The 144,179-nt window shown below is 38.8% G+C and overlaps 2 protein-coding genes across 8 annotated transcripts; one reads left to right on the forward strand and one right to left on the reverse strand.

The window, feature by feature from the left end:
• Window positions 1-935: 935 nt before the first annotated feature.
• Window positions 936-111,145, reverse strand: CDK8 (cyclin dependent kinase 8). 4 transcript variants are annotated; one of them, XM_019447921.2, is made up of 13 exons: window positions 110,346-111,144; window positions 56,235-56,310; window positions 46,679-46,789; window positions 41,785-41,925; window positions 21,645-21,702; window positions 19,140-19,271; window positions 11,935-12,078; window positions 9,419-9,488; window positions 8,580-8,652; window positions 5,710-5,807; window positions 5,003-5,081; window positions 4,725-4,880; window positions 936-2,226 (listed from the first exon to the last, which is right to left on the reverse strand). In XM_019447921.2, exons 1-13 carry the CDS (start codon window positions 110,471-110,473, stop codon window positions 2,101-2,103), a joined length of 1,392 nt encoding a protein of 463 aa, XP_019303466.1. In that variant the 5' UTR covers window positions 110,474-111,144; the 3' UTR covers window positions 936-2,100. The 4 variants fall into 4 exon arrangements, with proteins under 4 accessions (XP_019303466.1, XP_019303465.1, XP_019303467.1 ...); XM_019447920.2 differs by having other exon boundaries at window positions 4,725-4,883; window positions 110,346-111,138; XM_019447922.2 differs by lacking the exon at window positions 11,935-12,078 and having other exon boundaries at window positions 4,725-4,883; window positions 110,346-111,145.
• Window positions 111,146-131,178: 20,033 nt separating this feature from the next.
• On the forward strand, window positions 131,179-141,405 carry RNF6 (ring finger protein 6). 4 transcript variants are annotated; one of them, XM_019447926.2, is made up of 5 exons: window positions 131,179-131,486; window positions 132,161-132,243; window positions 134,314-134,524; window positions 135,594-135,689; window positions 138,562-141,405. In XM_019447926.2, the coding sequence occupies exons 3-5, from the start codon at window positions 134,332-134,334 to the stop codon at window positions 140,322-140,324; spliced, it is 2,052 nt and encodes a 683-aa protein (XP_019303471.2). In that variant the 5' UTR covers window positions 131,179-131,486; window positions 132,161-132,243; window positions 134,314-134,331; the 3' UTR covers window positions 140,325-141,405. The 4 variants fall into 4 exon arrangements, with proteins under 4 accessions (XP_019303471.2, XP_019303472.2, XP_019303473.2 ...); XM_019447927.2 differs by lacking the exon at window positions 131,179-131,486 and adding an exon at window positions 131,594-131,705; XM_019447928.2 differs by lacking the exon at window positions 131,179-131,486 and adding an exon at window positions 131,637-131,694.
• Window positions 141,406-144,179: the final 2,774 nt, after the last annotated feature.

A 144,179-nucleotide genomic window follows, 5' to 3' on the forward strand; every position in this document is an offset into this window, starting at 1 on the left:
GGGTTCTATTTTTTGAAATTCATGCAGGAGGCGGGTTGTCGACAGGGCGGCCCTCTCTCCAAGTCTCTGAACTGCCGTTTGCTCAAATCTTTCGACCAGCTTGGAGGTGTTCTCCTGTGTTCCTCAGACAACCGCATCCGAACCAACTGAGGAGCTGGTTAAAAATGAAGACTCCGTGTCCTCCGTGCGCCCCTGAACCAACCTCCGGGACTAGACCCAGAGAAAACAAACTGCGGATCATTTTCACGCCCACTGAGGTTGGAAGCCACTGCATCAAAGGCAGGGAGGAAAAACAGAAGGCAATTCGAGTGAAGGGAAATAGGAAGGCGGGTTAGGGTACTGACAGAAGTCACACTGACTCAGTCTGTGGTCAGAGGGCAGCTCCTGAGGGCCCTGGGGAGGGAGTTCCGTGATCGGATCCCCGCGCTGTGCGGACGAGCCGGGGCGGCGAGACGTCATGTGGCAACACAGGTCTAGCTCCTAAATTACCCTCACTGCTCTGATCCGGCCTAGCAGGATTGGGAATTCCTTAGTTCTTTGAATGTTTTTATCCGAATGAGTTGAATTTTTAGGAAAAAAATTATGTCAGCTTTTTAAATCTTCTGGGTTTTGTGTGAAAGGAGGGAGGAAAAAGAACTATTTGAGATAAAACAAATTGTTCTCAGCATAAGACAGAATTACGCCTTATTCTAGAAATGGAAAGCTCATCATGATTCTTTCGATTAGAAAGGTGTCTATTCCACATCTATCATAGTACGAAGTGCAGCAGAGGAAAGAACCCGTATATACATCCTAAGTCATTATTCCACTACAGAGGTAGAATATATAGACATTACTAATGAAAACAATCACAGAGATTTATTTAGAGGCCACTTGTTAAGGCACATTTTAAAATAAAACACCTGTGTGTATATAAAAATACAGCTGACTCCATATTTTGATTTATGAAAAATAAATTTATTACATAACACCTTGTTTTTAACAATGTTCAATTTTTTTTTAATTCAGAATACTTGTGTCATTCATGTAAAATAGTTTGATACAGTACATTGTATGTTATAGGTTTTTTTTTTTTTCCTCAAAAATCCTAAGGCTCTCCTACTCCTTCTCCTTTGCTGAAGTAAGGGCACCCTAAACAACGTGCGAACGAGTTTTAAAAAGGAAAATTAACTGAACAAAAGTTTAATAGCACTACACCAACCAGCTTTAAAATCGGGACAGAATCTCTGAATCGGATGCCGCACCTTTCAGAGGAAGTTATCATTCATGCTTTTTTCATCTTAAAGCATGCTCACTAATCAGCAACACCAACAGGAAAAATAAAACACTGTCTATGACAATCATTTCAGTTTGTTTGCTGAACCAAACAGGTTTATATCAATGACAACATATTTAATTACTATCAAATAGCAGCTTTAATACCAGTCAAGTCATAGATTGAAAAGAAAAACGAACTTATAAGTTGGAAATTAATCTTTGGGAGTTTTGAAACCTTTCTGGAAAAACTATGTGGCTTCTGTACTTTCAAAAAAAACCCAAGCAATAGCCTTGGTCAAAAAACACTGATCAATGTAGAAAAGTGAATCAACCCACTGGTAAGACACTAAAATGAAAGGTGTACCAAAATAATCTCACTTTGCGTCTTGGTGATTTTGTTGAGTTGACACACACGCCGTATGTTTCAAGTACCAGTTAAACTCGTGTGCGTGTGTACTATTGGTCAGAGAACGCCGTGACACTGAAAGAACTCACCACATACAACGACAAATGCTCGCCCTAGCACATTTCACAGCTTCAACTGCTACAGACTGTCACTGAAAACAATGCATTGGTCAGTCTGAACCATGTCAAGTAAACTATGGAAGTAGCAAATCCACAACACAAACTGTGCTAGCACTTTCTTTCAAGTCTAACTCCGAAACAGGTACAACCTGGAAGCCACTACCCCGGTCTGTGAAAAGTGGTGGAACTTGGCTACTGGACAGTCTGAGGATGTGAGCGCACAGTACACTCCCGTGGCCCATGCCGGGTTCCCGCGGGGAGCGGCACCGTCAGTCCCGCAGCGCTAGCGACGGTGCACGGACAACATTCCAGCGCAGCTCAGTACCGGTGTGTCTGGTGTGAGTACTGTGGAGGCTGCTGGGAGGTAGCTGAGTATCCCATGCTGCTCTGTGGCTGCGATGTGCTTGGTCCAGGGTTGGGATAGGCAGCATGTGGATTGGAACGCTGGAAAACGGAGAACGAGGGAGACATGTGAGTCAGACGTCTCTAAGAGCCGGCTCCATCCCGAGCCAGCAAGGCTTACGCGTGTTTAAAATGTCACTGATTTCAAGGCAGTAAGAATTTCAAAGTCTTGTGCCATATACTAGCTCTAGACGGAACATGATGAAAACCCCCAATCTTTTAATATCAGCTTTTCTTCGTGGAGGTCAGAGTATCGCCAGCAAACAATATCAGGCTGAGTCTCATTACAATGCTGTGCAGTTCGTTGTTTCTCTAGAGCAGTAACCTCCCTCTTTAAGCCGTTTTGTACCTACTTGATAAGTAATCATTAATTTGCTCGAGTTGTTTATAAATGAACTTAGTGATGGACACACTAAGAAATTCAAAGCTAATTTACATGCTAGTTTCTTCGGTAGAAACCTCTCAACATGCTTGTGACTGAAAAATAGAAAAACAATGAACAGGGCAAGAAAAGGTACCACGGAGTAATTCTCTTTGGCATTTAATATTTTTATGCCCTTTAATGAATCTTATCTTCTGCTACAAGGTATATACACAAGTTCGTAATTATAGAAACGTAACAAGAATGGTATTCTCAATTCTAAAAAGAGCACAAAGGGAAAGAACAGTGATAGAGTTTAGAGACCTCTGACTTTGACCTGTTATATTATTATTCCCATTCCTGCACCTCTCTCTCTCGTATTATTAGCTCCCAAGACAAATGTGATAACTGATTAACTGTAATTTACTACTTTCGTCTTTCAGAGCGTACTTAATAAATCATACAATCCGAAATTCTGCCAACCCTAGCAAAATAGAGTTTTAAAAGAGGGGACACGTGAAATCGAAGTCACTACAAAAACCAACCACAATGAGAACACCAAGAAACAAAGAAGTGCAGCAGCATTTTCTTGGTTTCAGTAGCAAAGGTCCAAGCACTGCTCCGCTTCATTCTAAGGATGCCTTAGTGTGCAAACACACTCTCGGGCCAAGAAGGATGCACTCTTTCCATCCAGATAGGGAGAGAGAGATGTCTGAACAAACATCAACCCTCAGAGATGTCTGCCCGTGACGTCCCTGTTTTGTTCCTGGAAGAGAGCTGCTACCCCGGCAGAGTCTCAAGAATTTCCATGGTTCGGTGGACTGGCCCCCTCCTCAACCAAAGCGAAGAGCGAAGATCTTATTCCTGAACCGTAGTGGCAGCTCTGGGAAGCTCACCAGTTCAGTAAGATCTCCTTTTCTCTTTTGGTAGGCAAGTAACTCTAACTGGTCAAGCTTTCAGTGTCCTCTCCACCCTGAAACCCGGCTGAGTTGGCAATATGATCAGAATGAGCAAGGAGGTGGAATACGATTTTCAAAGCAGGTCTTTCTGCAAAGGAACTGACAATGTCACTCGACAGGATCCACAAGCAGGCAGCCTTGGCAGTCAGATCTGAGTCTGTGTCCTGGGTCTGCCCCCGGCTCGGCAGGGGAACACGTGAAAGCTATGGAACCTCTCTGAGCATCAGTTTTCTGAGATAATGATGAAATAATGTAGGTTTCATGCTTAGTATAAAAGCTAGCAGAGTAAGCACCCAACAAGCTCTTACCATTACAGTCACCACCAGCATCACCACCACCACTTAAGAGGCGCTTACTAAGGGGGCGCCTGTGAGGCTCAGTGGTGAAGCGTCTGACTCTTCATTTCGGCTCAGGTTCCCGAGTTCAAGCCCCGAGTCGGGCTCTGTGCCGAATGCTCGGAGCCTGCCTGGGACTCTCTCTCTTTCCCTCTCTCTCTCTGCCTCTCCCCAGCTCACGTTCTCTCTCTCAAAATAAATAAATAAACTTGGGCGCTATGAATGCTACTACGACTTTTGACGGCAGGAATGATGATGACGACGGTAAGAGTGGTGACATCCGTTACGGACTCAAGGCAGGCCCGCCACCGTGCCTCAGCATACATTCTTTCGTTAAATCGTTGTTACGACTTGCCACTTGCCACTGTCCATTTCTGCAAATGAGAAAACTGGGAACATCTGAATGACTTACTCAAGGTCACCCAAAGTCAGTGGCTGGGCTGGGATTTGAAAGCCTGTGTGCCTAATCGTTACCGGTATGCGGCTGTCTCAAAACAACAGACAGGGCTGCCTGAGCTGCTGCTGCAAGTTAAGGCGCTAGGATTTATCACGTCTACTCTTACGACAGCTACCAGTTAGACTTGGCTACTCTCATTTTACAGATGAAAAACTAAAGCCGGGAAATGTCCCATTGTCTGTCCAAGGTCACAGAGTTGATAAATGGCGTAGTTTAAGTTCGATCATTCTAGGCCTGTCTGGCTCAAAAGCCAGCTCCCTCTACTGAATCAGTCAGTGTTTCTCCATGCCAGTGACACTCGTGTCAGTGTCATTTCCCCAGGTACGTAAAAGTCAGCATTTTTCTTAATTATATTGCATTTCCCGAAGGTCACAAACCCATATACAAGTATGGATATGGCAAGCCAAAACAAAACACACTAGAAATACCTGATAGTCTGAGGTCATGATTAGTCCACCTGAGGTAGTGGTCGGAGGGACAACTCTCACTTTTTTCAACGGGGGTCCCTGTGTGTGACTGCTGTCTTGATTCCCTGGGTGACCAGTTCCATTAGTATGGTTATTGCCCTGCTGCTGCTGCTGGTTCTTCTCAATTGGTTAAACAGAAAAATAAAGTTCAACTCAGAAGGAGAACCAAATACAAGCAAAATTATCTTCACGGTCGCACTGGCCACAATGAGAGGCAGGAAATGTACTTTAATACTTACTTTGTCTCCTTTGTCATCAGGTTCTTCTTCTGTCAAAAATTCTCGTTTGGGGTAAGGGATCTGACAACCGGCAAAAACGCTGATCACAAAAAAAAAAGGAGAAATGATTTCCAGTATGCTAATAATCGATATTTCAGATCCTTCATTTTAATCTTTTAAGGTGGACTTTGCCTCCGTATTTGTAAAACCAGCACCCTTCCTGCAGCTGTGAAGAGATGACTCTTCTAACCCGTGACATTACAGCAGGCCGTGGGAGGGCTTTTCAGAACTGTATAAAAATAATCGATCATCGAATATGACTCAACTTCCTTCTGGCCCAGGCTTACTCTTGATTACTATACCCGAAATGTAGAGGCCAGCTGCAACGTCACTGCTCTTAGGGAACGAGATCCGCAGCTGGGAACACAGAGTGCGAGTGCAAGCGGTGAGCGGCCTCGGGGAGTCTGAGGGAGTGGCAGCACCCACACGCGACCCGCCACCAAGTAACGGGGGTGCGCCTGAAACTAGAGCCGGCAACGTCTCGCAAAGCGAGACACGGCCAGAGACGCCCAAATGACACCTCGGTCATCAGAGCTCATTTCTGGCTTATCGTGGGGATTTCCTCAGGTCCTCCCGTCACAGGAGTGGCAACTTGGAGTTGGTAGCTAAAATAAAGCACGCTCCGAAAAACTCCACGGTGCTGGTGAATTACCACATGGGTCACTTACTCTGATGTAGGAAGCGGATCTTCTAAGAAGTAGGGATCCTGCATAGCCTGTTCTGAGGTAATTCGCTTAATTGGGTCCATGGTAAGCAACTTCTGAAGCTGAAACCGTAAGTCATAAAAACGTTACTGCGTTACTTCCCGTAGTCATCTCCTCGGACACGTGTGCGAAGTGTATGTTTTTTGATGAAAACGCCCCCATTTGAAGGTATTTATTCCCCCAAATTAACAACAGGAAAACTTAGTTTCTATTTAATGTAGTAATTCACATTTAGTCATTCTAATAATCATGATCTTACTTGGTTCTCCTTTCAGAAGTAACTAAACGTATGCCTTCCTCCAAACCAATGATCCACGTTATCTAAACTGCTTTGCCCGATTTAGGACAGAACTAAATTCTTGTCTTTTCTATTCTTTTTCTATTAAGGGGAAACATTATTATAACACAAATAATAAACTAGCCATGTGTGGCTATTTAGATTTAAATCCAAATTAACTAAAACCAAATTAAACTAACAAAACAAAACAAAACAAAACAATTTCTCAGTCATATCAGGTACATTTCTAGAGCTCAAGAGACACATGTGGGTAGAAGTTACCCTACGGGATAGCACAGATCATCAGAGAAAGCTCTCCTGGCCAGTGCTATCCTAGTCTAAATAAATATGATGCTTGATACAGAACTTGTAAAGTACAGAGGGGTTATGAATGGGAGCCTCCAAGGTTACTGCTTGGGTCAAGTCCTGACTTGACATTTATGAGCCGAGTGACTCTGGACAAGGTGCTTACTCTCTTTGTAATCCCATCTGTCAAAGGGAGATTAACAATCGTGCCTACTACCAAAGGTTTGTTTTCAGGATTAAATGAGTTAATGTATGGAAAGCAAACATAATGGTACCTGGCACAAAGACAGTAAGTGTTAGCTGCTATTATTATTGTTATTGTTACCCCGCTACCTAGAGAAATGTCGCACTCACGTGAAAATTCAGTATTTTTTGGTTAAAACACAGTTGACCGAAGACTTTACGAACTAACATATTTTATTTTATTTTTTATTTATTTTAGAATGTTTGACTTTAACATGCGATTTAAGAGCGTATCTAAATAGTGGTCTCTCAGCTTCTCCTCTTTGATCTAATGCGGTGGTTTTCAGACGTCAGAGTACATCGGAATCACCGCTCGCGCACTTCCGAAAGCAGACCGCTGGCCCCGCTCCCAGAGCTATGACTGGGATGTCTGGGCAGGGGTCCGAAGAGCTGCCTTTCCACCAAGTTGCCAAATGACTCTGGTGCGGTGGACCAGAACCACTCTTGAAAACCAACAGACGTGCTGAGACTTGATGGGAGAGGGCACAGAGGACAGAAGAACATAAAATATTCAGAAATACAGAAGAAATGCCGGGATGGCGAGATTTAAATTTAATTTTGATGAGATTTCAGTGGAAGTGCAGCTTCATTTTTAGAGTTGAAAGGAAAAGCACGGATTTGCCATTTAAAATAGTCAACAGTTTTAACGGAGTTACGTCCGAGTTTTCAGATGGGCCCACACAAGGTAGGTCACCCCAGCAAAAATGAGCAAATAAGCTGCAAGGGAAGTCTCTCTGGGATGTCAGTGGTGATGGTTGTGAGAGCCACTCCAGACCATATCAAAGAGCCGCAAACTGGAGGGAAGGAAGGGCAAACTGTGACTGTCAGTCTACCACTATTACCATTATTTTGCTAGAATAAATAATCCGTATGTTGAAGGATCTAACTTACCTTCCTATTTGGGTCCCATTTCAAGTACGTTATAAGAAACCATTATTTGGATAATAATATATTGTGTGCTAATAAGATAGGTTAAGTACTGCTTTTTAAGTTGCTAATAAGATATGAAATATAGGATATAGGACATGATATAAAAATAAGTAGAAGGTGTAGGAGCAGAAGCAGTAGACAGAGAAGAAAAAGCAGAAATAGAAGACATGTTTGCAAGTGGCCTGGTACTGTAATAAAGGAAAATATAATCTTTTCAAGGCAAAAAAAAAAAAAAAAAAAAAAAAAAAAAAAATCCCACTTAATGAACCCATTTAAAAATACCGGGAATAAAGGATTAAAAGAATTTTAAGCCAAATATAATACAGCCTGCTCCCCCAAATTTCCAAGTATGTTATATAACTTTCTTAAAAACATAAAGCTGAAAATCGCTTTTAATTGTAATGATGTAAAAGTGGAAATTAAATTGTAAACAAATTTAAATTGGCAATAGTTGAATATAATCTCATAAATTATGATAGCGCATGGATTCTTTCAGTTTCTAGGTCAAATTATTTTTCCATTATACAGTAATAAATCACGCAACTCTCATATTCTTCCAGAAAATGCAACTAGTGCACACCATCACTGAAGGACTTCTAATACCCCAGTCTGTAAGAGTATCTTGGGAGTTAAAAATTTTATAAACAATCTTTCAAAGATTTGAAATACAAAATAACCTGTAAAAATTATTTCTGAGCAGTGGGATGGTTTTTCTTTTAGATTCTTCGAAATATTTGGAACTTTTAAATAACTGATGAAAACCAATAAATGTAACTTTAAAAACGTTCTCGACAGCCTTGGTACAAAGACAACCTTTAGAAAATCTAATATAACTGAACATTAGTCTGTTAAACCATGTTATGGGTTTGCAAAAACAAATATTTTCATGCCTTTACTAATATGCACCAACCAGATGTCTGCATTTACCATTAAAGTACTCTAAAAATAAATAAATAAATAAATAAATAAAAATAAAGTACTCTAAGAGTGCTAAGTAACCATATAAAGTGACCCCAAAAAACCTCTGGTTGGGCTAATCAAGGGGAAAAAAAAATTATTATTGTTCTCTAAAGCTTACCAAGTGGAATGCTTTACTATCTGGTTTAACTTTATGTTTTTCCATGTACTTGATAAGGCTGCAGTTGGTATACCTGAAAGAGAAATACTATGAAATACCTATTAGATTTTGAGGTTAATTTTACATCGGCTGAGGCTTTTCCAAACATTTTAATAACAACCGGTACAGAATATGTATAAAAAATGGCGTTATCGGCATAGCATTAGATCAATTTCATGTTTCATTCATGTACACTAGTCACTTACGAATGGATACCACTGAGTAAACACAAAATAATTTCATAAATAATATATACTGAATAGCATTTTTTATATGACTCTTATCTCAATAACTACAGGTCAAACGTTTAATTCAATCTTTTAATATAAAGAAAATTTTTTTTACATTTGTCACAGGCCTATAAACTGTCCTCTCTCCCAATTCTCTGATCTTGCATTGCAGATAAATGAAATATTCCTTCTTCTCTGCTAAAGCCTACGTAAAATGACTACACAACCCAGGTGGGGAGGCAAGTCAGTGCTAGCAAGGCTGGGTATTTCAGTCTCTTACTGCTTCAGCTAATGATACTTTCACTGATGCCGCTTCCAGAAAGTAATAGGTACCGAAAGGGTTTTTTCCTACCCAAATCAGCTACTAAAATTAGCTGTTTATCTTCTTTATATCATGTAAACATCTTGAGCAATAAAGAATGCCACAATGTAAAATATTTATTAAGTAAATAAGTAAAATTGTTTGTTAGGATAACCTTGTGTTCCGTATTCTGTCGAGTATTCGATCTTATACCTAAGTATTGTGGGAAAGCAGAAATCAAAAAAGGGTCTACTTTCTTTCCAACTTACGTATTTCTTCTGAAATCTTTCATTAATGTTGAATGTTCGGGCATCTTTTTTATATCTTCCCAATCTTTATCTGTGGAATACATTGATAACATTTTATGTTGTCTAGGTTCCTGTTCTCAAGAATTTTAACAAGTTACCTCAATTTTTATTACACGCCATACACTTTGACCTTCCATGAAAGCACAGATCTCAAATAATTGACTAGCTATAGAAACATCTAATCTTGACCTGTAAATACAATTCTCATCCCTTGCATAGCATTAGATCTCTATCTTTTTGAGTTTATCTTTTTAGTGCCTACTTTCCATAGAATTTACTATCAGTTACCTCAATTTCTTTTTTACCTCAATTTCTATAAGTAGAGGAGAATAAGCTATTAATAAATATTTCTATTATTAAATCATTCTATTTCTGTTTGTAAAACTACTTTTTCCCCTTTTCCACTCAATACCTTGGTTAAATCAGCAACCAATCTCTTCAATGGCAAATGTAGTATCTTTTCCCTCCATAGCTATAAGATGCACTTTAAAAAAAAAATATGACCCTCCTTACTTTCACTTTATTAAATACACTGCTTTACGTCAGCAACCAATGTAAGCGACAACAATTGTCTGAAATAGAACAGGGTAGGATATAACTAGTATGCAAAAAAGTCAGCTGATGGCTTGGCTAGTTTCAATAACAGTAACAGAAACAACCCCAGCTACTAGGTACATTAGGTGGAAAAGGTTTCAGTTAGTTCTGCTGGCCTTGGACTTTTACTGAGAGACTACCACGTGCCGTACGACAACAGGTAGTACAACAGGGAGCTTAATAGCTACCGTTATTTTTTAAGTGGGCTTCAGAGGTTTCCTTCCACTTACACAAACAGCTACTACCTATCCTCCATAAATACCACATATTGTAAAGTCAACTAAATACACACTTTAAACTCCTACATGGAATTTTCTCCTTATTTCCTTGCTCTGATTTCTCTATTTTGTCAATTTCTCAAGCTAGAAATCTTGATAATCTTTTACTTTTCCCTCAATTACACACTTCCTATAAACAATTCCATTTTTGTCCTTTACTTCCCATCCTTTTTTTTTTTTTAATCACTTACACCTGGAGTACCGTGATACAGGCAAAGAGCTGGCTTGCAAGGCTTCGGTTCCCTCTCTTTAACTGACTTTTACCGACCATCACATGCTAATCTCTCTAAAATGGAACATAAACCACATCACTAGTTTTCAAGAACTTATCATGGATTCTCTTGCACATTAAATCTAAACCCTGCTGCCTACTTTTCAAATTTCTTATAAGCTGAGCCTACCGTAACTATTGAACTACACGTTAAGAATCATCTCCTACAGAAGCCACCCCCACTTTCACCTCCTTGTAAGCCATATTCCTTTGCCTCGGGCCTTAGAGATGGTGGACACATCCAAAACTGGGAAGAAAAGACCATTCTCCTCCACCTACTCCATCCATAGCTATTATTTAAACATTCTACTTAGAGTACCACAATATAAACTCCCAGAAGGCAAGAATCATGCCCGTTCTATCAACAAGATTTTATGCATAACTCCGTGCCTCCACATGGCAGGTACTCAAATATTTAGTGAATAAATACAATTCCCATCACAAAAAAGCAGTCTTCACTGAACTGTTGACCAATTCTGCAGAAAGGTAGTATTTGTGTTAACACTCCAACAAGGGAATGAGAAATTATAACTCCCAGGTATTTCTGCATTAGTCTTGAGTTACCCTGACCTGAGAAAACTTCCTAATGAGAAACCATTTCTAAGAAGTACCTCACTAGCCAATATTATGTATGTGTTTTAAGCAAATATCCATTATTCTAGACTTCTGGGCAGTTTTTGGTGACTGATGAACTACCATTCTGTGGTATAACAAGGGATGGAGACACAGCTGGTGAGGTCTAACGCCTGTGATGAGACACCTTAACAACTTTCTCCCTGCCGCTAATCAGTGCACGCAAGGTTGCTGTTCTAATAGAACACTTAAAAGAATGTTCTTACCAGCCAGGGTGATAGAGCAAAAATATTCTATGTTTCAGATTATTCAACATAATGTGATTCTGTACAGTGCCCTGAATGTAAATAATGTTCAAAATTTACACTCAAATCCCAAGTAATGGCATTATTATACGTACTGCCGGACCAAAATACATACTACTGAATTTTATTTATAGTTTCCCCTGGTAAGAACTAAAGGCACCTTTTAATACAGATATCGCAAACATGTTATCATTTCAAATATTAAACAACAAAACAAAACAAAATAAAATGAAACAAAAATATACTCCTCGAATTCAGAAAACCCACAAATATCTTTACGCTAATATGTGAACTCTAAATTTTGCTATTTCTAAGGATCTTTGATTAATGCAAGTCACAAATATAAAGAACTGAGTAAGAGTGGCTTCATCAGCTTAAGATACACACCTTTCCAATGAAGATATCTAAGTTTAAACAACAGTGATTTAAAAACAAAAACAAAAACATAATGTGTACCTGCAGGAAATCCCATTACATTGAATATTCTGTCCAGCTGGTCATGGTGATAAGGATTACTAGTTTTGATGTCCTCTTGTCGACAGTGAAATATTGGTTCTGACGTTAGTAGTTCTGCAAATATACACCCTATAGCCCAAATATCTTTAAAACAAAAAGAAAAAAAAAAAAAAAAGAAAAGAAAAAAAAGGAAAGGAAAAAAGAAAAAGAAAGGAGGAAAATAAAGTGGTTCTTTCCAAAAGAAAATGCATTTTTATCGTGGTGGGGAGTGGTTGTTTCTTGTTTTCCTAATAAGTCATAGTAATTCCTAAAGCAATTAGAATTTAAAATATCACGGAATACTGTTTGTAAATATATTCCCACCCAATCCACCCCAATTTTTCATTCCCTATTATACCTCCATTCCACCCAGTGGCTTCATTCCAAATTCAAATCAAATTTATTACCTACATTTTTGGCAATTTTTAAATGCTTCAAACATTACCTTATCTATGAAATACATACAAAGCTACATATGGTGCACAGGAACCACAAACAAACAAAATTAAACAAAAAATAAAACAAAAACAAGAAAACCCAAATAGCCTTTGAAATTGGGCATACTTGCCAAAAAAAAGTCAGCACAATTTTTTGAGGTAAAAATATTTTTTCTTCACCTAGTTTATGTACTTGCTAATTTGTAAAGTCTAATGATTATTCTCTCATGCAAGCAAGGTCATATTCCAATAAGAAAAAGACAGTGCCTGACCTCAAATATTCTAATGAAATCACATTTCTACTTGAACAGCTTTTTTTGTTCAAAGTATTTCTTTATGTTACAGTAGCATCAGATTTTCCAATTTAATAAAGACAAGAAAACAGGGAGCAAAATTCTACTTCAAGAGGCACAAAGGGTACAAACTCACTGGAATTACTTATAAAAGCCAGGCAAATGTATGCCTCCTTAACCCAACAAATTCCTTTCACTCACTTTAAGATATAGGCTAACTTTCATTCAGACTGAACTTTTACTCAACAGAACTGTTATTAGTAGAGGAAAGAGCTACATGCCAGTTTAGAATTTAAAACTGAAACTATTTAGTTTCCACTCTTGAGAAAGCCCTAAGCCAACAAGGTTGACTTCTCCATACTAGTAAGTACAACAGTGTGTATATAGCAGACACTCAATCAGTGGTTTTTGACTGATCTTATAACCATAGCAAATAGATATAAGGATAGAGGGAAAAATAAAAATCACTGTTTTATTAAAGGCAATTAATCAGGTATGTTAATAACTGTCACATAAATAGAAAATGAGAAAAAATGTTAATTTACAAATTAACTGAGAATTCCTAAACCCTAAAACTGGAATATAGATCTTGAATGTAAAATTATCACATGTACATTTCAGAGTAACAAGTTAATCGCCTATTTATTAGAGATTACACAACACACTGATGACAAGCGATTTTTAAAAATGACGCTGTGTTTGCGTATCAGTTTTCTCCCATATCAGAGAACCAAGTCAGCCAGTACCACCATATGGAAAAGTACCAAGAAACACAAGCCAAACTATATTATTTTTAGTGTCAGAAAGTACACGGAAAAAACGATTTTGTGATTATTCTCTTTCCATGTGTGCCAAATAAATAGCTTGACCTATGACAATCTTAATCAGAGGGAAGGGAGACAAACTAAGTAGCATCACAAAAAGGGGCTGATGTCTGCATGGGTAAAACTCTACTCACAGCACCCAAAAGACCGGACAACTCATTCTGGTTAGCTATGAAAAATTCTAAAGAAGAAAAACAAACTAGGTAAAGGAAGATGAAGGCAAGTAAGTCGTGTAGCTATCCTTAAAGCTACATTGCTTCCAAAATAAAAAGTCAGAAAGTAGGACGAAATAGTTTATTAAGCCCTGCCTAACCTTACCCTAATACCTCTTTGTATCTTTTCTATTATCTCTTACCTTTTAGCAATCTCATCATCCTTCCTTTCTTCAAAATCCTGATCCAGACATTAATCAGAAAGTTAAGTTAGCTACAAGCAGGCTATTATTTCAGATAAATTTCTAAATCTGTGAAAATAAGTCTCTCCTTCCTATCTTGCCTGATTTTTTTTTTTTTTTTTGGGTTGTGCCAAGTTCATGAAAAAGTCCCTCCCTGTTCACCTCCCTGCCTACGTCCTTCTAGAAGACTTTCCAAGGTAAAAAACCTATGTATCTCATCTCCTTCTCAAAATTTGTAATACTTGTGTATAGCTACTGAACTAACCAGCCAAAGTAGATAGGAATTAGCATGCCATGTAGACCCAAGGGAAGGGGGGCTTGTTAAATAATGTATTAATCAATAGATGTATTAATAGCAAGTGTCTACCTTAATTAAAGAGTAAATTCTCATTTCTCTTTATCTTATAATGCATTTCCCACTTAAGAGAATGCCACATAATCAGTGGGCATTCAGTTATTTGAGAACAAACATCTGAGTGTACCATACTTCAGTAAAATTTTAAGACTGCTTTAGTGATGATTAAAAACTGAAACTCCTCTTTCAGCCTGGTCTACAAAGTCAACCAAACAAAACCCCAAAATACTTAAAACTGAATTAAACTTTGTCGCTGGGAGTACAATGTTTACTGACCCATTATTTACTCGCTCTGGTTTAATGATTCAGCTTGCAGGTCTATAGAAGTGGATAAAATCTGTTGGCGACAGCAGGTGGGGACAGCATTTCCCTCTATGCTCTTTTGCTGCTTCTTAATATCCTTCAGTGTAACATAATCCACTAACTACGCTAGCAGATTTCACCCTTGTAAAGGATGCCCCTGAAACGAACTACTGAGCAAGTAATCTGTGCATCAACTACAAAGGTTCTTCTATCAGCTGCTCAAACCACAATGATCTGACGGGAAAGTAAAAACACCAGGCAAGTTCTTTGATAAGTAGCTTTCACTGTGGGTGGTGTGTGAAATTTGTTGAATACTTTAATGGACCCTGAGGCGACTTACACAGGTAGTAGGAGGAATGCCAATGTGGTGGAGAGACTGGAATCGAGGAAGAAGTTTCCTTTTTTATTCCCTTATTCTATTTTTAAAAATTTATGTTAAAAATGGTTTATGTATGATTTCTCGCTTTCAAAAAAGTAATTTGAAAGATATGTATATTGTAACACTTTTGAGTCAATGTCTGCATAAAAGAAAAGGGCTTTCCAAGGTTGATCTTGGCCAAGTCAGGTATTCATGGGGTGGGACCACCACCACAAAGGGTCTGGCACTGACCTCGGTCGCAATCATCTACACTCCAGTCAGTCCCCTCTGCAACTTCCCTACCTCAGAAGCAATTGTGTTATCCAACGTCACAGAACTTTTGGATTTAAACGGGAATCTAGGAGATGATCTAGGCTAAATTCTCACTTTCAAAAAATGAGGCCAAAGAACTAAATCTTTGCTAAGGGCGAGCATGAGCGCGTATACACCGCCCTCCTGCCCCAGCGAGTGATGGAGCTAAGGCTACGAGTCAGATTAAGTTGCATACGTTTTGGTTTCTCTTGTTTCTCTAACAGCTATCCAATGAATTTTGATGATGAGAGGGAGTAAAAGGGGAAAAATATGAAGAAAGGCCTTCTCCTTTCCAAATTATAAAGCCATTTGGACAACTGGCTGGTAGTTTAGCTTTGTGACAAGCAGCCGTGCATCAAAATTGCCAGACTAGAGATTGTCCTCGTGAATAGTAACAGGTTATACAAAGTGCAATGTTCACAATAAAATGTTTCTGGAGAAAAAGATAATACACAGTTTAAGTCAGAGACACAAGCTTCTGTGATGGTGTATTTTTTACTTCATTTCAATCAATTCAAAGTCTCAAGTTTTCAGTTGATAACAGCTAAGATTAGGCAATAACTTCTTTGTATAGTCTGTTAATATGTCTTATCAAAAATAACCCTGCTCTTACATATTCATTTCTAGATGGAAAAAATAGCTATGCATCATATTAGTTCATATGCTAAGCACTTAGAACACACGTATAAAAAAGATAACCAAACATGTGCCTAGGTAATAATATGTACCCCCAAAACAGGACTAGCTTCAATAACTTTTACTTTTCCTTCTTTCTAACTGACTTTTCAAAAAGTATTCTATTTTGGAGTCATTTCAGATTTGTATAACAGCCACAAAGATAGCACAGAGAAGTCCCATATCTCCCTGACTTAACTTTATCTACCTTTATTTTTCTATAAAATGAAATTGATGTCAAAGCAGGTACAAAGATTAGTGAACATAAAGATTTTCTGAGGGCACTTGGGTGGCTCAGTCAGTTAAGTGTCCTTTTGAGTCTTGATTTTTGCCTCAGGTGATGATCTCAGGGTTCGTGAGTCTGAGCCCTGCGCTGGGCTCCGCGCGGAGAGCGTCTAGCCTGCTTGGGATTGTCTTTCTGCCCCTCCATAGCTCATGGGCTCTGTCTCGCTCTCTCTCAAAATAAATAAATAACCTTTTAAATTAAAAAAAAAAAAAGATTTTCTGAAGAAAGACATGTTGGGCTCAGATTAAGACAGGGAAATAATCACAAGTATTTCTTCTTTTCCCTCAGTTATATACACTGAAATGGCAGCAACGTCCTTTCTGAACAGGAGGAAATCACTGGGGACAGGATTCGCTCATTTATTCAACAGAGAGTACCGAGTTCTCACTGTGTACCCTGTAGGCACTGGCCTACCGGGGTGACCAGCTGGGCAACGTCTATCTACTTTAGTGGATTTTAGATACTGTTCAATGTTACCACGGCAGTAAGCTAGAAGTGGGATGGGGAAGGCAGGGTGACTGTATGATCACAGCTCTCCCTGAAGAGGTAGCGTTTTGACTAAGATCTGAATGAAAAAAAAAAAAGAGACTGGCTATATGAAGACCTGACTTGGCAGAGATATATAAGAACATTTCTGGAAGCTGGAAGGCAGATGGAACAGCTCAGAGAAGACCGTAGGCCACGGTATTATTGCCGAGTGGGAAGCAGGCCTGCCCTGTACAACTTCGTGAAGAGTCTGTCCTTGCAGCACCAGTTCCAAAGTCTGTATTCTATAAACAGTTCATTCTCCTTCCCCTAGTCCCCTCTGCTGCCCTGGGGCTATACAAAACTTGGGCCCAAAGTGGAAAGACTCTTCCCTTAAAGAATCTGAATGGTCTCAGGGCAAAGACTCGTGCATGCTGACACTTGGGGATCCCCCTGTTAAAGTTCTCTGCTAGATTACCCTAACGTCTGCCAATCAACGAGCCCCATGATCTGTGTACACAAAGTTCACAAGCACCTTTCTGTTAACGTGACTCTTAAATATGAAGAGACAGGCAAGGATCAAGAGCACGACGTGTGGAAGGGAGACACCAAGGCAAATTAATAAAAAGGGAGCCTATAAAGAAAACACAGGTAAGTATTCCAGGAATACAGCACTGTCCTCACAGATATTCAAGAAGCTTCTTTCCATAATACAAAAAATTAACAGAGAATAAGAAGGGGTTCTAGGAAAAAAAAGACAAAAGCAGAAAAACAGAAGAAAAGTGGCATAAAGGATTACCCCCAGGAGTCCAATATCTGCCCATACTCAGTTTAGGAAAGAGAAACACAGAAGGCAGACAGAAGGAGGGGTGCCTGGGTGGCTCAGTTGGTTGAGCATCTGATTTCAGCCCAGGTCATGATCTCACGGCTTGTGAGTTCGAGCTCCGCGTCAGGCTCTGTGCTGACCGCTCGGAGCCTGGAGCCTGCTTCCGATTCTGCGTCTCCCTCTCTGTCTCTGCCCCTCCCCTGCTCATGCTCTGTCGCTCCTGTCTCAAAAATAAATAAACATTAAAAAAAAGTTAAAAAAAAAAAAAAAAAAGAAAGTAGACAGGATGAAATCAAAAGACTAGTGTAAGAGTTTTCTACCGACTTTCCACTATGAACTTCAGGATGAACGTGCTCACCAAGGAGCCAGCACATTACTGTGAAATACAACGATAAGAATTCTTATCTGTTTTCAGAAAGAAAAACCACCGAAGTAATCCACCAATGAATAAGACTGGCATGAGACTTCATTGGCGACACTAATGATACAAGACAATGGGGGAGCATCATCAAATTTTGAAGGAAAATTATTTTGTACTTAGAATTTTAAAGCTGGCCAAACTGCATGATACAGTAGGACACAGGCATTTTTCAGAAATACAAGAACTAGAAAATTTACCTCCCTTCCAAAGCAAGTTACTTGAGAACATGCTATAGCAAAATAATAAAGCCCAGAATGAAACACATCCAACACAGAGGAATTAAAAAAAAAAGAAAAGCCAGGATTAAAATCAATCCAGAATACAGCAAAGCATAGATGACTTCAGGATGGAGTTAACCAAGGGACAGAAAAAAAGCAGGCTCAATGTCATTCTGGAGAACGCAGAACAGGTTAAATAAGCAATAAAAACACGCAATAAAGGAGAAAAGAAAAGCAAAGCACATAAGAAAAGTACTCGATGATAAAATTCAGCCAAATAAAATGAGGCGGAATAAAGACTCAGTAATGGAAAAGAGGTGGTCAAAGGACTGTGGTAGTTGAGCACTGAATTCATTATAATACACAACCTGAGAATAAACGGTGGGAATTACAGCTGGCAAACAAAATTAATGTCATAAACATCAACAAGCTAGTAATAATAACGATGACAATGACATTTCTAAGATAGCTTATAAACTGAGAGCTCGGTGTGGAGGAAGTACAAGAGTACTAATTTCCTAGTCGTTCACTGTAGGGAGGTAACCAGCACAGTCAAAAATTGAAAAGTGAATTAAGATGTTTTCAACTCCCACTTTTTCCATAATTTTTTCCCCTTAACTCTAAGGGGATCGTTTAGAAGTTAATATTTCTTTTGCTGAAAGAAACATTTGTCTGAAGCTTAAGGGTTTAGAAATTTTACTGTGCTTACTTCTCTTTTCAAGTAAAATTAAATTTAAAATACATGTTTACTTAGAATGCATAGTATGATCCCATATGTTTTAAAAGTTTTAAAATACCTATTTATCTGTCGGAGAGAGATGCTTGAAATAATACCCTCCTAATGCTAATAATGGTATTTCTAGGTAAAAGAATTTTAGGACCGTTTTTGTTCTTACTTTTATAATTTTCTGTATTTGATTTAATATATAGAAATATGTATATTTTACAACAACAAAGCCACTTTTCAAATGTCATGGAATTTTAATTAGTTCTACTCACCAATAGCTTTGGTATAATGTCTCGCTCCAAGAAGTAATTCTGGGGCTCGGTACCAGAATGTTACGACTACTGGATCCAGATCTGCTAAAGGCTTCAAAGGTGAATTAAATAATCGGGCAAAGCCCATATCAGCTGTAAAAAAAGATAATAATAATGTTGAGTCAATAGATTTTTACAAATTTAATTGACTACTCTAATTTTACCATTGTTATTTCATAAGATAGGAAAAAAGTGCTAAATTTGCAGGGCAGGGGGAGTGGGCGGGGGGGGGGAGGGGGACACCAAAAACGTTTCATCCCTTTCAACAGCCTAAATATAAACCAAGTCTGAGATCTTCAATCTTGGCAAACTCTTGTCATTTGCTCTTCACCTGGGTTACAGAGAGGCTCTGCTATCAGAGGTCAAGGGTGACCCTACTCCCCTGGGCAGATTTCTTTCCACCTGTCGCACCAATGCTGGGGACAGGGTTGTTAAGCTGCACGTCCATTCTTTGTACTGGTAATAAGCATTGAGACACCAGATCAGTTACAGTAAGGCCTTCCATTATTTGCATCAATAAGCCTTGTTCACTGGGATCATCAGAAGTTGACGATACAGTATGTTAACACCACTATTTCCCCCCATTTATTTTGGCTGAATTTTATTAGCTTAACTTTAAAGACTCATAGTAACTTTTTTAAGCTGGAAAAGACTTTTTAAAGGCCATCTAGTTCAATCGCCTCCCTTTTTTAAGAGGAAAAAAGAAGAAATTTTCAAAAGAAGAAATTAAATGATTTGACAAATGTCATAAACTCCTAGCTCAGAACGGGAGCTGTGGCATTTGACACAGTTTAGTAAGTACTGTAGTTATTCAGGCATGGCTGTTTGTCCTACTACACTGTAATCTTAAAGGCAAAAACTGTCTTTTTTCATCTATGTCTTTTAGAATCTACTGTCAGTACACGTAGCTTTTGTCAAATACATGTTGAATGAACAATCAATATTTATACCACCTATCAAAAATGTCAAGACTTATCCACCGTTTGTTTGGTTTTGCTCTCCTAATATACATTTTTAATGAAGTAGGCCCTTGTCTAACCTACTCAATTATGGAGGTTAAAAAAAAACAACACAGAAATTTGGGAAAGAATTAAAAACATGACTCACATTACTAAATACTGGTTTATAGAAGAACTGATATTTCTTTTTAAATGTAAATGCGTTAAGTCACTGGTATCCCCCCAAACTTGCTAACATCATACACATTATATAGAAGTATAATTCCAAACTAGATTTTAATTTGTTATATAAGATCTCCCCAAATCTTATAGTAAAACCATGCCTATAACTACTAGTTGGCTGAATCTTTTCTATTTTGCATGCTTTGAACTTACATTTGAACTTGATGCAACCAAATTGGGCTTTTTAAAACACAAGCAAGGACTTAATAGCATTTGGTGACTCTATGGTAAGTACTGACAGGGCCTAGCTCTTAAAGGGAGTCAATGACTAGGAGCACTTTGAGGTGCATCAAATGTTTGTGATACTAAAAAATTTGCAAGGTTTGTACGATAAAAGAACATTCTAAGAGTCTAATTAAAAGCGTAAAGTGAGATCTGGGGACTTTATAGGGGAGGACAGGGAAGAGGGATTAGCAACACCTAGGTTTTTCTTTGTTGGCAAAGTGGTACAAATCAGATGATAATTCGGATCTATATTAAACCTTCAATCGGAAATCACTATTTACTTTTTTGTATACTCCCACAATCCTGCTGCCTTTAAATATAATTTAGTTACAACATTTCTTCTACCCACACACAAGACAAACTAAATAAATGCAACAAACACAACTTGGAAAAGACAATGAAAAAAATAACCAGTTAGAATAAATAAATTTTAGTTCTATCTTTATAGGTACCAAACCAGAAATGGGTAAAGTTTTGCTTTCATATATAAGAAAACAGAGCTATTAGAAAACACGCCAAGGTATAGAATGCTTGTTACTTTTTTTCCCCCATCAGGCAAAGGCCTTCTATAGTAAGACAGGCTAGTTTGAACTTAAGGTTCTGTACCTATCCAGCCTTAACGGTTTTCCTAGTTTGTAATTTCTGATCTAGACAAGGTCAACAGAGGCATATGTTCTGATCTAATCTGGCTCAGGTGAACAGAACTGATGGTATAATTACTAGCACGCTGTATGCCCTTGTGACTAAAGGTGAGGCTGGCTTCTAACAGGGATAGAAGCCACTCACCTCTATAGGCTATTTTTAATGAACGCAAAGGTTTCTAAGAAACTTCCATGGTTTATTTTATAATTAGAACACTTCAATCTCTAAGGATTGTCTGACACCTTTTAAGAGTGTGAAACATTTTTCACTTTTAATGTAAACTCTTTAGAAATGGCTTTGATCAGATTGAACTACATGAATATATGCATATTATTACAGCAAAAATCAGAAGTGATACAGCTGCCTGCAAAAGTTTTAAAAGAGTGCTACGCTGTGACTTATCAAAGATAAAACATACCAATTTTTACTCTTCCTCGCTCAGGACCTTCACCCATAACTAAAATATTAGCAGGTTTCTGTGGAAACAAAATAGTGTTTTTTTTCAGTAGACAGTAGTGGTTTCTTTTAAATAGACAATATGCCAATATAACATAAATCCACCTTTAAAAAACCTCATTTACTCAAAAATTAAAATCGAACACAGGAAGTCACCAAGGAAACTTTGTGTATATATGCAAAGCAATATGCAAACTTCATGAAGGCCCAAATATGGCAGTGCTCTTCTGCATGTAGAGCGAAGGCTTTTCTTGGCCCTTTTATCAGTCTGTTTTCACTACTGTGGAGCATCTGACAGGAAGTTTAAATATTGTGCTTCCTGCCAACTTATATATAAAATGCCCTGCAACTTTAAGGGAAAATGTTATCTTCAAAGATGACTTCAATCTAAGTAAAAGGAAGGAGGGAAGGAGCCACCTGATATCTCTGTTCTTTTCTTTTGAAATGGCAAAGTATGTACCTATGTTTAAACAAATAAATTCTAGAGAAATCAATTTACTAAAGTCTTTCCTACATGAATTAGCAAAGTTAAGAGGAATTTTCTATGACCTCAATGGCTTTGAGGTTTTTATGTTTAAATAAAAAGAGAAGCTAAAATTTAAAGGGAGATTTTACAGAAGTAAAATTTCAAACAGTGTTATAGTCTCTAAATTAACTGTCATCTACAATCTGTTAGAGTGAGTGATATCTACTATATTGACATGTGAGGTTCGCCCCCTCCTCAGCAAGAAGTAAGAGGAGGGGAAGAAGGAAGGGAAGGGGGTTGTGGGGGGAGAGCAACCCCCAAAACTTTCTCACCCTGCTAGCCTGTCTACTTGGTCTTTAATTCTACCAGTCTGCTAAACAGAAGTGAAACTAGATCAGAACGCCCTTCAAATAGATCAAAGGAACCTTAAAATTAAAGATTTTTATGAAACCTGTTTACAGTAGTAACCAATTCACAGGCTTGCCTAACCATATTTGGTAACAGCCTCCATGCTATTACTGACAAAATGGAACATAGAATATATTATTCTATCAACTACTACAGATCAAAATTTTTCCCCCAGCAAAAAGAAAAGAACTGCTGAAATGGTAGCATATACATTTCAGAAATTACAACTCCCCACATTTTTCAAGGTGCGGAAACTAGGCACCAGAGAGATTAAAGGACTTGCCCTGTAAGTATAATCTACAAGATTGGGGCAACAGTAGAATCTACCCCATGTCTTAAGACTAATGCTCCCTTCCTAATATATCATTTTGAAAGTAACTTTGTGAATCAAGTTTTTCAATTAATGCATACTATAATAACAATAACAATGATGATGATAATGTTTCCTTCAAGAAAAAGGTTTTGGAACCTCTATCATTCACACACACACACACACACACACACACACACACACACACCTGACCCCCTGGGATAACCTGCAAGGTACCAAAAGGAAGTACAGAACTAACAATACTCCCCAGGAGCTACCTGTAAGTACTGCCTAGCACAAATAAAATTGCTTTTGTGCACCATGTTCATCAATCACCACTGGGTTACCCTCTGCAGAGACTTTCAGAGCTCAGCCTACTTCAAAATGAAGTCAGATCTCTGAGACTAGTGTAAAGTGTTGAAGGCCCAGGAGGGCTTTCCAAGAGGGATCAGGCAGCATTTCTACTTGGCAGAGGGGAGAGGCTTGCTCTCAACTACCAATGTGGGCTTAGGAGGGAACTTCCATGCCTGTGCTAGAACTCTCTTATGGTCCACTGGGGCAGAACTCCCTAAACATCTCTTGAACCCATTCCCTACTCTTTAGCCCCATTAGGATTCTTTCCCCATCAAATCCATCTTCTGTAATGTGGCCAGGGTCACCTTTCTAAGAGAGGAAGCTGATCATGTGACTCCCTTGCCTAAAATCTTCCACAGCAACACGGAAAATTCTTACAAGATTGGGTGAAAACAGCACAACACAAAATGATACGTAGACTGTGATTACAAAGAGGTTTTAAAAAAAGTACAATGAGTAAGAACTAGAAGAACCGAAAGAGTTGGTGACAGTGGTATAGGCGAACCTTTCAAAAGTCTTTGAATCCTTTTGCCATGCCTTATTACTAAAATACTATTTCTACTTTAGCCTCTCACCACCTGTGAATAAGACCCAAAGTCCTTATGAGGGGATGCAAGGCACCTGCAAGCTCATTCCCACCAATCTTTCCCCTTCCCACCTGCCACCACCCACACTGTTTTCGGTGTCCTGTGACTAGACCTTTCAAAACTAAGTCATTGCTATCCCATTACTTCTGTCCCCAAAGACCTTTCCTTTGTTATTTGGCAAAATCTGATTCTCTCCTCACACCCCCCCTTAATGACATAAATAGTACACGAATACATTCTGATTGTAAACAATTCAGACCATAAAGTCACGTCTAAACTAAACGTTAAAGACCCTTCCTTCACCCATGGCTCCTGCTCCTCAGCCATACCCTAAGTCCCACCCCCTTCTCCAGAGATGCAGGTTGCTTAACTGGTTTGCTGTGATGAACTTTTACCACACTTCAGTGCTCAATCCTAAAATGCAATCTCCATATCTGGCAAGAGCAGAGCACATGGACATCTCTCTCCTCCTTTTGTTTTAGATGTAGTGGAAAATCTTTTTTTTTTTTTTTCTTACTCATTCAGCAGCTGGGCCCATACCTGAGAAGCCCTAGGGTGAGTGGCATCAGTCAGCATGCTACAAGGTAAAGGGGGACAAACACCCTCTCTTGCTCCTCATTCTGTTCTCGACTCATCAGACTGGTTGAGTTCCAAACCTGGGTTTCAGCATGGGGTGGGGAATACACAGCTTCTCTGTCAAGGTCTGGTCTAATACTGGGGCTTGGGGCCACAGCTCTAGTTAATAGTTACAAATTGCTTTTCTAGGCAACTCACTGCCTATTTATGATCTGAAGCAGGTCTTGGGGATAAAAGCCATTACCAACATTACCTCTGTAAGTGAATTTAAAATTCAGGTTGGGCCATGCTATATAGTCACAAGCAAAAGAGAATGGTGTTGTGTTGTTTCAGTAACACTATACACAACGGGTCCCTCCTCATGTTATTTTCCACGGTAGCCTTCTATATGCCCCAGGGTATGATGTTTTGATTCAGTAGGTAAATCTAACACTAAATTTCTTTTATCAATATAATCTAATGGAAGTCTCAAGAGAAAACAGGCAGAAAGGCCCTAAAGATCAAAAGTACTTTTGTTATTATTTCTGTTTTGTTGCTTAATCAGTATTAAGGAAGGCTTCAAAGACTTGATAATTTTTGTTTGTAGTACGCTCACATAATATTCCCCAAAAAAGCTAATTTCTTTTTTCTTTCTTGTCTACTAGGAGAATCTGGTAGGGATTTTTAGCTCTAGAGCCAAAACTTCCAAGTAGTTAGTGACAATACATGAATCAAATTAGTAATAACCAGAACTGTGATAAACAGTCCATTATCTTTTATATGCTATTCAACATAATCACTTTGAAAGCATGTATAGAATTTTACATTTTAATGAGGCACGTACTCTATTAAACTATATTTTTGCTATGGAGATCAGAGGTCCAACGTGTTAGAAGTATTATTACATCATAGCAACATCTTCAAACATAGCTATGCTATGCACAGACATTACAGAGCACCTTTTATTGCCTATTGAACGACTAAATAAATCAATGAGATACCTGAAGTATACTTCTTGTTTGAAACTATTATATCCTTCTATTGCTGTTTTGTTTCTCCCAGAAAAAAACAAAACAAAACAAAAACCTGTTTGTAATTAAAAGAACATGTCCTTGTTTTATAGGACAGGCTTATGGCTTTTCTTGCTTTCTGTTGGTATGCTTCCCCCAAAACTCAATTATTTCCTAAAGCAAGATGTTTGTATTACAGAGAAAACCATTCATGTAGAGGCATTCTCTTCTCCAGAATTTGTCATGCTGTGAAATAGTTCACTGATGACTTTGGCACACAGCAGAGATGGCAAATTGGTTTCATTTCGGGGGTCAATCCTGATTAAAAAAAAAAAAAAAGGTTAAAGACTGCAGGGAGCTCTATCTTGAGAAAGACAAGAATTGGGCTGATCCGGAAAGTGCCAATATCAGATACATCTGACAGAGGTGCAGAAGTGGAGAATGATAGCCTATCTGTCCCGATAACTGCCAAGACCTTATTTTAGGGGTGAAAATGGGGTCTTCATATGCGCACTAATGTGTCAAGGCAAAATGGAGACTTGCAGTCAACAGGAAAGTTTGATTCTTGATGGATCTATTAAAAAAAAAACACAAAAAAACAAAATACAGCTACCCATAAGAAACCACTGCCAGTGCTGTTCTCTAAGATTTATTCAGAATTTAACTTCCACAAAACATTGTACACTTTCTGGGGGCACACATTCTAGATAATAACTTTCAGCTTGCTTGTTAATCAATATGTACAATACATACTAAAAACCTTAACTCTGATATACATATATGAGATTCAAACATGAGCAGCAAAGTCTTAAATAGACATATATTCGGTAATTAAAAAAACTGTTTTATAAGAAACCTTGTAAGGAGTGGAGTTAGAGAGAAATATGGAAATCCAGTGAATAAAGTCTGGAAGACCATTTATCATAGTTTCACTTTTTCTTCCAAGCTATGAATTTTAATTTTTTACCTCTAATATTAAAATTTACCCCAGTATTGCTTCTGAACATCTTTAAGCTAAAGAAGAAATTATCAACTACTCCAGTAAAGTTAATTCTTGCTTTTTGTATAAATTCGAAAAAAAAAAATGTACAGAATTTAACAAATTCTGTTTCCTGATGAGAAAACAGATGTTACTTTATAACCAGTAACTTCATCCTCTACAGTCAACAGTTCAAGTACTCTACATTTATCCCTGTATTTGAGGAACTAAGAGGCAGTGAGGCCTAGAGATCAACAGAGCAGCAAGCCAGGGGCAGACAGTTTAGACTAATGGGTAGGGTAAATTCAGGCAAGGAAAGGCTTTGCACAGGTGATGACAGCTGACGTGTGAAAGCTCAGGAGCTGGTCTGGAAGATAAGCAACGGGAGACGGTGCCTCCAGAATTTACTAATGTCCTCTAGGAAACCAGTGCAAGGCTGGGTCTGCACCCTCTCGGGGGATGGAGACAGCATGCACTAGGGCATCGAAACACATGGGTGCACTGACGAATCTTTTACTTACCTAACAAGTCCTCTTTTAGGGAGAATAGGAATTAGGTTCTTTGTCAGAGTCGATGCTAATCAAGATACTTTGAAACAAGCATTAACTACATGGCAGTAATCATGCTAATAATAGATGACAATTCTTCTCAATAAGCCTCTCCTACATCCCTCCAGTCCAGACTACTACTCTACTTTTTGTTTTCATCTAGGTGATACAAAAGTAAATAAAATGGTCTTTCACCACGTTGTGAATATGATCATCATAAGTATTTCTAACAATAAACATGATTCACATTATTAGTTTAAAATTGCTATCTTTTAAAACGATAAATTTTGAATTTTTAACTTACAAAATTCTTAACCTGTCCCTTTTAGGCAATTGAGGCATAAAATACTAGTTTAAGTGCAACAAGATCAATCTGGAATATAATGTCCTATTTTCAATGACACAACAGTCATTTTCTTACTGTCACAGACTACCAGAAACAATATTCATTTCACTAACAATGAAACATGGGGGCACAGAACAGAAACATGGCAACAGAAATAAACTTTAATTTTAAAGCAAAGCTAGAGCTCATTTGTTCCTAATAAAGAATGTGTGGGTGCATATATTAATACATATATGTGTATATTTTCTTATAGATGGAAATGTATTTTCCAAGTTGGATTTATTGAATTGTATTTTTGTAAAGTTTTAAGGTATGTTGTAACCATAGTTTAAGCAAAGAATCTAATAAAGTGCCCAATAAGAAAAAAAGTACCTATTACTCGAAGACTAGAAAACTGAGTAACATTAAGGAGATCAAATACATCTTAAGGGAGAGGTATTAAGGGGTAGAGACAGGATATCAAAAATCTTTTAGTTTTCAAAATAGTTCCAGTTTCATTATTAAGAATTTAACTAAATTTTGGGAATGCAAGCTGGTGCAGCCACTCTGGAAAACAGTATGGAGGTTCCTCAAAAAACTAAAAATAGAACTACCCTATGGCCCAGCAATTGCACTACTAGGCATTTATCCACGGGATACAGGTGTGCTGTTTCGAAGGGACACAGGCACCCCCATGTTTATAGCAGCACTATCAACAATAGCCAAAGTATGGAAAGAGCCCGAATGTCCATCGATGGATGAATGAATAAAGAAGATGTGGGGTGTGTGTGTGTGTGTGTGTGTGTGTGTGTGTGTATGGAGATATATACACACACACACACACACACATATATATATATATATATATATATATATATCTCCACACACACACACACACACACACACACACACACACACACACACTGGAGTATTACTTGGCAATCAAAAAGAATGACATCTTGCCATTTGCAACTACATGGATGGAACTGGAGGGTATTATGCTAAGTGAAATTAGTCAGAGAAAGACGAAAATCATATGACTTCACTCATATGAGAACTTTAAGAGACAAAACAGATGAACATAAGGGAAGGGAAACAAAAATAATATAAAAACAGGGAGGGGGACAAAACAGAAGAGACTCATAAATATGGAGAACAAACTGAGGGTTACTGGAGGGAGGGGCTGTGGGAGGGGGGATGGGCTAAATGGGTAAGGGGCATTAAGGAATCTACTCCTGAAATCATTGTTGCACTATATGTTAATTTGGATGCAAATTTTAAAAGATAAAAAATAAAATTAAAAAAAAGAATTTAACTAAATTTACCAAAAAAAAGTATACATAGTTTATATTTAAATCTGAAAATCACTGTAATTCCAAATACTATTCTAAACAATATTAATTTATATATTTGATAGTGTAACAGTAATCAGTGAGTAATACTGTTTTGTGTTGTCTTCCCAAGTATTATTTTCTGGACAAATCTGGATGTTTGTACATTACACTTACTAACTACATTGTATTTTTCTATTAATAGACAGCTGGTTGTATTTGCCCCAAACCCCCACTTCTGGAATCAACCCTGATGATGCTCCCATTGACAATGTTTGTATAAATTATACTTGCCTCCCCTCAAACCCCAAACACCCTGAAACATACACCAGGTAATTGGGATGAAATCTCAAATGTAGAATTATCAGACCAAGTAATATCAAGAGCTTTATTGTTCTAAAACCAGAAGTTTTTCTTTAATGTTTACTTATTTTGAGACAGACAGACAGATAGACAGAGAGGGGGAGACAGCATCCCAAGCAGGCTCTGCTGTCAGCCCAGAGCCCGACACTAAGCTCGATCTCATGAACCATGAGCTGAAACCAAGAGTTGGATGCTTAACCAACTGAGCTACCCAGGTGCCCCACAAAAGTTTGTTTTGTTTTTTAAGTTTCAAAGGTGGATACATGCTCAATGGATATAACTTGGGGAAATAAAGAAAGTACAATGTCCTTGATAATAGACGACTGAAAACAAAGCAACTGTATATAATCTCTAAACTAACAGAGGGCCACTATAAACATTATCAGTATGCCTTTTTATTTTTTCCTCCATATAAAAATTAAAAATGGCATTATACTAAATACATTGTTTGTACCCTCCTTCCTCACTAGTATATCATGAAGATTTTTTAGTCTGAAAATTACTTTCCTGATATAATATTCATGAATCATATGGATTCCCTGTAACTTATACCAATTATCTCTTATTAAAATGTTGAGGTTGTTCCTAGTTTCTTAATAAAAGAAAAATAATGCCATAACAAACATTTCTGTATGTACCTATGATAAATTCCTAGAAAGTCAAATTATTTGCATAAATGTTATAAACATTCTTAAGGTTTTTTTGGATACACATTAACAGATTTTGCCCTTGAAAGGTTCAAGTATCAATTTTATAAATTCAACATTGTTTTATACAAAACAATACCATTAAGTATGATAAAAGCAATCCTCAAAACCAAAAGCAATGTGTATCCAAGTAAGATTTTATAATTTTTATTAGCTTGATACATAACTTAAATATTTTAATTTGAGGATCTTTCATTGATACGCATGTTATGATTTACTCTCTCTAGATTTACCTGAGGAGGCTTAGGTTACTAAACTTAAATATTCACATCAATTCTCTATATTCTAGTTAGTAAAGGTAGATTCAATTATTTTTGCCATTTTTCTAATATATTACTTTCTTCTTGCTACAAACTTTACGTTTTATATTTTATAAGAGCATTTATACTATTGTTTTCTATTAAGAGTATTTTTACTCTTGTTTTTACATTTCAGCATATCTATCATATCTTTAGTGATAGTCAGGAATTTACTTGGTTAGGAATTTATCTCCAGCTAAAACTAGAATAAATATCTCATTTTTTTAAAATATTTTTTTTAATATTTATTTTTGAGAGAGAGAGAGTGAGCAAGAGAGTTGGGGAGGGGCAGACAGAGAGAGACAGAATCCGAAGCAGGCTCCAGGCTCCAAGCTGTCAGCACAGAGGTCAATGCGGGGCTGGAACTCACAAACTATGAGATCATGACCTGAGCTGAAGTCGGCCGCTTAACCGACTGAGCCACCCAGGAGCCCCTACCATCCAGATTTAACCATTAATATTTTAGTATATTTTCTTTTGTTGACGTATTTTTCACTCAGTATTTTACTTCCACTATGTTGAGATCTGCTTTCTCTCTTAACGTTATAACAACATTACTTACACTTACCATAATTTTATTACTTTTTTACACTTCAATCCAAGTTAGTTAAAACAGTGTAGTAATGATTTCAGGAGCAGAATTCAGTGATCCATCACCATCACTTACATACAACACTGAGTGCTCATCCCAAGTACCCTCCCTAATGCCCATCACCCATTTAGCCCCTCCCCTTAGCAGAGCCCTCGGTTCGTTCTCTGTATTTAAGAGCCTCTTATGGTTTGCCTCCCTTTCTATCTTATTTTTGTTTCCCTTCCCCCATAAACATAAAGATTTTTCTTTAATGTTTATTTACTTTTGAGGGAGAGAGGGAGACAGACAGCAGGAGCAGGAGCGAGGGAGGGGCAGAGAGAGAGAGAGGGACACAGAGAATCCAAAGTAGGCTCCAGGCTCCGAGCTGTTAGCACAAGGGTCTCAAACTCACGAGCCATGAGATCATGACCTGAGCCGAAGTCAGACGATCGACTGAGACCCCCAGGCTCCCCCACCCATGAACATAATTTTAAATGGCTACACAACAGGTCAATTTTTCTGCATGTTACAATTTGCACATTTTCCAGTTGTTACACAGGTACGTTTTTTCAATTTGTCATTATCAATAATGCTGTGATGGCCTTTTCACCATTTTTTAGTAATATCCGTAAGAGAGTTTGTTAAAAGTAGGATTGCTAGATCAAAAGGAATGATTTATTGATTGATTGATTGATTGATTTGAGAGAGAGAGCGTGTGCACCTGCACGAGTTGGGGAGAGGGGCAGGGGAAGAGAAAGAATCTTAAATAGGGCTCCACACTCAGCATGGAGCCCGACGCAGGGCTCAGTCCCACGAGGGTGAATGCAGCCCTTTATTTTTCTTCTTAATTTTTTCTGTTGTTATTCTTTACTTCTTCCTACCTTTTACCTACTTTTTTATTTTTAGATTCTCCTCTTCCTCCTTACCATGAAGGCCCAGACTACCTGATTTTGCCAGCCGGTGTTAATCAAAAGGAAACAAAAATAAAACTAAAAGAGAAGATCAATCAGAAGAAGAGAGAGGTCAGGGTCATACATTCTGGTTTTTTGACTCTGCCTTATAAGGCATACAGCTATGTAACAAGTGTACCGCACTAAGAACACTAGTCGCTGCTGGAAATGCTCAACGGTGACAGCATGGTTACTGCCGCATGCATTCCCAAGAATCACTACACCGGGTAAGGAATGGGAATGGTCACTTCTAAGATGCCTTCCAACTTTATAGTCTATTAGTTTATGACATTAGGGAACACAAAAAAATGCTCTTCATTTCAAATGGTATATGGTGTTTACATACACAGATTTTTAAACTAATGATGAAAAAAATTAGCAGTCTATCTCCCATCATTTACATTTTCGTTAAATAGGCATCTTGAATTGTACTGACCTAAATTACAAGCCTATCTGTAGTCTGAAAAGGCCATGAATTCAGAGAATTGAAACTAATCTTTGAAACTCACACACCTATTGTGGCAAAGGGAGTTAGGGATCCTTAGATTATATACCTACTTAAAAGTATTATATCTATGGCATGATATATATCTGAAGGCAAATTATACATAAATAATAAAAATGGACATAGGTTATTACAACAAAGGGACACTCTGAAAAACAAGTAAAATCCTAACTGTACTAGGGGCAGGAAACTTTAATAAAGAAATATTTCTTCAACAGTTAATTCAATAACTATTACTAATTTAATATCTAATTGTACCTGAGGAAACTTTTAGTTTTACTCAATCTAAAAAAAAAAATCCTATGTGTTGATTAGAACATTTATAAAAATTTACTCAAAGTCCTGAACTTTTATGTTGAACTGACTTTGAAATATGGCTAGCTGCATGTGCTTATTTCTGTAGGAAGACTTACTTTTACCCTCTTATATAACCATTTCTCATTTGCTTGTATCCAGTAAAGACCTACAGTTATCAAACTGAAAAAGACGGAAAGATATATATGGCCAAGGGAGCCTGTGATCTAAACAGGTTTAGATAACAATTTTAGCTCAGATAAGACAAAACCTTATCTAATATACTCTATCTTTAAAGATTAAATTACTTTGACAAATCTTCATTAGTCTAGAAGACAATATAATACTCTAATATTCTAAAAGGCCTGACTCTACTATTAGAAAGCTAGACTGGAATATTAATTTTTTATATGTTTTTCAGAATATAATACAAAAAATTCTGAAACTTATTTTTAGAAAAAGCATTTCTTGGTATTTTGACTATAGACAGTATGTCTCTTTTCCTAATGTAAAAGTCTAAAGGCCAAAAGAGAAAAAGGATATATTAACACTATATCCAGTAGTAATAACTTGTATCAGGGACCCGGTAAATTCTTGTCTTTAATATGATTCAAAAGTCCTTTAAACGAAACCTTCCCAAATCTGCCCTGTTTTTGGAAACACACTGCTCTGGATGATAGTAAATTTTGTTTATAAAAAATGGAAGCAGTTGGGGCACCTGTTGGCTCAGTCCATTAAGCATCTGACTCTTGATTTTGGCTCAGGTCATGATCTTGCCATAAGATTGAGCCCTGTGTCAGGCTCTGTGCTGACACCATGGAGCCTACTTGGGATTCTCTCTCCTTCTCCCTCCCTCTGCCCCGCCCCCGCTTAAGCACACTCTCTTTCTCTCCTTCGAAGTAAACAAAACATTTTTTAAAAATATGCAAGCAGTTGTGTAAATGACATAATGATGTTATCCCGTCAATTATGTCAAAAGAAGAGAAAAACAGAGAAAAGATATATCAGACTCAAAACTCTGATAATCCTTTACTTCTATTGAATTTTCAGGATCACTCAAAAATATCGTCTTAAACTCTTAAAAAAAAAAAAAAACAACAAAAACCTTGACGAGATTATTTAGAATAACCCTTCTTGATTGGTGAGAAATTTGACTAAAAAAATTCTAGCAGTGTGTTGATAAAGTATCTGAAAAGACTCATTCAGAATGTAAAAGTAGCCTAACAAGCAACATGTAAACCAAATAGCAGCATTTTTATTGCCAACTTGTAACGTGTCTTTATAAAATGTATGACATTTGCAGCTGCCATTTAGTAAAATCAAGCGGGCTACTTTTTCATTATTTACATATGATAGAATGCAGTCCACTGTGTATGCTCAACATTAATATCAAAATTAAGCAAATGTGGCATTTGTCAAGAAATCAAACATTGTTTACAAACAATCAAATCTTTTCAAGGAAAATTTCCAATTGGTCATTTAAGTAAACACGCTTTAGAATAAGCACGACATTCACAATAATAATTGAAATCAATGGAAATCTCATTTAAGTTTGCCTCAATCAGCTGTTATCAATAAAACCCACGCTTTATCCTCAAACCTAAATTTTATGGATACAATCTTAATGCTATACAATCAAACAAATAAGAAAATTAGAGTAAATCACTGGAGCTCCCAATAAATGAAAGAAATCTCAAGTAACAAGCATGATTAAACCTGACATTTCCCAGAGCATTTTTCTTCCCAAAATCTGTTTTAAAGAAACATGCTTACATGGTCCCCACACTCATTTTATGGAAGCTAAAGCACAGAGAAGGGGCAAAAAACAGAGCAGAGGCTGCAAATGTAGGCTCCTTTCTTCCAACTGTTCAATTATTTTGTTGCTCTCCTGTTCCAGCATATGAGTAATCTCAGGATCCTTTCTGCTTGTCATTTCCTCCCCCCCTCCCCCCCGAAGAATTTATTGGCCCTTCTTTTTGGGCAGAAAGTGCACGTTTTTACTTTTTTTCTTTAATAGCATCATCCTTTACCAACATAAAAATACCCTAAACTACACTGAATGTTACGTGTGAACTTCAATAACAGACTAAACAGACATTTTCCTCAGTTTCTAGTCCAAATGAAACACTTTTTTTTTCTGATTATAACAATATATGTTAACTGCAAGCAATTCAGACAATTTAAAAGATATTAAAGGAAGAAAGGGAAACCTGCCTGAAATTCTCGTGCCCATATATAAACCCTAGTTTGAATTTTTTTTTCCCTAATGGGCGGCTGCTATTCAAAATAATTTTATCATCACTGTCAAGGAGTGTGCACAAAACATCAAAGGACCTATAATTTGGGAGTATTTTCTAAAGATTTGACTAAGTTTTTTTCTCTTTTCCTAACCGTATCAAATACCCACAGCAAGAAAACAATTTAATATTAAATGAACATACTCACATATAAACATATAAAAGTAAAACAAAAATTTCATGAAACAATAACTGCCCTTAATACGTATGATATACTGATACTTTTTCTATTCTATTCCATTAAAAAAATAAAAATAAAAAGGCTAGTTGTGTGCTTTCCTGACTCATTTATGGCTTACAACCTGCAATTTAAAAATCACCAACCTAGAAGAAAAATCCCTGAATTTAGTGATCCAGCTTTGTTACGGTTCTCCAAGTAGCCAGAATCACGGCATTTAGCTTCTTTGCTTCTCAGTTTTTCCACTTATTAGTGACAGAATTCAGCAGACAATAAAAAATGCACTTCAAAACAAACCATATCACCATGAGCAAATATATAGTGTTCAGTAAGCAAAATTAATAAACCAGGCAATCTTTCACTCAAAGAGAATCAGATCCAGAATACCCCAATAATCCATCATGCTACCATCAATACGTAAGATGCCAAGATAAAGCAGGACCTATGAAATCGAGTTTGAGTCAGTGGCTCACTCAAAAGATTTTGATCTTATTTAATGGTTGCTAGGAAACCAACTCATCCTTCACCAAGGACAGCTGAAGCCCCACCAAGTGATTCCAAGCCACCCAGTATAATTAAAATTAACTGCAGGGCAACAGCACTATCAGATTTTTTTTCTTTTACTTCAGATGAAAGCTTTGAAATGGCTTGAACCTCTTTTACATATGTATATACTGTGGCCCACTGGGCTATCTCACATCGTGTACTTCTCTCACAGTAGCACATCCCCTTCGGGATACTCCTAAAAGAAATCTCTGTAGAGACTTATTTTCTAAGAAATTCACTGTGGCCTAAAAAACTATTTTGAAATGCTTTCGGGCAAGAGTGATTACAGCAGCTTGTTGCAATACTCCAACAAAGCACTCCAAATTTCATATACAGCCTTGTAATTCAGCTTGAATGAAAAAAGAAAAAAAAAAAAAACTATGATAAAAAGTTACAGTATCTCTCACTGAATATTCTACTCCACTTAGGGCAACAAGGTGAAAATACCCCTATGTGCCTGGTAGTTCCAAGTTAATTACCATTATGCTAAAACCATTAGGGTAATAATTAAAATGAGATTTTGAATATCAGCTTTTTAAAAAGTGGAACACATTAATGACCATGAGAACTTGATTTATACTCAACAAAAATTAATGGTCAACTGGCCAGTTTTATTAACTAGCACTCTACTTTCCTAAGTTTCCTAGGAAATATGTTGAAAGCCCAAGTCCTTAACATTTAGAGTTGAATTAAGTGTAAACCATTTCTATGGTCTGGCTGATATGGGTGGATGACTATTTTCAACAAAAGCATAAAATTCAGCCAACACTAAGTGTACTACAAAATTAAAAGTGAATAACTATTAGCTAGAAATTAAAGTATTTACATTGTGACCAGTAATGAACTGGTCACTTAAATGTAGTATAAAAGTGAAATGAGAGTTGTAAGTTCAGAACTGCTGTGTGCTCACAAGGTAGGTACTGCTGCCTTATCTACAATTATAGAATAATTCACACACTTGGGACTTGAAGATGTTTTTGAAAAAAAGTAAGGGATGTAAATGAACTACGATGGAGATGTCCTAACCTTAAGAAAAACACTGGAAAAAATAAATGACATAAAGAGAACACGAATAAATAGGTAAATCGTCAGGAAATAGGTTTCACTGGGTGAAACAAAAATCCTGGGTAGAAAAAGAGTGTGATAAAAGAAATCAACAGATGGATATCATTAGCTGAATGGTCTTTGGACTGACTGATAAGAGCTGAATTCTTCTAGGTAGAAAGAGGAAGGCTGCTGAAAAGAATTAAAAATTATGAACAAAGGGGTTTTTTTTGCCCTCTTTCACTTCAGTAAACCATAGCAGTGATAAGACAGTAGGCTGTAAAAAGGAGCGTGGGCACATCTGTAGACAGGGAGAAACATTAGGTGGTAGCAGAAATAACCTATGGAGAACCATCTTGGAAGCCACCTTGTTTCTGCTACAAATGAGCTAGTTCATTCATTCAACAAACATAAGCAATACTGTATATACCGACTGTATTTTGCTAGGCACTGGGAGGGATACAAACACAGAGGAACCCAGTCTTTGCCCTCAGGAACTTATAATCAAATAGAGAACATACTACCAAAACTAGTTCAAGTGCCCCTTGGGTAATTCAAAATAACTGCTATGGGACTTTAGATGTAAACATTCTCACTCCTAGCTAGGGTGATCAGGGAGGGCTTTATTGGTGAGGTAGCAGGAGCAGCGCTTTAAAGGAGGAATAGAATTTTAAACGAGACAGATGACTAGAGATGACGGGAAGAGGGGGTTCAAGTACACAGGGAAATCTCTGGGTTGGCTGGAAACAGGTATATGAAGTGAGATGGAAGGAAAGAAGATTAAAGCCAGCTTTCACTTCAATTCACAAATACTAGCGTGCATACACTTAACAGAGATTTTCAAATTTTAACCCAATCACAGAATGTCTCCTAGTTAAAAAAGAAACCTGACCTAGACATTTATTTCACAACTGCGCAAGAAAACCAATCTTAAATTTAGAAAGTTATATAAAAACTAATCTTTTCTACGAAAGAGGACAGACAAGAGAGGGAGTTGGCTGGGTGGCTGGGTGACCTGAAATGGTCACAGCAGAGGCACTAGTAGGGACAACTTCTCATGGCCTTGCCAATGTGCTTTAATTCAGTCAAGAAGGACAACCTCTTAAGAGGAAAGACTTCAGACACCGCTGCCAAATCACACTTTTGCTTCTACACAGAAAGTATCAGATAGGATTCGGTGTTTAATGTCTTTTTATTCATGCTCCGAAAAACCACCAAACTCAATCCAACAGGCTAACAGACTTCAAACTTTTCCTTATTCTGACTCACTTAAGTTTATCTTTATTCAAAGCTTTCGTTAAGATTTCACACTTAGTTCCTCCTTATAGCATCGGGCAAAAAAATCTTAATATTCTTTAACCCAGTACTCCTTTTTTATGTAAGCAGATAATTGGGGAGTAAAAATTGGAATTAACTGGTCCCATATTCCTTCAACTCTGTGCCTCTGTTTACTCATTTGTACAGGATGGTTATTTTATGTGTCAAATTGGCTGGGCCATGGTGCCCAGACATTTGGTCAAACCTTTCTCTGGATGTTTTTGTGAAGGTGTTTTTGGATGGGATTAAGATTTAAATTGGTAGGCTTTGAGAAAAGCAGCTCACCCTCCATGTCACGGGTGGGCCCTACCCATTCAGTCAGAGGCCAACGCCGTAATAGAGCAGAGACTAACCTATCCTGAGTAAGAGAGAATTCCGCCAGCAGACTGCCTTTGGACTTTTCTGCAACTCTTCCCCTTAGTCTCCAGCCTTCTGGCCTACCCTAGAGATTTTGGACTCACCAAGCCTCTACAATTTCCCCGAGGGAACTCCTTAAAATAAATCTCTCTGCCTCTCCACACATACACATTCTGTTTCTCTGGAGGATCCTAATACAAACGTTAGGGCCAGAACCAGGACTATAGCCTGTTGGTCAGACTATTTTCATTTCCCAAGGAGAGGAGAATAAAAGAAGGGAAAGAGTGTAGTCAAAGGGAAGAACAAAGCTAACACATATACCTTTGTTTTTATTTATCTCTAATTAAGGCAAATAGATTCGGCGTAAAGCAAACCAACTTATACACACATATTTTAATGTTCTAAAACCAAAAAAGTTTGACTTGGACTCACAAATTATTGCACAAAAATAAATATTTCATGTGTTTCTTTTCAGGCCCATTCTTCTTCTTTTTCTTTTAAAGTTTATTTATTTATTTTGAGAGAGAGTGTGTGTGTGTGAACAGTGGAGGCTCAGAGAGAGGGGATCCCAAGCAGGCTCCGCGTTGTCAGCGCAGAGCCTGCTGTGGGGCTCGAACTCACAAACCGTGAGATCATGACCTGAGCCAAAACCCAGTCAGACGCTTAACCAACTGAGCCACCCAGGCGCCACGCAGGCCCATTCTTCATAAAACATCCACACACATATGCAATTATTACCGACTTCAGTCCAACCAGAGTTTCAGAATTATTAAATCTCTATTTCTCACCAAGGACGACAGACCCCAGTAACTGATCTGCTACTATGTGATGATTAATAGTGATGAAATTAATCTTTATTTATTAAATAGGATTATTAACTGTTAAAGTTCAACTGCACATATCAAACAAAGAACTTCATTATTCTACCATCTCAGATCATTATTTCTACTAATGATGAAGACACTTTTATTAAGCAAACTTTCAATAACATTCTAGGGCATTATTAAAATGATATTTTTAGGGAGTCTGTGCCAATTATCCATCTTAGTCTGATGTTTCTCGTGGCATGTCAGCAATTCGAAACATTAGAAATCTTACATAGGTCTGTTTAGGTCAGAATTGCCACATTTCATCTAAACCTGACTGCAAAGAAGCAAGGAATATAATCAGCCATTAATTATATTTGTTCTAATAGGATAAGTATTTCATCTGCAAATAACAATATTTGAGAGAGTTAAAGTCAAGTTATCAGCTTCTGAAGAACATCCTTCAGAGTAAGTACTTTTTTGCTACAAATATGAATATCTAATGTAATTATAGTTGAGCATTACATACCATCAAAACTCCAAAATTTACTTTTTAGTCGGTAGGAAGGTGGACACATTTTAACAAAAACTATGATAATGAATCTTTCTTACAGAAACTGAGGACTGATTCAAGAAGTAAGCACCTGAACCGGTAAGATCCAGACTGGGGGCAGATGTTACCACTTTAATGACCCAATGGTTCCGTGGGCCCTTGTGTGTCTACAATGCACAAGAGACTTAGGTGTGAACAGTCATACACAAATGATTCAAGAGCTTTCACTCTAAGTGGGGGAGTCAAAGGAGGTAGCAGTACTCAGACAATACATTACAGGTCGGAAAATATTTTGGGTAAATAAACAACTAAACAGACAGCAGTGGCAGATGAGAGGGGTAAGAGGAGTGGGAATGGTTTTCTCAGAGAACAAGAATATTTTATCACTGACACTGTTCCCAATTGCCAGCATATGGTGACAATCAAAAGTAACCTCTTTTCATGTTTTTTTCTCGTTTTTTAAACAAATGTTCATTTTTGAGAGAGAGAGAGAGAGAGAGAGATAGAGAGCGTGAGCAGGGGAGGGGCGGAGAGAAAGGGGGACAGAGGATGCAGAGTGGGCTCTGCGTGGACAGCAGAGAGCCTGATGAAGGGCCTGAAGTCAAGAACCACGAGATCATGACCTGACTCGAAGCCCAACGCTCAGCCGCCTGAGCCACCCAGGTGTCCCCCTGTTTATTCTCTTACAAAAGTCTGTTTATTATTTTTAAGTCACCTTCAGACGGTGCATCCCTTTGATGCTGGCATCTAGGGTGCACTGCTCCCACTGGCCCCCACCTCTTGGCACACCACTAAAAGACGGGGAGACCTCCAAAATGAAGCGTCCCACACTATCTCTAGGTCAAAGAGAACCTGTCTATGCCACACCAATAGAAAGAGCTTTCCCAAAAGAGAAATTAAAAAAACATTAAACTGTAACTATTTTCACTACTGTAGCTGGTATTACTGTAAGTGGTTCAAATATATTATATATTTAACATAACAACTGAAATGCTGATTTGTTTTCAATTTGTATTCATCTAATAAACAGACATGTTTTCACGATGAAAAATAACTTACAACAAAAAGAAAATGTAGTGTCATCTCAGCATAATTAGGGAAAAATGTCCTTTTGCCATATTTTATTCTTTCGGAGATCATAAAAAAGGTCGGTAGCTTAAAAGCATCAATAGTTGACTCCCCTAAAAGTTGAAATTTACTTTCAGCTTCATAAGGAACCAACGATTTGTCTCACTTCTGTAATTCCACTGTAAATAAAATACCCTAATAATATTAAAAATAAAATTTGCATACGGAAAAAAGTTCCTTCAACCGAATTTCTGATGTTATCGGTCCTAGTCTAAATGCTTTCTAGGTATGTGATCTGGAGATAAAATAAGTACCCTTAAGCATATTGTGAGATTTGTTGAAAACAGATGAAAGCACAAGAAATTACGACACTGCAACATCTGATCTGAAGGCATTAAATACAGAGCAGCTCAGAAAGACCATGTGCAAGGGGCAGATCAGCTCCATCTCAAAGTCTACAGGGCTAAAAGCTAAGTCACTATCGACTATGTCACCAAGTGACTAAGTGACTAGTGACCAAGTCACTATCAGTGACTATGTGACACATGTGATCAGAGACCAAGTCATCACTTCCAGCACTGTGTTTGTAACTGGAATGAAGGCATTGCCACAAACTTTACTATAGTTACCACCTTTACAAAGAAAAGAACAACAAAGCACAATGTAATTATGCAATATGGGGAATTTGAGATTTAAATCATTTACATCCAGGAAGATGAATGAACAACGCACAATTTAACGAAAAATTTCATGCTAGATGGATTTTATAAAAAGGCATAAATTATTCTGCCATGTGGAATTCTTAAGAATTTAATGTGCATTAACATGGCAAGGCTTCTCGATAATGTACTCAATAATGATTAATAAATGTTACTGGTCAAAAGACTGCTACTAATATAGTGGGGCTTAAAAATAAGCAGATTGATCTCTATCTCTCAAAAAAATAAACATAAAAAAAAAAAAAAAAAAAAAACAACCCAGCAGATTGAATTAAGATCTCCTCTTCTAATATGTAACTTAGTTGCAGTAGGCTCCGAAGTTTCATTTCCAAGTTATTCACAAATATATCAATTACTAGAGTTTGCTTAGCATCTAATAATCAATTAGACTTCATTTATAAAGTTAAAAGTAAACAAAAGCTTAGGAAAACAAATGTGCCCTCTTTCACCTCTTCAGGGAACCCCAGCCAGTATACGTCAGAGAAGCAGGATGCATCATATAAACAGCACGAGGCTAGACTGTAAGGAGACTACAGCACTCTCACCCTTCTACAAGGTTTGCAAGTCTATGCAGCACTGATATGTAGAGACAGCTAGAAAATCAACCAACTATAAATGCATCCTTCTGCTTAAACCTAACTACGTATCAACTTACCAAATCCCTGTGCAACACCCAGTTAGCATGCAGGTAGTGAATCCCATCTAGGATCTGATACAATAGTGACTTCACCATTCCCCGAGGTAACTGAACTGGCTTCTTGTTTGCTTTAGAAGCTCTGTGAAACTTGATTATATGCTGAAAGAAAGAAAAATATCACCAGAAGCTTAAAAAAGAAAAGAGGGAAAGATCACTTGATGTAAAATATTTTCCTAACAGAAAAAGAAACACTCAGGGATTCCCAAAGATATCGAAAATATAATTTCATATTCTGCTGGATAACATAAACTTAAAATTTCCTACTAACTGGAGCTAAAATCTCATTTCCTGAGCAAATGATCGTGTCTCAGAAAACAAATGATTACAACAGAGAAGTTGAGAGCAATGTGATTTTATTTTAAAAGTATAATTAAAAAATACTTTCAGAATATACTCGACCCCTGTTTACCTGGTAGAAATTTTCAAGAACAGAATCTGTTTTATCTGTACTAATTAAATGAAAAGAAAATAAACAGAACAAATTTCAAGAGATACTTATGGGTTGGCTGACATAGCATAAATGTGTTACCTATTTATAATACATGGGTTATAAAGGAAGCACACAGGGAAATTATTTCAATAAAATACACAGAAGCATAAAGAAATCACATGTAAATGAGCAGTTCACAGTGGAAATATTTAGAAATAGCTAAGATTCAGATGAGAAAAAAATAGCCTTGTACTATTCATTAAAAACTATCTAGGAACAGTATTAGTGGACATCCCGTAAAACACAATACGATTTTATAAACAGGAAAATTGCTTTATAAACAAATGTACCTCAGTAGAAACAAGATCCCATGTTTCAAACTCTCTTGACAGGTTTCTTCGTTTTAATTAAAGCACTCTTAAACTGCAAGAACACCTACAAATCAGCTGAAATCAACTCTGCTGTGTGTAACACTAGGCATATGCCTGGTACCTCATGTGCAGAAGAACAGACTCTTGAGCAGTATTTATGGGTGAATATCAACCATATTCTTGACATCAGTAAACACAACTAAAACAGGACAGACATATTTTATATTACAGGTCAACATTTTCACCTCCTATTTTCTTATGACACAGAAAGTAGAACAAGGATAAGGAATAACTAGTAATTCATGAGTGAAGAAGTTTTACTTTCCAAAGAAAAAAAAATATATAGCAAAGACTACCTGGTGGGAAAGTAAAAGTGTCAGCCTGCATGTAGTATGATTAATCTATACTTTATTAGCAGCATAACACTATTTTAATTTTCTTCTGTTATCTGCCCAAAGTATTTTAAAACAGCCAAGCAAAGTGGAGCTAAAACTCAATAATCTAGAATGTTCTGTCACATATCCTAAGAAATGGTGTGACAATAAAGTCTGTTCACCTTAAGAGCTAGTGGTTTTCAGAGCTTAATCAAAATAGATTAAAATACATCATTATTTATAAAAATTAAAACTTGACAGAGTGAGAAGAAAAGAATATGTAGGGGAGGTACAATAAATGATGCCATATGCACTCCTCCAGTTAACATTTTTAAGTAATCTCTATCCCCAACGTGAGGCTCGAGCTTACAACTCCAAGATCAAGAGTTGCACACTCTACTGGCTAAGCCAGTTAAGCACCCCTTCAGTTAACATTTTCATTAGGGTTCAACAAATTACTTTTTTACCAACATGTTATAACTACAAAAAACTACACTGGGGAAATCGCTTACCTTTGTTTTTATTCCAGGGCTATATAAAAAATATGCGGTGTGCTTAGCATGAAATTTCACCAACACCTAAGTGATTTTTTTTAAATGACTCTTTTTACTGCAACTGTTTTTGTTATCCTCTGCTGCCTTACCCCAGCTAATTCAACACTCCAATTAAAATAAGAAAATGAAATGGATAAAGGAGGTTTTAGTAAACGGAATTATTTTATTTTTATTAAAATGAACATTAAAAGTACTTATTTGACTTAAATGAGTATTAATAAGAGGACAATAAGGCCAATGATGCCCATGTATACACATCTGGGAGCACTGCATGCAGCATAATCTGCGAAAGTATAATTATTATATCGACACGTAAAATTAAATATCACACACTAGCTAGAAATTATACTGAATACAATACGATCTCCTATGTTCAACTATTACAAATCATGATTTATTACAAATTATGTTTATAAACCAGCCTACACAATTTCTCATAAATTTGGATCATATAATTTGATTTCATGTTAGGCTTGAGAATGAGCGTCCAATTCAATATCGGCCACACTAATTTAATAAATTTTTATTAACAGAATCCCAATTTGATTTGATCAGATTTATTTTAAAAGAACAGAAGTGAACAACAACAAAAATATTTACAACCAGCACTGACTGTGGACAATAGTTTCATAGAATAGAAAATGTGATGTCTACTTTCAGTTCAAAACAATTCTTTACAGATAACTTACAAAAATAATTTGAATCAAATTGCATTTACTCATGGAAAACAGAAATCCACACAGTGAAAAATACTCCTTATAAATCTGAAAGTATATGAATCCCATAGAAGTTTCCACTTCTGAAACCTGTTAGGGTTAAAATTATGTAAATGAGGTTAATTCTGGAAATTAGCAAGAGTTGAAAACTATTTTACTATTTTCAGGAGGTGAACTTCCTTCCAAACTATTTACTGTTTACTTGTGTTAGTTTCACTTCAAAATCCTGTTTTTACATCTACAAAGTGCAGCTGAATGAAAACTGTAAATTATTTTGAAGATACCTGAAACTGAGCCAGAATATTATAATCCCTTGCATACCAGTACAGATGGTCCTGACTTACAGTGGTTCAACTTATGATTTTTTGACGTGGTGATGGAGCAAAAGCGACGAGCATTCGGCAGAAACCACACTTCGAATTCTGAAATGTGATCTTTTCCCGGGCTAGCAGCACGCAGGCCAGTGCTCGCTCAGGATGCCAGGCGGCGGCAGCTGCTGTACCTCAGCGAGGGGCAACGGCCGACGCGCTACAACCATTCCACACTCACACAACCGTTCTGGTTTTCAAGTTCAGGATGGTGTTCAACAGATGATGTGAGGTACCGAGCACTTCATTACAAAACAGGCTCTGTGTTAGGAGATTTTGCAACAACTGGAGGGGGATGTTAAGTGTTCTCAGCACAGTTAAGGTAGACTAGGCTACGCTATGATGTTCAGAAATGTACTTCTGACTTGATACGCTTCCAACCTGCGATGCATTTATCAGGATCTAACTCCATCGTGGGTCAAGGAAGATCTGTATGTATGTTTGTTTTCTTTTATTTATCTCAAGGGATGCACAGCCAGTACAGAAATATACATATAGGCCAGTATACAAAACACAGTGAAATATTTAAAGATCCTATTAAATTACTTATTAAATATCAGAAAAAGTAGAGTTCACAGAAGTGAAGCACTTGTTAATGAATTAACTCAATGTAATACTGGGTTTTCGCTTACTTGTTTTATTTTCTCAACTGTAGTCTGTGTTAACATGTTCTTTACACAAGACTGATCAGCATATAAGTTTTGTGAGTATATTTCAAAATTATTTTGGCTATCTTGCTACAGATTTTCATTTTATATATCATAAACTCTTACCCCCAAGATTGCACTTCACAGTTTCAAAAAACATAACCGTTATGATTAATAGAGTAAATCTGATAGTTGCCCAAGACTTTCGTAAACACCGGTTTTAAAAACAATCTACTGAGTAAATGCAAAATACTGAGTTAGCTCTTTGTACTTCAGCTCTTTAGCCAAGATAAATTTAAATTCTGAGCCAAAGCATAAGAGACTCTTAAAAACTGAGAACAAACTGAGGGTTGATGGGGGGTGGGAGGGAGGGGAGGGGAGGTGACAGGCATTGAAGAGGGCATCTTTTGGGATGAGCACTGGGTGTTTATGGAAACTAATTTGACAATAAATTTCATATAATAAAAAAAATAAATAAAAGTAAAAAAAATTAAAAAAATAAATTCTCAGTTTACAATAATTTTTATCAATGTAACATCATTTTTGTCATTATATTAGCTAACCTAATAAAACTCATCTAAGAGACTGTAATCACTTGACTTTGACAATCTTCAAGGATTTGACTGGAAGCTGTCTTCCACAAAGAATTCTTCCTAAACGAGACCATGCCCAATTCAAGTAAGTACAATACTGAATTTCTGTTTATGGAAATAAGCAATACATTAGAATATGGTATTAAGTGTGAATAATATCCAGGAAATGATTAACAGTATGTTAGATTTGTATACTACACTTAGCTTATAAAGCTTTCCAAATACAAAACTGCTCTTCCAAAAAATCCTGTAGAAAAGCAGGAAAAGTATCACATTTTACAGATTGGGGGGGGGGGGGGCGCCTACAACTTCAGAGCCCCCCCCCCCCCCACTCAGAGCCATTAAGAGATTTGCCTGATGTTGTATGACAAATAACAGAATGACTAGCTCTAACGTATTTGTCTCCCTACACACGGATACCACTTTCTCATCTTATATTCCTTTACAGAGTAAAAGGAAACATGCTGCTTTTAAATCCTAGAACAAAATGGCTATTACAGTTACCTTAAAAATTTTATCAAAAATCTGCAGCTAAGATACCACACCGAATAGTTGTTTATACTGTTCAGATTCTACTGTTTTCTGTAGCACGTTACAAAGATCAAATTGACAAGATCAAAAAGTAATAATACAAAGCAAAATACCCTAGTCTTGGTAATTCATCAACCATATTCTGTGAGGTCACTTTTACTTAAAAAAATGTAAATCTCACAGTAAGATAAACTCCTAAAATTGTTTTTAGTCACCTTTAATCCCTGACTAAAACCAATGACTTGATGCCTACCACAATTCACCTTACCCAGAGGTCATGTTCAGCGTAGTCAAACAGAAGCCACACTTTCCTATCAGCATGAGACAGAAACACCTTTTGAAGAGAGATGACATTTGGATGCTTAAGCTCTCGAAGTAACTGCAAAATAAGGAAGATCCATTAAAAATTTGTGCTATGAAAATCATGTTAAATAAACCACACCATTTGTAATTCACAGGCAACAAAAACCCAATGGTAATCAATCCTAAAAATCTCATAACTACCCACACTATTTTAAAAGTGTCCATACAGATGAGGAAAAACTGTTTGGAAAAGATATAATTGAGTAAATCTGTTTTGCTGTTATTGTTTAGTTGGTTTTCTTATTTCATTTTTATTTTTTGTGATAAAATACATAACATTAAAATTACCATTTTAACAATTTTAAGTGTACAATTCAATAGCATTAAGTCTCCTCAAAATGTTTGCAACCATCACCACTACCCATTTTAGAACTATTTATGATCCTAAACAGAAACCCTGTACCCATTTAACAGTAACTCTCCATTTCCCTTCTCTTCTCTCAGCCACTGCGAACCTCTACTCTACATCGTCTCTATGGATTTGCCTACTCTAGGTACCTCTTTTAAAGTATTAGAATCCTACAGTATCTGTCCTTTGGTGTCTGGCTTATTTCACTTAGCATAATGTCTTGAAGGTCAAGCCACACTGTAGCACTAGCAGCGTCATAATTTCCTTCCTTGCTTAGGGCTGAATACATTCCACGGTATGTATGTACCACCTTTTGTTTATCCGTTCCTCTGCTGATGTACTTGAGTTGTTTCCACGTTTGGGCTGCTGTAGATAATGCTGCTGTGAACACTGGTATACAGCTACCTGAGTCTCTGCTTTCGATTCTTCGGAAATATACCCAGGAGTGGGACCGGCGGATCGTATGTCTGAGACTTCTGTGGTTCACTTTTGGAGGCAACACCAAACCGGTTTTCACAGCAGCTGTACCATTTCATATTCCCATCGGCAACGCATGAGGGTTCCAATTTCTCCACATCTTCGTCAACACCTATTTTCCTTTTTCTCTCCCCTCTCTAATAACAGCCACATTGTAACAGATATGAAGTAGTATCTCACTGTGGTTTTGATTTGCCTTTTCCCTAACAATGGGTTAGGCATCTTCTTTAAGGTGCTCATTGGGCATTTGTATACCTCCTTTGAAGAAATGTCTATCCAAAGTTTTTTGCCCAATTTTGAATTGTTTTTTTCTTCTCGTTGTTGTGATCCTTTAGCGTAGATATTAATCCCTTATCAGATAAACGATTTACAAATGTTTTCTCCCATTTTGCTAGTTGTCCGTGTTTTGACATCATAAAACAATTGAACTTAAGTGTGTGGTTTGCTATTCTTTAAAAAAAACTAATCACGACATTAGAAAATACAACATTTATCGATATCAAATAGCAGATGAGAATTAAGATCTGTAATTCTGTGAGATATGGTACCTATTTTCTCAGGCATTTCAAATATATAGTAAAATCGATTAAAATATTTTAGCCTTTAATAAAATAATAAAGAACTTATGCAGACAGAAGCATCTAAGTAGAACACATTTTTATGGGTTTAACCTTTCTCATTTCATAGAAGGACATTCTTTTATCTAAAATCTTTTATCTCCTTATTTTATTCCCATTTCATAACCAATGTGGCCCTAATAATCCATTAGGATTAAAAGGTTAAAAAGTATTCCTACCTCGTCAAGCAAAAAAAGAAACAACAGCTCCAACAATGACAAGAAAAAATTTCTCATGAAGCCTCATACTACGTATTTATCAGTTACAACTGACTTACACAGTGGCTTCCAAATGTGTTCCAAATACATGACAGCCATGTGAGAAAGTCAAGGTCTTGGAACTTACGACTTCAGTACGTTTTATAAGAACGCTGCTACCAAAACAAGAATTAATATAAATACAATGTTAACAATATATTAGGGACTCTAAAATGAATTCAGCAAAGGAAAGACTATGAATGGACTGTATGTTAAATCACTTACATTAACGATTATTCTCCGGAAAGTGATCATTATTTTATTCAGAAGCAAGATTAAAGTTATCTATTTCTGCTTTTAGAATATAATTTCAAAGCTATGAGACTTTAGAGAGTACACACAAATCCTCAGAAACCTAAAGGGGCAGTATTTAAGATTAACCATTTCCTAACTAGTAAACAAGGCAAAGAATCTGATAGGGGAAGTCTAGACCTCGGAGTCACCCAGGATAATCCAGCTGGCTGGAGAGCCAGCCCTAGTGCTAAGTTCACCTTAGTTCTGGGTCAAGCGTTTTCTCTATTACCTCACGATTGGAACACACTTCTCAGGCACTATTTCAAATCATTTCTGGAAAGTGGCAGGGTAGAAATTACGACAAACTCCATTAGAAACCTGCATATAAAGCTATTCTTAGATAACCCCTCAATTTTACTTCCAAGATGAGGCTTAGCTCCTGTACTGGGGAAGTGGGGGAAACAACCAGCAACATACTTTATTAAGTTCTCTAGAGGGCCAAACATGGTGCTAAATAAGCAGAGGACATGCCTTATCTCGCTTAATCATAAATTACTGCATGAAATATTTATATTACTTGTATTTTATAAATGAGAAAATAGTGGTTTGAGGGTATTAAATAATTTGCTCATGGTCATAGTCCTGGGTAGTGGTTACAATCAGGCTTTAAATGCTTTTAAAACTAATTAATTGACTTTTAAAACACAAAGCCAACACTCTGATACCAATACCTTCCAAGACCTAACACTCTGGGGGGGGGGGGGGGCTATTTCTCATTATACTTCATAAGCACAGATGTCTAAATATATACTAGGGTGTGAAATGCACAGTGACAGGCACAGTGCCTTGCTCACCATTTCACTGCTAGGTTCTAGCACACTGCCTGGGCACCTGGTAGGCACTCATTAGGTATTTGATGATTAATGAATTTGTGAATTAAAAAATATATACAAATGTACAGGCATCATACAAAACACCCTTTGGCTTCTGACCTGTGGACTAAGATCACTGCTTTCATCATAAAACCAGTCTACTTCTTTTAAGAATCTACTTCTTGGGGCGCCTGGGTGGCTCAGTCGGTTTAGCATCCCAACTCTTGATTACGGCTCGGGTCATGATCTCGCAGTTTGTGGGTTAGAGCCCCTCAATGGGCTCTGCACGAGTTCAGAGCCTGCTTGGGATTCTCTCTCTCTTCTCCTCGCTCTCTCTGCCTCTCCCCTAGCTTTCAGAATAAATAAATAAACTTAAAAAAAAAATCCACTTCTATTTTTAAAACATCTACCTGATGAGTCAGACAACAAATCTTCGAGAGTAATAATTTAAAAATATATTAACAGTCAGTGCTATCATTATCATAGTAAGTAAGTAACATGGACTGAACTGTGTTCTCCCTCACATTCATATGTTGAAGCCTTAACTGCCAGTACCTCAGAATGTGACTGTATCAGAACATAAGACCTTTACAGAGGCAATTAAGTTAAAATAAGGTCATTAGGGTGGCCCTAATCCAATCTGAATGGTGACCTTATAAGAAGAGATTAGGTAGGACACACAGAGAGACACCAGGGCAGCTGGTACAGACAGGACCTTCCAAGAGGTCACAAGAGAATAGTCGTCTGCAAAACCAGGAGAAGCCACAGAGGAAACCCAACTCTGCAGACTCTCCCATTTTGGACTTACAAGTTCCACCACGGAGAGAGTCAGTTTCTGTTGCTTAAGCCACCCAGTCCATAGTATTTTGCTATGGCAGCCTTGGTAAACTAACTCAGTAAATAACTACTATTAGTGAGTAAGTAAAACACTCTATGCGGGGTGTTTTTTTAAGGGAGATTTATCAGGGGATGGGTCACTGTGGGATTAGAGATGGAACCGAGTCTCAGTGGGGAATTACATCTAAGTAAATATTTCTATTGAAGTACTTCCAAAAAACCAGGGAGCTGTGCTACATTTAGCAGGGCTAACATTAACCAAATACCTCCTACATGCCAGCCACTGTGGGAGATACACTAGGTCCCGGACATAAAATGTGCTAAGACTTGCTGAGGTTCTCCAGTGGGAGACAAATGCAAGTAAGCAGGCAATCCTAGGCTGCGGCTGCAGTAGTGGTAACCCATTACTGAGAGCAGCTAACATTTACCTGGAGTTTATTGTGGCCAAAGAAGTATGCTAAGCTCCTCACGATAAACCCTATGAGACACTGTTACCATTTTACAGATGAGGAAACAAAAACACAGTTATCTTGCCTTGGGCCCTACAAGCTAGTAAGTGGTCAAGCCAAGTAAAGCACAGGTTTATTTGGCTAGGGCTTTAAGTGCCACAGACAGTGCTTTGACATTGGTACTCTGGCACTGGGAACATTCCAGTTTTCAAAGCTGATGAAAAGAACTTCAGCATTTCATCACCCCGTACAGAGCCCACAGCATGTAGTTACATATTTCTTAACATTTTCTAAGGCTGTTGTTTTTTTTTTTTTTGCCTTTTTGAAGATTTTGAGTTAAAAAAAAACTAAAGAAAAGGTTTGAATAAGCTTAAGCAGTGGTTTCCATCACAAAAATCACCTAAATTCTTCTAATTCTACTGGGAACAAATTCCTGTAATTTCCTGAATACTAAGATCACTGCTAAAAATATAAACGTCTTAATATGTCATTCATTACAAACTTAATTCATTCTAATTGTGCCATCTAGTATCACCCTTAATTTGAACTCTTAAAGTACAAATAAATAAAAAATTAATAATATTTGAAGCTGTATCTTGTTAATAAATACCATGTGCAGCTGTGAGAAGATAAGAAAATCTCCAATATTCTCAAAATGACATTGATTTATAATATTAAAACTTTACAATATGGCAAAAATAATAAATTCTGAATTTATGCCATAGGTCTGACGATAGCTATGGGCTGCTTCCATAATTTGGCTATTGTAAATGATACTGGAATAAACACACGGGTGCATGTATACCTTTGAACAAGTGTTTCTGCATTTTAGGGGTAAATACCCAGTTAGTGTGATTACTGGATCCTAGGGTAGTTCTATTTTTTTTTTATTAAAAGAAACAAACTTTTTTTAATGTTTATTTTTGAGAGGGAGGGAGGGAGGGGCAGAGAGAGAGGGAGACATAGAATCCGAAGCAGCGACCAGCTGCTGAGCTGTGAGCACAGAGCCTGACGCGGGGCTTGAGCCCACAAACTGTCAGATCATGATCTGAGCTGAAGTCAGACGCTTAACCGCCTGAGCCACCCAGGCGACCCTAGGGTAGTTCTATTTCTAACTTTCTCAGGAACCTCCATACGGTTTTCCACAGTTGCTACACCAGTTTGCATTCCCACCAATGGTGCAAGAAGATTCCTTTTTTTCCACAGCCTCACCAACACATATTGTTTCTTCTGTTTTTGATTTTAGCCATTCCGGCAGGTATAAGGTGATAGCTCATTGTAGTATTGGTTTGCATTTCCCTGATAATGAGTGATGGTGAGCGTCTTTTTTGTCTATTGGCCATCTGGATGTCTTCTTTGGAGAAATGCCTATTCACGTCATCTGCCTATTTTTTAACTGGGTTATTTGTTTTGAGTGTTCAGTTTTATCAGTTCTTTATATATTTTAGACACTAACCCTTTATTAGATATTTGATTTGCAAATATCTTTCCCATTAAGTGGGTTGCTTTCTAGTTTTGTTGACTGTTTCCTTCGCTGTGCAGAACCTTTTTATTTTGATGTAGTCTCAACAGTTTATTTTTGCTTTTGTATCCCTTACCTCAGGAGGCATATCTAGAAAAGTGTTGCTATGGATGATGTGAGAGAATTGACTGCCTGTGCTCTCTTCAAGGATTCTATGGTTTCATGTCTTACATTTAGGCCTTTATTCCATTTTGAGTTTATTTTTGTGTACTGTTTAAGAAAGTAGTCCAGTTTCATTCTTTTGCATATAGCTGTCCAGTTTCCCCAATACCGTGTGTTGAAGAGATTGTCTTTTTTCCCATTATAAATTCATTTCTCCTTTGTCAAAGATTAACTGACACACTTGTGGGTTCATTTCTGGGTTTTCTATTCTGCTCCACACATGTTTAAAAAATTAAACAATATATTTCTAAATAATCCATCAATAAAAGAAAAGAATCACAAAGAAAATTGAAAATATTCTGTACTAAATGATAATGAAAATACAATGTAACAAAACTTATGGAATGCAAGTAGAATACAGCTTAAAGGGAAATTTACAGTTTTAATTGCTTATTGAAAAGAACCATTTAAAAATCAATGACCGGGGCGCCTGGGTGGCTCAGTCGGTTGGGCGGCCGACTTCAGCTCAGGTCATGATCTCACGGTCTGTGAGTTCAAGCCCCGAGTCGGGCTCTGTGCTGACAGCTCAGAGCCTGGAGCCTGTTTCAGATTCTGTGTCTCCCTCTCTCTGACCCTCCCCCGTTCATGCTCTGTCTCTGTCTCAAAAATAAATTTAAAAAATAAATAAATAAAAAATAAATAAATAAAAATCAATGACCTAGAAGATAAAAAAGAAATGTAAGCCAAAAGTAGAAGGAAAAAAAATAATAGAGAGTAGAGATCGATAATATAGAGAGAAAATACAAATTACCAACCTCCACTGAAACAGGACATCACTACAGAAGCTACAGATATGAAAAGATACGGGAATAATATGAACAACTTGGTGCTGATAAATCAACAACTTGCGTGAAATAGACAAACTACATAAAAAATACAAAATATCAAATACTAGATGCTATTAAGGATATAATATTAGTTCGTGAATTCTATCAAATATTTATAGAAGAAAAACTACCAATCTTACAGAAACTCAGAATACAGGGGATGAAGAAATGCTGCATGTGTTTCACGAGACAGCATAATCTTGATACCAAAGACAAAGACATTACAGAAAAGATAATTATAGAACAACATCCTTCAAACTCATACAGTTAAAACTCCTTAACAACACACTAGTAAATCAAATCTAGCAATAAACAACCAAGCAGGGATTATTTCAAGAATGCAAAATTGGACAAACATTAAAAATCAATGCGGTCTACCAATGAAACAGAATAAAAGAGAACTATAGGGTCATTTCAGTACACGTAGAAAAAAAGCATCTGATAAAATTCAATACCACTTATGAAAAAACTAGAAAGAGCTTCCTAAGTCTGACTGACAGCATCTATAAAAACCTATAGCTGGCATTTTATCTAATAGTGAAACACTGAAAACACTTTCCCCAAGACTGGGAACAAGTCAAAGATGTCCGTCCTCATTACTCTTCAACATTATATGGAAGCCAAGTCAGTGCAATAAGAAAAAAAATACAAAGATGAAAAGAGGTAAAACTACAAAACACTATTGAGAAACTACAAAACACTACAAAACACTATTCAGAAAAATTAAAGAAAATATTAAAAAACAGCAAGTTTATCTTTTGAGTTTCATGGACTGAATGCAATATTATTAAGATATTAGTTTTCCCCGAATTGATCCAAACCATAATCCCAGCATGCATATTTTAGAAATAAAAATGAGCTGATTCAAACATTCATATGATACTGAAAAGGACCTAAAATAGCCCAAACAATCCTGAAACAGAGGACTAAAGCTGGTGGCCTTATACCATCTTACTTCAAATCTTGCTGTAAAGCTAGAGTGACCTCATAATGGCATAAGGGCGGACAAAGAGATCAGTAAGAATGGAACAGAGCCCAGAACAGTTCACACTTACATAGTCATTTAAGTTTTTACAAGGGGAGGGGAGAAGCTCAAACCTTACATCACATGTATACAAACAAAAATGAATTAAACAGAACCCAAACTAAAGCATACAACCAAAACTATACAGCTTTTAGAAGGAAACACAGGAAAATATCTTCACAATCCGTGGGTAAAGATTTCTTCAGTCAGGCACAGAAAACAACGGTCACGAAAAGGAAAAAATAGTAAATTTCATCAAAAATAAAAATTTGTGCTCACTTTAGGTTGAAAAACCATAATCATATACGTTAAAAATAAGTGTTCATATTTCTTTCCGAGCTTAACTTCATTTACAGTTATCAACATACACATGAAGAATGTCTGCTCCTAAAATGAGTTGTTTTCAAAACATTTTGCTGAAGTTTAATAAACACAGAGAAAGAGCACACAAACCCGTTAAGTGCACAGCTCGGTGAGTTCTCACATACTAAACCCACGTAACCAGACCCAGAACAAGAACAAGAAACAGCACATTACTAGAATCCTGAAAGTTCCCTTGTCTCCACTTTCCATCACTCCCTGACCCCTCCAAAGATAATCTCTATCATGACATCTAACATCACTAACCACAGTTCAATGGATTTTAATTCTTTAAAACTAACTAGAATATACAGAACTGTAGATGCTGGAAGAACTGATAGTTAATGTACAGATATCCTTCCTCTAGATTCAAGAGCATTAAAAATCTATCAATTACATGAAAGATAATTTCCAGCATGGCATACCCTCCACCTCACCTCTACTCTTCCCTCGTGGAGGTAATTCTTACATGTCTTCCTGGAACCTTCCTTGATTTTCTCCGTTAGATGTAGATCCTTTTCCCATTCTCCATACAGTTCTACCACTGTGCTTGGTATACCATTATTATAAGATATATGAGTGTCTTTCCTTATCAGCATGTAAATACTCAAGGCCAGGGACCCTGACTGTTCTGTTTCTTTACTTTTACCTACTCTAGTTCCTGTCAACATGACATACAACAAATGAATGAAAACCCAGTGGTATAAATCTACTAAATGAGTAAAATTATCTAAGTTAATATATCTAGCTCACAATAGCCTATTATCTGTGGATAGATACAAGGGCTAAAAGCAACAAGATTATAATATATATTCTATAATATTCTGATTACAGCCAGAAAAGATAAATTTGGACCCACAGTGCCACAATAGTAAAAACTGAAGTAAATCTCATGAAAGTAAAACTCAGTTTAAATCTGTGAATAATTATTTAATAGTGCATTAAGATGAATATTTTCCTCTGGGATTAAAATGAGATTCTAATGCCATATGGAAAGCTAAGTTTCCAAAAGAAAACAGCGCATATTTTTAACATATTCAAATGAACAGATACAATAAAAATCAAGTAACACAATCTCATTTTAAGTTCATGTAATGACATCAATCTCATTAAAATAGAAATACTAGTTTTAATGAACATATAGGTTCCTACAAACTTACTTTTATTGCACACAATGAAATAATAACTGGACCCTTAATATTTAGTGACATTTATCAGAAAAATATATATTTATATAAACAACTAAGACTGACGTACTCCCAAATAAATGAATTTATGCAGACATTTTTGCTAGAACTACATGCCACCTTTAGTTCTCTTAGGAAAGAAATAGATTTTTCTACAAATGGTCAATATGAAAAATATTTACCAACTTTCAATTAATGTGTATATGTGACAAATACAATTCAGAGACCACATAGTTGACATTCATGAGTCAAATGATAATAATGATTATAAAAAGAGCTTCACTTACTGCTATTTCTCTACATGCCGACATAGAGATCCCAGTTCCTTCTATTTGTTTTAAAGCATAGTCCTTATCATCTTTCCTGCAAAAACAAAGTGATTTTAATATACAGACAAAACTAAATTTATGTGCATTTTTAGTAATATAAAATATAAATAAATATAAGCCACATATTTGATACACAGACCACTTTTCACATGTGTTAAATAGTATCATATAGGAAGAAGTTTTTAGATAATCTAGTTCAATCCCATTATTTGATGAGGAAAGTTACATTCAAAGTAATAAAAAGACTTGTCCAAGCCTCCATGGTTTGGGGAAGACAAAGATTCAGAAATGGAGCTCCAGACTTTCAGCAATGATACGTATAGATTTCCTTTTATACACACGTGTGCGTGTGTACTGTACCCTCAACACACACACACACACACACACACACACACACACACACACACACACATAACCTTGCTTCCTAAAACCCATTCAGATATCGGTGGGTCAAAAAAAAATTAAGAAATGAATGCATCAGTAAAGTACAAGACGGTTATAATTTCAAACGTGTTATAGTCCTCCTATCTCCCAAATACCTTTGAAGAGATTCACTCAACATGTGTTTACTAAGCACTTACTATGTATTCAGAACTGTGCTCGGTATGGGGGTTACAGCAGAGTTCCTTCTTCTATGGAGCTTTCCGTGTCTGCTGGCCTAGACAGAGAAGTAACTAACATACCGCAGTACAATCTAAGCGCTATGATAGGGCAAGCGCAAACCGCAGAGGTTACTCAACGGTTACTCTGGGGGAGGACCTAAGCAAGGACTTCTCAGAAGAAACACCATTCAACTGGGGCCTAAGTGGCAATTTTCACACCGTTGTGACTCAGGACCCCTTTACCCTCTTGGATATCACTGAGGACCTGCGAGGCTTTGCTCGTCATATCTATCAGTATTTACCCTCTTCGATTTTAAAAATGGGGACTTTTAAAAACAGAATACACAGCACCTATCCGTTAGCCAGCAGAGCGATGATGTCACGTTATGACACCTTTGGGAAAAAAACCCACTGTACACTCACGAGACAGTGAGAGAGGAAATACCACTGACCCTTGAACAATATGGGTTTGAGGTGCACGGGTCCACTTATATGCAGATTTTTTTCAACAGATACAATACAGTACTGTAAATATATTTTCTCTTCTCGTTTCAGTAACATTTTCTTTTTTCAAGCTTTCTTTATTGTTAAGAACACAGGAAATAACATATGTAACATAAAAAACATGTGTTTAATTTGCTGTTTATGTGATCTTATGGCTTAAGCAGTCAAGTTCTTAGGGAACTAAAAGTTATATGTGCATCGTAGACCGTGGTGACCGCGTAGGCTGTCGGCGCCCCCAACCCCCACGTACTCAAGGGTCAACTGTGACATCACAGCACTAGTAGGAAAATCGTGTTGACCTTCGGATTCTCTGAAAGGATTCTGGGGGTAACGAGCGGTTCCCAGACCGGAGTTTGAGAACTGCTGATGTGGGGGTATGTGTATTTGTGTACGTGTACGCGGCTTGAGTTAAGACGGCAACACAGCGTGAAGATGCACGAGGCGAGACAAAAGCATTTGAGGAGAACAGACATCGTAAACAACGGGGGATGAGGCTCAGGACATCAATCAGGAACCAGAACATAAGTCTTTCTACTCCAAGAATAACAGGAAGCCCTCCGTTAAAGATCTCTTTCATAAGAGATATCAATCCTATTTTATTGGGAAAACGTATCTTTGGCTGCCTTCTGAATGCTTTGGGAGAGCAAATAAGAACAGGAGGCAGAGAAGCCACTGAAAAGTAAACAGCGTTAAAGTACTTCAGCTGAGAGACGGCGGCGGTGGCTGCACAACGGTGGTTTCCATACAGAGGACACGGACCGGAGCGCCTCGGCGAGGCAGGACCAGTAGCACTTGGTGACAGGACACTGGTCAGAAGGAAGGAGGAGGAGCCAAAGATAATGACTTGTGCCGAGGCAGCAGGTTACCAGCAACATCACCGACTGAAATAAGAAACGGGAGGAAAAGGACCGAGGGCAGAAGAAGCCAGCTCCGTTTCGTGTAGGTCGAGTGTGCGGTACATCCGAGATACCAGAGTGAGGATGGCAAGCTGAGTCAACAAGTCTAAAGCTCGAGAGAAAGCTGAAGACACGCGTTTACTATAATTAGGACACACACGGTAATCAAAGCCATGGGAGTCAAGTGACGCCAGAGAGGTCAAAAAAAAAAAAAAAAAAAGTTTCAAAAAGGGTAGAATAGGAAATAGTAGCGAAAGCTGCGGAGGAGACTAGCGAGGTGAAGAAGCGTTCGCTGAACTTAGCAACGATGAAGTCACCAGAGAGCAGACCGGGCGACAACAGTTGAGGTGATGTAATGGCAGAGTCCGCAGTGCAGCAGCTGGCGACGAATGGGGCACAAGCAAACTAAGATGACAAACGGAGACATCTGAGAGGGAGAAAGCACACCGGTAGCTGGACTGATGCGCAAGCTTACAGAGTTACTATCATTTTAAGAGGGAAGAGAACTGAATAGGTTAAGTACGGCCAGGAAGAATCCAGAGCGAAGGAGCTGCTGACGGAAGAGGGAGAGGCAGGTAAAAGTTAAGAGAGCAAAGACGAAAATGCTGAGGAGAAATTAAACAAGGCTAGAAGGAGAAACACTTTCAGGGAGAGTTCTCACCTGATGGCTTCGAATCTTCCTGATGTTGGAAATTAGGTCATATACTAAAAGTAAGAGGAGGGCACCTAGGCGGCTCAGTCAGTGGAGCGTCCCGACTCCGGACTTCGGCTTAGATCATGATCTCACGGTTCCTGAGTTCAAGCCCCGCATCTGGCTCCATGCTCCCAGCACGGAGACTACCTAGGATTCTCTCTCCCTCTCTCTCTCCCCCTCCCCCACTCCCTCTCCAAATAAATAAACCTAAAAAATAAAAGCACGGGCAAAGGTGGTAGAGTTCAAGATTTGAAAGGATGAAAGGAGGTTTGGTTGAATAAAATCTATTCATTTAAGTACATTTACTACTTTATTATCTCAAATTATTAAAACATACGTAGCTTTATCTTCGTGATTGCAATATATTTACACCAAATCCTTAGCTGTGGGGGAAAAAAAAATCCCAATTCCAACATTATTTTTCTGAAAAAAAGATCTGTCTTATGACAATCGGCTTTATAACATACTTTCTAGTAAAGCCCCACGGGCACTCATTATTTTAAAAATACATTAAGTGTACCTACACTCAATGTTCACTATGTCTGAATGATGTGTGAAAGAATTAAAAACATGAAGTTGAAGAGGGGGATGCAAAAATAAAATGACGTCAGGACTAGAATACGTCTGCTAGACACTTTCACATACACGGTACTGGTTTAACCAGATGGTTAACCCAGGAGTGAGTACAAGGGATTGTTATAGGTACTATTTGAGGATAGCATCCTAGATCTGGGCACTCTAAGGAGCAAGAGAGTGGTGGGAAAGAAAATAAATTAAACCCAAGACTTACCCATTCACCTCCTTAACAACAGCCCTGAATTTCTCTCGTATGTAAATGGCCAAGCTGCCATATGCAAATGTCTTCTCAATGAACTGAAAAATTCTAATCTGCAAACAGTTCTCTCCCCCATCCCAAGTAATTATATGTGTTATATTTTATAAAGGTAAGTGATGAGCAAGAAAGGTGAAATGGGAGAATAGAAAAACTTTAGATGTTTGATAATCAAAAAGGCAACCTCCTCTTGAAAATCATTGAATTACCGTCATAATATAACAGCACTTTGTGGTTTACAGAGCACATTTATTTATATATCCATCCACACAGTCACTTTTTAGTAAAAAGGCACATTGGAGAGGAAAAGGATTTGTTCCCCAGTTTCGGTCATGATCCGGTTAAAGTAGTCAGCCTGCATAAATAAATAATTGCAATATAGTGTTTTAAGTGCTATAAATAGAAGGGACCAACTACAACTTGAAGGGTTGAAGCAAGATGAAAGAAAGCTTCAGAAAGAGGCTACCTAAGCAGAGATTTTCAAGATTTCAGAAGTTGGTGAGGAAAGGAGGGAGGGGCTGTGGAGAGAAATCAGTAGCAAGAGCAGACGTTCCAGAAAGTGGGAACGATACGTACAAAAATACAGAAGATGGGGAAGGTGTGACATGCTCAGAGAATAGCAGAGAGTAGCAGCAGCAGTTTAACATCATGAAACATGCTCACAGTCCTGAGGATGGATGAGATTTTAGAAACAGGCAGAGGGAAGATGGGAGGGGGTCAGCTGTGTCATCTGTGTCCAAAGAGGGGTACACAGAGTATATGCGCTTCACTTCAGGGAGAGTAAAAAAACGTAAGTATGACAAAATACTACATTAAAAATAATAAAGAAAGCTGAGGGAAAGTGTGTTACATGAGGAAGCCGAAAGGAAGAGAATGGAACCATGACGAAAGAGTAAAGCCAGTAATAGAAAATGGCCGTAAAGGAGCGGGTAAAAAAAACGAGCAGTGTTTTGGTACAAAAGAGTAATGAACACACATATGAAATTTCACTTCCTTCCTAAAACCCTACTAAAAAATGGCAAAGAAATTTTTTAAAAATATTAACTCACATGGATGAGAAATGGAGAGGAGGCAGCATAAAACTTTGGAAACTAGAAAGTAAGTGGACAAACACTAACTGATGAACAAGACCCAAGAGATGCATCCAGCAAAATCCTCCAAGATCAGAGAACTGACAGTACGAGATAACTCTGGAAGTAGAACTGGTTGAGTGGAAGATAAAGCTGAAGAGATATTTCTAGAAAATAGAATAAAATAAGAAATGTGAAAGAAAACCAGAAAAATTAGACAACCAGTCCGTGAAATCCAATATACAAGTAATTAGCAGTTAAGAAAGAAAGAACAGAGAAAAGAAGTGATTCAAGGCAACTTCCCAAACTGAATGACAGGGTTTCTAAAACTGAAAGGGTCCAATGAGTTCCCACCACAAATAGCTGAAAACAGACCCACATCAAGACACAATACCTACATCTTTCAGAAAAGTGGAGATGAGCGGATTTTACAAGCTTCCGGTGGAGACAGGTAATGGGCCATTTAGAAAGGATCAATATTGGCCACGAGAAAGAAGAAAATCCTGCCATTTGTGACAACACGGATGAACCTGAGGACATTAAGCTAAGTGAGATAAATCCCATAAAGAAAATACCGTACGATATCACTTATATGTGGAATCCCTGAACTCGTAAAAACAGAAAGTAGAATGGTGACTACCTGGGGCGAGGGGCACAGGGAGATGTTTAATGAACAGGATAGTGATTACAGATAACAATACTATATTATAAACTTCAAAGTTGCTAAGAGACTGTATCTTAATTGTTCCCACTAGGGGGAAAAAAAGTGTTAGCTACACTACAGTGGTAGTCATATTACAATATACAAATTTATCAGTCGACAAGTTGTACAACTTAAACTTACACAATGCTATATGTGAATTATATCTCAATAAAAATAAATTTTAAAAAAAGAATCAGGAATCAGGATACCTGTGGACTTCTCAACAGCGGTTTTAGAAGCCAGAAGCTCTGGCCTAACTGCACTACGTAAAATCATGAGGTATTGATTACAGCGTCAAGAGAAGTTGTTTGGGGTGTAAGAGCCTGCTCTGGAGAACTACATTGTCAGCTGCAATGACAGAAAAACATTACAGAGTCGTCAGCCAGATCAAGGAGCTTGAGCCAGAATGTAAATCAGTACAGTACTTCCTTCATGGAAAAAGTCATGCTTTACGGGAGAAGCAAAAAAGAAAGAAAGAAACAGCTGAGCCGATCACTGTTAGTTACGTAGTAAAAATTGTGAATTACATGAAGCGTAATGTGTTAACCTGAAGATGTAATTATGTTTATTATGCAATAATCTGTAAGCAGATCATAAGCAACCGTCACTGTTGTGCTGCAGTATGACGGCTACCGAGGGAAAAGGTCTGGGAGGATATGTTAGACCACAGCACGAATCTCAGCGATTGTGCACGACAATGAGCTGCCCCGGCCGAATGCTACAGAGATGTGAATTCAGCCCCCTAACTTGCTTAAGTATTTGGTATTTTTAATAACCTTAGTGTTTCCAGTTTGGGACAGAATGCTCTTAAAGATACATCCTTGGGCCTTAGACATATTTTAAATCATTTTTAATAAAATCTATTTAAAAAGATTAAAGGTCCTAATAATTATTGTTCTTACTGCAATTAGTATTTTCAAATATGGCTTAGGAACTACTTTTTACCTTTGGATACCACGACTAAAGTTCACATATTATTATCATCTGATTTTGCCTTTTGTGAATTTAGGTCCCAAAATCAAAATAATAAAGCGGATGTCTTTTACACTTAACGTACCTTTGGATTTCTTATTTTAAAAACTCTCCAAATTGATTTATTTGACAAATTAAAGGAGTTCAGCCGTTATACATTAAATGCAAATAAAATGTATTAATGTGCATATACATATGTGTGTGTATGTGTGTGTGTATATATATGTGTACATATACATATATACACATATATACATATGTTTGGTGATTTATGTACATTGAGCTGAGAAGAGGCAGACTCATGTTCTTAGAGAAAAACTGGTACAATGACTGTTTCAATATTTTTGTTTCTAGGTTTCAGTATCCTAGTCAATTAAGAACGAACATAACACACTTGATGGTAGAAATCAAGAAGCCTTGCAGATTGGTTCAAGTCCTCACTGTTCACAATATGTTCTAACTCCTTGGGTAACCACTGACTAAAGCCTTACATCCTTGTGTATTATATACACATCAACAGAGGAGCTGCTTTCTCCCATTCTAAAAATTCTGGTTAGCCTAATTTTCCAGAGCTGTTCAACCTTATCTTCCCTGGCTAGATACTTAATCAGCTCTATACGCTCTCAGATTAGGTGACTGGCTATTTTTGAAGCATCATTAGGGAAAGACTGCACTTGAACCCCCATGGAAATGACCTTGCCATACTCTGTTGACAACTACAACAGCAGAACTCCTTGGATGCACAGCTCTCAATTACCGTGACATGACAACACATCCTCAAATTACTGGAAGACCGTCCCAGCCAGAGACCTCAAATTGAGGATTCCTAAGAATCCTCCAGAAGATGATCCTAGAGAATGAGACAGCTTCCACCCAGGGCCCATGGAACAAGATCTAAATGGCAAGAACCAAAGACTGTCAGGCTTAAATCTGCATGCTCTCATTCCACAGCTCTTTTCTATCCTCTATGCTGGTTTAAATTTCTGAATTATTAATAGACATCTGCTATGTCTAATAACAATACCCTTAATATTGCTCTTTATAATCCTAATCACTCCTTGTATGAATCCAATACCTGGCTACAATTTGCTCATGATTTCACTAAAATAATGCAAACAAGCTAATTACTGAGATTTTAGCCACTTTCTTTTGGGTGCAACTCCGCTCACTCTAGTTCCTGGGCAATCACACTCAACTACTAAGCAACTCCTGAAATAGTCAACTCAAAATAGTAAACAGAACAGGGAGCCCCTGTGATGTCAAACCTAGCAAAGTTTCTGTCTACACCAAAACCACACTTGGGACTTGGCTCTTTGCTTAGAAACAGATTACAAAACCTGTTAATCTCAGCATGTGCCATACTGCAGTGCTCAAATGACTCCAGAGTCCTACATGTGCACGGCCATTTTTGCTTTGGATGATTCAACAACTAACCTGACAACAACAAAAAGTATACATAAAGAACTCACTTCAGTCCAACAACTGAGGTTCTCTGAACAGCCTCCTGATCAATGGAATTCTGGCAAGAGCGAAGATCTGGATTTTACAGAACAGTGTCCTGAATGGCTGAATTTGGCCAAAATGAGGGGCTGAGAACAGCGAAAATAAACTCCGCTGATAATCAGACTGTGATATACCTAACAGATTAGAGGCAATGCCAGTACAAAGGCACACAGGAAATAAAGTTTGCCTAAGGCAACAGCACAGCTGCAGAATGACTAAAATGGCCCTTTTATGAGTGATTACTGTTCTCTTACCAGTGAGTCCCAGCTTTGCTTCACTCCTACTCTTGAAGAGAATGCTGAGATACCCAATTACCAAACAGACCCCATTTCATGAGAGTATCCAATCCAGAGCTGATCTACTCCCCCAGTCTTTCCTTAAGACCATGCAGCCCAAGCCCAAACCCTCCGAAGCCCTTGCCCACTCCCTCTTGCTGAGATACCTCACAGTTCCCAGACGTCCACTGTCATTTGCTACGGCAGACTAATAAACTTTGACCACCGGTGCATTCTTGATGGCCTTATGCCCAATAATCTCACATGAAGTTATAGTGCATTAAAGCAAACTGAAACAACACTTCCTTTCATTTAAATTGGGTACACTCTGAGAGCACATTCTAATCAGCCACACTATATTTTGCTTAAAATCCCTTGTCATATTAACACATTCGACTCTTTCGATCGTCTGACAAATGAAATCTAGAAATTAACTTTTTTGTCAGCAACCCAAGTTTATTTTAAAAATTACTCAAATTACTAATTCTAGATTTGAGGGGATTTCTTGGCACTTTGGGGGAGGTTCCTGTGCTTGGCACAGGTATAGTCTCCAAGATACAGCAGTGAAAAAGAATGCCCTTTCAGGAATTACTTTCGAGTTTCTTGGCAGCTCCAGATGCCAAGCTCCAAGAAATTATAAACCTTCTTGTAAACCTACAAGTGAGTATCTCCCATCTACATGATCTCAAGCAATTCACGCTAAACTTGTTAGTTCTCACACTTTAAACTCATCTTCACCTTGTTTGGAGAAACAGCTATGCAGAATTTAACAAACTGCTGAGCTTGGAAGTCAGAAAGTAACTCTTGGTCCCTTCCTGTCTGTTCAGTTATAAGATTACAGTAACATGATCAAATATCATTACATGTGGGGGTTTTCCATCAAAGTAAACTACTTACCAATCTTTTTAAATCAACTTCTCAAAGTGCCATTTTTCTGAACATTATAAAGTTATTTATAGTCACTGCATCTTGACTTCAAGAACCATATCTTAATATTCGTTGTCTATAATCATTTTTCTTCTCCTTAACATTCATGGTCCAAGAACTAAGAAACGCTAAAACCAGAAATCAATGCATAGTATTTTTCTCCCAAATGGTTGGTCTTTCTTGCTATTTCACATATCCGCTAATTTATTTCCACTTGGCCCCAAATACTGTTTTGTTAAAAGTACTATTACATCAGGCATACGAATATACTCAAATGTTTCTTAAATATTCATATTATACTCCAAGTATTATTTTAATTATTCAAGATTGATGTTATTACGACACCCTAAAAATGTCTTCTTCTCCCTTAATGTACATTCTACCTTGTCGACAACACTCTGTAATTGAAAAGATTGTTATGAATGCTCATTGTTGAACAAATGAACCGGATGGGATCTGAAGTCATTACATTACAGCTCTGTCTCTCACATGCAGAGGGTTTATTCTGTCATTAGCAACACAGCGTAAAACCTGAATTTATAAATAAAAATCTGGCTACAAAAGTTTTTCTACATAAAGAAATCAATAGACTTCTACCCTCTCACTCTTCCCTTCTATTTTTGTTTCCAGTATCTTTAAAGATTAACATTTAACATTATCGAAAGGTTCTCATTTAAACTGGTGACAGACGTAAAGGAATGGTAACCTCATGTACTATTAATAACAGTATAAACTGGTACATTTTCTAAAGCAATCTGGAGTAGTGGTATTAAGTATGTATACTTCCTACACCAGCAGTTCCTTTCTTGATTGATTATATACCATAGGAAAGGTTTCATATAGTGTCAAAGGAGGACACTGTTGTGGAAGCAAATAGGGGCATACTATGTATACATAAGTAACACATGGTGTGTACATATACAGTATTGAGAATATCTGGTCAAAAGCAATGAACTGGGTCTACATATAGCTAAGCAGAAACATAACATTTTTAAGAGGAATGAGACTAAACCATACCCAAACAATATTTTCATGGGTACAAGTATATAATAAAGATATTTAGATTAAAATAGGGGCTGAAAGGATCTATACTCAAGAAATCAGAATGAGAGGGCACCTAGGTGGCTCAGTCAGTTGAGTGTCTGACTCTTGATTCCAGCTCAGGTGATGATCCCAGAGTTGTGGGATCGAGCCTGGTGCCGCGCTGGGCGTGGAGACTGCTTAAGATTCTCTCTCCTCCCTCTGCCCCTCCCCTGCTCTAGCTCTCTCTCTAAATAAATAAATGAATGAAATGAAATGAAGTGAAAGAAAAGAAAAGAAAAGAAAAGAAAAGAAAAGAAAAGAAAGGAAAAGAACAGGAGTTGATTATAGTAGGAGAAGAGATGGGATAGAGACGGGAGAATGAAAAATAAAATATAGGACCTTGCACAGAGTGACAATGATAGTATACCATGTACTTAACAGTATTTTCAATTCAATTCTATGTACAGAAAAACAAGAAACAACCAGTTAAATGGAACTATCCCTACTCAAGTACAAAAATAGGGTTTCCTAGAATTCTGGGGAAAAAATTACAGTGGGAAAAGAATTAAATTTGGTATATGCCAAAGATAAATAAAACTAAGAAAAATTTCAACAGAATTACATAGATATATTTGACAGTGTTAAACACAATAAAATTAACAAGGTCTGACTAGACTAAACTTACAGAAAGATCACACATTAGCACACAACAGAAATATCAACATTGGAGGCAAGAAGGGTAATTAGGAAGCTACCGTCAATAATCTAAAAGTTGAGTAACAAGTTCCAAAACTAAAATTTGCTATTTTCGATACATAAATAAACAGGAGTGGAATTAAGGAGTGATAAACTCACCTTGCCTAAGAACAGTTCCAAACACAGTGCTTCAAACAAGTTAAAAACTGGCCAGAAGAAACTTCTCTCTTCTTCCCTGCTTCCTTCCACTCACTCACTCACTGCCCCAGCACCAATTACACATAAGGTAGAACCGGATAGGGTCTCACTGTAACTAGGTGAAGATGTAACATCTAACCAGAAAGCAGAGGGCCACACAGAATAATGAAACATGCAGCATATTTCAGAGTGGATGGGGGTAAAGGAGGGGCATCAGCTCCCAGTGAGTCTCTCCTTGAAAGGCAGGGCCGTGCCAGATTGGAGAAGCTGACGTCTTGTGGCAATATTAACGTTAACTAACCTTTTACGTTTGACACTTTCAGACCATTCCGTAAAAAATTACTCTATTAGTGGATTTACAAGGGCTGTGTTCTCCTAGTTCTTAAAGCAAACTCACTATTATCTGAAGGGAGGAAGCAGAGTTATTTCCCAGGAATGGGAACTATATACCTTTGCCTCCAACTTTCCAAAATATCAGAAAGCCCATTTCTCCACAGGTGAATATTCAATAAATGTTGACTTCTTGGCAGGCAGACAAGGAATAAGATTCCTAGAAGAATATTATAATATGTACCAAGCACTTTCCACAGCCAAGTACTATATTAAGCACTTAAGATAAATACATGTTAAAGTTCATGCCACACATGCTCTGAAATTGTGTACATAAAATATGTCATTTACATGTATATAGGTATATATAGCCAGCATGGCTCCATGTTTCTCTACAGAAATATTTATGTACACATACATAAGCACATTTTAAAATACATATGCAAATACGTGCACATAAATACATATATACACATATGTACATTTATGTATCTGCATATATACAGTAGAGATATACACAGATGAATCTAGCTAACTCTATGTGTGTATATGCGTGCATATATACACACCTATGTGTATACACACACACACACACACACACACAGAGGAAGAAGATAATTTTAGTAATAATTAAGTTACTGACTGCCCACAGTACTATTTTAAGTCAGTTATAAAAAAACCAGTATCAGTTATGTAGGTGACATAACTGATGACACAGACTGTCCTTTATGTGCAAGCATTGTTTAATAATGGCGTCACAACAACACATTATTGTTATCCCATTTTACATAAAAGGAGACAGGGGATCCATAGTCACAATGCCGGAGAGCAGCAAACCGGGACCTCAAACCCGGCAGTTTGACTGCGGGAAGCATCTCCAGCCACAGGCCACATTGGCTCTGTTCAGGAAGTGTCACTACCAACTGCATTACAAATTGCTTCCGGTAAAATACTCGTAGGCAAGTTCACTACAGCAATAAATGGGTCATGTGTAGATGAATACACCTCCTCTACCAGGATGAGCTAATAAATGGACTATTCTTTGCTTATCATTAACACACACAGATTCAAACTCCCTCCTAACCACTTATCCGGCAATGCACGGAGTACAAGCTATCAGAAGCTTTTCACGTGAGGCTGCTATTATCAGGGCACCTGGGTGGCTCTTTCGGTTAAGCATCTGACTCTTAAGTTTCAGCTCAGGTCATGATCTCCCAAGTTTGTGAGTTCCGGCCCCATGTCAGCTCTGTGCTGACAGTGCAGAGTCTGCTTGGGATTCTCTCTCTCCCTCTCTTTCTGCCCCTCCCCTGCTCACTCTCTCTGTCTCTCTCTCAAAAATGAACTTTAAAAAAGTTAAAGCTGCTACTATTATATTCTATGAACAAAAAGAGGACCAAGAGACCTTAAAACAAAAGACTACCCGAAGTTTCAAGTTTTATTTGTAGCATTCACAGATCTATGATCTTTTAGTTATATAAAACTAAAAAATAGCAAAGAGGTAAAAAAATTTAAATCGTGTATAAAAGCTATGATTTAACAAAGTATATACTTTGAGTGATTTGAAGCCAAGAGACAACGCACAAAAGACTATACAAAAGCGGGGGGGGGGGGGGGGGACATCTTATGATTATCAGAACTAGACTAATCCCAAAACGTAAAGGTAGTGCGGAAAACCAATTTTCAAACAGTTCACAAAAGAGGTACAAATTTAGATTCTAACAAACTCTTAACACCTCCTACATGTTGGAAAAGCCTTGCTACTACTAATAAATCAATGTTGTATATACCTTTAAAGAGTTAAATACTTCTAAATGACACCTGTCATACAAAACAATAGCTCACATTATTTTGTGAAATAATCTGTATCATGTAACATGTATCAGGCTGATACAACTTTTGTAACTAAAGGCCTGTAAAACTGTTGTTGAATAGACACCTGGAGAAAAGATCGATTGTGAGAAGACAGTTATAGGATTATAATGAAAAGTGAATATATTTTTACGACTGCACAGCAGGTCCGGCACATACTCCTGCAATGACAAATTCTCTCACACTACACATCACTGCACTTGCAAGACTAGCTTGGTGACTCTGGGTAACTTCTGTCTTCATTCCCACTATTATAAAGTACTTCAAGATGAAAACGTATACATATACTTTATAAATCTGACATCAAAGAATAAGAATACCTGCATGAAGGCCAACTAATTATAAATCTATTTTGAGTTTGAAGCACTGATCTAGATATGAAACGACCTATAAAGAACTACAAACACATAAGCTACTTCATCCTAGTAACCCAATTTTCCAAAACATATTAGCCACAGCTTCAGAGTTAACTTGGATTTAATGTTGGATTTCCTTCTTTAAGATGAATTAACAGCAAAAGTATTTAAACTGAGGATTTTACAAAAATTTGGAAATGTTCTTTGGTTTGTATTTCCACATTATATTTCTCAGAACGGATCGATAATGAAAGTTACATGTAAGAAGTCTAAGATACTTCCAAAATAAAATGTGAGATAAGGAAAAAAGTCAAATAAATTAAAGAATATCTGGTGAGTAAGAAGTTAAAAGTGATGGACACCTAAGACCAATTAGAAACTTTACACCTGCAGGGGTGCCTGGGTGGCTCGGTAGGTTGGGCATCCGACTTAGGCTCAGGTCATGATCTCATGGTTTGTGAGTTCAAGCCCCATGTTGGGCTCTGTGCTGACAGCTCAGAGCCTGGAGCTTGCTTGGGATTCTGTGTCTCCCTCTCTTCCCCTCCTCCAATTCACTGTCTCTCTTTCAAAAAATAAATGAACATTAAACAATTTGAAAGAAAGAAAGAAAGAAAGAAAGAAAGAAAGAAAGAAAAGAGAAAAGAAAAGAAAAGAAAAGAAAAGAAAAGAAAAGAAAAGAAAAGAAAACTTACACCCGTAAAATCTCTCAGAGATCTTTCCCCTCTCCTGCAAACTCTGGACCATGAAAGAAAGCAGGTGAAATGAAAGGACATAAAGTCCAGAGGGATCTGCTTCCGTGCTTAGAAATTCTTAAACACTGGCCTACCCCCAGTCTCACCTTCAGCAGTGGTCCTCAGACCTTCACAACTTGTCAAACTCTGTGGTTTACCATTTACTCACAATCAGGAAATTATTTTATTTTTCCTCTTCATTTCACGTATCTAGTCAGTTATCAAATCCCTGCTCTCCAACCTTATTGCCATCCCTTGTTCATAGCATTCGCCCTCTGAATTACAAAAGCACAGATCTAACTGGCTCTTCACCCCTTAGTCACATACTAGATGACATATTAGTATTATTAGTCAGATATCAGTCACATATTAGTATAGGCAAGAGTTTATTTCTGGGCTCTCAATTCTGTCCCATTGGTCTATTTTCATACCAGTACCATACTGTTTTACTATAAGTTTGTATGATAGACTGAAATCAGGAAGGGTGATGCCTCCATTTTTGTTCTTTTTCAGGATTGCTTTGGCAATTCGGGGTCTTTTGTGGTTCCATACGAATTTCAGGATTGTTTTTCTATTTATGTGAAAAACACCATCAGAATTTTGACAGGGATTGCACTGAAACCATAGACTGCTTGGGTAGTATGACATTTTAACAATATTGATTCTTCCATTTAACCAACATGATATGCTTCCATTTATTTGTCTTCAATTTCTTTCATTGTTCAAATATTCACCTCTTTGGTTAAATCACCCCTAAGTATTTTAAAGTTTACGATGCTATTTTAAATAAGATTGTTTAATTTCTTTTTAGATGCTTTGTTGTTAGTGCATAGAAATGCAAATTTCTGTAAGTTGATTTGTATCCTGCAATTTTATTGAATCCAATTCTAACAGTTTTTTAGTGAAGTCTTTAGAATATTCCATATATAAGATCATATCATCTGCAAACAAACAAATTTACTTCTTCCTTTTATCTTTTTTTGCCTAACTGTTCTACTAGGACAATGTTGAACAGGAGTGGTAAGAGTAGGCACCCTAATCTTAGCAGAGAAGTGTTTAGCTTTTCATTGCAGAGTATGATGTGAGCCATGGTCTTATTTTACATGGCCTTATTATTTTGAGGCACATTCCCTCTATATCCACTTTGTCCAGAGGTTTCAATCATGAAAGGAGGTTGTATTTTGGTAAGTGCTTTTTCTTTATCTATTCAGATGATCATATGATTTTTATTTTTCATTCCATTAATGTGATATATCACATTTCTTGATTTGTTTATGTTGAAAGATCCTTGCATCCCGGAGATAAATCTTACTTGATTACAGCATATGATCCTTTTAATGTGGTACTAAAAGCAGTTGCCTAATATTTTGTCAAGATCTTTTGCGTCTATATTCAGGAAGGATACTGGCCTGTTTTCTTGTAGCATCCTCATCTGGCTTTGATATCAGGGTAATGCTGGCCTTGCAAAATGAGTTTAAGAGTGTTTCTTCTTCTTCAATTTTTGTGAAGAGTTTGAGAAGGATCCTTCCTCATATGTTTAGAAATCACCAGGAAACTATCTGGTACTAGGCTTTTCTTTGTTGGGATTCAATCTCCTTACTTTAGGACTAGATTTTTCTATTTCTTCATGATTCGGTCTTAGTAGGCTGTATGTTTCTAGGAATTTGTCCATTTCTTCTAGGCTACCTAAATTGTTAGCATATAATCATTCACAGTAATCTCTTATGATCCTTTATATTTCTTTGGTATAGTTGTAATGTCCCCTTTCATTTCTGATGTTATTTACTTGATCCTTCTCCTTCTTCTAGTCTAGCTAATAGTTTGTTCCATCTGTCAAAAAAACCAACTCTTAGTTTCATTGATATTTCCTATTGTCTTTGGTATTTCCTTCTTTCTACTAACTTTGGGTTTAGTTTGTTCTTCTTCTAGTTCTTTGATTTATAAAGTGAGGTTATTTCAGATCTTTCAGGTTTCTCCATATAGGCATTTGTCACTGTAAATTTTCCTCTGCTTTTGCTGCATCCCATAAATTTTGGTATATGCTGTGACTTCATCTTTGTTTGTTTCAAACTACTTCTTCAGTTCCCTTCTGATCTCTTCTTTGATCCACTGGTTGTTCAGGAGTGTGTAGTCTAATATCCACATATTTGTGAATTTTCCAGGTTTCCTTCCTGTTACTGATTTCTAGTTTCATACCACTGTGGTCTGCATAGATAATGGGTATGATTTCAACCTTCTTAAATTTGCTAAGACTTGTTTGGTGACCTAACATATGGTCTATCCCAGCAAATGATACACATGTGCTTGAGAAGGATGTATATTCTGCTGTTGTTAGATGTAATGGTATATATATATTATATATAGATACATATTTTAAGTATATATTATATATACAATATATATATTATATATATAAAACATTGGTTCAAATCCAATGTTTCCTCATTGATTTCTGCCTGGATGATCTATTCATTATTGAAAGTGGAGTACTGAAGTTCCTACTATATTATACTATTTCTCCTTTCATATCTGTTAGCATATGCTTAATATATTTGGGTGCTCCAATGTTGGGGTCATATAGATTTACAACTGTTATATCCCATAAAGATATAATCCCTTTATCATCATACAATGGCCTTCTTTACCTTGTGTTACAGCTTTTGAGTTAAAATCTACTTTGACATAAGTACAGCTATCCCTACTCTCTTGGTTTCCACTTGCATGGAGTATCTTTTTCCCACTCTTCCCTTCGAGCCTATGTGTATCCTTGAAGCTAAAGAGAGTCTCTTGTAGGCAAAATATATTTGCATTTTGTTTTCTTTTCCATTCAGTCATTCTATACTTTTTGATTGGAGAATTTAATCCATATTTAAAAAATTGTTTTTAATGTTTATTTATTTTTGAGAGAGAGAGAGAGCAGGGGAGGGGCAGAGAGAGAGGGAGACACAGAATCCGAAGCAGGCTCCAGGCTCTGAGCTGTCAGCCCAGAGCCTGACACGGGGCTCAAACTCATGAGCTGTTGAGATCATGACCTGAGCCAAAGTCGGATGCTTAATGGATTGAGCCACCCAGGTGCCCCTTAATCCATATTTTTGAATATATATTTGTGGAACAGAAGAAAGGGCAAAGAGGAGCAGTGGAGCAGAAGAACGCAGAGAGACAGAAGAGAAAGAGAACAGAAAGAAATGGTAAAGAAAAAGAAGTGAAGACATTTAACAGGGTATGCTACTGAGAATGAAGTTAGAAAAGTAGGTATGGCTCACAACTACTGTGATTCCACTTCTATTAGGTACCCAAAACAGTCCAATTCAGAGAGACAGAAAGCAGAATGGTGGTTGCCGGGGGCTGGCAGAGGGGGATGGGGAGTTGCAATAGGTACAGAGTATTAGCTTTGCAGGATGAAAGAGTTCTGGGGATGAATGGTGGTGATGGTAGCACAAGTGAATGTTAATACTATTGAACTATATACTTAAAAATGGTGTACATAATTTTAAAAAAATCCTATGTCTGTTTTCTAGCCAAGAGGTAACAGTGGCTTGGTCTAGATTAAGAGCAGAGAAGATGCAACTGATTGGATCGTGAGAAGAGGACAGACTGGAACTATATTTTGAACATAAGGATGAGCAGGTCTTGGTGACTGACTGGAGGCTCAAAGAGAAATACACCCAAGATAATTTCCAAATTACTGACATAAGTAATTAGGTGGATAATGTTGCCAACTGTAAAGGAGAAAACAGAGAAACAATTCAAATTTGTACATGTTCAGCTTGAGAAACTTTTCATACATCCAAATGAAAGTGAGTCGATGAGTGTATAAATGGGTCTTGAGCTCAGAACAGATGTCTGGCCTGGAGATGCAAATCAGACAGTCCTCAGCATTTAAATGATATTTGAAGCTGGCAAGCTGATGACGTTACATAGGAAGAGAGTGGGGGGAGGGGGGGGGAGAAGGCCTGAAATCCAGGCTTGAAGGATCTAGTTATGAGGAACTTTTACATTTGGAGAAAAGACAAGAAATTCCCACAGTAGAATGAGAAAGAGAAGCCATATATACAAAATAAAAACAAGTAAAGTATGATAAATCAAAAGCTTAGGGAAGAAAATATTATAGAAAAGGAAACCTGTTAAAATATACAATGATCATGATAATAATAGAAGGCATTCACTAAATGACTACAATGTTCCTAGGACTGTTATAAGCACTGTAAAGGTAATGATTGATTCATTTCTCACACACCCTATGAAAAAATTTGTCTATCTTTTTTTTTTTTTTTTTTTACAGCTGAACACATTAAGGCTTAGAGAAAGCAAGTTAACTCGTTGACAGCTATATATCTAGCAAACTAGGCAGAACCCAGAACCTGAATTCTTACTCACTATGTGATACTCACTCTGTAAGTATCCATAGTCTTAGCAACAGAGAGAATGGTGACGTTAGCCAAGTAGAATTAAATGGAATGATGGAGGCAGAAGCCAGACTGGAGTGCACTGAAGAGTAAGTGGAAAGTGATGAACTAAAGGTAATAGGAATAAACAACTCTTAAGAAACATGTCTCTAAGAAAGATGAAAGATAGGGTGGTCACTGGAAGGGCATTCAGCGTATAGAAAGTTTCACTGTTGCTGAACTTGCTACTAAGGGCAAGAAAGCATACTCAAGTATCCAGACAGATCAGGCAGGTAATTTACACAACAATAAGGACAACCAATACTTCTACACACTTATAGCGCACCAGGTATTCTTCTAAATATTTCTTATATATTAGCATGTGTGATGCCAACAACAGCTACTTAGCCCCATTTCACGGATAAGAAAACTGATATACCAAAAGGTCTGCAAGTTGGGAAAGTCAAACAGCTGGCTAGGATTCAAACCTCAGCAAACTTGTTCCTGAACAAGTACCTTCTATCAGAGAAAGGGCCAAAAAAGTGCATGTGATATGAGAGCCTTGGTGAACTGAACAGCAAATGCACCCTCAAGAGGGATCTATGCCTCCAACAATAGCCAAACACTGTCTGTGAGATGGAAATGTCCTATGCTCTGTCCAAGGCAGTAGCCATCAGCCTTGAGTGAGTATTGAGCATTTGAAATAAGGTGGAATGACCGAGAGGGAACTCTAAATTTTCTCTCATTATAATTAAATTTAAAAAGACACATGCGGGGGCGCCTGGGTGGCGCAGTCGGTTAAGCGTCCGACTTCAGCCAGGTCACGATCTCGCGGTCCGTGAGTTCGAGCCCCGCGTCAGGCTCTGGGCTGATGGCTCGGGGCCTGGAGCCTGTTTCCCATTCTGTGTCTCCCTCTCTCTCTGCCCCTCCCCCGTTCATGCTCTGTCTCTCTCTGTCCCAAAAATAAAATAAAAAACGTTGAAAAAAAAAAAAAAAAAAGACACATGCGGCTAGTGGCTATTATAATAGATAGTACAACTCCAGAAAATTGTTTATGAATAGCCTAATTTTTTTAAGGACAAGCCAGAAATAAATATTTTAATGTGAATTCTTCTCATTTTAAAATGTTGGTTCCCTTAAAAAAAAAAACAAAACAAAACTACTTATCATAGAATCCAAATGTACCTTAAGAGAATACCTATATAATTTTCACAAGTTATAATGGAATTTACAGTAACAGAATAAGGTATACCTACATGTTTCAACATGTGTATCTCAAAAACAATGTTTACAACAAAGTTGCAGAATGAAAAGTACCATCAATACCATTTGTATGAAGTTTAAACATATGCACAGCACTACTTAAGTATACATACAGTATTAAAAAGCCATACATACAGTATAAAAGTATAAAGGCATTCAGGGGAGGGGCACCTGGGTGGTTCAGTTGGTTAAGCATCTGACTTTGGCTCAAGTCATGATCTCACGGTTAGTGAGTTTGAGCCCTGCAGCCCCAGCTGTGCCTAGAGCTTGCTTGGGATTCTGTGTCTCCCTCTCTCTGCCCCCACCCACCCCACCCCCCATGCTTGCGCTCTTTCTCTCTCAAAAATAAATAAACTTTAAAAAAAAAATAAAGGCATTCATAGGAATTGTAACACCAATGTGCTGGTTACCTCTAGGGTGAGAGATATAAATGTGATCAGAGAGAGTGTATTAGTCTCTTACTGCTGCTGTAACAAACTACCATAAACTTGGCTTAAAACAATACAAATTTATTACCATACACGTGTATAGGCTGAAAGTCCAACATGGGTCTTGGTGGGCTAAAATCAAGGTGCTAGTAGGACTGTATTCTTTCCTGGAGGCTGTAAGGGAGAATCAGTTTCCTTGCCTTTTCCAGTTTATAGAGGCAACCACCACACTTCTTTGCTCATAAACCTCTTCTATCTTCCAGACAAGAAATGTAGGTGAAGTCCTTCGCATTACCACATCACTCTGATCTTGCTTCTGTTGTCACACCCCTAACACTTGTACCTCCGTCTTCCACTTTTAAGTACTATCGTGATTACACTGGGCCCACCCAAATTATCCAGAATAATCTTCCTATTTTACAGTCAGCTGATTAGAAACTTTAATTCAATCTTTAATTCAAACTTTAATTTCCCTTTGCCATGTAACTTAACATATCCAAATGTTCCAGGGATAAGGACAGGATTATCTTTGGTAGGCGAGATTTATTCTCCCTCCCACAGAAGAGTACACAAGGAACTTTAATTTTGTAATGTTTTGTTCCTTAAGTAGACAAAGGAGTTCATTATGTTTTTTATTATATCTCCCTATATGCCTCAAATATGTTTAAAAGCTTTTGATGTGAAATTTCCTTGTAAGGTAAGTTTTCCAAACTTTCATAGGGTCTTAAAATTTTAAAGAGATCGATCAGGAGCAGTAGGAGGTAAAGGGAGAAAAATATGGAAAAATCAAGGCGTTGGCTCTGCTTCAACCTAACCAGACCTTTTTATTACCTTTTACTTTTCTTTAATTTAATTTTTTATTTTTTTAAATTTACATCCAAATTAGCATATAGTGAAACAATGATTTCAGGAGTAGATTCCTTAATGCCCCTTACCCAGTTAGCCCATCCCCCCACCCACAACCCCTCCAGTAACCTTCAGTTTGTTCTCTATATTTAGGAGTCTCTTCTGTTTTGTCTCCCTCCCTGTTTTCATATTATTTTTGTTTCCCTTCCCTTATGTTCATCTGTTTTGTCTCTTAAAGTCCTCATAGGAGTGAAGTCATATGATTTTTGTCTTTCTCTGACTAATTTCACTTAGCATAATACCCTCCAGTTCCATCCAAGATGGATGGAAATGGCAAGATGTCATTCTTTTTGATTGCCAAGTAATACTCCATTGTATATACATATACCACATCTTCTTTATTCATTCATCCATCGATGGACATTCGGGCTCTTTCCATACTTTGGCTACTGTTGATAGTGCTGCTATAAACATGGGGGTGCACGTGTCCCTTCGAAACAGCACACCTGTATCCCTTGGATAAATGCCTAGTAGTGCACCTGCTGGGTCATGGGGTAGTTCTATTTTTAGTTTTTTGAGGAACCTCTATACTGTTTTCCAGAGTGGCTGCACCAGCTTGCATTCCCATTGCCTTTTACTTTTCTACATAACCTTTCATTTGAAAAGAAAAAAAAAAAAAGGATTCCAATTATTTAAACAAAAAAAGAGAGAATATAAATGCCACGTGACTCTAAGAAAAACCGTAATAAAATAAAATTAACTTACTTACATGGTATAAAAAGTAAATAATTAACAAGCTAGTCCTACAACGAGGCTACTGATGAGCTGAGTGATGCTTTGGGTAACATTGCAGGGCTAAGGGGACAGAACTTATGTTCAGTCCAAGGATCACTGAAGCCAAGGAGAAAGAAGGAAAGGACACAAGGAAATGCCCATGCACATCGGTTAAGACCGTAAAGAGCAGTATTCTAAGAGTAATGAGTATGAACAAGAAGTTTACTGACTCACGGGGACTGCAACTCAGCTTCCAATATCAAAGACTGAAAACAGAATAATGTAGTCCTAGATTGCTAGTACCTTCAGGTACTAATGAAAGTGGACATTGTTGAAAGACGCCATCTCCTGCGTATAAGTTTCTTCTAAAGAACAATTTCAAGTACGATGTCTACACTCGTAAAAAAATAAGTAACCAGGCGTATGAGGAGACAAGACAACTAGCAGAAACTGCAAACCATAGAAACAGACTCATAAGGCTCCGGATGGTCTCTGAAGTCTCTAACCGTGCAAACAATGTTTAAGATAACAAAAGACGGAGAATTCTGAGAGTCTCAAAGCCCAAGAATAGGACACAACAGATTTCTGAGGAGAAAACAAATCATAAAACTGAAAAAATAAGTGCATTTAATAACACAATGGATGGATTTAAAGGCACAGTAAGCACAGCAGAAGGGATTATTCATGAATTGGAAGAGGTATCATAGGAAAATATTCAAAATAAAGACTGGAATGATAAAATGAAAAGCACGAAGGAGAGGATAAGAGACATGGATAATACAGATGAGAAGGGCTAACATAACTAAATCCCATCAGGAGAGGGGAGAGAATAAGGGGGAGGGGGCACAAATACTATTTAAAGAGACAATGGCTGAGAATTTTCTGAAACAAATGACAGCAAATTACAGATTCGAGAAGCATTATCAATCACAGTAGCATAAGCAAAAAGGGTATTCTTCAGGTAGTAAGAAAATGATCCAAAAAGGAAGTACAATAATGCAGGAAAGATTGAGAAATGGTAAAGATAATAGTACTTCTAAATGAATATTGACTGTATACAATAATGATAGTATCTTGTAGGGTATTACACACACAGAATTAAAAGATACAACAACATGGTCAAATTAAGTCAGGGTCGGGAGGAGTAAATGGATTTGAAACATTGTAATATTCTTTGTTTGGAAAAAGAGTAAACGCGCCAATTAATATTATACATTGATGAGTCAAAATGCATGTTTTAATATCTAGCATAACTATTAAGGAATACCAAGAGGGTAGAACTTCTAAGTTAATAAAGTGAGCCTCCTGGTAGACACTTGCAGATACTATAATCAGACAGGAAATGGAAAAACAATAGTTCTGTCACTGCTAAGAAAGGGAAGGAAAAAAAATAAAAGTCAGTAAGAAAGGTGAGGTGATGGAGAATATGCTATTTTATCCTCAAACTCAAGAGGAGACATTCCTCTAAATAGTAAAGGGCAACCCTGCAAACTCCGTGTTAATACTGGTGCTATCAAAACCTTAAACCCTACCCCTGTTACAGAACTTCTGCCTCGGAGCTGACAAACTACTCTGCTGACGGCATCTGCAGTAACCCTCAGGCATTCTCACGTACCACTACTCTCAACTCACTGGCAGACCTCTGACAAAGGAGTATTTTTTTCCTCCTTTTTGATGTCACTCCGAGTGATTTCATAGGGAAAGACCTACTGTGCAAAAGGAATTACCATACGAAGTGCTCTCCTAATAGTTCTTTCCTCAAAATCCTTGAGGTCTTCCTTTTCCATCGGGTCATAGCTAATTTGGACACGGATTCACTGGCGTCCCTTTATTTAAATCAAACCCAACTTGAACATCTCTAGGAAGTACGCCTCTCGCAAAAAACAAAAATTTTACTGACATCGGCAGATTGATTGGGGCTGAACCCATCGAGACTAAACTGACCCATCCAAATACGTACCCACATTTGGACGGTACTCCCTAAAGCAGCAGCTAAAAGAAGGGCTAAAAACAAGTGAGTACCTTACAGGGAAAGGACTCACTGTGCTTCACACGAATCCTTGTAATAGTCCCATCTTCGTGATTAAAAAATATGAAACAGAATATTCACCTCCCCCACCTACCGCATTTATAAACAGAACCAAACCAACAGAGTATTTTATCTTCACTGCCCCCTGCCACTTACAGATCTGTGTCTTTCTGCAGTGTTTCTTTAGATCAAAACAGTCAATACTTGTTCGTCTTGGGAAAATCAACAGTACATCTGGACGTTTATGCCCTAGGTATATACTGGGGCACCCTCCAATTTTGCAGTAAGTCCTCAACCTGTACCTCAAGGATCTTAAATTTCCCTGGATTTCTACCCTAGTCTAATATGTGGATGATCTTTTGTCATGTTTGAAAGATGAGGTAAGCCCCAAGGCTGATTGCATTTTTTCTGTTGTATCTCAGAAAGGACATAGATTTCCAAAGAGAAGTTATGACTTTATTAAAGTACACTAACTAGCACATCATTTATCCAAAGGAGATAAATCCCTTATTCTTGACAGATTATAAATTGTTCAAAACTTTCCAAGAAACTAAGAGACAATTACAAAGATTCCTAGATCTCACTGACCACAGCAGGCAATGGGTTCCCACTTTTCCGTGACAGTATGATTATTTGACAATTTAACCAAGACCTCCTCAATAACCAAAGCTCTTCCCTGGAAACCTAAACACGTACAGATCTTTTGTTAGATAAAAAAGAGCACTTCAGTCACTTCCTACTCTGAGTTAGTTATCATAAAATTTTCTATCTATTCATCCATGAGAGATCTGAACAAGCCCTTAGTGTTCTGACTTCACTTGATGAGAATCATCAGAGATCAAGAGGTTACTAAAGTTTCTCTTGACCCCGTGGTAAAAGATTACCCAGTTGGTCTAAAAATAGCCACAGTAAAGGCTTTTGTCCACTTAATTTAAGGATCTTCTTCTAACCCCAAGGTCCTTCACACTGTACAATCTTTGTTGCTCACTGCAAAGACAGAACATGTCTCAGCAAGGAGGCTTAGCTCCTATAAAATCCTACTGCTTTACCCTTCACATATTTCCATTCATGGTAATACTCAAGGGGTCAGTAAACTATGGCCCACGAGCCAAATTCAGCCCACAGCATGGCCTATCGGCTAAGAATGATTTTTATACTGTTAAATTATTATTAAAGAAAAGAAAAGAAAAAGAATACACAACAGAGACTGTTATATGGCCCACAAAGCCCAAAACATTTACTATCTGACCCTTTACAGGAAAAGTTTGCTGATCTCTGCTACTTTTCTCCTCCCTAAAAAAGGAGAAACTACTCTCTACTGGCAAACCATGCCCTAAATAGACTTACAGAAACTCCCCTAGAAAATTCAGACTTAATCTTCACTGTTGATGGGTCAATCTTAAGAACAAAACAAGTAAATAGTAGGCAGAATATGCTGCAACAGATCTCAAACTCACCCCTAGAATGTGACTCCTTTGCTAGAGGCAAGATACACCTAACTGGCAGAATTCCCCATGAATTCACCAGAGTTTGCTAGGTAGTGAACAGGTTAATTGGCATTAACAGGGTTAATACACGTAAGTTCAGAGCACATCTGCTTTTGAGGTAGTCCATAATTGTGGAATGCCTCGGAAATCGTGAGAGCTCTTGACTTCAGCATTAACGTTTCCTAAAAAGATAACTATTATAAAGATAGAAGCGCATTTAAAACAGAGGTAACACAAAGATTAAAGAATGTGCCCTGGCTGATTGCTATGGTAGATAGGTATCTCTTACCAAGATTTTAGCCCTCATGATACGAAAAGTCCATTTGCACGATGCCAGCAATTGTCTCCAGAGTTGGAAAAAGAAGGGTTTTAGGGAGAAATCTGAGTAAGTACCCAAGTTAGCTTCTGGTGTTCTCAGGACAGTTTCTCTGTGGCATCAGAGGTCCACAAATGAAACCTGGGAAAAATTTTACATAAAATTATATACTATGTTAAGGACAAATTGGTTAGAGAACTCAGTTCTCTAACAGTTTAGGAAAGTGGGTAAACTTTAGTAAAATTGCTGAGCATGTTACAGTTTATGTCTCACCAGTATAATCCCTGCTTAAAACAGTAAACGTGGGGACACCTTGGTGCCTCAGTCAGTTAAGTGTCCCACTCTAGATCCTGGCTCAGGTCACGATCTCATAGTTTGTGGGAATGAGCCCTGCATTGGGCTCTGCGCTGACAGCATGGAGCCTGCTTGAGATTCTCTCCCTCTATCTCTCTGCCCCTCCCCTGCTCCTGTGCACTTTCTCTCCCTCCCTCTCTCCCAAAATAAAGAAATAAGTAAACATTAAAAACAACAGCAGTACACGTGAAGCATGGACAAGAGTCTAAACCTCAAGGTCTCTTTGAACACCCCCAAATGGTTTTCATACAAGGGTTTTGAATATGTTGTGATCATCGTTTGCTTATTCTTGGGGTAGACAGAAGCCCTTCCTTGTTGGAAATCTGTATCTCAAAGAGTAGCAAAAACCTTACTCAACTATGTGTTCCCAACCTCAGAAATTCCAACTTTCTCTCTGATGAGAGGTACCCATTTGCTGATACTATTATTAAAGAGTTTTTAAAGCCCTTCCACTTACTCAGAAATGTCACTGTCCAACCTTCAAGAAAGGTTCTGAAACTAGTATTAGCAAAAGTCTTAGAGTCTCTCAAACTTCCACAGCCTAAGATACTGCCACTGGTTTTAACGACAATGAAATCAATTCCTTCTGGAGCTTGACCACTCCCCAATTATGAGTTATTACACACCAGCCCATACGTTTAAGAATGTTAACTCTGATACTAGACCTACACTACTGCAAGCAGACATAGCCAAATACTGTCTGCCAGGGATTCATGCAATATACCCAGTCTTAACATTAATAGGTAAAAGCAGCAGGGCGCCTGGATGTGACAGTCGGTTAAGTGTCTGACTTTGGCTCAGGTCGTGATCTCACAGTTCGTGGGTTCAAGCCCCACGTCAGGCTCTGTGCTGACAGCTCAGAGCCTGGAACCTGCTTTGGATTCTGTGTCTCCCTCTCTCTCTGCTCCTCCCCCACTCATGCTCTATCTCTGTCTCTCAAAAATAAATAAACATTAAAAAAAATTTTTTTTAAGACCTATGTCAGTGTTGAATTGCTGCAAGACAGTTGCACCCAGAGAACTTGAACTGAGGATTCTTATGAGTCTTCTAGTAGCAAAAGGTCTTTGGAAGGAGAGAGCTTCAACTAAAGACCTTTACACCAAGATCCACAGAATAGTGACTGTCATGCTCTAATCTCTATTACTCTGCTCTTCATTTTCCTAGTTATCTTTTTTCTTCTTTTGCTGTTAAGGTTACTTTTAACTATGTTACCCATAAGGACCCTATTCTTAGGGTCTTAGGGTTTTGAAAAAAGCTACTTTAGATATAATACTGGTTTGTCTTGGGATAAATGGCATGCTTACAACATTTTAGCCCCTTCAGTCCTCTCTGGGATCTTTACTATTATTACAGAGACTGGAAAAGCAAAGGAAATAATCATAAATTTGATAATTTTGTCAATAACCACACATCTGATTTAGTGGGCTCTTTTGGATGAAGTGGTTTAATTTTGGCTTAATTTCTTGCCTTAATTTTGGCACTCCTGGCTCCTGCAGACTGCAGACTCTGATATAATCCTTTTCTTAGAATTTGTGTTGCAGTGCCTAGGCGTGACCTTCAGAGTATTAAATGTTGCTGCATAGCCACTGTCCGGTCAAATGACCCCAAAATGACCATGTAACAGGAGGAGAGGAAACTCTGATTCTTACAAAGACTAAAGTGACCATCTTCCCCTTTCACACCCCCATCCCCAGTTTATTTCATCATAACACCTCATAGAGTGATAAAGATCTGGACTGATCATATTTCCAGACATTAATGGGAAGGGGATCTGAGAACCAAAGCCACCTAAAACCACACACTGTCTACATTAACATGGCTTTACTATTTGACTTAATACAGCTTTACTAATCCAGGAACTCTTACCCAGGAAAATAAGTTATAAATAACCTTGTTTGTTTCAGGTCCCCAAGATACACTTATCCAAAAAACAAATCCCCTTCCCAGGATAATAAGTCACCCAACTAAGCTTATCAAAGACTTGATCAGAAACTCTTACTTAGTGCCATTATCTTTGCCTTATCCCATTCAGGCTTTTGCAGTGAAAGATCTATATTAAAGCAGACCCCAACATCCTCATAAATACCCTTCCTGTTTCTGAGACACTACTAAAATTCCGTAAAGACAGAAGACTCCCTTACTATAGCAGTAAACTAGGCTTTGCTTTATTAATAAGATATTTTGGTCATCTTTTGGGGAAGCCCATGAGAAAAGTTGTACTGATACGGAAATCTAGGGGGTCCGTAAAAAAATGGCCTATTCCCTACCTGATCTTTTCATAAGCAAGCATCTGCTTCTACAGGCAAATGTTTTACTGCTTTATGCTTAAGTATGAATTGGCTGCTGAGAATCACCACACTTAAGGAAAGCCTCTAATAAGGAGAGACCAAAATAGCTCGGAAGAAACAAAGACAAAGCACCAACGAGAAGAGAAATTAAAACATCTATACTATCACAAAGACATTAGCTATTGTATCCATAAAACATAAACAAGTTTATATAAAAATATTCAGATGACAGGGGCGCCTGGGTGGCTCAGTCTGCTGAGCTTCTGACTTTGGCTCAGGTCATGATCTCATGGTTCATGAGTTTGAGCCCCACGTTGGGCTCTGTGCTGACAGCTTGGAGCCTGGAGCCTGCTTTGGATTCTGTCTCCCTCTCTCTCTGCCTCTCCCCCACACACTTGCATGCACGCTCTCTCGCTCTCTCTCTCTCAAAAATAAACATTTAAAATTTTTTTTGAATAAAAATAAAAAAATAAAACAAAATAAAAATGTTCAGATGACAGAAATAAATATGAAAGCAGAATAAAAAATTAACTGGAAAGGCTGAAAGATAAAGTTGAAAATCAAAATCCAAAAAAAAGAGAACAAAGTAAATGTAAAGAGAAATTATCAAATAGTTAACATTTTATACAACTGAAAGATGTGCTGCTAACTGAAAGCTCCCTTCCCACATCTCTATACTCTCAGCATAAAAGACCCAGAAATGTATATACTCATAAAAGTTAAAGAAACAGAAGTTTAAAAAGCAGATCTTAAAAGCTTTCAAAAATAAAAAGAAGTTATATACAGGGATCAAGAGTCTGAATGGCATTGGACAACACTGAATGGCATTCAACAACACTGAAGTTAGAAGATAACAATATATTCAAAATTCTGGTGTGTGTGTTTTTCTTAATTTCCAACCTAGAATTCCATATCCAGCCAAAGTATCACTGTTAGCTTCTTCCCATATCCATAATTTTCTTCCTTTTATTATCAGAGCCCCACCAAGCATAGCTGAGCACATATCCACCTAACTAAATATACTAGATTTTCCTGTTTCCCTTGTACCTACTAATAGGTGTGGCTACATGACAACCTCGTGGCCACTGACATATGAGCAAAAGTAATATGGGCAGCTTCCAGTTCATGCCCTTAAAACAAATCTGCATGCCCTCCACTTCCTCTTTCCTCCTTCTCAAGGATGGAGTAAGACAGGGTAATAAGCCATCTTTGAGCATATAGATAAAGACAGCACACGTGCTGCTGAAGCAAGCACTGAGCATATAGATAAACCACAGAGCAGTTCTTAGTATGTACACGAATCACCTAGGAATCTTGTTAAAATGGAGATTCTGACTCAGTAGGTCTGGGCTGGGCCTGAGATTCTGCATTTTTAACAAGCTCCCATATGTTGCTGCTGTTTCCGGGAATCATACTTAGAGTTCCAAGGCCCAAGAGTAGAGAATGATGTAACAAGAAAGAAGGCACCTGGGTCTCTAGAAAACTCCAGGAAAATCCACTCTATCTTCGCTCAACTCTTGACCAGCTCAGTAAAAAAAGAGAAATAAACATCTTTATTAAGCCACTGATGTACCACTAAAAAACAAAACAAAACCAAAAACTGACAATGGTGTACTTAGTTGTCTAATAATATTTCTGCCAAAAAGTCAGTGATTTATAATTTGCATTAAAATAAACATAAAATCTTGTCCAAGGAATACTCTTATAAACCTTAAGATTAGACTATATGACAACTTAAATGTTCTAAACTAAGTCTGCTGAATACATTACTTTATATCCTCATGACTAAATAGGAAATAATACAGCTTCACTCCAGACATTTTGAAATGTTAACAAGTCATTTATCTACCACTCAGAAAGAATACCTTGGCTGTTCACTTCCAGTCTGAATTTATGTTTGTCTTTTTTTAAATGTTTATTTATTTTGAGGGGTGTGGGAGAGCGAGCAGGAGGAGGAGCAGAGAGAGAGGAAGAGAGAGAATCCAAAGCAGACTCCACACTGTCAGTGCAGAGCCCAACGCAGGGCTCGAACCTACCAACTGAGAGACCATGACCCGAGCTGAAATCAAGAGTCGGATGCTAACTGACTGAGCTACCCAGGTGCCCCTATGTTTGTCTTTCTATATGTGTTCATTTAAACATTTTATATATGATTTTTTTATTTTCCAGAATTTCCACAAACACATATTACATTTGATATGAGAGAGGGACAGAGACAGAGACAGAGAGGCAAACCAAGAAACAGGCAAACCAGGAAACACTCTTAACTATAGAGAACAAACTGAGGGTTACTGGAGGGGAAGTGGGTAGAGGGATGGGCTAAATGGGTGGTAGATTAAGGAGTACACTTGTAGTGATGAGCCCCGGGTGATGTATGGATGTGGTGAAGCACTATATTGTACACCTGAAACTAAAACAACACTATAAGCTAACTAACTGGAATTGAAATAAAAACTTAAAGAAAAAAATAAAATATTAAAAAATAAAAAATTCTCACAAAGAAAAAAAAGAAACCAATTATTTTCTTTTAAAACCTAAACAATACAAATTATTTTGAATGAATATAAATATATCCTAGTTCATATATCTCCATACAATGAGATATCAACTCACACGAATGCTAACTAATCAGTTAAAGGAAAGCAAAAAAGGGGTAGATTTAAAGTAACCTTCAAGAAATCTCACAGGGACCTGGGAGAGAAGTTTTATATAGAGTGCATATATTGTATTCAGCATTCACATTCCAACTGCGCTTTTAATATTTATCAGAGTCTTTAATCCTTATCATAGAGTCTTTCCATACTACAGGTTATATGACCCTTCTCTTTGCTCATATAACATTCAGAGTATACCACATTAATAGCACTGTTAAAATTTTCTAATTGCATCGCATCAGATAATGATGGGCTCTCCCACTGTCTGTGATGCTAAGATTGATCATTTTGTTAAGCTGGTGACTGCCAGAACTCTCCATATGTAAAGGTATATCTTCTTCTCTGCAATTAGAAAATTATTCATGAGGTGATACTTGGAGATGAAAGGCATATTCTATATCCCAACAAACTTTCACCATACGACTTTAGTATCCATAGATGACCCTTGCCTGAACCAATTATTATACTGGGAGTCTCAAAATGCTTTTTTCTGATTCTATCATTCCTTCTACATTTATCAAATGGCATTCTTCTATAAAGAACTCCCTCTTCCGAACTTTTTTACTGTCAATAGGGATTCATGGATTCTTTATTTGACATATTATAATCTATTATTCTTTTTGATGTTCAAATTGCCCCAAATTTGTCCAGTAAAAACCTCTTCATGTCTACTCCTATTCCTTTTGAAATGATTTGACATCTTTGAAGATGTCACTAGAAGGCAAACAGAATTTGAGACCTAAATAATTAAATAAGACAAACACTGTAAGACAATTCAATAAGACTGTCCCACACAGCTTCCTGTTTTTCCATCTCTCCATTAATGGCACCGTCACCAACTCTGTTATTCAAGCCAGAAACCTCAGAATAATTCTCGACCCTCCCTTTCCCTCACCACTAGGCGGAGAAGGAAATAGGGTGGTTGGAGGAATGGAGCACTGTTACTTTCCAGTTCATGCTCTTCTATGTATTATGTATACTGTTTATACTTCTTTCTGTGCCCATTTCATTAGTTTAAAAAATTTTAAAGAACTGTTCAAAAAATGTAAGTGTGTTGCTCATCAACTTTGAAAGGCAAACCAACCATCTCCAGGTTTCATCATAACTTACTATACTTTTTCTAGATCTAGCCCATTGGTCCAAAGTTCTCTAACTGATAACGGATCCTCATATAAAATCTCAGAGCTGGTAGGATCATACAAGTCATCTAGTCCAAACATCCACCCAATACTTGAGTTTCCTTCACAACTCCATCAATTTGTCATTTAGGATATGCCGAGACCATGTGTATAAAGAAAGAATTCTCTGGGGCAACTGGGAGGCACAGTTCTTAGGCATCCAACCTTGATTTTGGCTCAGGTCATGAACTCACAGTTGTGAGATTGAGCCCTGCACTGGGTTCGACACTGGGCATGGAGGCTGCTTGAGGTTCTCTCTCTCCCTCCGTCCCTCTCCCAAGCTCGCATGCTCTCTGCATGCTCTCTGGACAGGTAGGAAGGTAGGAAGGTAGGAAGGAAGGAAGGTAGGAAGGAAGGAAGAAAACAAAACAAAAGAAAGGGAGGGAGGGAAAATTGTCTCATGCTTAGACAACTTGGTCTGTTAAAAAATTGCTCATGTTAAAGTGCCAAAGTGCATCTTTAGTTTCAGACATAGTCATAGTTCCACATCTTGGGTCCCAAAGAAGTTCTGTTAGTCTTCTAGATTTAAAATAGTACCCATATGGGAAGGTATGCTTATACCCCTTGATTTAACTATCAGAAGACAGAGGATAAAACCTCAAGTTCCATTTAGTAACTAATTGTGGATCTATCATTCATGAATATACCTAAACTTTTCTAGAAATTATGTTTTCAGCAACAAAATAAACTATTATAGAGCTTCTACCCAACTGTCCTACTCCAAGACTGGGAAACGAAAACAGCTCATAAGCCTAAGATTTAGAAACAAGTTTATATTCAGGATTGCCTGGGTGGCTCAGTTGGTTAAGTGTCCAACTTTTAATTTTAGCTCAGGTCATGATCCCAGGGTCCTGGGATCAAGCCCTGCATCGGACTCTGCGCTGACAGCATGAAGCCTGCTTGGGATTCTCAGTCTCTCTCCCTTCCCACCCCCTCTCAAGATAAATAAACAACAAAAAAAAAAAGAAATTCATATTCAACTTACCTGTATAGTCACAGTTTTCTAAACTTCAAATCCACCCCTTTAATTTCCAACCTGAAAGACCCAAACCCTTTTAGTTTATATATTATAACACCCTTCTCCCAATAATTTTACTTGCCTTTCTCCAAACCTGTTCTAGTTATCTTCCTACAAAATGACAACACCTGTCAAAAGTAAAAAGGTACTACAATTTTGTACAATAGTAGAATTACATTTTCTACTTTGTTTTTAATATGTGGTCTAAGTGATAACAGCGAATACCTGCTTCCTTTGCCCAACTCCCACCCCTGCAATATGTGTTTTCTAGAGATACTCTCCCCCTACAACTTTCTGGAACCCATTCAAATGCTTATAACAAGAACAAACATATTTATACAACCAGATCCTATTCAAAATGCATAGTTTACTGAGCCAAGCTTGAACACCTGCACTGAGCCAGAGCAACAACAGTGTGTTTCAATATATGAAAAGGGTCATCTGGCCATTTGCAATCAACAAGTATTTACAGTACTTGTTATCTGCTCTATACCAGCAAACACAGGCAAGTCTCTTATAGCATGAGTTTTTTTATAACATAATGTAATTATAACCTCACCAATCAGGGGAAAAGAATCAGCATGTGAAGGCACTGTTATTACAATGCAAAATGGAATCAGCATAGAGTAAGTAGGAAAAATAATAGTTGCATCCAAACAATAGATAGATGCACACATAGACAGATGCACTGTTTGAGTGTCTGGGGTTCTTCTGGAATAGAATTGTTCTGTTTAGCCAAGCATTGTTTTTTCTTTTGTTTACCACTGCCCGTAATAAACAAAAGAACGCATGGTCAAGGACAAAGGTGATAGGGATGTCTAAGAATCTTCTGAGTAGACTAACTGGTAAAGGAGTAAGCATGATCTGTTTCTGTTAACTTGTCAACAGATACAGTACTTTCAGGTTACGCTTACAAAAATACATATATCATAGCAAGTCAGCAGAAACCCTGTAATCCCCTCTCCCAACGAAACAGCCGTTTCTTTAAGGGATTTTTCATCATAAAACATTTCTCAGGAACACAACCATGACGTTACAGCAGAAGCACTACAGGTTATTATCTGAAAACAAAACATACTTAGGAAAATCATCTACTAATAAACATCTCAAATTCTTCCTGACAGATGCGAATTAGCATTAATTGGGCACTGGAGAAATAGGGAATCACGAATAACTGAACAAAGCAAGATTAATAAATATATTAAAGTACACAAAACTTAGATGGCCTTACGAGAGCTTGAAAACTTTGTTTACATGCTTTATCTTACCATGTTATACAAAAGATTTCTGTGAGATGAAATCATTTTACAGATGAGAAATCTAAAGTGCTCAGATTAAATGAATTGCCCAAGCTCATAAAGCTAGTATATTGCATGTAAGATGTCAGTCTCATATCTAACAATGTTATGAAAATAAAAATTACTAAGAGGTCTTACCTAACAGAAAAAAACTAGGAACATTACCATTTAAAATCAAAAGTAAAGCAAAAATATTCCACCCCCAGCCAATGCTGGTTACTTTAGATTTCCTAACATTGAAGAACTAGAAAGAGATTAATAATAAAACTAAAAACATAATAGGAAAGAGTCACAAATCCATTAAAAATTTTTAATTACACAGGAACAGAAAGTTTATGGCTATTTGGCCACCATGGTAGGTTAATGGGGATTCACTGAACTATCTTTACTTTGGGTATGTTTTTAAAATTCCATAACAAATAGTTAACAAGTCATTGTTAGTATAAGTATGTCACAAATAATTGCATGAGATCAAATGACACACAAAACTACACATAAGACTACTAAAACAAATAAAGTACCTAGTAATAAACAATATGTAGGATCTATATGAATGAAACTGCAAGGCTTTATCAAGATTCATAAGATAAAATTTGAACAAATAAAAACATAACCACGCTGCTGAATATAAACAGTAATTAACACATTAAACACAACTTAAATCCACGTCAAAAAATATTTTTTAGAACTTGAATTGTTGCTCTTAAAGTTTACTTAGAATAAATGGGCAAAAAAACTAAATTTTTTTTAAAGAAAAGTAATGAAAGGGCACCTCACCAGTTATTATAGTCTATGACTTAAAACAATAGGGGAATAACACAAGAATAGACAGACCGATGGGCTAGCAGAGAAAGTCCAGAAAGAAACACAAGTGTATATGCGAACTCAGGGTAGTGATAAAGGTGGCATTTCAAATATACTGTGAAAGAATTATTCAACAGTACTAAAAGGACTACAAAAACTACAGTTAGAATCCTGTATAACATTGCTCTGACAAATACATTTGATCAAATAAAATTTAACTGCAAAAACTTTTTTAACCCATAAAAACGCTAGAAGAAAATGTTAAGAGGGGCGCCTGGGTGGCTCAGTCGGTTGGGCGGCCGACTTCGGCTCAGGTCATGATCTCACGGTCCGTGAGTTCGAGTCCCACGTTGGGCTCTGTGCTGACAGCTCAGGGCCTGGAGCCTGTTTCAGATTCTGTGTCTCCCTCTCTCTGACCCTCCCCCATTCATGCTCTGTCTCTCTCTGTCTCAAAAATGAATAAACGTTAAAAAAAAAAATTTAAAAAAAAAGAAAATGTAAGAAAAAATGTATATAAAAGAGAAAAGTCAGAGGCAGTAAGACAATGAGATTTTATTACACATTAATATTTCCTAAGTGTAAAAATTGACAAATGAAAAATTAGAAATACTTACAATATGAAAAAAAGAGTTGATATCCCAATAAACAAGGCACTTTAAAAAAAAATTTAAAGAAAATGATAGGAAAACAGGCAAAATATGGGCAATTCACAAAAGAAATTAAATAATGAATAAATAAGAAACTATAAATTTAAATATGAATGAAACAAATAGACGTAAAACCATGATTCCATAGGTTTCCTATCAAATTTGCAAAGATTAAAAGAAAATTATTTTTAAAATTATATAATAGAGATAATGATCAAGAAAGTGGCAAACATTACTCCTGTTCATTATGAATGAGATTACAAATAAGTTCAACTTTCTTGGAGAAAATCTGGCCTTATATATCAAAAACCTGATTCAATAAAGCCACTTCTAGAAATGTTTCCTACAGATAAAATCATGGATGTCTACAAAGATGTAGCAACAAAATTTTAACTGCAAAAGATACTTGAATGTAAAAATAAATATATATAAGACACCACCACACAATATAATAAATACACATTAAAAACTTAACAGAAAGATGGTAAGTAACATGGAATATACATAATTTATTGTTGAGGGAATGAAGCAGGTTTAAAACCAATAGGCACAATATGATCTGACTTTTATTTATTTATTTTTTTTTTTTTAAATTTTTTTTTTCAACATTTTTTATTTATTTTTGGGACAGAGAGAGACAGAGCATGAACGGGGGAGGGGCAGAGAGAGGGAGACACAGAATCGGAAACAGGCTCCAGGCTCCGAGCCATCAGCCCAGAGCCTGACGCGGGGCTCGAACTCACGGACCGCGAGATCGTGACCTGGCTGAAGTCGGACGCTTAACCGACTGCGCCACCCAGGCGCCCCTGATCTGACTTTTAAGAAACATGACTAGAAAAATGTCTGGGTGGCCAAAGTAAGGTGAATTTTATTTTCTTCTTAGAATTTATTTGCACTGTAAGTTCTACAACTGATACTCCATTACTCCCATAATTTAAAAAGCATTAAGTTGCATCTTTAACTGACAACTGACGAGGGAAGAGTAAAGGAAAACAATATGGGCAGATGAACTCTGAAAACACAACTGTTTAGTACAGAAACCAATACATGCATACATATAAATTGTATACTACATTTTAGGATGATTTTCATCCACAGTGATTAAAATAAACGTTTGATGAATAAAAAGTGAACCACTTACCCAGAAAACTTTGCAACCTAGAGCCATATGTCTAAGGTATCCCAATCTATTAGAAAAGTAAAAGATAGTAGCAAATGCAATCAGAGTTTAATCTTTATGAGCCACAGATTATTCTAAACAATCTTGAAAAACAAGAATAAGGCTAGAGAGAACTCACACCCCTGATTTCACTTACTACAAAGCTACAGTAATCAAAACACTCTGGTAATGACAAAAGGACAGACATATACCATACAGACCAAAAGAATAGAGTCTAGAAATAAATGCTTGCATATATGGTCAAACGATTCTTGATAAAGGTGCTTGGGCCAGTCAATGGAGGAAAAGACATCTTTTCAACAAGTATTTGAAAAGTGGATATCCACATGCAAAAGAATGAAGCTATACCATTACCTAATGCCATATACAAAACTTAACTCAAAATAGATCCATGACCTCAATGTAAGACCTAAAACTAGACAAGTCTTAGTAAAAAAAAAACAAAAACAAAAACAAAAAAACAGGGTGAAGGCTTCAAAACATTGGATTTAGCAATGATTTCTTGGATATAACATCAAAGGTACAGAAAACAAAACAAAACAAAACAAACTGGACTTTATAATTTTTTTTTTAATTTGTGTATCAAAAGACAATATGCAGAGTAAAAAGGCAACCTGCAGAATGGGAGAAAATATTTGCAAATCATATATGTTATAAGGAATTAATATCCAGAATATAGAGAGAACTCCTAAAATTCAACAACAAAAAATAAACCACCAATTCAAAAATGAGCAAAAGACCTGAATAGACATTTCTCCAGAGACCTTACCAATGGCCAATAAACACATGAAAAGATGCTCAACATCACTAATCATCAGGGAAATGCAAATAAAACTGTGAGATCCCAGCTAATACCCATCAGGATGGCTACTATAAAAACAAACAAAAACCAGAAAATAATAAACACTGTCAAGGATGTGGAGAAACTAGAACCCCTACGCACCGTTGGCGGAAATCCAAAATGATACAGCCACTGTGGAAAACAGGATGGCAATTCCTCAAAAAAATTAAGAACAGAATTCCCATATGATCCAGCAATCCCACTTCTGGGGATACATCAAAGAGAACTGAAAGCTGGGTCCTGAGATATTTGCACACCCATGTTCACAATAGCATTATTCACAGTGGCTAAAATGTGGAAGCTACCCAAGTGTCCATCAATGGATGAATGGATAAGCAAATTGTGGTATATACAATGAAATGTTACTTAGCCTTAAAAAGGAAGAAAGTTCTGATATATGCTAAAACATAGACAAATTTTCAGGACACTCTGCTAAGTGAAATAAGCCAGTTACAAAAAGATAAATATTGTATGATTCTACTTACGTGAAATACTTAAAGCAGTAGACACAAAAAGTAGAATGGGGTTTTCCACAGGCTGGATGAGAGGAGTAGGGGGACCAGATACAGTATCATTGACCAGATACAGAGTTTCTATTTCACAAGATGTAGAGAGTTCTGGAGATAGATGGTGGGTGATGGCTGAACAACAATAAGAATTTACTTAATATCAGTCAATGGTATACTTAAAAATGGCTACAATAGTAAATTTTATATTCAGTGTATTTTACCACAATTTAAAAAATGAAAAATAAAATCTTGAAAAAGAAGAACAAAATTGGAGTTCTCACACTTCCCAATTTTGAAACGGAGTATAAAACTACAGTAATCAATGTAGTGTGGTACTACTGGCTTATGAACAAACATAGATCAGTAAAACTGAATGGAAGGTATAAGAAAAAAATCCTACATTTAGGACCAACCAATTTTTAACAAAGGTGCCCAGACAATTCAAAGATGCTGGGACAACTGGATACCCACAAGCAGCAAAAGAATGAAGTTTGACCCCAACTCCCATGATATTCAAAACTGATCACAGACCTAATCTAAGAGTTAAAATTACAAAACTCTTAGGAAAAAACATAGGAGTAAGTTCTTTGTGACCTTGGGTCAGACAGCAGTTTTTAGATACAACACCAAAGTACAAGTGACAAAAGAAAAAAATAAGTACATTGGATTGTATCAAAATTAAAAGCTTCTGTGCTATAAACACCACCAACAAGAAAGTAAAAAGACAACCCAGAGTGGGAAAAAGATTTGCAAATTGTGTATCTGATTGGGGTCTAGTATCCAGAATATGGAAAAAAACAAAAAAAACAACAAAAAAAAAACCTACAAGTCAATAATAAAAAGATAAGCCAATTTTAAAATGAGCAAAGGATTTGATTATGTTTTCCCAAGATGTACAAATGGTCAAAAAGTACATGACAAGATACTCAACATAATTGTCATCAGGGAAATGCAAATCAAAACCACAATGAGATACCGCTTAATACCCATAAGGATGGCTATGTTAAAAAAAAAAAAAAAAAAAAGGAAAATATGTGTTGGCAAGGATGTGGAGAAATTGGAACCCTAGTGCGTTGCTGGTGGGAACGTAAAATGTTGCAGCCACCGTGGAAATAGTCTGATGGTTACATAAAAATTAAGCAGAGTTACCATATGATCTGGCAATTCTACTTCTAGGTATATACCCAAGGAATTGAAAGCAGGAACTTGTATAGTTGTACACACCAATGTCACAGCAGCATGATAACAAAAACTGGTAACTCAAATATCCATCAATTGATAAATGACTAAACAAAATGTGATACATGCTAAATCACTGATGAGCCTTGAAAACATTATGTTAAGTGAAAGAAGCCAATCACAAAAGACCACATACTGTATGATTTCATTTAAATGAAATGTCCACCGTAGGCAAATCCAGATGCAGAAAACAGATTTGTGGTTGCCTAGGGCTAGGAGGTTGAAGGGAAAGGGGAATGGCTGCTAATGGGTACAGGGTTTCTTTAAGAGGGAAAAAAAACATTCCAAAATTAGATTGTGGTGATAACTGCACAACCCTGTGAATATACTAAAAAAACAGGGAACTGTACGTTTTAAAAAGGTAAATTGTATGCTATGGAAATCTTTATCTCAATAAAGCTACAAAAAAACTTTTATAAACTATACAATTATAACTTCTTGGAAGGTATTACTAATATTTTCTGATGAAGACAACTGGGATTTAATTTCCCTACTTAGTACACTGCAATGAAATCAAAAGTACTTTTAACACTTTTAAAATAAATAACTAGTGGCAAATGTTATCTTACATTCCAAAACGTTTCTGGGATAATTATAGTACAGAATTTCACGAAGGCAAAATGTAATTGTACCGCATTCTGATTGGAGAACCAGCAAGCGTACCTCCACTCAGCGGGTCCCGCTACAAAGTGCGGTAGAAAGAGAGCAAAGACACCGCGCGATCAACGTCAAAATAACAGGGTTTGCGGGCGTTACACTTGGTTTGTTTTTGATGGCACTGAAAACTTCAAGTACTTAAAGAACATCAGGCTGAATCACCTTTTAGAACTGAATGGTCCAACCCAAAAAACAAACAAACAACAAACAAAAAACCAGAAGAGAAACAAATGAAGTATGAGAAGTATGTGCTACTTTGATAGATTTCCTTATGTTTTTTTCACTTACATACTTCAGAATCTAGCTCATGTCACAAGCCTGAAGGGGATCTGCAGAGGTCAGCTGGTCTTGGCTAAAAAAAGGATAATAGTTACTTTCAACTCCAGGATATCTGGTTTAAATTTTCAAGTAGAGCTGGACTCATTTGTACTAAAATAGATTTTAAGATAAGAAGATAACATGTTTGCATACTCCTTCTGCTTCCTAACTCCCTATACAGAGTAAATACCTTCCAACTTCTGTCCAGCAGAAATTATGTCTATGAATAGAGAATTATTTTCAATAGTACTTAAAACTTTAAAAAGTCTCTTTGAAGTTAAAATGCCTCAGAATTATCTTATGGATAATCACCTGCCTGCTTATCTACCATGAACGATTACCTCTGCTGAACACACACAGTCAAGCAATTCTATCAGCAGAATGAGTCCATGGAGACAAGCCCACAGGTCACCTGAAACAGGTGACAAAAGCACAAGGCTAAAAAATAAAAAAAACTACAAAACAGAAAAAGCAAACCAAAAAGTGGGAGAAAGGAAAATTTGGGGTGAAGATCAGTGCTGGGTAGAGAATGAAAGGAAGACCAAAGCCAAGCAACAGGAAAAAGAAGGGATCATCTAAGCAAAAAGTAAGAGTCGGTGTTAAACAAATGGTTGGAGGTAGAATATATCCAGAGCGTTAGTTATTTGTAATAGGAACACAGTGTACCAGCAGTTTCGAGTGGGAAACAAGAAATACGATGAAGTGCACGTGAAATAAGATGTAAACATAATAATGACTACAACTTTAAACCTCCACATGGCTCTTAAATATTTCTAGCCCAGCAAGTAATCTAAAATGCACAACACTATGTGGGCAAAGAGAACTCAAAGCAAAAAGTTCCAAAAGAATAACCTAAACCACTCTAACTTTACGATGTATTTAACCCCTATGGTTCAAACATCCCATTACTATATCTATTCCCACTTCTTCCTTCAGATAAGTTTTGTTTGTGGAGTTCTGATGGGAGCAAAATTGGTGTAACCTGTTTAGAGGACATTAAGATTGTCCACAGAAGAGCCTTAAGCCCAGGCCTATTAAGATTTATTTCTAGGAAACTGACCTGCGCTTCACCAGTCCTGCGGTAAGGTACCAGGGTTGTTATCAGTAACTTGTGCTGAGGCATAATGACCAGTTTCTAGAACTGAGAGAAACCAGGAAGGATAAAAATCCCTGTAGATACAGCAAGGGAACTTAACTTCTCTTACTTCATGAAAACTTTACTCTGCACCAGTGGCATCAGCCACAGCAAATATCCCTGTGGGGAACCTGGGGACCTGGGGAGTTCTGCCTCCGCCTGAAAGAATGTTGTGTGCAGACAGTAAAGGACATTTGTTGCGGTGCTTTTTAGAAGCACATATAAGTGAAAGAACCTAAAGTCCCCTCAATGGAACCAGTATACTACGTTCTAGCCATAAAACAGAATGATAAGCTGATGAACTGAATTGCGATCTACGTGCAGGTACTGATCACCAAAACATATGAACTGAAAAAAAGCAAGGCACGGACTTATACACATAATACCATACAATTTGTGTTTAAAGATAATGACATATGGACCTTTCTAACTAATTCTGACACATAACCAGGGAGCCATTAAAGAAATAAGTGATAAAGGTAACTTCCTAAAAATAAGAGCTGCACACAAAAAGCAATACCATAAATAAAGTCAAAAGACGTTTGTTTCCACAAACTGTAAAGCATTAACACAAGAAAGCTATCAGTGGACAGCTCTGGGAAGAAGGACCTGGGTGGCTGGAGGAGACGGAGTGAGAACACGTAAGTCTACATTTCCTCAGTATATTTACATTTTTTCATATACATGTATTATTGTCTGCTCAAAATGAATAAAGTATTACAATAAATTGTGAAGTCTATCCATACATAGATATGCTTCTATATGCATAGACACAAGAAGATGCTGACAATGACTATTCTAAAGAGGGAGACTCAGATTGTCCTAGGTATCCTTATGTACTGCTTAAATTTTTTATCATGAGCATACATGAATTTTATAACCCAATCTTATTTTATAAGAAAAATTTGCTTGTTGAAAGTACATAACCTTTGACCCTGAAATTCCATTTCAAGGACTAACTACAATTGGAGAACTGCAGACATATTTTCTAGGAGGTCCTTTGTTAATCGTAATGGCTAAATTTTGGAGACTACTTGCATTTTTTCTATCACTAGAGAACTGGTTCACTAGATAGATACATATTTACATACATACATATAATGTAATGACTGCAATAATTAAAACTGATGGTTTAGAACTATATTTACTGACAGGAAGAGATGCATAATATTCTTGAATGAAAAAAATGTTAAGATCGTAGATTTCATTACTCTCTACCTACATTCATAGCATTATTTGGAAAGATGATAAAGAAAATAGTACTTGTCTCCAGTAGCAGAGTTAAGGTTTTTGGTTTCCGTATGCATTTCTTGGGGTGCCTGGGTGGCTCAGTCGGTTGACCGTCCAACTTCAGCTCAGGTCACGATTTCACGGTTTGTGAGTTCGAGCCCCGCCTCGGGATCTGTGCTGATAGCTCAGAGCCTGGAGCCTGCTTCAGATTCTGTGTCCCCCTCTCTCTCTGCCTCTCCCCTGCTCGTGCTCTGTCTCTGTCTCTCAAAAGTGAATAAACATTAAAAATAAATAAAATTTCTAAAATTTCTAGTTTCTGTATACATTTCTAGACTATGAATTTTCTACAATAAACCTATAATTATAGAGAATTATAATTCTTTTATAATCAGACAAAAAAGCGATTTTATTTTTTTTAAAAAAAAAGAACTATCTCAAATACCATGGAATGAATGAATGTACAAACAAATAAATAGCAAGTCAGCATATACAATTTTAGCTTCAATAATAAGTCAATGTGGAAACAAAGGTGGAAGTAAACTTTTCATTGCTTGGCCCTGAATAATAAGGCTACCCATAAAAGTACCACAAAATATTCTGGATAAAACCTACAAAGCGAGTTATAATTTCAGCTCTAGTGTCCAAAAATCTTTTGCTGAATTTTTCTTCTGTTTAAAATACTTAACCAAGGGATGCCTGGGTGGCTCAGTCGGTTAAGTGTCCAACTCTTGATTTTGGCTCAGGTCACAGTCTCATGGTTCGTGGGTTCAAGCTCTGTGTCAGGCTCCGCTTTGAGCTCCACATTGATGGTGTGGATGGAGCCTGCTTGGGATTCTCTCTCCCACTCTCTCTGTCCTCCTCCCCTGCTTGCTCTCTCTCTCTCTCAAAATAAACAAACATTAAAATAATTAAAAATAAACAAATAAAATACTTAACCCAAATACTTCATTATCTCCCTTGCCCTCTGTGTGGCATAGGGTATGCCTACCACTCCTTCTGAAAACACTCTTTCCTTGGTTGGTATGATCTTACCTTACAAGGCCTTGGCTTTTCTCCAAGTTGCCATGTACAGCCAATAAGTTGTGCACTGCACACTGCTGGTGCACAGTGGGAATGACCCTGAGTTTTCTCCTCCTCCTCGGGACTCAACTTGTTGGCCTCCTGGATGGACATCTGTTTCTCTACATTCTGTCCTAGGACCTCTTCTTACTCTACACTTTGTCTAGGCAATTTCAAGATGACTCGAAGCTATTACTTCAAGTACCTGGTTAACTCCCAAGTTTTTCCCTATCCAGATCTCTATCTTGAGCACTACACTCATGTTATCTGCCTAACGGACATTTCTTCTTAGATGTTTAACAGGTACATGCATTTCAATACACCAAAACTCAATTCATCATGTTCCCCATCAAACCTGCTCCTCTTTCTGTTTTGGCTATCTATGTGAATGACAGTATCTTGCTGCTTATGCCAGAAACCTAGACCTTACCCTTGGTTCTTCTGACTCCTTCCTCTCTCACATTCAATAAATCAACAGGTCCTATCAATTGTTCGTCATTCCCTCTGTCATTCCCTAATTCAAGCCTCTAGCACCTCTCACCTGGATTACTATTACATTTTCCCAACCCCAGTTCCCCGTAGCTACTAGCTATTCCGAGTATGTTGTCCAGCACTCTTTTTAAATGATTAATCTGTTTAATCATTTAATGTTTAATCTGTTACCTGTTTAAATCCTACAAATGGTCCCCATTGTCTTCGGAATCAAGAAGTCCACGACATGATTTCCAAGACTCCACTTACTTCTCCAACTTAATTTTTTGTACCTCTCCCCCTACCTGTTACCACTCTCTGCAATCTGGTATTGAAATTCTTCCAATTCCCTCACCATACTATCTTTTCTTCGTATCTCTATAAATGCTACTTGACGGTGGCTCCAAAGGGTCCTGGAGACAGCTTTAGCCTTCCCTCCTACAACATAACGTAAAAGCTCTCGAAATCACTTCAAATAAATAACTTAAGTTCAAATTTGCTTACTACACATCATACTCCCTTTTCCACCAGATAGAACTCCTTCCTTTATAAAGAAATTCTGGAACCAGATGCTACTCCTCTAGCCTGCACTGTACCTCCCCAACCTTCACTCACTCTTATTTACTGCCCATTCACTTGTGTAACTTCTAATTATCTTTCAAGTCACAACTGAAATACCATCCTTGAACCCCCAAGAGCAGATCAGGTACCCCCACGGCAACCTATACATCTTCCCTAGTGCAGCCCTATCCCCACTATGCTATAATTACCTTTCTACTTGCCTGCATCCCTGAAAAGTTTGCAAGTTCCCTGAAGACTTGGACCCTGTCCTGTTCACTGCTGAATTGCCAGTATCAGGCACAGAACCTGACATATTAGAGACATTCTGCAAATAGCTACCAAATAGATTAAAAACATCAATTTTTTTTTTTAAACGTTTATTTATTTTTGAGACAGAGAGAGACAGAGCATGAATGGGGGAGGGTCAGAGAGAGAGGGAGACACAGAATCCAAAACAGGCTCCAGGCTCTGAGCTGTCAGCACAGAGCCCAACGCCGGGCTTGAACTCACGGACCACGAGGTCATGACCTGAGTTGAAGTCGGTCGCTTAACCGACTGAGCCACCCAGGCGCCCCAAAAACATAAATTTACCAAAAACAAAACACTACAGCTAAAGAGAAACTATAATGAAACATCAAATATTTAAATGATTTGACTTTACATTTAAAAGGATCTTCAATGTTGGGTCAACATTAGAAAACACATTACAAGTAATGTTTTACTTTACACAACATTTTCTTGGAAAGTGTGTATAAACTGAATTTTTTGCAAAGCTAAGTCATGTGGTAAATACACCAAGAGAGCTTATGTACTTAAAGAGATTCTTTCATACAGTGAAAAAAAAAAACTCCAAATAAATTTATTCTACACGAACTCAAATTTTCACAATTGGCTTTCCTTAAAACAGAAACCTTATAAAAATAATTTTTCAATACTCATGTCTGCTTTCCCCAGAAATAGGACTTGGTTAACATTAAGTCATGACACCACTGATGGACAAGCTTTAGGTTTTTTAAATCTCTTTAGTTCTCTAGACAACCTCTAAATTCGGGTGTCTAGAAACATGTACAGTGGTCCTTGCATCATGATGTAAAGAATTCCTGTCCTTAGGATGATTATTCGTTGGAACTCATGAGCTATATAATAAAACCATAAATTTTAGAGAGCTGTCTCAAGAGATAAGTAACTGAGTTACCTTGAGTCGTAGGAGCCTAAATAATTTATTCACATAACAAAAATAAACTTCAAATATCAATCACGGAACATCATGATTTAAACAAAAATGTCAGTCTGGTTCAGAGACTAATTATATTTTTCTTAAATTTAGAAATAGAGGTTTGATCTCTCCCATTTGAATTGATTTATTTACAAGGTATATTTCAGAAAAAAAGCTCTATTCTTTGTAGTGGTTCAATTTTTCAAATACCTGGGACTTGTATTTGGCTCACCTGATCAACAAAGTTTGCCCTGTCTTTGACTTTTGGTTTTGTTCAATTTTGTTCCTGGTAGCAATATAGCCAGCCGATCAAACTTTGCTTCTCTGGGTATTTTCACAAGATGCTGCTTTTCTAGTCTCCTATAATATGCTCAAGTTCTTAATTTCAGCAAATTGAAAAGGGACACTTTCAAATATGAATTTCACGTACACCAAAAAGAAGAAAGTATTAAGTACCTGTCAACATTTGGCAATGTGCCAGGAACTGAGGGGAACACAATTACTGCCCTAGAGGAAATCTATAATATCTAGGCCATAAACATCCACCAGAAAGACCCAAAGGACATATAAACATTAACCACATATACTCTGAAGCAGTTACACGATACATCTATGAAGGACTAAATACGTTTTGCGGGGTGATTAGTGAAGAGGGAATTACTGGAGTTGTATGTTAAGATAAAGTAGTTACAATTTCTGAAGCTAAATGTTAGAACCTACTTCAGCTCGGGGGGAAAAATTTCCAGCACAAGGTGCTGCCTGAGATAAAGTTCAGAATGGTGGTCCGATTTGATGGAGGAGCCAATTTGATTCACTTGCACTTCAGAATCCCGCAATGGACTAGCGAGTGAACACTCCTGGGCCTCACTGTCAGGTCTCACAAACGAAGAACAAAGGTCTTGGTCCTGCACCGAAGTCAAGGTAAAGCCACTCAAAAGTGGTTCTCAACTGCTTTGAAAAAGTGTGGCAGTTTCTCAAAAAGCAAAACATGGTGTTACCATACCTGGCTATATGCCCAAGAGAACTGAAAACAAAAATCCCACGTGACAACTCAAACGTCAATGTTATAAGCAGCATTAGTCATTATAACCAAAAAGTAGAAATAACACAAAGGTCCACCGACTGACGAATGGATAAACGAAACGTGGTATATCCATAGAATGCAATACTGTTCGACCATAAAAAGGAATGATACTGATACATGCACAATGAAGATGAATCTTAAAAGCATGAGGCTAAATAAAAGACAAACAAGGCCACACACTGTGTAATTCCATTTACATGAAATGTCCAGAACAGGCAAATCCACAGAGAGAGGAAGTAGATCAGTGGTTGCCAGGAGGTGGGGAGATGGGGGATGTGGAGTGATGGCAAACCGATACGGAGTTTCTTTTTGGGGTAATAAATGTGCTGGAATTAGATAGGGGTAATGATTGTACAGCCTTGGGAACGTACTAAAAAGCAGTGGACTGCACACTTCGAAAGGGTGAGTGTCATGGTATGTAACACATCTCAATTTTAGAAAGGGGGTTCTCAGCGTTTTGTCTGCCATGAGGCATCTGAAGGACATGACATGACTCCGTCAGGACAGGCAGCTTACTACAGCAGGGCCTGGTTTTGGGACTCTAGCAACGACCATAATAAAGACTCTTGAGACTCATGACACTCAAGGGTCTTCAAGGATTATGATCAAAATAACAGCTGAAAGTCACTTGTTAGTCACAACATCAAGTCACTTTAGGTAACAAGAAATACCTAAAGACAAAAAAGCTCGTAGTAGTTTCTAAGGAACAAAGAGAGGACCAAAGCCTACCGAAGCTGGTGTGAAGGAAAGGACAGTAGGATTTTCATTCTCTAGCAGCAGCTAAGAACAGAAAAAGAATAGAAAAAGAATAAAGAGACAGTGAGGATCAGATTCAACAATAAAAGGCACTACAGGAAAGACGACAGCAGCCACAGGGGATAATATGTATTTATCAACACTGATTTGGCATATACGGTTCCCAAATTACATATGGATCACGTTTCAAATGTTGGTAAATCATAATTCTGAACACATTTGCCAAGAGAAATAATTGTTGAAAAGTAGGTAAGTTTGCAAAATGGCCTACAATAATTTATAATAATCTGTCATCATTTCTATTTTCCTAGCTGAAATCCAGTAGGCTGGAAGCCATCTCCCCACCTCCCATCTCTTCCCACATCAGATTCCACCAAGAGAAATTCTCCCTCTGGGAATTTGTTGCCACCACCACCTTGCAGCACAGAAAACTCTGGCTCCCTAGTTCTCATGGAGGTGAGGCCGAAGTAGAATCATCTGCTATCAAGAGCTGTAATCCAAATGGAGTTCTGCCATGGCAGCTTTACAGATGAGGGAGAAATTCGTAAGTCAGACATTGAATTTCAGAGGCTGCTTGTACTCTGATTCAGCAACATTCTTGTGATGGGAAACTGCCGCACAGAGAATTAAGGTGCTCACTGTGAAATAACAGAAACCTCATCATGTCCAGTGGGTACAACGGATCATCTGTAGTGCACGCACACAGCAGGCCACATACAGCAGGAGCTCAAGGGCCAAAAGGCGTGGGGAGGGAAGGCGGGAGAAGAAAAAATTCAAACCCACACAATCTGCTGGGGTCTGCAAGAGCACGGTAAAAAAGCACCTCTCCTTACCCTAGTCCTCTTAAAATACCCTATCTGATGAGATCTTCCCCTTCCTTTAAGAGTCAAACAAAATGCTGCCATCTTTGAGAGGCTTTCCTTGAAAACCCTAAACAGGGTTGGCAGTTTCCATCTGTGTTCCATTAGCACCCTGTATTAATTATTACAGGGCTTATTAAATCGCTACAGTTTATTTACATTTGTTTCCCCAGTAGATACCTCCTCAAGTAATGGAATATTTTATTCATCTTTGTATTACCAGTACTTCGGACGGTGCTTGGCACATGCAAGAGTCCAATAAATATTGGTTAACGAATGACTGTATGGATTTCTTCAAATGTTGAAGGAAACAGAAAAAGTAAAAATCAAATGAACAGCTCCCAAACGAATTAACTTGCCAGTCTTGCTACTAAGAAAATGGGATTTAAGCATGAAACCTCAAAGTGGCCTTACCAGTAGATCTGAAGGCACTGAATATCTAAGGTAGATAAATTCAAGTGTGTCCCTTTCCATCGCATTTTTAAAAAGTCATAAGGAATACTCTTTCCTGGGCATGCAAAATCCTCAGTAATGGGCACGTATGTTGTATTTGGCATTTCTGACGTCTAAAGAAATATTTAAGTCAGAGTGAACATATATGCAGGATTCAGCAATATTCAGAAGAAAAACTATCAGATTCCTTCAGGGGAAATAAAGGGTTCCACCACGTTCTGATCATAATTAAGGAAATAAAACTGAATTAAAGCCCCAATGCAGACTGAATCAGAAGGGTCCTTTGTGCTAGCCACCAAATGAATGGTTCACTGGAGTGGGAACAAGCACAGTCCATAAATCCCAACATCTTAAGAGATAAAGATAATGGAATGCTACAGCAATATAAGACAGGTAAAATAGCTGGTATGTCTTTGGAAGTTGACCTAACTTCTTTCAGGCAGTTGGTGAGAACCTACATTAAAGCATGAGAGTAAGAAACAAAGAAGGGAATCACTGCCTAAAGTAAAATTTGTTTTAGTGGCTGTCTACCTAATCTTGCAAAAGTATTACACTTTATATTCATAATTTATTCCCTCAAATCATAACACTAGAAAAGACCTTAAAAATTATCAACTCAAGCCCTCTAATCTTACAAATAAGGAAATCAAGGTTTACAAAGGGCAAGTGACTTGCCCAAGGTCATACTGGTAATCAGATGCGGAGTCTGAACTCAAACTCTGTCTTTGTCTCCCCAACTTAAGAGTTTCTTCTACCAGAAGACCTTTGGTTCCCCCTCCACACACATACATATATGTGTATATATGTGTGTATGTATAGATACACCGACGTATCTACATAAACACTTGTTGCACTAGAAAAAACCAAGGCTGTTCAGAAATGTTTTGAAAAAGTATACCAATTAATTGAGTTAATTGAAAAGACTACTCCTCTGATAGGTAAGACATTCATGTTTTCCGAATGACCCACGAAAACACCAAATCTCCACGTCTAGGTTTATATTTACCTTAATATATTAGCTTTATGAGGCATAATGGTTAAGAGCATGTGCTCTAGAATAAGAGGACCTTTTGTAATCCCCTAATTGCAGCTCTGACATTTAATTAGTCATATAAGCATAGACAATTTTATCTAACCTTTCTAACAGCTTAACCTTTCTAACAGTTTCCTCACCTGTAAAACTGAAAAACAGAACTGACTTGATATGGTATTTTGTAAGGATTAAATAGATGATGAATGTAAAAGGGCTTTGCCCAGGACCTAGTAATACTCATTAATTTAGCTATTATCATTATTACTGCCTCCTAATTTTTGGGTTGCCTACAAAAGTGCCCCAACAAAAGTTTTCTGTATATTTCTCTCTCTCACAAACGCACACATATAATCCCGATTATATATAATCTGTTCTTTTGAACACAGAGTACAGCAAATTAAGAACCCTGTTCAAGAAAACTGCTTTTGCTTTTCTTTTTTGGAGATCAAACTCTTACCTCAAATTGATTTTTAAATGCTAGAAATGTCCAGTCGCTGTAATGAGAGTTTAGAATTTAAAAACACAAACTGTCTTGTCTTCTCACACTTTTCCATTCTTTCGAACAAAATGAGTTTGGTTGCCTAAATTGTACAAAGAGGAAATGCAACTGACTCAGAAAGAAAATGAATCTCCCTGCTTCCTACTGAGTACCCTTTTGGTGTTCAGACACAAAGGACACTATCTCATTTATGGTGACAGTGAGAACAAATTATTTCCAAGATTTATTGTGCATTTATGCTTTAACTCTATTAGAATCTGAAATTAACACAATTACAAAAGGCCCTTTTTCCATATATATAATCATGCTTCAAATAAAGTATTTCCTCCTTCCCCACATTCCTTAAAATGCTGAGTTTATCTTAAGTGTGGTAGACTAGCAGGATAGTATTAATAATTCTTTGAGTCAAAGGAATGACCTTATGAGCTGTTTTATTTCCTAAAACTTAATAATTTAAGAAGCTAACACCTCCAGTCTGAATTCTTTTACTACGTGCTCATATTCTGTGATGCTTGCTGGAAGACTGAAAAGATACATTTATGTGCGTTCGTTCTAATAGACAAATAGGTCTAAACAAAACCCACTTCATTGTACATCTCAGGATTCTCTTTGAAGGTGTTATTGTCTGCGTTCCTAGAGTACTCTGAAATTTCAGTTACAGAATGTATAATTTAATTTGAAAGTAAATCAATACTAGAAACAAATTATTTCGTCATCATCTTTTTACAAAAGATTAAACAGCCACAAATTTTATTTTACCAGGACTAAAATGCATTAAATTACATTTCACTGACATAAGATCAAAAGAACCTCATAAATACAATGCTATATTTCACTCGAGTGATGAGGCTGTGAGAAGCCAAACCAAAAATATTCCCTCTGGAAAACAAAAACTGTCTTAAGTAATTTTAAAACTCTCTTGACATTTGATCCTTTTTAAATTTTTTCGAAGTTCATCCTATAAACAAAATCATTAAGGGCTGCTGGAAAACAAGCCCCAAAATTATAAAGTTTTTTTTTTTCCAAAATGCAATGGTAATTTTCAGCTATCACAAATGACTAAGAAATGTTTACGTGCTGTACATTTAGCTATTTTTAAATTGTATTAATTCTTCTAAAATTATTTAGTCTAAATTAAAACCTAACTATGAGATATAAAATGTGGTGAAAAGTACCTCCTGCCACTAAACAATACCATAGTTTTTAAATAAAATATAAAACCAAAGTTAATAAATTTATATATTTTATTAGCTTAAATCAGTAATTTATGGAAATAGAACTGGCTTCTCTCAGAGAGATTAAAAATAATTTAGAGTCATCAGAATTTTACAAAGCAGATGACAGACTGGTCAAATGTACTACTATGTGTAATCTCATGGCATTGGGAGTTTTCTGAATATGCCCCAAATTACATAATATTGGGGGAAAGAGAAATGGTTTAAGGCTTTTGAAAAATATTATATGAGAAAGATAATTTTTAAAGTATATTATTAAACAATACTTGGATGAAAAATATAAGCAGAGTCAACAGTAGGTAGGTATCTCCAGATGCAGATTTCTCAAATGTCACCAGATTATCCATTCCACTAAGAAGTACTTTTAAATACATGCAGCACACCAGAGTATCAAGTTTTCAAATCCCTATCTTTTGCAGATATCTGTACTGCTTTAACTGCTCATATAAGCACTGAAATGCACATACCAAATTAATTAGAATCACCATCTTCCTTTAAGAGTCCCTTTTCAGTTATTTGAGAAAGATACTTCAGTCAATCTAAGAAAAATGTTGAATATACACTTCCTTTTCCAATATCCAGAATATTAAAGTATTTATAAATATGGCTCCCCCAACTTACTTCAGCTTTATGAACGGTTTCTTTTTTTTAGTGCTAATATAGTTCTGAACAAACCCTCTTACCTAATTCGGAGGGGGGGGTGGGTAGGAAAGCAATTCTTTTAAATGTTAAAACAGCAGCTATCAAATTAACATTGATATTCGAGTAATGCTACTTTGTTTATACTGATATCTAAAGATTATATAATAAACTCTGACATGATTTCTCCCGCAATTTTCTATAGTGTCAAAGGCAATAGACAACATCAACATAACGTTTGTACAAGAGGAAAACAAGGAGTTAATAAAATATATTTTCCCCTCAACTAAGAATTGCCTTCTCTTTTGTCAATATTACACGACATTCATCTACTGACAAAGGAAAAATGAACACTTCACTTGCCTGTTTAAGAAACTAAATTGGGAGCATTACCAGCCATAGACTTAATTGAGTTATTCGTAGGGGAAAATATTTAAAGCAAAGAGACGATTTACAGCTTATTGCCAACAGCTAAATTTTGGGGGAACAGGCCTGAACACGATAGCCCCTATTAGTCCCTTGCCTTTTTCCCCACCACCCACCCTGCACCAAACCCCCATTGTTCTATGTAAAACTCACAGGTTAATGGTATCTAAATAACAATTGCTACATTGAGGTTACAGACGATCCCTATGAAGAACTCTTCAGCATCACATTTACTTGCTGCTTTCTTTCTCCCAAATAAAACCCAAATTTGGTAATAAATCAATCACAAACTGGTGGAGGAAAGGATCACAGCTTCCCTTCCAGACTGATGGATGTCACTCCAGAAGCGGGCGAGGAAATCCCCCCGAAGGTTCCCAGAATAAATGGACCCCTCCCCCCGAAAACCATTTAAACTGACGTTTTACTACGATTTTTTTTTTTTCAATCTAGAACCGAAACCCTTGAAAAGTATACAGCCCACGGAGTAGCAGCTCTTTTTCCCTATTAGCCACCGAAGTAGAATACACAGGCAGGATTTCGTGTGGGCTTGGATCCCTAGTACACCACTTCCTCCCCAAACCCGGCTGGCAGGGCCAGATTCGGGTGTCAAGGAAGTGGGAGACCGGCGCGCCGGCGCCCCACTCTCCCTCCGGGCTACCTGCCTCGGCCTGCGGGAGCGCCGCCCAGCGCGGACACCGGCACAGACACAAACACTCACCCATCTTTCCTCTTGGCTTTGTAGACGTGACCATAAGTGCCTCGGCCAACTTTGCAGCCCTCGTATTCAAACAGGTCCTCGACCCGCTCCCGCTCGCTGCTCAGCTTCACTTTAAAGTCATAGTCCATTGTCACAGCCTCCGGGGCCGGGGAGCTGGGTCGGGGGGCCGGGGGACAGGGGTGGGGACCGGGGAAGCACCGGCAGCCGCAGCCCCCGGGAACCCGCCCGCTCTACGCCCGGCGGCCGCAGCACCAGCCCGACTGATGCGGCAAGAGCAGGAGGAGGCCCCGCAAGAGCGCGGGGGACATCCAGGGGGACGGCGGGGCAGAGGCCGGCCGAGGGGGTGGGGGGACGGGGAGGTTCCCCCGGGCGAAGGAGAGCAGAGGGACGACGGCTGGGGGTGGGGAGCGGCGTCTCTGCCCTTGTCCCCGCGGGCTCCCGGGGCGCCGGCTCTCCTGCTCTCTCCTGCCGCGCGTTCTGCTCCCGCTGCGGGGAGCGGCGGGGCGGCCGCGGCGGGCTCTCCTCCTCTTACACTCGCACTCACGCCTCACCCTCTCTCTCACACACGCTCACACTCACTCACTCACTCTCTCACCCATACACTCAAACAGAAAGGCAGCGCCGCACAACAGCCGGTACCTCCTCAGAGAGAGGAGGAGGGAGGGAACTCGCGGAACACGGCCACAGCTGTCGCAAAAACGTCGCGAAGTCTCGGGCTGCCTCCGGGCCTCCCTGCAGCCTGCTCCGCGGCGCCAGGCCGGCCCCGCCGGGGCCCGCACCTCGAGGATCCGGTGGAGGAAGCAGGGTAGCCACTGCCCGAAGCTGCCGCCAGAAGCACCACGTGGATTGTCCTGACGGCGGCCAGAGCCCCAGACTACATTGCCCAGAATGCACGGGCCACCGTCGTTGCCGCCCCTTCGACGACTCCACCCCGCACAGTGGTAATACGGGAGCGTTGCATGATGGGATTAGTAGTCCAAGGAGAGATTAGTTTCAATCGCTTAGAGGGATTTTTTTTTTTTTTTTTTTTTACCTTTTCCTTTTTCTTTTCTTTTCTTGTCTTTTTTTACAGCAATATCGCTAGAGTGTGATTTGGACCGTAAACTTAACCAGAGAAATTTATGTGCGAGGGAGGCTAGTTTGCAGTTGGAATCACAGTTTGCGCCGCTTCCGAACTCCAGATGTTAAAGGGCATTATCATTATCGAAAAAAGTCTATATATTTGTAAACAGCTCACAGACTTGGTGTATTCTTGTCGTTCACAATCTGATAAGGGCTGCACAACGATATCAACATATTGACCCACATTACAAACATCAATAAAAATGAATCAATGACCAGTGGCCATGCTACTCCTGAATAGTTTTACTATTGAGAAAGATGACTATCTAAATGCTTCCCATCCATTGAGAGGGGACATTATTTTGAGTGTGGCCTTCTGCACCTCTGTCTATAAGAACAGCACATTTGAGCCATGATTACAACAACGGATCTAGATTCATTGAAACTAATTTGTTGATAATTTTAAGGTAGGAAAGGTGCCAGCTGAAGGGGTCCCAGTATCTTGATAATAATCTCTCATTTTGTCTAATAATTTTGTCTTATTTGGATGTGTGTCTTTAATTTTTTATTAATTGTAGGTTTGTATTTATTTTACATTTTCCAATTGCTACTATTTCCACTAAAGCTCCCCACTCCCCAAAGGACATATAATCTCTCCCACTTTCAAACCCCCATAACCCTTTTTTTTTCTTGCCTTTCTTGTGGTAGTCATCAAATTATGTTTTATTTTTCTTTTGCTAGATTATAAATGCCTATAGGAAATCATATTTGCATCTTCCATAATACCTAGTAATATGCTTTGAGTATGGTGCACAGTAAACATTTGTTGAATTAATGAGTAACCGTATTTATGTTAAAAATATCCATGTACAAGGACACCTGGGTGTCTCAGTCAGTTGAGCATCTGGCTTCCGCTCAGGTCATGATCTCACGTCTGTGGATTTGAGCCCCGCATTGGGCTCTATGCTGATAACTCAGAGCATGAAGGCTCCTTTGGATTCTGTGTCTCCCTCTATATCTGCCCTTCCTCTGCTCATGCTCTGTCTCTCTCTGTCTCTCAATAAATAAATTAATTAATTAATTAAAACATTTTTTTAAGTTTAAAAAAATCCATGTACAGATAGATGATGGCAATGATACCATTTGAAAAATCCTCAGAGGGGCTCTTCTCTTATATAAATTTCTTTGGATAAAATTGTGACTTCACCACTGGTTAAATTGAAGTTGTTTTTACCTAGCGCATTAAATATTATTTCATGTTTAAGTACACTGACTGGTTAGGTGAGCCTAGGTTTGAATCCTGCTCAGCTGTTTATTACTGGTGTGCCCTTGAACCATCAGTTTCTCTCTTTGTGAAATGGAGCTCTAAAAGGCCCTAACTTAGAGGAGGTTACATGTTCTATTCAGTGATATATAGTGGGTGATTCTCTAGCAGGACTGTTCCTTTGCAGAGTTAAAGAACTCAATGTTTTTCCCAGATACGGATTTAGAATAGACTCTTCTAGAAAAATAGATTTGTATTGCTTGAGGGATGTGCCTTTTTGTTCAGGTAGTTACTCATAGATCTTGACAAATCAAACCGCCACAGTGGAGGAAGCATAGGATTGGACTTGGCTCTGTACTGTGGGTGCCCCCACCCTGCCTCACTTGCATATGACTGTCCAAACCCTGACGGTCCCAGACTTCTTAAAATGTACTTCTGACTACTGTTTTGACTCGATCCACCCTATGGCTGAAGGTATGAATTCTCCCTGAAGAGACCGAATTTTTCTAAATAAAAATTGTACAGTTTTAAGAGGTACAACAGGATGTGTGTGTGTGTGTGTGTGTGTGTGTGTGTGTGTGTACATGACTAGTGAAATGATTACTATAGTCAAGCTAACTGACAGTATTCTTACTATCAGTAATGCTGGGATAGGAAAGGAAGCCAGGTTTGGACCAGGGCAGAGAAAGGCCTGCTTCTCTCTGCAAAGCTAGGGTGAAAGTTGGGGGTCCAAACTCCAGGTTGGAAGAATGTGGTGGTTTGAGGTAAGCAGACCCCTGAACACGGCATCAGGATGGGGAGCTAAGGAAGAGATAGACATCAGTGCCTTTTGGGGAGAGCTTGGCTAATGTGTTAGGTGCAGTAATATCTAATATCCAAGTTTAGGTTTTTCTTTTCTGTGTGGTATTTCCCTTCTGTCATCACCAGGCTATTAGCCTGGCCTTACTTGTGTCCATGCTTGGAGACAATGGAAAGGGCAGCAGCCTGAGACTCAATTAGGAAAGACAGGAAGGGGCCAAAGCAACGAGCTAGGAAGAACCTGGCACGTGTTAGGATTCCAAAAACTTGAAGAATACACTCTGTTTTTAGAATGGATTTCCTGTGGATCAAAGGATGAGGGTTCATATTTGTTATTTAAATGAATTGAACATATCAAGAGCATGGAGCTGTCGTTTCCATTTGATTTTCAATTTCAGGTTATACTGATGCCACACGACCCTAGACTGTCACTGGAGATCATGATGTAGCAGAGTCTATGACCTTCGTTGGTCCATGTTCCAAACAATGTGCAAATAATGCTCATGCTTTTCATAAATGTGGTTTTATTTACATCCTAAATTTAGCATCTCCAGTCTTAACATGCCTCCCAAACACCAGCCCCACATTTCAACTGCCTCCTGCTCAGCCTGAGGGGATATTCTGCTGCATCTCAAACTTAAAATTTCTGAAAATTATCATACTGTGCCCTGTACCTCCCAATTGCAGTGAATAGCAATGCCAGTAGACAGACATTCTGTTGTTTTACTGCCAATCCTAGGAGTTCAGGCCGTCATTAGCTGCACATTGTCCTTCATACTTGTGCCAAATATGCCTTTGTCTGGCCTGTTCTCAAAGGCTGGATGCTTCCTCATACCATCTCTGACCTTTGCAGCCCTACCCATCCTCCGAGGTGCAGCTTAAATGCCTAACTTAGTCATGAAACTTTTCCTGGTCCTTACACCTGAAAATGACCTTTTTTTTTTCTTTTTTAAACCATGAACTCCTCCTACCGTTGGCACCATTATACTTTATGTGTAACTTGTGTAGAAACATCCCAGCTACTTTGTATTTTAGTCATTTATGTACTTAAAAAAAATCTGTCCTTTTGGGGCGCCTGGGTGGCTCAGTCGGTTAAGTGTCCGACTTCAGCTCAGGTCATGATCTCAGTCTGTGAGTTTGAGCCCCGCCTCGGGCTCTGTGCTGACAGCTCAGCGCCTGGAGCCCACTTCAGATTCTATGTCTCCCTCTCTCTGCCCCTCCCCTGCTCATGATCTGTCTCTCTCTGTCTCAAAAATAAATAAAAACATTAAAAAAATAAAATAAAAGAGGTGAAGGGAAATTAAAAAAAAAAAATCTGTCCTTTAATAAACACCTTAATGACTGAGTCTCTGACTTATTCATCACTGTATCTCCTAAAGTGCCCAGAACATAATTTGCATAATGGTATTTAATTGCAATGTGTTTTATTGGATTGATTTCTCTAAAGGTTCAAATGGACCTTAAGGTGTGTGGGGAGGGGGGTAGTCATTTGAAAACATTTAACATCTTGCCCCAGCCTTGCCTCTGTACATGTATTTTTTTTGTAGTGTGCAAAAGAATTTAGTGCTATATATGATATATCATGATGTATTAATGGAAACGCCCAAGTGTGTCTTTTCAGAATTGATCACTTCTCATCTCTACAACTTTTAATTGTTTTCTCACTCAATATTAAAGTGTGCTTTAAACAGAAAATATCCAACCTTCCATTCTGCAGGTGGAATGTTCATCATCTGTATCATCAAAAGCACATCTTAAACATCTACATTTGAGTAGTGTTAGAGACAAGAAAGAACAAGTTAGATCAATCAACACTCTAGCCTTTTAACTTTTTTCAAAGAAAATATTAATGCGAAATTTCTCAATTAACTCTAAACACATCCAAAATATAATTTAAACCTTGGAAACAACCAGAACCAAAAAGCACTTTCAAAAATAACGTTCTTTCTCCCCTTCATCATGTGAATGTCATTTGTTCTTATAGACTCATTTCCACATGACTGGAAACGTGACCACTCACAGTTGCTGAATTTTGTATCAGACGCCTGTCATGAGAGAAGAATTGACTGTGTTTCTCAACTCCAGTTCTAAAAATCACAGGAAAGGCTCTGGTCCAGCTCAGCTGGGGGGCCCGTCCTAGACCAATGAAGTGTTACGCTTAGGGGCAGTGTCATATAAGAATATGAGAGCTCCTTCATTCAGAGTGATGAAGAAGAAGCGAGTGGGCAGCTCACAGAAGGGAGAAAGTTCTAAGTACCAGGAAGGATATAAAACAAAGCAATGCGATGGAAAGTGAGCCCAGAGGAGAGTCCTTCGGATTGGGTGGATGGCCAAGGATTCTCTGAGATGATGCTTAAGGGAGACCTGAATGATGAGGAGAAAATCCTGCTAAGGTGAGAGATCAGGGTGGTCCAGGTGGATAGATGGTGTGCAGCAAGTGCAAAGGCTTTAAGCTGGGAAAGAAGTCGTGTGTGATAGAATTGTCAGGAGGAAGGGCAGGGGGCGTTGTGTGAGATGAAGGCAAAGAGGTAGGAAGGGACCAGATCATACAGGTCCTTGTAAGACCATAGAAAAGAGGCTTGGATTTTATTTTTAGGGCAAGAGAAAGCCATTGGAAAGTTGTAAGGAAGGGAGTGGCCAGATGTGATCTATACTTTAAAAGGAATATCCTGGCTAGTATGTTAACAATGGATTCCAGGAGACAAGATTGAAGAACAGACAGACAGGGAGGCAGGGGACTTGCTGCTCCGTTGGATGGGAGGTAAGGAAACGCAAGGAATCAAGACGACTCCTGAAGATGATGCCAGTTACTGAGATGAGAAAGACTTTGAGAGGAACAAGTTTAGGCTAAAGCTAGATACAAGACCGGCCCAGATTCGAAGAGTCCACAAGTAGACTCAGTTCTCAGTAATGGGGAGAGCAAAATATTGTGGCCATGTCCTGCAGATATTTCATGGATACATGTGACTGTGGATTTGGTAAAAGTTGAAGCTATTCCTTTTCAAATGGCTTTGGTTTTCTAGAGAAGGTACAAGAAAAGTTGGCCTCTGAGTGAGGGGACAGGTGTGGAAGGAAAAAGCAGTGGTATCCCTTCATGTCTGAAAAGGCTACGGGTTTAAAACAAGCTTTGGGCAGAATGAGAGAGAGAGCTGGCAGGATATCATCGCGGGACTTCTAGCCCATGTCGCGGGTCCCCTTGCAGGCACAGCCATGCATTTATATCAATATCCATCTGCCCTGTTGTGAGATTTTCATCACCAGCACTCAACAGCCCAGGTGGAGGCCTGGCAAAGACAGATGTTAGATTCATCCAGGGTTAGAGCCTCGCCAGCTGGGTTTAATGAAAAGATGAGGCGACAGAGGTTGGAATTATTGGCAATAGCGTAGTTAAAATGACAGACCATGACATTTAAGCTGGGGAAGGAGGAAAATGAGAACAGGATTTCCCCTTTTATAGCATAGCACTAGCGTGAAAATCTTTAACTTAATTTTTTGCAGGATAATTTAAAAAGTAAACACCCTCATTCCTTGCTTCTTTAATATGCAGGTATAGTAGCTAAAACAGACAGCTGAAGAAATAATATGAATACCAGGTTAAAAATGATTTCTTCTTTTCTTGGCTAACAGATTCCTATCACGGTTACTGGTAAGGGCATCCCAAACTGAAAATCTCTCCCATTTGTTGATGATGAATTCTGCTCTTGTGTTCTATTAAGTATTAAGGAAAATTTACCTCTTTACATTGGCAAACAGTATTATACCCTTGTCCTTTTTTCTTCTTTGGGACCCCTTTTCTCTTGGAATAAGCATATTACTTTCTGTTTTTTCAGTTCACAATACATTTTGCTACGCAACAGTATAGCAAGTAATCTATAGGAGCACAGTTTCATTTTATGTTTAGTTTTTCAAGGCTTAAATTACTCTTCTGGCTTCTCCTTCCAATATGCTTCACCCTTTAGCTAGCTGGACTGTTACTCAGGCCCAATCACCGGAAGAGCCAAGTTTTTTCTGGCTGGTTCCTGTACAAACATGGATCTCCTGTGAACTGCATAGCTCCCTTTCTCACACACAAATGTGGTCGGGTCACCTCTGCCACCACTCGATACCTGATACCCAAGGCTATTTGTTTCCGTGCAACTTCACGCTCAGAACCTCTGGAACTTTTTCTCTCTGTTGGTAGCCCTTCCCCCTACCAGCCAAGGTCAAGTTCCATCAGGCATTGTCCCGCTTGCCCCCAAACTCTACATCCTGTTTAAATTTTAAAATGTTGTTTCATTTACATCATTCTCGTGCTCAAAAATCTTCAAGGACCCTGTGTGACCTTTCATTGCCTACAGCATAAAGTTCAAACTCCTTCATCTAATATTCCAGACTCTCTATTTACTTTTGCCTCACTTAGGAAAATGCTGGAAGGCAGCTTGCAATAGAAATGTTAGAATGAGATTAAAATCATTGGCTCCAAATAGCTAAAATTTCTACAATCTGAGCTCTTCCGTATCTCTAGTGTAGTTCCTAGTCAGTTCCTCCGAAGCTGCTTCCTAGCCAATTTAAAACAGTGGTTCTCAGCTCTGGGTGGCCATTGGAAATACCTGAGGAATCACCCCAGCAATTCCGACGTAATTGATCTGGGCTACCGCTGGGCATTGGGACTTTTAAAGCTCCCTGGTGATTCTAATGAGCATTTAGGGTTGAGAACTACCACATTAGAACAGTTTATTGATTCTTCCTAAAACATTCATCATTCCACTCTTTTCCCCAGCAACACCCCCCCGCCCCCGCCTTCTTTTCTGTACTTGTCTAAACCCTACCCACTCTGTGAGATCCAACTCAGGTACTCCTGGCATCTTTCCTTCCTATGAGCCAATACACTCAGAGCAAGTACCTTGCCTACACTTACTTGGCATTTTGCATATATACATCTCTTACCTTTGTGTATTTATCCTGTGTCTTCAGAAGAATTCAAGGGCGTGAAAGGACAAGGACTGTTCTTTATCCTTAGAACATGACACAATGCCTTTTATACTATATACCATTGCGTATCTTATGGGAGGTGATGATGATGATGTTGTTGTAACAGATGCCAAGTCAAGCCGGTAACCATATCCTTTCAGAGCACTGACTCGGGGCTACCTTTAGGCTACTGGAACCCACCTTGCTTTCACAGGCAAAGCTGAAGTACCCGGAAATAAGCCACCCCCATCTTCAGTTAATAACTATAGGTACAAGTATGAATACTCTAGCTCTCATAGCCTCTGACAGGGACAACTGGGGGGACCTGCACTGTGTCCTGTGCCCTCTATGAATTTAGGTCAAAGTTGACCTTGCATCCCTTACTTAAGCTCCTTTCCTTCCCAGTTCCACTCCCCTATTCCCTTATTGGTTTTTCCAGGGAACACTTCCTAAGTAAAGTGTTTTAAAATGAATCCTTGTCTAAGGCTTTGCCTTTCTGCGGGGGTAGGGGGAGGATAGCCAACCAGAGACAGACAATAACACAACAGAAATAGCTATTATTGGGGCCCATGGGTGGCTCAGTTGGGTGAAGCATCCAACTCTTGATTTTGGCTCAGGTCATGATCTCACAGTTCTAGAATTCCAGCCCTGCATCTGACTGGGCTCCACACTAACATTGTACCTGGAGCCTGCTCGGAATTCTCTCTTTCCTCTCTCTCTCTCTCTCTCTCTCTGCCCTTCCCCTCCACTTGTGTGTGCATGCGCGTGCACACTCTCTCAAAAATAATTAAATAAACTTTAAAAAGTAAAAAAGGAAATAGCTATTATTTATTGAATATTTTCTATGTGCCAGGTATTAACTCACTTAACCCCCAAAATTAGGTAGGTCCTATGGTTGTCATTTTACAGATTAGGACACAGAGGCATATAGAGATTAAGTAATTTGCCCAAGTTCACACAGATAATAAGAGAAGGAACTGAAAAAAGAACAAACTCAAAGGGCAAGGACAGTAGGAGGATCAAATTAAATTTTTAAAAAAGTTAATTTCAACCAAGTTAAGCTTTGTGGGCTAGACAGAAACGAAACCACCATGGATACTTTTTTTTTTTTGATGAAATGAGTTTTAAGTTCTGATCAGCAATTTACAAATTTTCAAACATAATTTGTAGATTAGAAACTTCGTTTCTTTTTTAAAAAAATTTTTGTAATGTTTTATGTATTTCTGAGAGTGAGAGAGCGTGCGGGGGGAGGGACAGAGAGAGGGAGGAATAGAAAATCTGAAGTGGGCTCCTCACGGACAGTAGCGAGCCCGAAGTGGGGCTCGAACTCTCAAACTGTGAGATCATGACCTGAGCCAGTGTCAGAACGACTGAGCCCCCCAGGCACCCCAGGAACTTCATTTCTAAGTGACTGTCAGAAAATCCTCGTCATCTCCCCGCTCCCATCCCTGCAGCACTTTATAGTACGTGCAGCTGATCACAGGAAGTAAAACCCACACTTAAGGGCGCCTGGGTGGCTCATTTGGTGGAGCATCTGACTTTGGCTTCAGGGCATGATCTCACCATCCGTGAGTTCGAGCCCTCATGGGGCTCTGTGCCGGCAGCTCGGAGCCTGGAGCCTGCTTCGGATTCTGTGTCTCCCTCTCTCTGTCCCTCCCCTGCTCATGCTCTCTCTGTGTCTCAAAAATAAATAAACATTAAACAAAATTTAAAACCCATATTTGGACAATTAATAATTTACATCCACTGCAGATTAAATGTGTATTTTGGGGCTAGGCTGGGAATTACCCTGCATGATTTCTCTGAAATACGCATTCTGAATCATAAACAGTGATTATTGAAATGAATTTCCAGCACTTCCAGATTTAAGTTCTCGTCTCCTGTTCTCGTTCCCAGCCCAGTTCATTGTCGTTCTTTCCAGATATGATGTCCTTCATATTTTAGAAAGACAGTTCTCAATGGGGCATATGTGGACTATTTCTTACACGGAGTGATTCCTCCACTCACCCACCCTCTCTCTGCTCCATCAGTACTCAGTCCTCCGACAATATTTACTGAGCTCCTATGGTCCTCTGTGCCCTTTTGGCTGCCATGAAAACAGCTGGTATAGTGTCTGGAACATGGTGGGTACTCATAAATGTTTATTTCCTTCCCCACTGACGTTGACCTTCTTATGAACTCGTCCATCCCTGTTCCCTTGCCTCTTCCAGAAAAATAGATATGCTTTAATCTTCCACTCATTTGCCAAAACTGTCTTTTTTTGAGTCTGGGCACAATGTGGTGACTTTTAACCTCTTCCGGGAATATCTGTGACAATCAGAACAGAAAGTTTGCTTCGGTCAACCTTTTTTTTTTTTTTTTAAGTTTATTTATTTTGAGAGACACAGAGAGAGAGAGAGAGAGAGCACGAGCAGGGGAGGGGCAGACAGAAGGAAAGAAAGAATCCGAAGCAGGCTCCACATGGTTAGGGCAGAGCCCCACACAGGACTCAAACCCACCAACTGGGAGTCATGACCTGAACCGAAATCAAGAGTCAGATGCTTAACCAACTGAGCCACCCAGGCGCCCCAGGTCAAGCTTATTTACAAATGTGATTTAATATTGTTAAATGTCCGTGTATGTATGTTTGTTTACAAACAGGGAAGAGATTGCATTTCTCTCTCTACTTTTTTTCATTCATTCATTGGATATTATTTAAATCCTTTTTTAAGTTTATTTACTTTGAGAGAGAGAAAAAGAGCGAGAGCAGGCAGGCAGGGGCAGAGAGAGAGGGAGAGAGAATCTCAAGCAGGCTCCACACGGCCAGCTCAGGGCCTGACGCAGGGCTTGAGCTCACAAACTGTGAGATTATAACCTGAGCTGAAATCAAGAGTCGGATGTTTAACTGACTGAGCCACCCAGGCGCCCCATCATTTATTCGATATCATTGGATGCCTTCCACAGATACCAAGGTAGACCCTGGAAATGTCTAGAGGAATAGGACCATACGCCTGCCCCATGCACCTCACAATCTAGTTCAGTGCTTCTCAATCCTAACTGTACATTAGGATAATCTGAGAGCTTTAAAAAAAAAATCACTGACACCCAGGTCCAATCCTAGACCAAGTAAATCTGAATATTTTGGCGGGCAGGCCCACGTGCCAAAAATTTTAATAGCTCCTTAGAGGATTCTAATTGTAGCCAGAATTGAGAACCACTGGGCTAGTGGATATTAAGGGATTCAGGGTAGAGCTATAAATATATCCGAATTATCTGTATGTATAACAGGAGTTATGTAAACTATATACCTATCCCTATCCTTACCTACCTCTCCCCTCACCCTAAGGCATATTAAGACCCTCAGAGAGAGGAGTAACATAGGCGTTTTGGAAAACACTTCTCTTTCTCTTCCTCAAATAGGAAGACAATTATATCAGGTGGTAAGTGAAAGACCCTGGTTACCAGGAGTTACGAGAAGGTCACACAGAAAGAAGACCTAACCAAAGTCAAGGCCACTGCATCTTCTCCAGAAGTAGAGATGCCAGCGCTAATGAGCCCTAAAAGAGTTAGCCACGCAGAGGGAGATCGGATTGATTTTCTTTCCCAAATCAAAGAACCACGCTCCGTTAGACGTTAGCCAACCTTTGCTCAGCTTTCCCCCCTCCTCTTCTTCCCTCGCTACTGAAAGATTTTTGCTGAAGAATCCTCCGTCAGTAAATCACTGACTCAGGCTCTGTGTCTGGGGAGTCCGAGCAAAGATAGTGCATCCCTGGAGGAACCCCAGGAAGCAAGGATGAACTTTCGGAGCTGGATCATTTGCTGGGCGACGGGCCACAAAGCCCTCGGTGGAGTCTTGACAGCCCTGGCATGGGAAACGGTGCGGCTGCTAAGCCCTTCACCTGCGGAGAGTTGGTGTGTGCCACAGGCGGAAGAGAACACAGCGGCTGGTTGCCTGGCAGTTGAGGGATATGGAGGAAGTGGTTATTCTAAGGGCTGTGCAAGTGGATGGCCACCGCTGGGCACCGCTCATGTGCCAAGGAAAGAAGATGGCGGGCTCAAGTCACTTCGTCGTGACTTAAAAGTGAAGCGTGAGAGTCAGAGGGCCTTCCTGACAGCATTTCAAGAGCCCGTCATGTCATCACCTGCAGCCAACAACAGACTGAGCTGAGGGGGGGCAGGTGGAGGTCTAACATGCAGCAGCACTGCAGGGAAGGCTGAATGCTCGGTCAAGGCAGATCCGTTCTGCCCTAAGGCAGGGCGCTGAGAGGGAGGGAGTGGGACCCTGAAGCACACGGATCTCTTTGCCCGGGAGGTGCGGCCCGTGAACCCCCACCCTCCCCTGAATTAATGGGCCTGCAGAAGTGGTCTTTGCCCCTTGCTAGAAGATAGCACCTTCCTTGCCTTGCCACTCAGGAATCTCAGATGAAGGCAAGGATTTTCCACTGCCTACTTTTGGATACCAGACCAAAAACTTGGGGGTCGCGTTTCACCATAACCCAACTAGGGACGTGCCGGTCATGCTGTACGTAGAGAGGGGTTATAAGCCAAAGAACAATTGGACCTAAATAACTTTTCGCCAGCAAAAACAGGGAGAAAGTGTCAGAGAGGACCACAATTGTGCTGGAGCAAGGCGGGTAGACCAGAAAGCAAGAGAGAGGAGCATTTCCCCATGAAACCCCCTGGGTGGTTTAGTTGGTTAAGCATATGGCTCTTGATTCCTGCTCAAGTCACAATCTCATGGTTCGTGGGTTCGAGCCCCGCATCTGGCTCTGTGCCGACAGGACAGAGCCTGCTTCAGATTCTCTCTTTCTCCTCTCTCTGCCCCTCCCCCACTCAGACACACACACACACACACACACACACACACACACACACACTCTCTCTCTCTCTCTCTCTCTCTCTCTCACAAAATAAACATTTAAAAAAAACAGATATTTATTTCCCCCACAGTTTTGGAGGCTGGAAGTCTGAAATCAGGGTGCCAGCATGGTTGGGATCTAGTGAGGACCTTCTTTTTTTTTTTTAAGTTTATTTTTATTTATTTTTAGAAAGAGATAAAGAGCAAGCAGGGGAGGGGCAGAGAGAGAGGGAGACAGAATCCCAAGCAGGCTCTGTGCTGTCAGTGCAGATCCCGTTGTGGGGCTCAAACTCACGACCTATGAGATCATGACCTGAGCTGAAATCAAGAGCCAGACGCTTAACCGACTGAGCCATCTAGGCGTCCTGTGGACCCTCTTATGGGTTGCAGAATTCAACTTCTTGTATCCTCGCGTGGCAGAAAGACAGCAAACTAGCTCTCTAGCCTTCTCTTAAAAGGGAACTAATCCCGTTCATGAGGGTTCCACCCCCATTACCTAATCATCTTCCAAAGGCTCCACCTCCTAATACCCCACACTGTGGGTTTGATTTCAACATATGAATTGGCGGGGCGGGGGACACAAACATTCAATCCATAATAGCATGATAGGATGGATCTATTACAGAAGATCAGAAAGCCCACCAGCTGATTATTTTTCTCAAGAGTTCCCAGAGAAAACGAAGGCAATAAGAAATTCACAGGTGAAAGGGGTACCAGCATCACTAAGAGACTGTTCTCTGTAGGCTGAAGCTGATAATAAGAGACAGTATTCCTGGGCTTCCTGGTAGCAAAGGGGATTAAAGAATTCCAGAACAGCAGAGGCCAGGTGACGGCACTGAGCCATAGAAGCACTTAACCATTAGAACCATTTAATTACCATGATGGGTGGCCAAGTTGGACTTTCAGGGGCCTGACCTTCAGGGATCCACGGAGAGGACTCCGCAGAGCGCTTGTAGGAGCAAGAGAGATGAGCAGTGAGAAAGAATAGTGCTAAATGTATGTAAATAGAACACAACCCTTACTTAATAATGGGCTAGCAGAAGGTTGAGGTCAGGCACCACAATAGAAAGTCATGGTCTCTTGTGCAATCTCCAGACTGGAATCATTTCTTAGACTCAAAACCAACCAGTTAAAAGAGAAGTTGCATTCGTACAAGGAAGAGCCAACAGGGAGTCAGGTAATGACCGGAGCTCTGACTCATGCCCATCTCAAACTGGGTCCGCTGAGTCCATGGCCTCAGTTATTTCTCTGCTTCCCAAATGTATCATCAGAATTGGAATGCTTAGCTGTTGGCAGAATCCTCACATTGGTTCCTTGAGCTACTATAGTAAGAAACTCCAAGGAGCAGTCCCTAAAACCACCTCTCTTTTACCAAGATAGTAAATTAAAAAGCTGTATTGCAGGCCAGGGGGGATGGGAGAGATTCATACCACCCACAAGGATTTTGAAAATGAAGGCATGGTGTTCCTTGTCATAGCTTTATTTAACTTGCCAGTCTGACCTTTGCAGAAGCTTGATAGATGAGGACATACGACAGTGGAACACCACAAACTTAACCAATTGTTGGCCCCATTGCAGCTGATTTGCCAGATTTTGTATCTTTACTAGAGTATATTAATACGTCCTTGGTACATGTATGCAGTTATCAATCTGCAGGGGTGTTCTTTCCTGTTTTTCACCGGGAAGAAGGATCAGAAGCGGTATGCATCCACATGGCATGAATATGGTATACCCTTGCCCCAGGAACATGTTAATTATCCTTCTCTCTGTCATAATATAGTCCAAAGGGACCCGGACAACCTGTCCATCCAGCAGAACATTATGTTGGGCTGCTACATCGATGATACTGTGTTATTTGGAACTTAGAAGCAAGAAGCGGCAAGGACTCTGAGGGTCTTGGTAATATACGTTTGCTCCAGAAGGTGGGAGATAAGGCCTACAAAGGGTCAGGGGCCTGCCCCATCAGTGAAGGTTTTGGGGGTCCAGGGATCTAGGCATGCTGGAGCATCTCTGAAGCACAGGGCAAGTTATTGGACTGTGCATCTCCACCGCGAAGAAAACAGCAGAATGCTCAGAGGCCTCGGTAGGTTTGCACATTCACTGCACTTGGGGATATATTTATCAAGTGACTTGGAAGGTTGCTACCTTTCAGGAAGCATCCCATGGCACAAGCAGCCTTGCTACTGGGGCCATTTGAGCCAGCAGATCCCATGGTACTAGAGGTATCTGTTGTAGAGAAAAATGCCACTTAGTGCTTCTGGAAAGCCCCAATAGGCGAGTCATAGCACAGACCCCAGGGCTCTGGAGCAAGGCCATGCCATCTGCAGCCCAGAATTATTCAGCATTTGAAAAACAGCTCCTGTCATGCTAGTGGGCCCTCGTAGAAACTAAGCATCTAAAATGAGACACCAAGTGATCGTAAGTTGGGTTCTGCCGGATTTACTGTGTCAGCAGATCAGGGGGTTGCAGTGGCAGTGGGCTGTAAGCCATTTCACGCATCTGGGATTAGGTAGTGAGCTGCATAACAGGTAGCTGAGATCCCCATGTCACCTACCACCGCTGAACCAATGCTTCTCCCTCCACACATAGTCATGGCCTCGAGGGGGCCCCTGTGACCATTTGACACAGAAGGAAAAACCCAAGCTTGGTTCGTGGATGGGTCACCTGGGTCCGGATACAAGCTGCAAATATCTGCTGCTGTGATTTAGCCCCACTCAGAGGCGGCTCTGAAAGAGAGTGGTAGAAGGAAATCTTCCCGGTTGGCAGAGTTTCAGGCAGTGCATTCAGTCATCGACTTCGGAGACAGAGGTGGCCAGGGTAAGGGGGTACTCTACAGTGACAGAGGTTAGCTTAGCTTATTGGTCAGGGGCTGGAAGAAAAAAGATTGGGGAAGGCTGGAGAGGAGACAGATGGCTGGATCCACGGGAGAGCACAGAGTGTGAGGGTTTTTATGGCAAATAATGCCCATTAGACAGTGTCCACTGCAGAAGAGGTGCTAACTCAAGCAGGATGAGTAGGCCAGCAGATGTTGGTCAGCCTACATCAGGGGTCACCCGAGTTCTGACACAGCAGGCCGGTGGATGGAGAAGCCATGGTGGCAGAGATGGAGGGACGAATGGGTCAAACAACTCGGACTCTCTCTCCAAAGCCAACATAGTTAGTCCACCACTAAATGTCTGACCTGTCAGCAGCAGAGACCAGTACTGAGCTTCTAAGAAGGCCACACAGCCGCTGGGTGGCAAGTTGATTGCACTGAGCCCTTCCGACATGGAAACAGTGACATTTCATCCTGACTAGGTTTGACGTGTGTTCTAAGGGTGGGTCTGCTTTTCGTGCCCACAGCACTTCATCCAGCACAGTATCCAAGGACTCTGACGTGGAATCTGACAGAATACTGCCTCAGATGGAGGTCTGATATTCTGACACAGGACGTCACAAAATGCTGCCGCTGACCAAGGGGCGCACTTTACAGCAAGATGGTGTGGTGGCGGGCACTTGACCAGAGGCTCCCCTGGTTGTAACACATACCACACACCACACCGCTGGAAGCTGTCGGCTTGATGGACTGGAGCAATAGCCTGTTGAAGGCATAGCTGAGGCTCCAGGTTGGAAACGACACCTCGTGAGTTGGATCGGTATTCTTCAGAATGCAATACACTTCTTCAATCAATGGCCATAACATGGGTCAAGGGTCCCTAGTAGGTAGAATACATGGGTCCAGAGACCAAGGGATAAAACTAGGAGTGGCCTGCTCACCATCGCTCCCAGTGATCCATTTGGAGACTTTGTGTTTCCTGTCTCTGAGACTTGAGACCCTGCTAGCCTAGAGAGCCTGATACTCAGATGTGGGATGCTTCCTTCAGAGGACACTGTAAGAGCCCCACTAAACTTAGAGCAATGTTTCTTCTCTGGTCACTCTGGGTTCCTAATGCCATAAGACTGACAAATCAGCAGGAATTGGGGCTGCCGCTACATAATGGAGACAGAGAAGAGTGTGCTTGGCCTCAGGTGGTCCACTGGGGCGTTTCTTGGTATTCCCATGTCTGGCTGTAACTATAAACAGGTAAGTACAGCAACCACAGCATAATAACCAGGGTATTAAACCTCCTAGGGTACAGTGCCTGGGTCAGTCTATCAGTCAAACCACCTATTCTAGCAGAAGTGATAGCTGGGGTGGAGGGGAACCTAGAAAGGGTGTTGGACGTGGAGATAAGGAGTATCAGTTATGGCGTTGAGACCAGCGGCAGCAGTGGAGACTAGTTTGTCCTATTACTCTCCTCTTATAACATTTCCCAGAAATTGTGACAAATGAGAAGTCTGGGAAAATCGTGCTTGGATGGAGTAACTTAATGTGAAAAGTTAGTGATCTAAGCATTGCAAAGGGCCGACTACAGTGAATTCTCTTTGGGCTCTGCCCAAATCCACTTCATAGGCTAGTGCGTCTATATTTCAGCTGCTCTGTTGGATGACAATTCACGATGCCACCTTCCCCAGAGAATGGTTCTCCTGCCCCTGCAGACCTCATCCAATGGCATGGAGGTACAAAAAGGTTGGCCTTCTTGGATAACACCTGCTGGTGAATTTTTGGGATCGGCTGAGGTTCATTCTTATTTCTTTATCCTCCTGGCCAATCCTGCTTCCTTCACTTCCCTTCTCCAGAGAGTACTTCCCTAATACATCACCTGAACAGGAATTCTTGTCTCAGACTCTATTTCTAGGGGGCATGACCCAAGACAGTCTCCTGCCTAACTGGATAGGTTGAGACTAGTTTTGGATGCTTTGGATTTCCTTCCTCAATCTCCATTCTTTCCTTCTGCTAGTGTACCATCTTGCATAAAGGCTGGAACGCTAAAAGTGACACTACCCAGACTTCTCTGTGACTACAGTTCTAATGCAAATTACATTCTGCCAGTTCAAATGTATTCACCAAGATGTGGAAAACTGAGCCAAAGCCGAGGCCGTATTTCTACCCGCCTTGGGCTGTTTCTCTTGATGGTGAAGGGGTTGTAGAGAGGGGAGGATCTTCTGCGGTAGTGATTCAGCACCCGGTTACTGGCTTTGCTGATGTTAAGAGGTAACCGATGGTGGTGGTGACAGAGGCTTTCGGCTGTTGGCTTCCAGATCACTGTACTGTAGCAACTGCTGCAGTACCTTCTTGACTCGGGACTTCCAGAAGCAACCTTGAAGGTGGCAGCTTTCCTCTTTGGTTGGTTCTGTAAGAGCTGCTCCTTCCATAAGTATTTCAACTGTTGCATTTAATGCCTTCCTGAATCCTTAAGTAGTAATTTTTAAAGTTAATCATAAAAATGAGTATGATGAATCTGGATTTCTCGTAGCTGTTCCAATGCTGTCCACAAACTCAGCAAGATTTCAGCTGAAACTTAGATGTCTAACTCAACTACTCAGTTTTGCATTTTAAATTTTAATTAAGGTTGCCGTTGTAAGTACTCAAGACACCACATATACAGAGGATCTTTTTAATGTCATGGTTTAAATTCTCTTAATACCTTTTTATTCTTAATTGTAAAAAGTCCTGAACTTAAAAGATGCATACACACTAAGAGGCTAGGTACCATTCCGGTAAACAGAGATTCATTAGACCAGAGATTTGGGCAGGGTATGAGGCTTGGAACGCAGGTGTCCAGAATGATTTATCTCTCTGTCCCAATTACCATATTGCATCTCCCTTTAGAGTTACTTTGTCTTGGGCTACAAAAACTGAAGTGAGGTATTGGATTCAAGTTACATATACTACCCATTTGGTCACAAAAATCTGCAGCTTTCCACCAGCTAAAGCACTTGATAGGATTTTATATTTTTTGACTCTTAGGTTTTATATATATATATATATATATATATATACACACACACACACACACACACACATATGTGTATATATATATATACACACACACATGCACACACACGTATGTGTGTGTTTCCAGTTTAACATTTGAAGGTATTTGCACTTGATGGATTAGTACTCTTTAAAACTCATACAGATACTTAAAATGACTTCTGCTTAAATTGTGGATGTCTTACATGTGGCTTTCTTCAACTTGAACTCACAATTTCTGAGGTCATTGTACTAACATGCAGTAATCCTGTTTGCAGAAAGTTCGCATTTTTCTCTGCTCATCCATGCAGTAAGCGAAGGACAGCGTGTCAGGGGCTACACTAAATTCTGGGATATAAACGTGAATAAAACCATTTGTTCAAATTTAAGGATTTTAGACTCTTAAATGGAGGAGACCTGTAATTTAACAGAAAATCATCGTATTTTCTCAGTGGCTTTTTCCCTGACAAGGAGGGCGAGGACCTTGTTTGTCTTATTCCCTGATGTTATCACTAGCACCTAATACACAATGGCACCCAGTATTTGTTAAGTAAATGAATACAAGCTAAGGTAGAGTTATACAGAGGGGGCTACGGGAGCCCCCAAAGGGACATGTGTCTAGTTTTATGTGTGAACACTGGGCTGGATGCTGGAGTGAGGGTGTTACTTCAGAGGTCTCAGAAAAAGTGCCTTGAGGATGAGATATGATCTGGGTCTTGGGAAAGGAAATTAGGTAAAAGTGGGTTTGGGTGTTGCTTAGGAGTTCCCAGAGGATTGTTGAGGAACTTCAAGTAGTTCTGGGATGCCAAGAAGAGATCAGTCTATAGAGGTATGCAGCAGACATATCCCAAAGGGCCTGGTAGACGTCGCTGTTGATGTATTTCCATTTTAGTATCTGTAACAATATGATTTTTTTCTTGACTTGGCCCATTTACCCCTACTAAAGCAATAACTCACCCATGCTTAAGACTATACATCTTCTTCACAGGCACTAAGCCTAATGGTACGGATAGGCTAGCTCCTCAAAAGTTAAGGCAAGGGGCACCTGGGTGGGTCAGTCTGTTGAGCATCTGACCCTCGATTTTGGCTCAGGTCATGATCTCACCATTCTCAAGATGGAGTCCGGAGGCAGGATCTGCGCTGACAGCGCAGAGCCTGCTTGGGATTCTCTCTCTCCCTCTCTGCCCCTCCCTTGTGCACGCGTGCGCTCTCTCAAAATAAATAAACTTTCAGGGTGCCTGGGTGCCTCAGTCGGTTAAGCGTCCGACTTCAGCTCAGGTCACCATCTCAAAGTCCGTGAGTTCGAGCCCCGCGTCGGGCTCTGGGCTGCCGGCTCAGAGCCTGGAGCCTGCTTCCTATTCTGTGTCTCCCTCTCTCTTTGTCCCTCCCCCGTTCATGTTCTGTCTCTGTCTCAAAAATAAACATTAAAAAAAATATTTTTTAAATAAATAAACTTTCGAAAAAGTTAAGGCAGGAATGAATGAATGAGTTAATGAACAAACGAATGAAGAATAATAGCAGTGTGAGCACTGTGCAATGGTTAAGGCTTCTGGATGGTAGGGAGGTCAGGAACGGAGCCTACACCAGGCTGGGCAGAGTCCCAGTCAAGGGCTTAATTAACGGTGAAGTGAGTTTGGGTAAGTGTCACATCTCAGCATTAAAGCTAGAGACATGAATGCAGGGAGTTTCCAAGTGCATTCCTGGCAGGAAAGTGAAGAAACACAGATAAAAGCACTTTAGAATGATCGGGGTTGGTAGTTTCCAGGTGCCAGTGAGCAATAAAGAGAAGAGCCTGGCTGATTAGTTACGTGCTACCGGGGCAGTAAAGGGACAAGAACAGACTGCTGGGTTGCAATCTGTAGCCAGGCTCCTTAAACGAGCCACAACAGGGCGCAGAGTAGGTGCTACTACTTCCCAAGGGTGGAAATCAGGATGTGTCCCTGGGACTATAAGGCTGCAGGAGCGCTGAGCGGCCCAGTACTTGGACTCTAGAAGGAGGCCCTGGGACAACCAGTCCCGGCCGCGAGCCCTGACCGGGCGGAACGCGCGGAACGCTAGCATCCTAGATCCCGCCGGACACAATTTCCAGTCGCACCAGCGAGCGTCCAGCCGGCGGGGCAGCGTCTGCGCGTGTCCGAGGAGGGACCTGGCAGCGGGGAAAGAAGGGCCAGGGCCTGTGTCCCTCCTCTAGAGCCTCCCCGTCATCTGGACGACCCCGAGCTGCTGCACGGGCTTCCGACTTCTCCCTTCAGTAGACGATTAGAGGGCGCAGCGGCCTCCGGAGACAAGCCCCTCTCGCCCACGCCCGTCGGTCACAACCTTCCAGGACCCGAGAGGAGCGCCGCCCGCCGCGAACTTTCCTCAGGGCAGGAGGACTGCCCAGCTTCTGGCGAGGTGAGCTCGGGGAAAGGCTCCGGGTCGGCCACTACTTCCGGGAGACGCTCAGGAAAGCAAGCCCCCCCCTTGGCCCCCGTCTCTCCTCCGATTGGTTAACTGCTCTCTCAATGCCCTCCCCTAACTGGTGATTGGCTCAGATGCACCGTCTGTCACCTGCCTCCCTGTGGGAATCCAGGTCGCTAAGGGAAGCGTTCCTTAAGGCTCGGTGGGGAAGAGGTTGGTTGGGCCCCTGAGCCCAGTTTGTTTACTGTACTGCGAACCGTACCCCGGCGCGAGCTTGCGTCGCAACGGCCAGGAAAGGAACCAGTAGCGGGACGGAGGGCGGGGGGTGGCAAGAAAGTGAAGGCTCAGAAGTAAACTGAAGACACCTGACCCTGGTAACATCTGAATGGGAGCAGGGTGGGAAGGAAGGCCTTTGAGAGGGGAGTTGTGATCCCAGGAGCTGTGGCCGTGTAGGAGGGAAGGCCTAGTTTCTGTTGCGGGAGAGACAAGGGCCTAGCGGGGGGTTTTAATGACCTAATTGTTTGGGGGATCTGATTTTCTAGGCGAGCGTCTAAGGGTCCACTGAAGGTTTTGCTTTGACTTTGCAGCAGAGCTTTGACTTTGTTAGCCATTCCCGTCCTTCAAAGAGACCATTTATTGAATGATTCAGTTCTCTCCTATTGCTCCAGATGGGCAGCGCTCCAAAAAAGCACAAGCAATGGAAGGATGGACACCACTGCGTGCATTGAAAGCATGTTGAAAGGAAAATAAGGTATTCGCTTTGTTTAGTTGCGGTTAATCGTACAAGAAAATTACCTGCGAGAAGAAGCTCTTAAAGTTTTGTGTTTTTTTTTTTTCAACGTTTTTTATTTATTTTTGGGACAGAGAGAGAGACAGAGCATGAACGGGGGAGGGGCAGAGAGAGAAGGAGACACAGAATCGGAAACAGGCTCCAGGCTCCGAGCCGTCAGCCCAGAGCCCGACGCGGGGCTCGAACTCACGGACCGCGAGATCGTGACCTGGCTGAAGTCGGACGCTTAACCGACTGCGCCACCCAGGCGCCCCGAGAAGCTCTTAAAGTTTTGAGTGATTATCAGGGTAGCTTGGTTTTTATGATGGGTTTCAAATTTTTTAAATGTTTGGTACAAAAATTTTATTACTGCTCTCCCTAGCGCACGTGCTCTTTGCTAATGATGGCCTTGTCCTGATTATTCTGAAAATGGAAACAAACCTTGGGTTTTTAGTAACGTTAATTTGCTTTTGATTGGGTAGTGTCATTCGATCTTTCTTTTAAAAAAAGGACATAACAGTCACTGTAATAAAATCCCCAAATTTGGAACTTAATGTTAGCATGTACATGAAACTGGATACTTGCTTACTCACACGTAGTTCAGACTTGTAGACTAATTTACTTTGTATTTAAAGTAGTTTGCTTATTAAACACTGAGTCAGAGGCGCGGCCGTTGCTTCTCTGGTCACCTAGTTATTTGATCCTCCAGCCTCCATTATGTCATGTGCTGTAATCACACACACCCTTTATTGACATCTAGAAATTGTCAAGGAATAGTTTCTTTCCTTCCACAGCACGCCCAAATTAGCTTTTAAAGGTAGACCTGGGCCCTACCTTGGAAACTTCTGATCTGGGCTTCGAGATGAGATCTAGGGCATCTTTTTTTTTTTTTTTTTTTTTTCAACGTTTATTTATTTTTGACACAGAGAGAGACAGAGCATGAACCGGGGAGGGTCAGAGAGAGGGAGACACAGAATTGAAACAGGCTCCAGGCTCTGAGCTGTTAGCACAGAGCCCGACGCGGGGCTCGAACTCACGGACCATGAGGTCATGACCTGAGTTGAAGTCGGTCGCTTAACCGACTGAGCCACCCAGGCGCCCCTAGGGCATCTTTATTTTTAAGAATTTCCTCAAGTGAGTTTGATGTGCCTTCCCAGGTGAGAGCCGTTGACTTGCTAAATAGATGCGTGTAAGAAATTCTAAGATATTTGTGAAACAAGTAGTTTTCCTCACTGGTTTCTTTTCTGTGCAAAAGTAAGCCTCTAAGGAATGACACTTGAGTATAATAAAAAAAAAAAAAAATAGGATTTGCCTAGGCAAGGTCAGGAAGTTTCACGGGCACTCAGAAACCTCTGGGACTAACCAGGCCTGAGGATGAGCTTTGCTATGGGGGAGGCACAGGGTGCCCTTATACACATTCACAGTCCTCCGAGCAAGCGTGTGGCATTTCCCGTTAGGTTTAAGAGACCAGCTGCCAAGTCTGTTCAGTAGATACAGTAGGCCAAATTATTTTTACCTAAGAAAGTGCAACGGAGGGTAATATTACATATGTGAGTTTTATTTGGGGGAGAATACCTTTGCTGGAAATAAAGGTAGACGATAGCCTCCCAATAGCTCTGTGCTTATGAAGTAAAAAACAATTTAAAATCATGCATAAAGTGCATAATTCAGCTTGTATTTTGTATGCTAACATGAAGTACCCAGATATTCGAACTGTCAGTGAGGGTTTTAGATCAACTTTATCAGAGAGTGAAGGAGGCAGAAAAATGAGAGGAGCACTTTGGTATTCAGCTATGAGAAATGCGTGGTAAAACCAAATCCAGTCTGCTTTAAGTAGTGGCTTCAAGCAAAGAAGTAGGTCCAGTTGTGTTCTGTCTCCTAGAAGCTGCTTTTCGTTTCATGTGTGAGTTCTTCACTGCAAGATTTGGCATATGGAATATATGAGCAGAGGACGAAATTTAAACTGAAAGTAAAGAGACCGTAAGTCAAAAACACGAAGCTCTGTGTGGTCCATGACTAACAGCCTGGATCTTGTACATCTTGTTTGAACAGAAAGCCAGGAATCTCAGTATGAATCCGTCTAGATCGAGATCGGACGATGGTAGTGAAGAAGCCTCATCTCAAGCCCATGATCGTCGTGAAAGTGAGAGAAGATGGCAGCAAGAGCGCCTCCACAGAGAAGAAGCCTATTATCAGTTTATTAACGAACTCAATGATGAAGATTACAGGCTAATGAGAGACCACAATCTTCTAGGCACCCCTGGTAAGATATGGGTAAAAGAGGAGACACCTTTTTTTATTATAGTAAGGAGGAGTTTCAAAATAAGGAGGGTTTTTTCCCCCCTTCTTCCCTCTCCCAAAATATAAGGCACTATTTTTGTGAATTTAAGACCCTTGTAATATGACAAAATAGAAAATCACTGGCTTCTCTTTTTGATAAGTATGAATCTTAGACATGGAGCTCACAAATGTACATAATAGTGTCAATTTTTTACATATACGGCCCTGTTTCTCTTTTAAGTAATAGTTGTAAATTAGATATTTTTTAAAACCCAGTTCTGGGGCGCCTGGGTAGCACAGTTGGTTGAGTGTCCAACTTTGGCTCAGGTAACAATCTCGTGGTCTGTGAGTTCGAGCCCCGTGTCGGGCTCTGTGCTGACAACTCAGAGCCTGGAGCCTGCTTCCGATTCTGTGTCTCCCTCTCTCTCTGCCCCTCCCCCGCTTGGTCTCTGTCTCTCTCTCTCAAAAATAAATGAACATTAAAAAAAAAAAACAACTAATTTGAGGTGTTATAATTTATTTATTTACTTAGCTGAATTAATAATGCTTCAAAAGTCTAGTGTGTTCCATAAGTTTTTTACAAATTTATTTCAGAAATGAACTAATTGAAACTTGTATGTTTGCACACGATATATTTGTATATTGCATATTTGCGCACTGTATATTGATGACTGATATAATGACCTGTTGAGGTAACATTCAAGCAGATAAAGATTCAGAGTTTTTCCTAGAAATACTTCCTTTTAAATTTCTTTTAACTCTAATACAAATCTACGAATTAGGGTTTCTAGATTCCTAAGTGTATCAACTGAGAGGATTTTTAAAAGAGTATTCAAATTAAACCCTATTTTTATTTTAATAAAACACAACCAAAATGATGTATACTTGCATCAATTAAATATTTTTAACTGTCTATCAATGTAACAGACCATGAAAATAATAGAATGTCTTCTGCAGATCGCTAAAGATTATTAGTCTTAACCTTCACGAGCTCTCCTAAAACAATCATTTAAGGTATTTAGTTTCACTGAGCAATTTTTTATTGTTTTTAGGAGAAATAACATCAGAAGAACTACAGCAGCGATTGGATGGAGTCAAGGAACAAAGAGCATCTCAGCCTGACTTGAGAAGTGGGACAGATACCAGAGGTACTGTGGATTCCTTTCCATTAGGAACAGGTTTAATTAGAGCAGTGGCAGACATGAACTTACTGGATCTTGGACAGTACTTTTGTTTTTAATGTTTTCCAGTTTCAATGTGGTACTCATTCAGATAGTATTTACCCATCATGTGCAAAGCACCCTAGTTAGGCAGTATAGGACAGGGGTTGAATACAAAGACCCTTTACACACACGGATTGCCCTTGGGGAGCTCATGTATGTGAGATAGTGTACAATGAAGTTAATTACCAGCATAATTCTTTTTAATCTTAGAATGCACACACTACTTCTTTTAAAGTAATGTAACTAAACTTCGCTTCTAAAATTTTCTACAGAGCAATACAGAAAGATTGAGAAAACATGTCTTTATTGTTAGTTTTATTATTTTTGTGTTTGTCATGTTACCGAACAAACACTAAGTCATAAAAAGTTCTTATAAAAAATAAAGTGAAAAAAATTTCAAACTAAACAGAAGTGTATAGAATTAAAAGTAAAGCCAACTCAATGTACCTCTTACCAGTTCTACTTCCTTCCCCAGAGGTATTCATTATTGGTAGTTTCACTTTTTTTTTTTTTTTTAAGTCATTTCACATATTAAGACTATTGTATTAGAGCAAAGACGATTAAAAACTCAAAAATGCAACGGCTCAGTGAGATACAAGTTTCTTTTCCTGTTAACAGTCCAGGGGAGATAGGCAAGCTTTACTCCATGAATCCTCTTGGAACCCAGCCAGCAGAGTAGTTCTATCACTGTACCATCCAGTACAGGAGCTATTAGTCCTATGTGACCATTTAAACTTAAGTAAAATTAAATAACATTTAAAATTCAGCTTTTCACTCCTGTTAGCCACATTGAAGTGCTCGGTAGTCACATATGGTTAGTGACTTCTGTATTGGACAGGACAGACGTAGAAATTTCCACTGCTGCATATTTTCATATTTGCATATTAAAAGTTTCATTGGACGTTGCTGCTCCAGGATATTGTGTACATGATCCAGCTAAGTCACAACCACCTCTAGGTTCTAGCTGGCAGGTCTAGGTTCCAGAAAGAGGTCCAGGCACCAGTCCGAAAGTGAGATCTATCACTTTCACTCCTATTCCTCTGATGAGAACTTAGTCACATGGCTGCACCCAATGGCCAGGCTGTTCACGTGACCATTACAGTGCATTTGTAAAAGGAGTAGGGCAGGACAGGTTTCATTAGATTATTAGTGAACTCTTTTACGCACACCATCATCATACGTTCTAGTAACTGAAGATGGAAGTTGCCTTTAGCATGTTTTTTATCTGCCTTTTACTCCTGTCTCTTTCCAAATTAAAATGGAAATTGGATTTCCTTTTTTTTTCTGTATATGTAGATATGGAAGTTACACCATATTGCTATAGCTGGTAATGCTGGTCCTTTTACTATGTTTTAATGGAAAATGTACTTACCGCATATAAAATAGCTTGTATCTTTTAGATATGGCTAAAGGTGGTTTATTTTATTGACACCAGCAGTTGATTAATAGCTTTAACTTTAATATTTAAAAATGGTTTTTACAAGAAATTTTTATAAGAGATTGAAACGAAATCAAAGCCATCTCATTTAACGGCCATTTTTGTGTAGAATAAACTTAAAGGTTAAAGTCTGTATAGTTCATGTGCATTAGAATGATTTTCATTGACTTTTTCCCTTTATATAATCCACTGGTTAAAAATGGAAAACTTAAGCTTCCCGTAGTAGCAGTGTTATGGAAGTTTATCAGGGGCTCATTTTTTCTAAATTGATTCATTCAACATTAATTGAGAGAGTCTGATTTGTACCAGATACTGTTGTAGAGGTGGGGATTTAACAGTAAATAAGACAAGATAAAACTCTTCATCTTCCTGGAGCTTACATTCTAAATGAACAGAAAATATTCATAATGGCTAACCTTTATTAAATGCTTCCTATATGCCAGGTATTGTACTAATCATTTTATATCCAGTATTTTATTCTCATGATAATCCTATGACATTTATACTTTTATTATCTCCAAGTTACAAATAAGGGTACAGTCCTAGAGAACTTAGGTAGCATGCCTAAAGTTTCCCAGCTTCACATAAAGACATAATGTAGTGCTAATATGTATTCAGAAAGGCACATTTCTTAAAGTGTACATTTTTGGCAGTTCCTGAGAAATAGGATAAAATTCCTGAGGTCATGAAAATACCTCTAGCTGTAAAATGTTGACTTCCCTTTACCAGAAGAATCCCATTCACAATGAAGTATATATAAGTTTTGCCACTATATTTTACTGATTTTACCATATGGCTAAAGCAATTTAAATGTACTGTTTTAGTATTGGCTGTATTTCTCATCTGCTTTAGTTTTTTTAAATATTTATTTATCTTTGGGAGAGATTGAGTATGCAGGCAGGTGGAAGGGCCAAGAAAGAGGGAGACAGAGAATCCCAAGCAGGCTCCGTGCTGTCAGCACAGAGCCTGACACAGGGCTTGAACTCACGAATGGTGAGATCATGACCTTAGCTGAAATCAAGAGTCAAGCACTTAACTGACCGAGCCATCCAGGCGCCTCCTCATTTGCCTTAATATTTTGCCAGTAATGGGCATAGAGAAAGTAAGAATGAGGATTTCTTCAGAGCTTTGCATAAACAGTATTTATAGTTTTATAATACATCAGAATGTATTATACTATGCATATAGTATATACTTTTCTTTTAGAAATTCCAACTTTTTGCCATTTTCATTCACTAAAATGCATAGATGTTCTTAAATATTATTGAATTTAATAAAAAATTTATCTCGTAAGCTTTAATAAAAGTCTAAAGATAGATTTTAGGAATTGATCTTAAGTTGATTTGCTTTGCTTTCCAGACTCAGAAGTCCCTAGAGAAAGTTCAAACGAAGATTCTCTGCTAGAATGGTTGAACACGTTTCGACGCACGGGAAACGCAACTCGAAGTGGACAAAATGGGAACCAAACTTGGAGAGCTGTGAGTCGAACAAACCCAAACAGTGGAGAGTTTCGGTTTAGTCTGGAAATCCATATAAATCATGAGAATAGAGAAATTGAAATTCATGGCGAAGATCAGACAGGCATTCCACTTTCAGATTTTAGCAGGGATCATACTACAAATAGGCAACAGAGGTCAGCCAGTCCTGTGGCTAGGCGAACGCGAAGCCAAACCTCCATGAATCACAGTGGTAGTAGCTCCAACATCCCAAGGACTAGGCTCGGTTCAAGGGGGCAGAATTCAGCAGAAGGATCTTTCTCAACATTGGGAAGATTAAGAAATGGCATTGGGGGAGCAGTTGGCATTCCTAGAACGAGAGCTCCGCGTGCTGATTTCGGTAGTCACGCAAACCAGTTGGGTGGTAGTGAACTCAGGCAGAGGGAGGGGCAGCGGTTTGGAGCAGCACATGTTTGGGAAAATGGGGCTAGAACTAATGTTACAGTGAGGAATACAAACCAAAGATTAGAGCCAATAAGATTACGGTCTGCTTTCAGTAGTCGAAGCCGCTCACCAATTCAGAGACAAAGTGGCACTGTTTATCGTAACTCACAGAGAGAAAGTAGACCTTTACAGCAAAACGTCAGAAGGTCTGTTAGGAGGAGAGGTATAACGCGTGTCTTTTTAGAGCAGGATAGGGAACGTAGAGGTACTGCCTATGCTCCATTCTCTAACTCAAGACTTGTGTCAAGAATAACAGTAGAGGAAGGAGAAGAATCTAGCAGATCTTCAACTGCTACACGACGACATCCAACAATCACACTGGACCTCCAAGTGAGAAGGATTCGTCCTGGAGAAAACAGAGATCGGGATAGTATTGCAAGTAGAACTCGATCTAGGGTAGGGCTAGCGGAAAATACAGTCACTATCGAAAGCAATAGTGGGGGCTTTCGCCGAACTATTTCTCGTTTAGAGCGGTCAGGTGTTCAAACCTATGTTAGCACTATCACAGTTCCTCTGCGGAGGATTTCTGAGAATGAGCTTGTGGAACCGTCATCAGTGGCTCTTCGGTCCATTTTAAGGCAGATCATGACTGGATTTGGAGAATTGAGTTCTTTAATGGAGGCCGAATCTGAGTCAGAGGTTCCGAGACATGGTCAGCATTTACCAGAGAGGCACTCAGATCCGAGCACCGTAGGTGCAGTTAATGACATCAGCCAGCACAGTGAAGGTTCCTCTCAAAACAGGCGGGCCCGAGAAGACAGCTCTGAAATGCGTGGTGAAAACGAGACTCCCCGGCCTCCCGCCCGAAACAGTGATAGCAGAGGTGGCCGGCAGTCGCGAAATTCAAATAACTTAGTTGAAACTGGAACACTACCTATCCTTCGCCTTGCTCACTTCTTTTTACTAAATGAAGGTGATGACGAGGATCACATACGTGGTTTAACCAAAGAGCAGATTGACAATCTTTCCACCCGGAACTATGAGCATAGCAGTATCGATAGTGACCTAGGCAAAATCTGTAGTGTTTGCATCAGTGACTATGTGACTGGAAACAAGCTCAGGCAATTACCTTGCATGCACGAATTTCACATTCATTGTATTGACCGCTGGCTCTCAGAGAATTGCACTTGCCCCATCTGTCGGCAGCCTGTTCTAGGGTCCAGCATAGCAAACAATGGGTGAAGCGTTGGGTCTGTTCAAATAGTACATTTTAGTAGAGCTGAGTATTTAAGCACCCTTTTGTTGAATCCTTTGTGATGAGCTAACCAGGATGAAAAAGAACAGATTATTATAGTTTGCACTATTTTTTGTGTGCTTTTTTAACTTGTTAAAAAGAAAATTTATATGAAACTTAAAATGGCAAATGTTAAATTATCGACAAGTACAGAATAGTCAATATTGCTAGAACCAAATAATCTTTAAAATGTTCTTATTTTGGTAATTTCGTCATGCTAAGCACTTTTGTATCTGCACAATTCAGTAGGTTAACAATCAATCTTCCTTTTCTTAATCGCACAGCAGACTTTATGTGGACTTTCAACTTCCATAGGCTTAGTGCCATGTCCAGACAATGGTGTCTAAATAAGCCTTTCGTTAACTTTTTATTGTAAGGACAATATCTTTTCATGAGAGAGTGTTTGGCTGAATGTTTGCTCTATATATTTAAGTTACTTGAAATGTTAAATTTAATATGCAGCATACCATATATGTATATATAGATATATAATTTTAAGGGTAAAATATTCCGTCTAAAAACTACCAGTTTGGTTCTTATTTAAGCTTTTGGGCTATTACTGCATATGGCACAATGTGTAACATTTACAGGATCATCTCTGGGAGGAAGTAGATATTTAAAAATAGAGATAATTTACTGAAGCGTCTCTGACAATCTTACTAGACAGCAAGCAATATGTAATACTGAACAAGTATTTCTTTACTCAGAAATGGAACATGGACATTTTAGTACATATAGATTATTTAACTTGAGTTCGGCCTTTTTGTGACTTGTTTGAATGTGCAAACAATTCTTTGGATTATATTAAGTAAGGTATACAGATATGCATGGTTTCTCAAATTTACTTTTAAAATCTAAAAAAAAAAAATGTCTATGAAGAATCAAATGCATAGATAATGTGTTAAGTTTACTTGGAGGCCAAAAACTCCAAATAATACAAAACAAAAAAACCCTTAAGAGAATGTGGAATTTATATGAACACGAAGTATGCATTGAAGATCTATTTCTACCAATAAATATTAAAACAAAGCTGTATGTGAACTTCTTTTCTCTTGGTTCCCTGTGATTTATTTTTCAAAAAAAGAAAAATTTCACACCTACAAGGTGTCAGACAGTGTTACAGGTGCTGAGGATTCAGCTGAGGACAGAGTCCCTATCTTCACAGGAAGAGAACATTTAATGAGTTACTGAATTAAATGAATATATGACACAGTTTTCCTGTGGTGATACTGCTTGGGGAAAACCACAAGAACAAATTCCTCAGGACCAGATTCGGGAAGATTTACGTGTATCTCAAGATTGTTTTTCCTTCTGATTAAGTAACTATATTCATCAGGTAAGATGCATACACAGGAGTTTTCAGGGAGTGCATTTAACACCTGGAGGGAAAGCTTTTAGTAAGAGTCATGACTTCGTTTGGAGTAAATGGTTTATGTAGGTCAATCATGGGGCTGGGAGGTTTGAATGCTTTAAATGCCAGACTAAGGAATTTTACTTCACCTTACAAACTTTTGGTGTCTCTTGGTGAATTTAGTGGCGAATGGTAAGATCATTTTTCATGTTTCAGGAAAATTGGTGTGGTGTAGTGTTCATAACAGTGGAGTAGAGAGAGGGGGGAAGCAAAAAAACCTTAATAAAGGAACCACTGTGGTCATTTTTATCATCGGTTATCATCATCCTCAGTTACTAGCTAACCTAGCGCGATGGCAGTGAAACTGGAAAGAGAGAGAAGAGAATAAAAATGTTGGGAAAAAAGGACATTATTTGGTTTCTTGTTCAGTATGAAGTGGGAGAGCGATATATTCACAGATGGAAAATCACCCGAATAGAAGAGAGAGAGGTGTTTCAAGCTATGCCAATGTAGACATTTATCTTAAATATGCACCTCTCCCTCGTTTCAGTGATACCGTTTGTTCCCAGTATGACCAGAGACTAAATCCAGCATTTTTTGCTCATGTGGAATATTCTTCAGGAAGTTCTACCTTCCCTGGCTTGATCAGTTAGGAAAATCAAGAGGAGAACAAAGAAAGGGGGAAATGAAAAAAAAGTAGGGATAAAGGAAAAAATACAAGCACGTTGATTCTTTGACTTGGTCCTTTGCAAGACATGGTTAGGACCAGCATTGAAGGGACCCCAAATCGGCATTTGAGATAGAACTACATGGTACAGTTTATGGAAAATTCCCGCTAAGCAGCAGGCTTCATGTGTTTTGTAAATTGGTATCCTAGTCGGGAACAAAGGAGTGTTTTCTGTAATATTTTCATTCATTTCCCAGTAAACAAAGCTGATGACAAATACAAAGGCTCTTTATCTATTTATAGCCTCTATTTAGCAATGATTGCATGCCTTATGGTTCCAATATAGAAAGGAACAAATAGTTTGAAACGCTTCATTTGAATATCGTGCTCCATGTCGTGTCCTTAGAGCTTATTCTTTATAGTGTGGCTGCCTTGCAAACTTGTATTTCAAAACTGTCAGCCTCCCACCTGCTTTCCCTCTTGTATCCCAGATGTGTATAGTTTCAAGTAGCATTGACCTGTACTTGACTACCTGTTATTTGCCCTGTGGTTATTTTCCTTTCAGTTTTTAACGCGAATTTGTAATTTAAGCCTCCCAAGATCTTGAAGTGTTATGGCCACTTCCCATAGCGAGTAGCAGAGTTCAGAGTCACACACAGGACCGTTTGCCTCCAAAGCTTGTCCTTTTCCCCCTCAACTGCATTCTGGAAAAGCAGAAAGGCTTGGTCCGCAAACAACGGGAGGACTGCTCCCGAAAGTTACAAAGCGGGATCTGTATTGTGAGGATGGGTCCAGAAAAGAGATGGGACCTGAAGACCCTGTGTGAAGGATCGTAGTTAATAAGTTGAGTCTGAGGTCTTTTCACAAATACTACTCCTGGACAAGAACTTCCAGTGAATTTCCAATCTTCCTGCACCTCTCCATCTGAATAACGTCTGGCCAGAGGAGGAAGACGTTGTGTGGAAATAGTACTCCACATACGTGGGCAGTTCTTCTTCCCTTTGCAGTGGCAGCAAGCTCCTCTGGGGTCTCTTCCTCAATCCTGTGGGACGTTGGAGGTCAGAGAGCTGGGGTGCCTGTTAATACAGAAGATGATTGCCCAGCAAGCCATCTGTCACCGAGAACGCCAAATGTTCCATGTTCCACAGGACATGACTGTAAGTGTCAGTGGTGACCGTTTTCCTCAATGTCTACAGGCAGGTTGTGAGTTCTTTTCAGTGACTATGGAGGTATTAGGTCCTGAACATATCTGCCCTTAGAATAATTAGGGATCTTCAATTACTTTCAGCAAGTTTTTTTTTTTTTTTTTAATTTATTTTGAGCATTAAATCTCTGAAGAGTCTGAGTTGGCTCCTATACTTTTCTTTTTCTTAACCGCCCCCCTTTTTTTAGTAGCGTAATCCCATATCTTCTCCAAAATAAAGCTTTCACGTGTATTTTTCCTCTATTGTATTAATGTCTTGTTTGGAAAGTGTAACCTCTTGGTTGCCTAGTATATATGTACACTTCCTTCTCACCCATTTAACCTCAGAAATGCCCCTATTTATAACCAGAATCCAACTGTCTTCTGTGCAATTGCAAAACATTTTCACATTCTCCCCGATGGGAAACGATACAAATTCATTTACAGCTTCTGTACTGTGAGGTGATACGATTTAGCCACTCTTACGAGTTCAGATTCATAATAGTGAACTGGATGGTGTCCACTCTTCCATTAGATTGGATTTGATTCATTGTGACTTCTTACCATCCAGCTTATGGGATAAATGATAAATGTGGCTCCTA

The sequence above is a fragment of the Panthera pardus genome, unplaced genomic scaffold (assembly GCF_024362965.1).
Source record: "Panthera pardus isolate Hobbes unplaced genomic scaffold, ASM2436296v1 HiC_scaffold_1, whole genome shotgun sequence".
In the NCBI taxonomy this organism is placed as follows: domain Eukaryota; kingdom Metazoa; phylum Chordata; class Mammalia; order Carnivora; family Felidae; genus Panthera; species Panthera pardus.

Excerpts from the sequence above, each read along its gene's own strand:
- CDK8 (XM_019447920.2), bottom strand. The coding sequence starts at position 110,473 with ATGGACTATGACTTTAAAGTGAAGCTGAGCAGCGAGCGGGAGCGGGTC. Across the intron at positions 8,653-9,418 it reads AAAGATTTCAGAAGAAATAC|GTATACCAACTGCAGCCTTA; the intron begins GTAAGTTGGAAA and ends TTTCTCTTTCAG. Across the intron at positions 5,082-5,709 it reads GATCCGCTTCCTACATCAGA|CGTTTTTGCCGGTTGTCAGA; the intron begins GTAAGTGACCCA and ends TTTTGTGATCAG.
- RNF6 (XM_019447926.2), top strand. The coding sequence starts at position 134,332 with ATGAATCCGTCTAGATCGAGATCGGACGATGGTAGTGAAGAAGCCTCA. Across the intron at positions 134,525-135,593 it reads CAATCTTCTAGGCACCCCTG|GAGAAATAACATCAGAAGAA; the intron begins GTAAGATATGGG and ends TATTGTTTTTAG. Across the intron at positions 135,690-138,561 it reads AAGTGGGACAGATACCAGAG|ACTCAGAAGTCCCTAGAGAA; the intron begins GTACTGTGGATT and ends TTTGCTTTCCAG.